At 34.6% G+C, this 144,179-nt stretch overlaps 3 protein-coding genes and 1 pseudogene across 4 annotated transcripts; 2 read left to right on the top strand and 2 right to left on the bottom strand.

Annotated features, from left to right (window-relative positions):
• Window positions 1–1,823: 1,823 nt before the first annotated feature.
• On the bottom strand, window positions 1,824–20,326 carry LOC143081608 (thiamine transporter 2-like). Its single transcript, XM_076257391.1, has 6 exons — window positions 20,279–20,326; window positions 10,271–10,509; window positions 8,829–9,482; window positions 5,402–5,600; window positions 3,659–3,800; window positions 1,824–2,098 (listed from the first exon to the last, which is right to left on the bottom strand). The coding sequence occupies exons 2-6, from the start codon at window positions 10,500–10,502 to the stop codon at window positions 1,952–1,954; spliced, it is 1,374 nt and encodes a 457-aa protein (XP_076113506.1). The 5' UTR covers window positions 10,503–10,509; window positions 20,279–20,326; the 3' UTR covers window positions 1,824–1,951.
• A 16,503-nt stretch (window positions 20,327–36,829) lies between these two features.
• On the bottom strand, window positions 36,830–81,370 carry LOC143081609 (thiamine transporter 1-like). Its single transcript, XM_076257392.1, has 5 exons — window positions 81,298–81,370; window positions 78,647–78,885; window positions 41,737–42,390; window positions 40,973–41,172; window positions 36,830–36,970 (listed from the first exon to the last, which is right to left on the bottom strand). Exons 2-4 carry the CDS (start codon window positions 78,879–78,881, stop codon window positions 41,078–41,080), a joined length of 984 nt encoding a protein of 327 aa, XP_076113507.1. The 5' UTR covers window positions 78,882–78,885; window positions 81,298–81,370; the 3' UTR covers window positions 36,830–36,970; window positions 40,973–41,077.
• Window positions 81,371–91,145: 9,775 nt separating this feature from the next.
• LOC143082661 (sodium-coupled monocarboxylate transporter 1-like) lies at window positions 91,146–130,370 on the top strand. Of its 2 annotated transcripts, XR_012980431.1 has the most exons (20): window positions 91,146–91,368; window positions 94,098–94,231; window positions 94,999–95,067; window positions 95,365–95,416; window positions 98,044–98,111; window positions 98,715–98,795; window positions 101,547–101,620; window positions 101,863–102,003; window positions 103,591–103,726; window positions 105,004–105,089; window positions 106,646–106,758; window positions 107,109–107,179; window positions 107,481–107,567; window positions 108,749–108,987; window positions 113,101–113,201; window positions 114,026–114,150; window positions 120,816–121,058; window positions 121,294–121,464; window positions 125,555–125,635; window positions 129,504–130,370. XR_012980431.1 is itself a non-coding variant. In XM_076258471.1 (17 exons), the coding sequence occupies exons 1-17, from the start codon at window positions 91,167–91,169 to the stop codon at window positions 115,313–115,315; spliced, it is 1,881 nt and encodes a 626-aa protein (XP_076114586.1). In that variant the 5' UTR covers window positions 91,146–91,166; the 3' UTR covers window positions 115,316–115,402. The 2 variants fall into 2 exon arrangements, 1 of the variants encoding a protein (XP_076114586.1); XM_076258471.1 differs by lacking the exons at window positions 120,816–121,058; window positions 121,294–121,464; window positions 125,555–125,635; window positions 129,504–130,370 and adding an exon at window positions 115,214–115,402.
• A 4,326-nt stretch (window positions 130,371–134,696) lies between these two features.
• LOC143082663 (uncharacterized) lies at window positions 134,697–136,447 on the top strand (annotated as a pseudogene).
• Window positions 136,448–144,179: the final 7,732 nt, after the last annotated feature.

Genomic DNA, 144,179 nt, shown 5'->3' on the forward strand with positions numbered 1-144,179 from the left:
CAAACACAAACACCACCAAAAGCTGGGGTGATCTCAAGTGCTCCGGAAGGGTAAGCAGATCCTGCTCCACAATTGTGCACTCGTCGTGTTGCTCATATTATTACAAACCCGGTAAATAGTCTAATTCGGCTAGTCACATTCTTGGTGAAAAGGGAAATGGATTGTAGTTATGACATAAGGAACATATCCGATATCATCTGTGAAACGATTATTCCATAACGGTCAAACAACTCTTGATGGCGTCCGTAACATTTACAAAGGGACGAATTCAAGGGATAAATATGAGTTGATACCCAAAGAAATCTGACGGTTTCCATTAAAGAATATATTTTTGGTCGTGTTGCCTAGTGTAGTGTTTTGTGGACTTGTTTATTTTTCTTCGCTTTTTTGTTTGTTTGTCATGTCATTGCCAGTTTATTTTCAACTAATGAGTTTTGAATGTCCCATTTTTATCTCCCGTCTCGTTTTAAGGGTTTAAATTATTTTGATCTATGAAAATGCCAACAAATTGTGTTTTTTATTCTTTTTATTGCTCCAAAGTTTTTAATATTTTGAAATGTCCAGTTTTGTTTGGAGCACCACTGACGAGTGTAGATTGCAATGCACATTTGCTGCTTCTGGTCCATTTCGGTATAACTTCTATTTAGTCAACACCACTTTGACTATACTATAAATCGTGTAGGATAGTACTAGCCCGGTAGTAAATGATTTAAAGTTTTATACTTTTTGCTTTGATATCGATGACAGGAAAAGTTGTAACAAAAAAAATGTTAACTGTAATTTGTTCTCTGTGGTCGTTTTAAGTGTTCTTTGGCGTCAATTATTTACTTACAATGCAATATTTATTACAATATTTTTTTGTTAAGATAATAGACTTAATCGTTCTTTAAGTATGATGTTTAGCAAAGTTTTGACGTTCAAATATTTCACTTGAGCCTTTCTGATGAAGGTAAAACCAGAAAAGCGCTTAGGACGCATGACATTTACAATACATAACGTTTTGTTTTCAGTGTTTACGAAATTATACCTTTACTTCTACCTCTACAATCTTAAGACATTAGACTATTTAATCGTTTTTGAAGTAATACTTACGAGTAGTATATATAATGTTATGTCAATTCGTGGGTATAAAACTGTTCAGCAGCGACTTTCATAACAGAATTCAATACTTTCAACTGTATACTATAAACTTTAAAATATTGTTGATTTTATTTAGAACCAATTTGTAGCTGATTCGTTATCTACCTTCACATTTCTTTTGCAGTTTTGGGACTTGTCCAAAGATTTCCAAATCCGATGTGAGAACCAATGTCTTGTGTATGAGGATAACAAAATCAAAACTAAACGATGTGAATATTATAAAAATCAGAAATGGAAGTACTTACAGGTGATTTATTTTTGTGTCTTATTCTCTCTTAATTAAGGTTAAACTGCGTAACTCAGGATAACCGTAATGTAATCGTTTAAATTCAACGCAATCGTTTGTTTAAAGCAAAACTTCAACCAAAACATAATAAGAGCCATTATTTTTTTTTAGATGCCTTGCATTTTTTGTTTCTATCTGTTTTGTTTCGGGTTGTTTTGTGTTTATAATAATTTAGTTACATTTATTTTAATGATAATCAACACTCGAATGTAATATTGCTTATTTTGTTGTAGAATAATAGGATACAGCATATCGAATCAGGGATGTGCTTAAAGGTTGTAAATGACTATATACTGTCATTAGAAGGGTGTTCACAAACAAAACAACAAACATGGTATTGGGAGAGGAAATCTTGAAAATGTTTATATATCTATATCGCATTCTTATATATTGTTAATATACAGATAAGATGTACCTGTTATCTATAATAAATTGCTTTAGAATGTACCTTTTTTAATTTCGAATTTACGTAATAGGTTAAAACATTTTGATTGATATCAAATCTAAAACTAGTAAACAAATTTGTTATGGAGGGTTAGCTTTAGGGTCAGACACGGTATAGATTTTATCACTGGTAACTCGACAAGAACAGCCATTCTTGTAGACTGTGTAGAACGCCACTGATAGGAACAGACAACCAATAACACCAAAATATCCACCATATACTGTAAACTGAAAAGAAATTTTTATTGTTGGTTGGTTCTATTTCTATAGTACATTGTGGTATCTAATATAATTATAACTAAAATGTCAACACGAATTTTGTGCTGAGATACAACTGTTTACCAATTCATTTAATATTTATATCTTGGTTTTTTTTTTAATTTATTTTATATAATTTTGAAACAAAATTCAAATCATATCCACATAAATTAGTTTTCTATTGTTGTACTTAGTTTACATGCTGTCTTACTGACATGCCCTTACATATCCATTGTCCAAGTCAAACAAAACAATTTTCCTAAGACGATGTAGTTTTATTTAAACATTTTTCACGGATCTGCTTATCCTTCATAAGCACTTGCGATCGATCCTTTGTTTTTGGTGTGGTTCATGTTACTCAGTCTTTAGTTTTCTTTGTTGCGTTTTGTATTGTATACTGTTGACGTTTGGTCTTTTTTTATTTAGTACAATGGCGTTTTCAGTTTATTTTCGATTTATGTCTTGCAAAACCCTTTGGTATATTTCGCCTCTCTTATCCTTTTGATTTATAAACTTAAAGACGTTATGCTTGAAAAGGCAACATAAATGCAATTCGATGACGTTTTGTATTTTAACGAAATGTTTGTGTTTATTTAAAAGAACTTGTTAAGCTGCAGTTCCAAATCGTTAAACTGGAACTGATATAGGTATCATTTAAACTTCTAGAGAAACATTTAATGTGTAATAAATTTATATAGTATATCCATAAAAAGTGCCGCTCCTCCCTTGTATAATAACCGATTTGCAAATTTCTCGAAAATATGGCTCTGTTAAACAAGTTCTATCATTTTGACGTGAACGTTTAAATGATATGAAAATAATTGCTGTCTAAATCCATTTTGTTTGAGTGTTGTACATAGAAATAGGAAGATGTGGTATGAGTGTAAATACGCAAAAGCTCTTCATCCAAGTCACAATGTGTAAAACGTGAACAATTGGTCTGGCGTATAAAAATTGTAATCCTGGCATCTTTGATAACTATTTACACCACTGTTTCGATGAAACTGCTGGTGGACGTTTCGTCTCCGAGAGTATCACCAGCCTAGTAGTTAGCACTTCGGTGTTGACATGAATATCAATTATATGGTCATATATATAAATTTTCTATTAACAAAACTTTAAATGTTCGAAAAACTAAGGAGTTTTCATCCCAGGCATAGATTACCTAAGACGTATTTGGCTCGTCTTTTTGGAATTTTGGGTCCTCAATGCACTTCAACTTTGTACTTGTTTGGCTTTATAACTATATTGATCTGAGCGTCACTAATGAGTCTTATGTAGACGAAACGCATGTCTGGCGTATAAAAATTATAATCCTGATAAATTTGATGACCATAAATGCGTTTGCAATAGCATAGAAAATGACGTTTCAGTAATTTATCATTTTTGCTCTTTTCTTCACTCACCTATCAATCGAGCCTATTGGTTTCTAGTGAACAAGTTTATTTCCCACCTATAATGCATCCAAAGAATTGATATAATCAATTGTATTAAAATACCAGTTTATTGATCTAATTTTAAATGCGTTACCTGTGTCTGTACGTCCAAATCAAGACCTACTTTATCTACTATTATTACTGTTATTAGTGTTTCAACTACGAGAGCCATAAATGTGTTGACTCCGAACACAAACCCATACCGTTGTCTGGTGAGGGATTTAGCAATCTGTAACCTGTAAAATAAAATATAATAACTTAATTTGTGTACTGTTTCATTATTAAAACTGCTACGATTGACTTGCATGCATAAAGTAGCAACATCGTAATTGATAACTCTTGAATCATGGAACACACGTAATAATCCCAGTGGTCACCTTTCTTCTTATTTTTCATATGATGTATGGAAGGCCTTAAAAGTTTCTTTTTAAGCGGGAGGCCCAATAAGAGCCATTATATTGGTCCCTGAAAATTAGTAAAATCAAAGTTGTATTAATGTTATTGATAATTGAACACCTTGATATAATCTGAATAGAGAAAGGCATATTTGATAGTACTTTGACGCCCTAAATATATCGAAATAATTATACACGTTTTAAAACAGCAAAATTGCGCGTAGATTTTTACAAAATAGATATGAGTCAATATTCTACTTTACACATATAAAAAGCAAAATTACAAAAATATTGAAATCTGATATTCGGAGAAGAGATGACGGGACTTTGGGTTCGACAATTAGAACTATTCGTCAGATCAACCAACTCGTGATGGCATTCGACCATTTTTTCGAGTTAATGATTTGAACTTAACCGCTTGTGAAGAGCAACCCTCTATAAATGAATGAACATTATATTTGCAAAAGTATGAATAACATGCAATGGCAATACATAGACAAATAGAAAGGAAATCATGATTTGAAAAGCATGCCCTGGAATGACGTTTCAACGAGAAATTGTGAATTTCTAGATGTTAGTCAAGATATGAGCAGACCTAACATTATCTTTTGTATTCTTTATTTAAAGTTCGATGAGATAGATGCATTCAACATAGTCACCAAACCTATGAATAATTATGAAATGCTATAAGCATCTTTTTAAAGATATCATATCTGTACTAAATATCTTATTTGCTCATATCTGATTATATTTGACAAGATTTAATACTGAGGCTATTATGGCAGTTTTTGCAGATTTACACTAAATGGAAGACGTGTGAATCCCAAATATTATATGGAAGACACGTTTCAAATATATGTATACTGACTTCTGAAAAAAAGTAATATTTTGTGAACATCTAAAGGTTATTATATGACATATAAATATAATAGATATGATTGCTGAATTGAGGGAACAAAACGGTAGACCTAACCATGCTTATTCTTGTATTTGAAACGTTCTAGCCTTAGTGTCAAATATCTTGAACACCCATTTCATTGATAATAGACTTGTTAACTGTAGTAATGAGATTAGTATATCTATTTTGATTACCCTTAAGTCGAGACTTGAACTCGTCAATGTAGGAAGAAAAAGCAGCAGAGACAGCAGTTCAGAGTTATTAAGATGACCACTCTCCCGGGAGTTACATGTATACATAAAAATGAGTATTATCTGTTCTTTTGATAATCATAATGAATTTCACGTGAAATATGTATAATGTCATTTGAATGCTTGAGTTCACAAGTTACAAAATCAAAGAGAAAGTTCAGATCTAGAATGTGACAAGCACAACTAAAAGTTTTCAGAAATGTTAAAACAACGATTCACCTAATTCGTACAAAATTAATCAGCCGACAGTTAAACAGATATTTAGAATAAGTGGGTAGATATATAACACTTACGTTGCTAATGATATCACTGTATTATATGTAGCTCTAAAGCCGCTGTACACTGCATACGAAACCCATATATTTGTTGATTGCCCCATTACTGTAAGGCCAGCGCCATTCAAAACACATACCATGGCCATTATTGTTTCTGATAGTCCTGGGCGAGACCAATTCACAGGTAAAAATCCAAATACTAATACACCTATGAAACCTGATGAATACGAAGTATACAAATATAGCAGCATAAATACAAAATTAAACTCTTCGGCTTGCATGTGCATTATATGCATAAAATGCCACCAAACGGTATAAAGAAGCACGCATGAAACTTCAGGTTTTTATACGCCCTTCAAAATTTTGACGGGACGTATTACGGTTTACAAATGTCTGGTGTCCGTCCGTCTGTCTGTCCGTCTGTCTGTCCGGCGTAAACATGTCGCACCGTAACTTGAGAACGACTTATCCAAATTTCATGACACTTAATATAGTTGTTTCTTATGATGTCAAATGATCTGTATACTTTTTGGTGAAAATAAGATAAATACTTTTTGAGTTACGGCACTTTGTAACTAAAACAGGGGTGTGTTTTTTTCACATGTCGCACCGTATCTCAAAAACGATTCTTGATTATGGCTTAAAACTTTAAACATTTCTTAGTTATATTAATCCTAATATCTGTATAAATTTTTGGTGATGATTCAAAGTTTCATTTTTGAGTTATTGAGTATTTTGTAAAAAAAAGGGGGAGGTTTTTTTTTTACATGTCGCGCCATCTCTCAAAAATGATTTATGATTATTGCTTTAAACTTTAAACATGCCTTTGTTATATTAAGCTTGAGATCTGTATACTTTTTGGTGATGATTCAAAATTTCCTTTTTGAGTTATTGAGTATTTTGTAAAAAAAGAGGGAGGTTTTTTTTTACATGTTATGCCGTATCTCAAAAACAATTTATGATTATTGCTTAAAACTTTACACACTTCTTTGTTATATTAATCTTAAGATCTGTATACTTTTTGGTTTTGATTTAAAATTTTATTTCACATGTCCCGCCGTGTCTCAAAAAGAATGTATGGTTATTGCTTAAAACTTTCTCAGAAACTATTTAAGATTATTGCATAAAACTTCCACACAAGACGTCGGGCGTATCATGCGCTCATGGCGCAGCTGTTTATTAAGTATTATTCTATATGTTTAAAATGTATTAGCATATACAGCTATATTCTAATATTCACGATCTGATATATACGTTTGATGCTCATCATAGTTACACACCGGAATATTCAAAATACATATTGAAAGTAAATAATTAACGACATGTGTTTTGCATTTCTTTTTTTAGAATATATCAGTAGCATTTGATTTACTAACACGTGTAAAAATTACTACAACAATGGTGAAAGATTCAAACTCACAAATCGAAAGTAAAATTGACAACGCCATGGCTGAAAAAGAAAAAGACTCATATCTTATGCGTTAAAAATCGCTTTGTTTATCATGGTGCCAAATTCTCTCTTATTAGCTCACCTGGCCCGAAGGCCAAGTGAGCTTTTCTAATCACTTGGCGTCCGTCGTCCTTCGTCCGTCGTCGTCGTCCTTCGTCCGTCGTCGTCGTCGTTAACATTTTACATTTTGAACTTCTTCTAGAGAACCACTTAATGGAATGAAACCAAACATGGCATGAATGTTCCTTATGAGATGCTGACCAAGTGTTGTTAATTTGTAGCCGATCAATCATCCAAGATGGCTGCCAGCGGGGAACTTAGTTTAACATAGGACCCTATGGGAAATGCATACAAATGACTTCTTTTAGAAAACCACTGAATGGAATAAAACCAAACATGACATGAATGTTCCTTATGAGGTGCTGACCAAGTGTTGTTACTTTGTAGCCGATTCATCATCCAAGATGGCCGCCAGCGGAGGACTTAGTTTAACATAGTACCCCATGGGAAATGCATACAAACGACTTCTTTTAGAGAACTGTTGAATGGAATGAAACCAAACATGGCATGAATGTTCCTTATGAGGTGATGACCAAGTGTTGTTACTTTGTAGCCGATCCATCATCCATGATGGCCGCCAGCGGGGGGACTTAGTTTAACATAAGACCCTACGGGAAATGCATACAAATGACTTCATTTAGAGAACCACTGAATGGAATGAAACCATACATGGCATGAATGTGCCTAATGAGGTGCTGACCAAGTGTTGTTACTTTGTAGCCGATCCATCATCCAAGATGGCTGCCAGCAGGAAACTTAGTTTAACATAGGACCCTATGAGAAATACATACAAGTGCCTTCTTTTAAAGAACCATTGAATGGAATGAAACAAAACATGGCATGAATGTTCCTTGTGAGGTGTTGACCAAGTGTTGTTACTTTGTAGCCGATCCATCATCCAATATGACCGCCAGCGGGGGACTTAGTTTAACGTAGGACCCTATATGAAATGCATTCAAATGACTTCTTTTAGAGAACCACTGAATGGAATGAAACCAAACATGGCATGAATATACCTTATGAGGTGCTGACCAGGTGTTGTTACTTTGTAGCCGATCCATCATTCAAGATGGCCGCCAGCGGGGGACTTAGTTAAACATAGGACCCTATGGGAAATGCATACAAATGGTTTCTTCTAGAGAACCACTGAATGGAATGAAACTTAACATGGCATGAATATACCTTATGAGGTGTTGACCAAGTGTTGTTACTTTGTAGCCGATCCATTATCCAAAATGGCCGCCCGCGGGGGGCTTAGTTTAACGTAGGACAATGTGGGGAATACATACTTTGTAGCCGATCTATCATCCAAGATGGTCGTCAGTGAGGGGACTTAGTTTAACATTGGACCCTATGGGAAATACATTCAAATTGAACCACAGAATGGAATGAAATCAAACATAGCATAAATGCTTCTTATGAGATGCTGACCAAGTGTTGTTATTTTGTAGCCGATCCATCATCCAAGATGGCCGCCAGCGGTGAGTTTAATTTAACATAGGACCCTTTGGGAAATGCATACAAAAGTCTTCTTTTTAGAGAACCACTGAATGGAATGGAACCCAACATAGCATGAATGTTCCTTATTAGGTGCTGACCAAGTTTTGTGACTTTGTAGCCAAATTTTATCTTTTTTTTTTTAATATGATTTCAAAACCAATGTTGAGTTAGGTGAGCGATACAGGCTCGTGAGAGCCTCTAGTTGGACAATTACTCTCACTTTGTTTGTGACAATTGTTTCCTTGATTATAGCTTGAAATGTTCGCATAATCATCGATAACTAATATAAGAAGAAACACAAATCAGGTGGTTTGTATGAGTATATTTTAGTATCTAGTAAATGGTTTCGACTATCAAAGCTTTTAAATTAGAATCATAAAGTGACAACATGTGTAAGGCATACAAATACTTGATTGAAATAATTCGCAAACTCACTTATTAGGGTACCAGATGCCTCTACAGCTCCGTTGTAAATGGTTCCTTTTTGATCATCTGATGTAATTACTTCCCAAAGGTTCTGAATATAATTCCTGACTTGGCCATGTCCACATGATGCAAATGCCCAAAACACAGACCAAGCTACGACAGACTTATCTGAGTATGCAGTTTTCAGTTCATTCCATAAGAATAAAATTCCGCGCTTAAAAGTGGGTTTTTGAACATTCGGACTTTCATGATTGGCTGAAGATCCAGTTTTGTTGTCAAACTCTATTTTCGTTACGTCTTTGTTTTCGTCGTGCTTTTTAGAGTGAAATATCTCAGAATTGCTTGGTCTTCTTAATGTCAAGGCTAAACAAAATGCCATCGAAACACTTACCATTGATATTATATTTAGTTGTTTATAGTCCAATAAATTAAAAGATACGAGCAACTGTCCAGTCAAATATGCAGAACAACGACCGATGAGAAGTGCAGCTCGTGTGAAGCTTGTTATTATCTTGTACTGTTCATTTGAAACCATTGCAAAGAGATATGCATAGTAAGCTATGTCAGTAGCTGATATGAGTCCATAGCAGACTTCCATGAATTGAAAAGCAAGAGTACCGTGTGCCCACAAAATAATTGACCATGTTGCAATATATGTTGCACCTGAAATATATAAAATATTTTTCAAATATCAAATAACTATTTAGATCTGAGCGTCAATGATGAGTCTTATGTAGACGAAACGCGCGTCTGGCGTATTAAATTGTAAGCATGGTACCTTTAATAATTATTTCAAATATCGATGGACTTATTATTGATATTTAAAGAAATGCCCCTTAATACTTTATTATGTCAAAAACATGGGATTGCAAACATGTAATATACCAAGAGGTATAACTTCAATCTGACCTTGATTTTTTTATGATGTTTTTTTTCAAATACTGATGATATAGTTCGATATTAATTAGAACTGTTGTAGACATTGTACTGTATGTGTGTGGGTGTGTGTATTTGTTTGTGTGTGTGTGTGTGTGTGTGTGTGTGTGAGAGCATTCGCGTGTAAACGTGTTTACACGCTTTTAAATCCCAACAAAATTGATTGATTGGTTGATTTATTAATTAATGTTTAATGCATAATTCGCGTTATTGTGCTTTTTCGTGATGGTAAGTTTTTATCGGTGGAGTAAGGCGGAGTTCAAGGAGAGAAAACACTTCCTTTGTAGGGTAAACTGACAATCCTAGTTAACGAAGATTGGAATAGAACGCAGCTGCCACATGCAGTGTTTATACTCACTACCTCATTATTGACAGGCTAGTGACACAGTAGTTCGACAGCTGAGAATACTTGACCAACGAGGCCCCTCAAGAAAATTACAGTAACCAGGTAGTACTCATAAGTGGCACATTACTTCTTTTATCCGTTATCAATGATTGTATATTAAGTATAATACCTTCAATGACTAATATTGGCTGGTAGCGGACATAATCAGTCAGGAGAAATACAGGTACGAGCCATAGCAGGTACGCATAAGTCCATATAGGATATATTTCATTATTGATTTCTTCAACTGTCAGATTTTTCCATGGTCCGGTTAGATATGCTGACATATAAGCCTCAGATGGTCTGAATTCTTTTAAAAAGCCAAAGAGGCATACCAAAAATGTCAACACCTTCCAATGCATTATTTATCTGTCAAAAACAACAACACTTTATTAATTTATCATTGTGTATAGTAGTACATGACGAACTAATTTCCCCAGAAAATTTAAAAAAATAAGATGTCAAAATTAATCATCGACCGTCTCTTAACGAAAAGAACTTATTAAAAGTTAACACTCACGATTTGTTTTTAATGGGACAGACGCGTGCAGGTTTTCTTTTGTTCATATATGAACCTATCTCAGTGAAGCGGATTAACAAATGGTTCAAAGAAGATGGTATAGCGTACGAAAGTCAGTGCAAGATTTGCTGCTGGATCCACATTATTGTTATACTTTAACCACCTATTATGTCTATTTGAGTTGCTCATCCAATTCTGTCAATATAACCGAACTATAAAACTGTTCGACGAGTCATGGTTTAGCTAGCTGAAAAAAATAACCCCTAATTTTCACCGAAAACTCCTGTACCAAGACAGAAATATCCTAGTACTTTTCCAATTTGTGCTGTTGTTTGACAAGGTTTTTTTTTAAATTTATCTTTGAATTCGGTAATTTTGTTGTTCTTTATCATTCTCACGATATTACGCCGATGAAGTATAATATGAATTGAATTACTTTTTTGTTAATCGTCTTACTGTGAACACTTAGTATCCGAAAATGGACAGTTTCTTAAACCAGTTTGCTTTAAATAACCCATCAAATGTAAAAGACATGCCAGTGGTTATATTGTGTTGGTAATTTTAGGTCTTTGGGATCCAAGAATTGTAGGCGCTATGGCAAAATATAAAGGGATGCTCTCGTTCAGGATAGGAGACCGAAAATAACAACAGGAAAGAAAACCAAACTTAACCCCTATTGGGAGGGATTGTACTTGATTTTCATATGATGAAGACATAACCTTATAGTCAGTTTAATTGATGTATGGATCTGGCATGTTAGTACTGCTAGTAGTCCTTTATTAATTTAAACATCCTTGTCACTCTGCTTAGTTTCTTTTGTTATATATTTTATCATCGGACTCGGACTTATTTTAAACTGTGTTTGGCTTAATGTTTTAGTCTGCTTCATGCAAAGCATTATGTTCTCGAAAAAATCATTTATATGATAGATGTGATATCATACAGTCCCCGTTTAATTGATAAGAAGAATACGAGGCAGCGAGAAGAGTTGAAGTTGTTATTGCACTGAAAGAGAAATTTATTTTATTTTTTACTGTTTTTGACACCAATCCATTATCATGTTTGTATAGCACATACATAGTCCTTCCCAATTATTCCCTTGTTGTAAAATATTGTCCCTGTATTTTTATTATTTCTTGTGTATAAGTTTGTCTTGACATTTTCAGATTACCTGTCATTTATTGTCACCCATTGTTGATTTTGTTGATCATTTCAAAGAAATATATTTTATTTTCTAAACTATCCCGTGTAATTTCAAAACACTGCCGAATTAGTGGAACATAATATTAACAGGTATAAAGAAATCATAAAAACACTCAAGGATCTCTCACCAGAAAGCCAAGTTACAATATTGGAAATACCCTTTTTCTCTATACAAGCCTGGAATAAATCACATAACCATACAGACCCAGAAGTATTTTACGATCAAGACTGCCAACTAGAACAACAACTAATAGAAATTAACAAAGCCATTAGAACCTTGAACCATCAAAACTTTTCTCCAAACGTCAACATAGATCTGTATAGAACATCAACCAGGCAACAAAAAACCTATCAAGCAGGTACTTCACACAGCTGTAGGCAGGGAAATACCAAGAGCAGGATATTGTATAATTTAAGCCTCCTGGACGACGGAATTCACCCAAACATCCACCTATCTAAAGCTTGGTTGATAAAACTTACAAACAAATCTCAAGAGACTGTTGGACAAAAAACAAAGCACCAGAAGAAACCGATATAAAAAGTAATATCTAAGGACTAGACATCAAATCTATATATAGAAAAAAAAAAAAAAAACAACAAATAAATATAAATGTATAGGCTAAATTTAGAGGGTTAGTGTGGGTTGTCCGCGCTATACCAAAAACCATACACTCAGAAAGATAGGTCAGTGTGGGTTATCCGCGCTATACCAAACATCAATCTAGTGTATATTAATATTTTTATTCTATTTTTGAAATTAATAGGTTAGTGTAGGTTGTCCGCGCTATACCGAATACCATACACTCAGAAAGATAGGTCAGTGTGGGTTGTCCGCGCTATACCATTTTAAAAGTCTTTAAGAAAAAGGAAAAAAAACCCAAAAACTCAACATTTAATATATAGAGATTATAAATACTCCCTAGTTGTTACTAATTATAAACATCAAAATGCATGTGCAAAGAATGAAGAAAAATTGCTCAACGGGAGACCTCCGAACCAGCACAATAACAACAAGATCATATACACTGGATAGAAATACTGCCCTAGAAAAAAAAATGGAGGCATGCCAAAAAGAACATATAAAATTTGAATTAAAGCCAGGAAAAAAAATTGTAATAGAATTAAGCACTGGAGCATACATAACCACCAAAAGTGAAACACTAAACATCCTTCAAATTGAGGTAATGAAAGACTAATTTGTAACTCTACCTGTACAAAATGGTGTAGAAAATTCAGGACTAACAGTAGACTCGTGTTACAAAGTATTTAACAAAACACTTAACGGAGAAAAAGGAAATATGCTAAAATTTATTATAAACATGTATCACAAAACTTGCAAAATCAATGTGAATGGCAGCAGAGTGGATTTATTCATCAACAACATATTTGATAAGCTATGTGAAAAGCTAACCAAAGACCACGGAGAGATAAACATCCTCAACAAAAATATCCAAACATACTTATATCAGTTGAGAAATTGTTCCTCAGAAACTATACAAAAATCAATAACATAGGAAAGAGTAAGAAAGAACAGCTGAATAACCCGAATGAGGAGATGTTATGTTTTGAACAAACCGCCAATATAGAGGTTAAATAGGCAGATTAGAAACATGCCTGAGAGGCAAAAAGGAACAGTCCGAAGATGAACAGACAAATACAGATGGTAATACTAACATCGCAAGCCCAGACAACTTTATCTGTCCGTATTGCAATAAATACGCAGAGGAAGGGATTGATTGTGACAGATGTGACTACTGGTACCATTACCAATGTGAAAATCTGTCTAGCAAAGCTGGAGAAAATGAGCTGACACAGTTAGATTCATCTGCACATTATGTAATGATGATATAATGTATGAAAGAAGAAACATAACAGAGTGCGATCCATCTTCAGAAGACAACAACATAAACATAAGTATCAACACAAGAAGCACACAAGATGAGCAAGAAGAAACAGGACAAAATGATTAGATTAGAACACGGATAGGAACCTGATCCCATAATCATTAGTATAGACAAAGATTTACCATTCAGGTCTAATAATATACAAAACCAGACGAGAGAAAAGACAGATATGGAAGAAACTGACTTGAAATTGATTTTTACACCTACCATCAATGAAAGGACGGAAGGAACATCAAAATCAAAACAAAGACCAGTCACGGGTAATGAAACATGACCAACAATAACCATTACAGAAAATGTGAAGGAGAAAAGAACAAATGAGAGTCTGGTGAAAAAGAATCAAAAGGGCACCAAAAGCCAAAACGACAAAGAGGAAACTATCATTGCTAAAAAAACAAAGATGCTTAACCTAGAGAATGAAATCAAGCACATGAAGTCAGTCCTAGACACAGTTAAAAGAAGAAAAGAATCTCAACAAAATGCCCAAGCGCAACAACGTACAACGGACAACATTCATGTAGGACCAAATAGTGATACACACAATACATACATGTACCAACAGTTACAAAAACAAATGAAAGACATGCATCTGGAGAATAGATTGAAAATAATGGAAAACCAAACGATACAGAACATGTGTATACAAACTGCGCTAACCACCCAAATGGCGATACAAAATAAACATAACATACCACATCATTATAGTTTATACCAAGGACTACCTGGAAACGGTCACTATATACAACCAAATGTGATGCAAACCTATATGCATGCACCACCTTATGCATTCCACAATACACATATACTACCAGCACAGCCAGTCCTAAATCCAATGAGTATGCCACCGATTCCAATGCATATGCCACCAATTCCAATGCATATGCCACCAAATCTAATGCAGATGGCACCAAATCTAATGCAAATGACGCCAAATCCAATGCACAACTTTATGCAAATACCAACGAATCGAATGCACACTTTCAGCCAGGCACCACCAAACTCTATGCATAACATACAAATGCCTCCAGTAACTAAAGAGGCATAACAGTAACACCAATAACTGGAAAAACCTTTGAATACTCATTTCTAAACAAACTGATGATAGAGCCAAAACAGACCTCCAATTTGGATTCACCAAAGGTTTATCGCCAATCATGGCAAGTTTAACTATTTCAGAAGTAGATATGAGAAAAAAAGGGGAATGACAATTTCTATATAAATATGTTGGATGTAGAATCAGCATTTGATGTAGTACAACACACTATACTGATGGATAAAATGCCTAATCAAGAAATCCATCCAATAAACTGGAATATATTAACAGAACTATATGCTGACCTAACTACAAAAGTTAAATGGCTGGATGGTATAAGTAAACCTTTCCAAATTAAACAAGGTGTAAGACAGGGAGGAATACTATCAACTCATCTATACAAAATCTTTGTCCAAGATCTTGTGTTAGAATTGGAACAAAATTCAATAGGATACCAGTTAGGAAATATATATGACGATATTGCCTTTATATCGAATGACAAGCATGAACTACAACTAATGTTAAATGTGCTCGGCAGATATGCAAGTGAACACCACTACAGTATACATCAAACAAAAACACAAATCATAGATTGTTTCAAAACAAAAAGAGATTACAACTGGACATTAGATGGAAATGATGTAACAATAGCTAAATCAGGTGTACACCTTGGATTAACAAAAGCTGAAAACAACGAAAGTCATACAAATGTACAAGAGAGAATAAAATTAGCAAGAAGAACTAAAGACGCTCTCATGGGATAAGGGTGTCATGGTTCAAATGGTCTAGACCCACCAACCTCATATCAAATTTACAAAACATATGTCATTCCAAGGTTAATTTATTTAATTTATGAACTAGAAGTGCTACCTCTAACAAGATCTGATATTGAACAGTATGAAAAATTTCATAGAAAAAAATCTTCGCCAGTTACAATCTCTTCCAGAAAGAACCGTAATTCTGCAGTGTTACTACTGTTAGGAGCACTACCAATAGAAGCAGAAATTCATAAAAGAGCTTTGTCTCTCCTACCTGCACTACTAACATGAGAAAATTAAAAAATACATCAGCTTATGGAAAGACAAATAACAACAAATTTTGATAACAAAAATAGCTTCTTTTCTAGAGTTATGAATATATTAGATCTGTATGAACTTCCAACCATTATACAACTTCAAAGCAATGTTCCAAAGAAAGAACAATAGAAAAGAACTATCAAGCTGAAAGTAGACAAATTTTGGAATAGAATCTGAAAGAAAATCTAGCTTAAAAATCATGAATACGGAAAACTTCGAAATCAATAAACATCACAGAGTCTGGAAAATAAAGCATTTGCCTCGTTTTGAACTTGGAAAAGCAATAATCAAGACTAGGATGATAACTGGAACATACATGCTTCAGGCAGACCAACATAAATTCACTCCATATACAGTAGATCCAACTTGCCAATTATGTAAAACTGACAATGAAGACATAACTCATTTCCTGACAACCTGTCCCATACTCAGTACTACGAGAGAAAAAGATTTCCTTGTTATAAGAAAAGAGATCACTGATAAAATTACACCAGCAAAATGGAACCTTCATGAACAAAACTGCAATAGTACAATTGCTAATAGACTGTTCAAAATATAAGGAGTTGTTTGATAACTGTGAAAAATTCATGGAACATATTGAAAACAAAACTAGAATTATTTTATTTCAAATGCACATAGAGAGACTTAAAATTTTAGACAACAAATAGAAACACACATTGTGCATATAGTTATATAAAGATACATATATCGTAAAGTGGATGAATTGACAACCAAATGAGAATACTGATTATCATAAGTAACATATATATACCTACACAGAGTCTGTCATTTACTAATTGTAAGAAGCTTAAATAATTAATGATCACTCCTATCCTTAACTGGCTAATACATTTATGATATGGTCCTTATCATTTATATAACCTTTTTAAAATTATTGATGGTGACAAAACAAATTTTTTATAAGTTTTTAAAGATTTTTATATACATTGATCATGAAGTACATATAACATTCTACTGAGAAAATCTTTTTTTGATTTTATTAAATTTTGATTTTATTAAATTTTGATTTTATTAAATTTTTTACATCTTAACTTATTATTTTAATACATAGATCTTATTAAATAAAACCTCCTTTTAATGTACCTTTTATGCATATTAAAAAGCAAATTCAAATGAAACATAATTTTAGATATAAATAAAACTGAGTCACATACATAAGTGAATATACTTGTATAGTAGATTAAGGTTCATGTAAATATGCCATGCATGACATTTCTATTGTTTATTGTTTATTTATATGTGCTGTACATATGTTGGAAATAGAACATTTTTGTTTTATCATTTTAAAATTTTAAAGTTAAGGGAAAACTCCATATATATTTGGAGGTACTATTGTAATAGAAAAATGCACTTTATTTAATTTCATATAGTTCACTAATTAATACATATAAAATTTAATGTGAAAAATATTTTATAATAAATTATTGTTTAACTGATATATACTTTAAAGGCCAAACTTCCATGTCCAGTTTTTAGTTCAAGTATAAATTCACGTTAGTCAAACTAACTTTCTCATATAACAAATATTACTTAAATATTTGTTTGAATGTAAAAGATTAACAAACAAGTCACAAACTTTGGACATGGTCAACTTACGTCAACAATTTAATTATTTTAAGCTATAGGGCACAAACTAGTACCTTAGTAACATCAATATCTTAATTAAAATTGATAATGTTATTTTATATTATTTTTATGAAAATTCTAAGTTGTGTATTGTTTTATATTAAAGTTAAGAAAACATTAATGAATATATTTTGAAACACATTTTGGTAATTTCAAAAGTAGAAATTACAGAAATTAAAGAAAACTAATCGTTTATATAACTGATAGTTATGGCCTAGTTCTGGGGTGGTGTTCTCGAAGCTATCTTAGGATTAGGACGTGTCCTAAGTCTATCTTATGACAAGTCTTTGTCCTAAGTCGTGTTTTCGAAGCTCTCTTAACTTATGATATATCTCATTTTTCATCCTAACTTTAGGACACCCAATAAGGTGTCTTAAGATCATCCTATCTTCATCCTAGCATAAACAATTGGATTTCGCTTTTTGCTCATTATTTTACGTGAAAATGAACATGAAATGAAACGCACCATCGGTTATTAACTCGTATATAAAGAAATTGTGCATGATTTTAAACTTTGAACTTCGTGTTTCACGATACGATTACGCTACAAATTTAATTCTCATTTCAAAACAAATTGTGTTCTAGTTTAAACTACGACCTTTTTTTTTATAATTACATTGGTAATTATGCATTTAATTCTATACATGTTATTATAAAATTTGTAAACAATTTTATTAAATAATTTCGTCATTAATAAAAGTTTTATCAAAAAATTACTTTAACGATTTAAAATTTCGACATAGGATATGTTTAGGACGTCCTAACATAAGATTCGTCTGAGATAGCTTCGAGACACAACTTAAGAGTGTCTTAAGATGATCCTAAGTCCATCCTAAAATTGGTCTCATCTATGACTTAGGACGAATCTTAAGATACTTTCGAGAACACCACCCCTGGACCATAACTATATTTTGACATTCTTATTTTTTATTAATTGTGGGTTAACAATAATAGCTTAATGGTCACTATGACACTTAGAAATGGATATATAAGAAAATCAAGTCGCTAAAACATTAATAGCGTATTTCTTGATTTTTTCTAGGTGAGTCTCCTGGTTCTGGAAATAATTTAGATTAAAAATTATTTTTCTTTTTATTTTACTTTGGAAAAATAAGACAAAGTTTATAAATAAGTTATATCTTAATTAAAAAAAAGGTTTAATTGTATGGTAATTATTATTGTTATTATATTATATTTAATTTGAATTCTAGTATTTAATTATTGTTTTCAATTTATTTTGACTATAATATTTGTACTGTGAAATTGTATTATAATTATAATGATGTTCTCTTTATTAAATAATAGCGTATTTCTTGATTTTTATAGTGTTGATATATTTTGTGTGGTGTTGTGGTATGTGGTACCCGACAATTGTAATGCCTTTTGGCGCAATCTAGGGGAGGCTCACGGTAGGAGGCCGGAATCAACAACGGAAAAGAAAACCAAACTATAAAATTCACGAAATACGTTATTCGTTCCGAAATTACATCCAACCAGCTCGCAGTAAGCAGGGGCAGACGGATAGGGTATTGCATGTATTCATATTAATGAATTGTATACACATATGTATATAGTAAATATATGTAAATAGTCGCAAATGTGAAAATAGACGAGACACAGTTAAAATGCTTTTTGGCACAAATGCAAAACGCTTTCAATAGAGTGGTATTAACGGTTAATTGGACATTGTTTCAATGGTATGTCGTAGTTTTCCTCTTATATTTGATGCGTTTCCCTCAGTTTTAGTTTGTTAATCGTTTGTTTTTTCCTCAATAGATTTATGAATTTCGAAAGGCGGTATACTACTGTTGCCTTTATTTTTGTCCAGGTTTTCGACAAAAATAATGAACACATTACGCAAACCCTACGGGAAGCTCGAAAGAGCGCATATTATTAACATCAATTCTAATTTCACCTAAAAAGGTTATTGTCCACGTGGCCTAATTCCTATTAACGATATTCCTGACGATGGGATAGATGATCTTTTCGTCAAACTAATGAGTTAGTTAAGGAACGTATCAAAGCCATGGATTAATATCTTTCGTCCGAAGGTATCATTTGATCACATAGAAATGGTAGACCACGCACAAGCATAGGCAATTAAGAAGGTCGAGTTAACAACAAGTTTCAGCCTCCTTAACAAATTATTGTCAAGATTAAGAAACATAATGGTAAAGAGATGAACCCCTGTTGCAGATAATTTCTAGACACGTGGACAGTAAAGGACAATAAAACGCAAGTCCATGTTATCAACACAATGCCAGCGTTCCTACATTTTGTATCGATATACTGCTGTCCTGGTTCCATGGACTTCCTTCATAAGCTAGACTACAACAAAAAACAAAACAGACACGAGTAGACACCACCACAACTCATAAAATATGCGGAAGCATCATAAAATACATCAGATGAAAACACGAGTGTCCGAATGTCTTGATTAAACTTTGAATGAAACTTCATTTATTGACTACATTTGTTGTACATATTTCTACATGTACATGATGTATTCAGACTATTTAACTGACAGTCTAATTAATACCATTCATGTATATCATAACAGACTTGTTGTTCTTTCTTCACAATTTGTAAAAAAAAACTGTACATTTTTTAAACATAGTGATGTCAAATAGTCTGAACTGACTTTTTGCTTTTTTTGTTTGTTTTGTTTGTTTGTTTAATTTACTATAACAATTCTTGTGCATATATCGGATTTGTAAATTATCGTCAGTCCTGTTAATTACACGTGCATTCTTACCTTGATCGCTGATATGTCATGTGATAATTTAAACGTATGGAAGTTACACAGGTCGGGACCAATACCTTATATGGAAATGCATAAATTAGCATACTTATGTTCTCTCAAATGTAATTGTTTATTTACATGTGACGCAATTTATTTTTACCTAGGTTTTTGACCAATTCACTAAATGAGGAACAATGCATGATGGACTACTACGTGTTTACAATCAACCGAGAACACGTGTTATTTACTAAAATACAACACATTTTTTCGTGCAATGCGGGATTCACAATTTCGCTTAGTTTTTCGTTTTGTGTATCCTCATTTATAGTTCGTGATACAAAGTATTCCTTCCATGCTCAGATTAAAGAAGAGTTGTTTTTATGCGAAGAAAAAAGGGTTTGAATTACCCGATATATAGCCATTAATATATTTGATGATGGCACGGAGATTTCATGTATTTGTCCACCCGACAGCAACGAAACAACAGCGAAAAACACAATTACCCATAAGACAAACTTACTAGTGTAAAGTAAGCCGTCGATAACAGTCGGTGCTAATATTCACGAGTACAGCAATTTCCGTATAGATAATTAAAGGCAAATGTGTGATCCTTGAATTTTGTGTTCGTAAAAAGGCGAAGAAATATTTACATACATGGCAGAGTTAACAAAATCTACAAGTATTTATCTTTGTCACATTTCAGTATACGAGACTTCAAAACTGTTCCCTTTGTTTTGAAGGTAGTGAATTCACCAACTGTAGTTTCATTTTGTTTTCGTTTTTTAAAGGACGAAATCAAAAGATCGATGTAGGATAAAAAACTTAAATCAAATAGTTTTTTTTTGGGGGGGGGGGGGGGGGGGTGAAAGTGCTGCAAGTTTTATCAATCCAAAATCAATTTTATATAAATACATATTGGTCAATCAATTTTCCCAAATTAAGTTTAGAGAGGGGATGTGGGGGTCAGTGAAAAAACTATGCGAATTAAGTTTCTTATCCTTCATTGAACTTTTGATGTCGTCCCTTAAACGGGCTCGGACATTTACCAAACTGAATAAATCATTACAGCTGATTTCCTAATGCTTGCAAAGTAAAACTTTGGTTGGCTTGCTTGCTTTGTGTGTATAGTTGTTTATACAAGCTTTGAAAATAAGATTGACATCTTTAAACAATATATACAGGAATAGTGGCTATACTTTTTGGACCTTTTGGATTATAGCTCTTCATCTTTTATATAAGCTTTGGATTTCAAATGTTTTGGCCATGAGCATCACTGAAGAGACATGTATTGTCGAAATGCGCATCTGGTGCAAGAAAATTGGTACCGTTAATTTTATTATCTTGTATATTTTATATTTGAATTTCATTCTTCTCCTTTTATATATTATATTGGGCCGTTTTTTTTGTTTTTTTTTGGTTTTTTTTGTTTGGATTATTTTACACAAGTAATTTTTGGGTTATTTATAGCGTACTTTTCGGCACTGAACCTATGACTGCTTACTTTACTAGATTGTGTCTTTTTTGGAAAGATGTCTCATTTAGCACTCATACCGCATCTTCTCATTTCTATATACAAAGCACGTTTTAGAATAAACATAATAGGTAATGTGGCACCCACTGTGATCCAGGAGCTTTAAATATTGGAGATATTTCACATACGTCAACACGACATGTACAGCAGCCGAACGATAAAAAAACTCTGAGGTATATTTTGTGATAAAATTAGCAACAAACGGACTTTATCGATGGATGAAGCTATACAAAATGTATTAAGCTGTATAGCGTACCCGCTCAGTGGCGGATCCAAAAAAGGGGGGGGGGTCCGGGGGTTGGACCCCCTTTTTTTGAACGATCAATGCATTTGAATGGGGACATGTAGTTGGAACCCCACCCCCTTTTATCCTGGGGTAGGACCCTCCTTTTTAAAATGGCTGGATCCGTCCTGCCGCTTTCATAACACTTATTTTTAGCACACTGAATATTATAATGTTCTTACTTTCAGTTCAGGACCTGATAAAAATTTCAGAAAGAAATGTTTCAATGAAATTTTTCGTGTTTTTCTAGGCAGAAATGATTTTAAAATGACATTATACAGGCTTAAAAGAGCTCAAAAAATTTCATAGTGGACAGTTGTCATTTCATCTGAAATTTCACTGTTTCAGGTCGTAAAATAATTGCACAGGTACAATGCATACCAATGGAGAAAAACCTGTTCAACAACTTTAACAAGGCGAAAAAGAAAGTCGAATAGCGAAGCCCGTAAACAATACTTTTTTTTAATCTGAGCATGCAAATTAAAGATTATGTTATATATTTTACAAAACTCACATTCGCAGAACAAAAACATATATTTTGAGAATCCCAGACACTATATTAGTTGACAGTTCTTCCACTAATTCCACGTGTATTCCGGTTGTAGTAAACTCGTAGTAGCCCACAATGCATTGAAGATCATTGAGTCGATTGGTCAGTTTTTCAAGGCCGTATTGGCCTTGTGTTTGGGAAATTACTATGCAAATATATTCTGACGTAAAGAAATCTAGAGTTCTCGACCTGTTACAACACAAACTCTCATAGTAAAGTTAATTACTCATGCGTGAAAGTATAACGATTGTTTTTACTTGATGTTAAAATAATTGGTTAGGAATGTTTCATGGTTAATTGGATTTCTACGGAAGCCGTAAGGGGACACACAAAACATTAGAAAATATTTTTTTTAATTCGAGATCACGATAAAACATTACCGTTTTACCGAGATCTCGATAAAAAATATATCGTTATTTCGAGAAAACAAAACTGTTATATCGAGATCTCGTATTATTAAATCGTTATCTCGGTTTAGTATATCGAGATCTCGATATAAAATATATCGTTATTTCGAGAAAACGAAACTGTTATATCGAGATCTCGGATTATTATATCGTTATATCGATTTATTAAAACGAGATCTCGGATTATTAAATCGTTGTCTCGGTTAAATATATCGAGATCTCGATTAAAATATATCGTTATCTCGATAAAACGAATCTGTATTTCTGAATTCGTCATTCTGATGTTATCTTACAAATATTCAAATTAATATCAGAAACAAAAATTCAAAGTACTCTTTAAAAATTTTAACTTAATTCATTCATTTATTTAGTTTCGGAGAATAAACTAGTGGATTTCCCTAGCTATGATAAACCGAAATTCCTTGGTTCAATGTATGGAAAACCTGACTACCAAAACATATAAATATATTAAAATACTCAACGTTACCATTTTTTTATTTTCACAGTACCTTTGATGTTCTTCATGCCATATTTATAGATATAACATGTCCACTTTGCCGCAATGACCATTAGAGGGGTTACAGAAGACCTGTACATGCCAAAATAAGCGTGAAAATTATGAAAATAGCCAATTTTGAATAATGAATGGGATATTTTGAATAATGGAATGGACTGTTGCGACCCTTCAGACCCTATACAGATATACATTAGACCTTATTTGAAAGCTTATTAATAGAGAAACAAAAGGAATATAGTCAATATGTCCTGCAACGCATATTAGAGGAGTAACCAAGGACCTAAAAATAGAAATACGGGTGAACATCATAAAATAGCTTATTTTGAATAATGGAGTGAACTTCTGCGACCCGTCAGCCCATAAAAAAAAATGTATAGACCATTTGAAAGCTTCTTAATAGAGAAACAAAATGGTTATAAATAATATGTGCCGCAATGACCATTAGAGTGGGTTACGGAGGACCTAAATGCCTAAATACGCGTGAACGTTAAGAAATATGTAGCCAATTTTGAATAATGGAAGGGATATTTTGAATAATAGAATGGACTGTTGCGATCCTTTAGCCCCTAATTACATACATACCTTATAACTCATTCAAAAGCTTATTTATAAAGAACAAAAGACATATAGTCAATCTGTTCCGCAACGCATATTAGAGGATTGACATAGAGCATACATGTCGAAATACGCGTGAACATTAAGAAATAGCTTATTTTGAATAATGGAATCGATATTTTGAAAAATGGAATGGACTGCTGCAATCCTTCAGCCCCTAATTACATACATACCTTATACCTTATATAGCTTATTTATAGAAAACAAAAGACATATAGTCAATATGTTCCGCAACGCTTATTAGAGGAGTAACACAGACCCTTCGACCCCTTTATACACTACTTGAAAGCTTATAGAAAGAGGGATACAATGGTATATTAATAAGCTTTCGAATTAGGTATACTGTATATTTGGAATTAGGGGTTGAAGGGTCACGACAGTCTATTCCAATATTCCAAACATCCATTCCATTATTCAAAATTGGCCATTTCTTAATATTCACGTGTATTTTGGCTTTTAGGTCCTCAGTAACCTCTCTAACTGTCATTGCGGCACATACTATTTATATCATTTTGTTCCTCTTTTAATAAGCTTTCAAATGGTGTATAAAGTTTTCCTTAATTTGTGGCTGACGGGTCGCTGAAGTTCATTCCATTATTTAAAATAAGCTTTTTTATAATGTTCAGCCGTATTTCTATTTTTAGGTCCTTCAATACTTCTCTAATATGAGTTGCGGAACATATTGACTATATAACTTTTGTTTCTCTATTAATAGGCTTTCAAATGAGGTCTATTAACAGCAAAGGTAACTCGAGAATAAAAATAAAGAATACGTTGAGTATTTTAATACTTATATATATATATATGCTTTGGTATTCAGGTCGTCCATACATTGTACAAAGGAATTTCGGTTAAAAATAGTTAGGGAAATCCACTAGTTTATTCTCTGAAACTAAATAAATGAATGAATTAAGTTAGAATTTTTAAAGAATGCTTTGCATTTTTTTTTCTGATATTAATTTGAGTATTTGTTAGATAACAACAAAATGACGAATTCAGAAATACAGTTTCGTTTTATTGATATAACGATATATTTTTATCGAGATCTCGATATATTTAACCGAGATAACGATTTAATAATCCGAGATCTCGTTTTAATAAATCGATATAACGATATAATAATCCGAGATCTCGTTTTAATAAATCGAGATAAAAATATAATAATCCGAGATCTCGATTTAATAAATCGAGATAACGATATAATAATCCGAGATCTCGATATAAGTGTTTCGTTTTCTCGAGATAACGATATAATAATCCGAGATCTCGATATAACAGTTTCGTTTTCTCGAGATAACGATACATTTTTTATCGAGATCTCGATATATTAAACCGAGATAACGATTTAATAATCCGAGATCTCGATATAACAGTTTCGTTTTCTCGAGAAAACGCAACTGTTATATCGAGATCTCGGATTATTATATCGTTATCTCGAGAAAACGAAACTATATATTAAACCGAGATAACAATATAATAATCCAAGATCTCGATATAATAATCCGAGATCTCGATATAATAAATCGAGATCTCGATATAATAAATCGAGATCTCGATATAATAAATCGAGATCTCGATATAATAAATCGAAATAACGATTTAATAATCCGAGATAACGATTTAATAATCCGAGATCTCGATATAACAATTTCGTTTTATCGAGATAACGATCTATTTTTTTATCGAGATCTCGGTAAAACGGTAATGTTTAATCGTGATCTCGAATTAAAAAAAATATTTTCTAATGTTTTGTGTGTCCCCTTACGGCGTCCGTAGATTTCCTATAGCATAGAAACAAAATCAGCTGAAGGAGATATCATATTAAATTTGTAAATTTTATCGCAGACAAGCGAAATTTAAACAACACGTACAGAGAATTGCACTTCTTAAAACGTGTATGCTTACTAAATATTGTAAATTGTATCGACAGATCTTGTCAAATTCAGACAATTAATTAGGCAATCACAACTAAATCGAGGTGCTTTGACACTGTTGGTAGTAACATTTGTTTTGAATTTATACGTTTATCATTCATCAATTATTGCTATACATGTGTATATTCATTCCTCCAAACTACCTGTTCAATGCATGCACATTTGCATCCTTTTTCTTTTGTTTCATACTTTTTTTTTCATGTTTTTTTTTATATTTTTTACTTACACTTTTCACAAAACAGATGGAATGTTATGGTTTATTTCACTTTGTATACGGCCGTTCTCAGTTTGACCAATTCAGCTAGATGTAACATAATTCATGGGTGTAGGAATCGAATTATTCGTAGGAGAGTTGGCCAATACTCCTCAGAAGAATCGATATCGTCAATGGGACCTGAATGTATCTCTATTGCTACTAAGATTAGCAAAATTCATAATTAATGAAAAAAAAAAAGAAAAATGAAATAATAAATAGTCTAAGATTTACATTTACAATTGGTGTCTTGAAGCCGGATAGTAGTTTTGGTTATTTCTTGTCGGGATCTTTTTACAGTCTACAATATGCAAGAATTTCAAAACATTTTGAAAACGATTGCGGGCAAAAGTCATTCTAAACCATGGAGTAGATTGAGACATGTTTTTTCGATTCCAATATTCTTTTATAGAGCTTTTCCTAATTAATCCCATATTGAAAAGGACGCCTAAAAAAGCTTTGAACTCGGAAATTGTTAGCTTTCCTTCTTTTCTCCACTGACATTTCCTGGAAAATCTCCCAGTCTGGAGTCTAGTTCTGTCATACAGGTCTGAAGCATATCTGAAAATTATAATGATTGTAATTGAGAGTTTATGTTCAATTAAATTTAAAAAAGAATGAGAAAAAAGCACGCTTATAAACCTAACTTACATGTATGCCCGGAGGAAATAATCCTAATGTAAGCCGTCTTTCCCGTTTGCCAAGTTTTATGTCCGTCGGAAAGAATCTTTAATAAAAGAATAATTTTAGCTGACAACAATTATTCTATGTTAATTGTCATATAAGTGAAAACCCATCCAAAAACATATTTTATTCAATTTATTGGAATATTATCACTCGTTTTTCCCGTGAAAAACTTTTGTTTTCATTGACTCGTCCTTTTGTGTGTTTTTGGTTTTTTTTTGCTTTCAATAATTAAAAATAATCGATCGTCTTTCCTGCAAGAAACATTTCCGTTGGTTCCGAAACAAGAAATCGCTGAAAACTGAGTAATAAGAAAAAAAATCTCTGAATAAAATCTTTCGAAATTTGTACCTGTTTGTTTGCTTCACAAATTCTTTTATCAGATCCAATGAAAAGAGTAGATAAAAGTAGAGAATAGGAGGTGAATCTCTAGCTGGCATCCTGATTGGTCCGGATGCAGCTCCGTGAAATGGCGTGTCCTGCTCTGCCTCTGGTGGAAACACACGGAACCAAATTGGCTGATTTCCCGGTGCGGCCATTTTTGACAGCGTCGCTTGCCGTAGGTTTGGTTGTGACGTCACATACTTTCTGACGTTAAACCAAATTCAAAACTTGGGCTGGGCCGATCTTTGGCACTCAAAGGGAGCATAACAAGATCGGCCAAATCGGCCCTATGGCACATAGGAGGTTAACAAACGTAACTGACATTTCGGATTTTGGTGTTTTTTAATCAAAACAAGTCTCAATTCTTCACTTATCCTAGCCCTTAAAATAGATCTGATACTAGCTGAATACTCTGAATTCGACATGTTAGCGTGAAGAAAAACATAGTTGAACAGTAATTCTAATGCAATTTGTATGTAACAATTTTTTTCATTGGCTAAAAGTTGCCGTCAAATCCACAGTTGACCAGGCGTAACTAAGGAGGAACAACCATTTTGAAATGATTGAATCAACAAATGTTCGATTACTACTATATAACCCAAAATAAAACAACACCTACCTCGAATTTGACGTTTTAAAGTTATTTTATCCGAATTTGAAGCGTACAGGTAACGTAATAACCTCCAGTTTGTAAGTTTTCATTTGTATGACGTCATGTTTACCCATGACGTCTTTGCGCCAAAATCATTCATGAAGTTTCGCGGATTTTTTTTATTTGTCAAATTTAGACATTTTTCCAAGTTTTATCGTATTATTTCTTTTTGAAATGCAAAGACGCTAAGCACGATATTGCGTCTCAAATGGTAACGTCAATTTCTTACGTTTTACGGCAATTAATGATTATTTGGGATAAGTTTTTTTATTTCGCTTGTAATTTTTGTTTTCCATATCAATATGGATACTTCTTAATTATTAGTTGTACTGAATATGCATGAAATATTTCCAACTGAATGTAACGTAAGCAACAAACAACAAAATATATCGTATTTGTGTAATGCATAAATATATATGAAGTGAGAAGATATGATATATACGGTATGATGAGTGCAAATGAGACAACTCTCTACCAGAGACCAATTGACATAAAACGTAATAAAATGCAATGTTTCCCCATTTAAATCCGAAAAGGAGGAAGGTATATATTTTGCTTTACTATAAAAAGTTTGTCGGGAATTACAAGTTAAACGGGTCTTGCTTATAAAATTCAATTTGCTAATAGCGGTACAATTAGATTAAGAAATGAAACGATTGTCAGAAATAAAAGGTTAATTATAATTCATCTCATATATTTACAAGCTTTGTATGATGTTGAGAGGTATATAGCCAATGGCACGCTTTAGGCCCAATTTCATTTTCACTTTAAGTTCTATACATATGAATCTTATTGCAGAGAAATAAAAAAAAAGTCGAAGTTTTACACTTCCCAAATTTGAAAAAGAGGATTTTTTATCCTCTCATGATACTAACTTTTTCACAACTTAAGAACCTCTAAACGAACAACCCCATTCATCGGATTTTTTTTATACTTTGTGCATGGTCTTATTGATAGAATCTGACCATCAAGAAAATTATGTCTGAGGAAATATACAGATGATCCACAATAAATAGCGTACCCCGAATAGACAACGTTGAAAACGTATAAAAATCGTCCAGTGGACAAACTTGCAAGACATTTCATTTCTTTGAAAACGAAGTCGTCTTGACTACGCAAATTATTAAAAACTATGGAGCTGTTTTGCAAAGTTAAAGCACAATTACGGAAAAGCACTATTTTGCATGCAACTAATCTAATTTTTCAATGAATAGCGTCGCAAATGCCAATTTATTTGTAAAAAGCGGTAAAATCCGACATTGGACATCTTGCAAGACATTTGCCAGAAGCCGTTGCATTTTTATATGAAGTATGAGTGCTGCAAAAATTCGATTCTGATATGGTCTATGTATGTACTTTTGTGAGCATAATTTACACAAACGAAATATCATATAATCTTATATTTTAAAACCTATAAATTTTGATAACTTAACATTTTCCAAAACCTGACCATAATGACCACTATTTGTTTTTACCAAAAAATAGCGTTGATCGTTACAGGAACGCATATTCAGTAATATCGTAATACTTTATATATAAAGCATATCATTCATTCGAATTTTCGTGGATATAACACTGTTTTGAAGAACACAAACACCCCTGTTAAAGTTATTATGCGTATAGTCTGTTACGTCTGACACGCATATTTTTGACGTTTTTTCAATATGTTGTCCTTATTTTAGACTATAGTAAAGTATGATAAAACAATTTGCACTTTTTTTCAAAATAGTATTTACCTGTCTAGTCTATGGATATAAGTTTTATATATCTTAATTGTTATGATTTTATAGCAAAGCTGTTTATTAGTGTGGACTTGTTGAATACACAGTATTGACGCAATAACGTGCGTAACGTCATTAGAATCGGAATAACAGTACTGTAGTTGAAGAGTTGCCACCGTCAATTTTGATTTGACGGTCGCAAATCTCCGTTTTACTGTCTCCGCTACGCGTCGCCAGTAAAACTGCATTTGCGACCGTCAAATCTACAATTGACGGTGGCAACTCTTCAACTACAGTACTGTTATTCCTTAATCATACAGACGAATCAATTAAAATCTTAAATTACCAGCATCCCTTGCGTCGTTACAGCGGTTCACACAAGGGTTGAGAGTGTGTAATTGTTTATGTAAGAAATGATATTATCGTAAAGTGGTTTTACTAAAACTGCATATGTAACAAGAAAGACGTCTAAACTGTATCATACAGTGTATGATATTGATGACTGAAGTAGAAGATAACGTCATAAGTACACGACGTCGGATATACAATAATGCCGCGTTACGTTAACGTTCTCTTCTGTGCGTTATTTCCAACAAATATACATAATCAACGTCGAGTTGACATTGAAAGCGCAAATTTGGCAGCAGTATTGTTAGAAAATAAAATTTAAATATAAAACGGCTTTTTCGGAACCTTTTATATACCGGATCAGATTTCTAGGGGAAAATTGAATATTCTCTTGATATGGCGTCTAATAATAATGATAATAGTTACATAATGACCACAGGCGATTTTAACGATAAAAAAATAGCACCTGTCATTTTAAAACAAGGGCGAAAGATACTAGAGAGATAGTCAAGCACATATATAGAAATTAACTGAGAAACCGACAAATGATAGTACACAAGACACAACCTAGAAAACTAAAGACTAAGCAACACGAACCCCACGAAAATCTGTGGGTGATCTCCGATTCTCCGGAAGGGTAAGTAAATCCTGCTCCAAATGTGTCACCCGTCGTGTTGCTCACGTTAATACAAACCCGTAAAAAGTCTAATTAGGTAGGTCACATTCGTGAAAAGGGAAGGGGATTGTAGTTGCGACACAAGGAACATATCTGATATCATCTGTGAAACGGTTATTCCATAACGGTAATAAGTTACATCTTTGGTAAGCCAAGTTTGTCTTACTCAAATGATAGATGAACCTCCTAATTTTACGGAATCGTCGTCATCATTGCCTGATCTTTTTAAAACAAACGATACGCACATAATAACATACTTATATGATATATGAGGTATGACAGATATCGTCACATCTTATAAAAAATATGGGATTCCGTAATAAGCTTAGATAACGTTGAACAATTTACAACGGAATATGCTGATTAATATATTCTAAATAAAATAATAACTGTTGGTAAAATGAACCTCCATGGCTAACAAATGATAATAAATAAAAAGATAAGGAAACAAATAGAATCCATAGAATGATAAAAAATATAATAATCAATCGGATTGGTCAAAATTATGAAATGAAGGTACTAGTTTAATAAGAAAATCAAAGGATGATTTTAACAACAATTGAATTAAAAAAAATCATGAACAGTAACTTGTCCATTACCAAAATAAATGGTGAGAAACAGTCCAACAAATATTCAAATTAAAAACAAACGACGCAAATGTACGCCATTAACGGTTAATAATAACTTAATATTTGATGATAATCAATTAATTGACATCTCAAATGAATTTGGGAAGTCTTTACACAGCGGTAAAGAAATTAGGGTAGTATTTAATAGTTATCCCATTCGAACTTGGTGTGTCAGTGTTATATCACCCTCTGGCATTAACTGTTTACAAAATTTAGAACTTTTTGAAATACTAAGGCTTTTCTACCTCAGGCATAGATTACCTTAGCTGTATTTGGCAACACTTTTAGGAATTTTGGATCTCAATGCTCTTCAACTTCGTACTTTATTTCAAACTTTTTTGGATTCGAGCGTCACTGATGTGTCTTTTGTAGACGAAACGCGCGTCTGGCGTATATATAAAATTTAGTTCTGGTATCTATGATGAGTTTATTTATAACCTCTGGGTCAATGCCACTGCTGGTGGAGATTTATTTCCCCGAGGGTATCATAAGCCCAGTAGTCAGCATTTTTTGTGCTGACATGAATTATCATTGATATTGTTATATTTATAAATTAACTGTTTACAGAATTTTTTGAAATACTAAGGCTTTTCTACCTCAGGCATAGATTACCTTAGCTGTATTTGGCAACACTTTTAGGAATTTTGGATCTCAATGCTCTTCAACTTCGTACTTTATTTGGCTTTTTTTTTTAAATTGTTTTGGATTCGAGCGTCACTGATGAGTCTTTTGTAGACGAAACGTGCGTCTGGCGTATATATAAAATTTAGTCCTGGTATCTATGATGAGTTTATTTACATCCAAGCTGTTTTAGATTAGACGAAAAACCATTTACAATTCATAAAATTTAGTTTAGAACGCCACACAACAATTATAATATACTTTATATATTACTATATATATATATATATATATATGATGTATACCCTTTATGACCCCCGAACACGATGAGTAGATATAAAAAAATGTCAACTCGCCTCACTGGCCAATCGGCATACACTATATCGCCACTTTATAAAAAATAGCCCCACTCTTACCGACTCGCCCCACTTTTGAAAAAGTGTAAAATCAAATTGAACAATCAGTCTGACAATTCACCTATTAACGAAAAGGGTTTAAACCCCACTGAATAAAGGTCTGCCAATTCGCCCCACTTATAAAAATATCTTGCTTCCTTTAAGTATGTTAAATAACTGATAGTTCGTATCCAGTCGTCCTGGTGTAGTGGTATGTGTCGTGGCTTGATATGCTTAAGGTCTGAAGTTCGAATCCCAGCATATATACACTGGACTGTTTTCTACGTGAATTTTGATATATAGTCTTTTCCGTATATATGCTTGATACAGATAATGCATATCATTGACAAGTTATGTGAAATGACAACATTTTGACATCAGTGTATTGTAGAAGACAATAATTTACCATCCAGATAAGTCTTTATTCAGACGTAAAACATACCCCAAAATTAGCTTTTTGTTTTACATAATCAACGCAAAGAGCAAAGGGCCTTTAACGTTTCATTTTACCTAAAATCTTTATGAACATAAAAACAGCGAATTTAAAAACAAAAAATTATGTTATATATAAGTGGACAGCGTAAAACAGGAGGTAGATTCTTCACTTTCTGCTAACATATCTTTATGGTCAAACGTTGCACTGAGGGGGAGGACAGGGGTAAGGGAGACAGGGAGAAAGGGGGTAGGAGAAAGGAGAAAGGGGTAGGAGAATGGAGAGGAAGGCTGGGAGAAAGGAGAAAAGGTTGGAGAAAGGAGAAAAAATTAAATATCTCTCCTTTTAAAAAATGATCTAATAATTTCAAGAAAAAATATCTCAAAAGGAGATGTTTTATTCTAATGGGAGAAAGGAGAACGGGGGTTGGAGAAAGGAGAAGAGGGGTGGGAGAAGGGAGAAGGGTACCCCCCTGTCCTCCCCCTCTGCACTGTGTATTAAGCACTACTTATTAATTGGCTGTGAAAACATACTGAGTTGTTCCTTGTTTGCCTGGTTTCATTAAGTTTGTTGTCCACATTTTTCTGTTTATTACAAAGAATATGCCTTACTATCCGTCTTTTCTCTTATACATAGTCTACTGTAAAGTGTACAAGGGCGTATAAGTAAAATAAACAAACGACAACTACTGAACATCAGATTCCTGACTTAGGACAGATGCAAATTTATAATGCTCACATATATTTTTGAGGTTGAAATAAAAACGTCATAACTGAAAATCTTAAAACACCCGTAATTCATGATAATTGATTACAATGAATGATAATAGATATTGAAAAGTAAAATAACCAAAAATCCCGAACTCCGAGGAAATTTCAGAACAGATTCCGTCTGAAAGTCCATGATAAAATGGCAAGCTCAAACACATCAGACGAGTGGATAACACCTGTAAAATTCCTGACTTGGTTTGATTTAATCTCATGTAGGAAATGGTAGATTTATAGTGAGCCATATCTACACCTTAAATGATAGTCGCATTATATTGGCAACGATGTGTGAACAAAACAAACAGAAATAATAAGTAAACATGTCAAAATTAAGGGTACAACAGTAATCATTGTGTATAATCTTAAACACTATAAACACAAACAAATATGTTACAAAGAAACACAAAAAGGCATTTAGACAAAGCTCATTAGCAAAACGAAAAGACAAGAATGATAAAATTTACCATAGCACAATAACACAAAGACGGAATGTGAAAGTACAGAGCCACGTCAAATTTATATCACCAAAGAGAGACTAAACAGTGAAAGTAAAATTGAGAGAGACAAATAAAAAAATAAACGTCATAAAGATTAAAAAAACAACGTCAGTACCTGGAATCTTTACTTCAAGACCATGGTGTATTATTTGTGAAGTTGTAATATTTATCAACAAGGGGTTGGTACCATCCGATGAACTTTTATTTAGAAAGAGGACAAGACGGTTTTTGGCTTAACCCTGGTTCATAAACTTCCATATTCAAGTCGAAACAAGCACCAAAAATAAAGCATTTTTTTATGTTATTTTGAATTCGTGTCGATTATCTTCTGCGACTTCATTTGCTGCAAAGATAATACTCAGCGTTATGCGTTACTTTTCTACATTGGCTAGAGGAATAGGGAGAGGGTTGAGATCTCATAAACATGTTTAACCCCGCCGCAATTCTGCGCCTGTCCCTAGTAAGGAGCCTCTGGCCTTTGTTAGTCTTGTATGATTTTTAATTTTAGTTTCTTGTGTATATTCGGAGTTTAGTATGACGTCCATTATTACTGTACTAGTATACTTATTTTTTAAGGGGCCAGCTGAAGGACGCCTGCGGGCACAGGAGTTTCTCGCTACAATGGTGGCCTTCGGCTGTTGTCTGCTCTATGGTCGGGTTGTTGTCGCTTTGACACATTCCCCATTTCGTTTCTCAATTTTCTCAATGATAAAAAAGGTAGGAAAAACGGAAAGTGCATAAAGCAATCACCAGTGTGTTTCCACCAGTCAAAATAATTGATGTATTACTCATATTTATGTAAATGTACAGATTCAATGTAAAGGTTATCTATATATTGCCTTACAATGTATCTTTTTTAATTTCAAATTCACAAAATAGGATTAGACGTTATAATTGATATAAAATCTAGTAAACAAATTTGTCATGCAGAAACGGTATAGCTTTGATCATCGGCAACTCGGTAAGAACAGCCGTTCTTGTAGACTGTGTAGAACGCCACTGCTAGGAAGAGACAACCAATAACACCAAAATATCCACCATATACTGTAAACTGAAAAGAAATATTTCCTGTTGGTTGGTTCTATTTGTATAGTATATTGTGGTATCTTATAGGATTATAACCAAACATTTGAACACAGATTTTGTTATGAGTTACAGCTGTTTACTAAATTCATATCTTGTTTTTTATTCATCTTTATATAATATTGAAATACAGTGTATATGTAAATACATACAATTTCAGGATTCAAACACATATTCACATAACTGAATCTATTGTTTTATGTAGATCGCTAGCTGTCTTACTAACATACCCCGAACACATCCTTATAGTTCAAATCAAATGAAACGAATTTCGGAAGATTATATGGCTTGTTTTTATTTAAACATTTTTCCATAGTTGGAACAGAACCTCTTTGCCCATCCGGTGCGCCTGCGATCACCTTCGGCTTTTAGTGGGGTTTTTCTTACTAACTCTTTAGATCTATGTTGTATTTTGTATACTGTTGTTTGTTTTTAGTCCTGTTTTTCTTTTCTTTTTGTCATGGCGTTGTAAGCTAATTTTCGACTTTTGGCTCTATTTTTCTTTTACTTCAAATACTGAAATTATGCTTGTAATGGCGAAATATACGTAATTCGATGACTGTTTAGATTTTGACGATATTGGTTGTACGTGGGGAACAGGTGAAGCTGTACTTTCATATCGTAAAACTGAAACTGATAGCTAACATTTATACTTAAGAAATACAGTAAATGTGAAAAAAAATATAAAGTATATACGTAACAAGTGCTGCCCCGTCCTTGGACATTTATAGTTTGCGATTTCTCGGAATAATGGGTCCGTGCAAAAGATCTTTTTAAAGAAAATTCTATGGTATTGCTGTGATCATTTTAATGATAAGAAAATAATTGCTGTCTAATTTGACATTTTTTTGAATTTTTCACTCGAATTATCAATCAAGCCTATTGGTTTCTAGTGATGAAGTAAATATTCATCACAGAATGAGAACGGACATAGTTAATTGCGTTCATGAAGGTAGATAGGGTGTCTTCCTCCATCTTGAATTTTGAAATATCAGAAAACATCGGTATAGATCTTTGATAGAATGTGCAAATTGTGAGAGTAGTAGGTAATTCATGTGTAAGAATTTTCATTTCAATATAGAAAATTGGATGTTTTATCATATTTACGGTTGTATTTTACCAAAAAACAGAAACTTTTGTTTGATTCAATTTTTTCAAACTTTGCCACATAAGGGGAGGCAACTCAAATGTAAGGGCAGATAATACAGATAAAAGTACTTTTACAATAGAATGTGTTTGGAATTTCTCTATTTTATTATGTAGCAAATAAACGATCTCATTTTTTTTATTTTTCTTATCTGAAAGCATACTACTTAAATTATCTCCTCATATTTTATCTCAAAATTCTATGGTGCAGTTGTTGTTTTCTGGCAGAAAATTCGGTTTTCCATGCATACAATCTGTCAATTTTGAACAACCTGTAGCATGAAAATAAGCCCCGTGACCCATTCTTTTAAAAAAAATAATTAAAAAGCATGATAAAAACTATATTTTGGCAAATTATTGAAAAATTCGATCGATTATAATTAAGACACCCGATCTACCTTGATGCGGATTACAGATCGAATTTTAAATGTTTTACCTGTGTTTGTACGTCCACACCTAGACCTACTTTATCTACTACAATAACTGTTAGTATTGTTTCTACCACCAGAGCCATAAACATGTTGGCTCCGAACACAAACCCATACCGTTGTCTGGTGAGGGATTTAGCAATCTGTAATCTGATCGGTTAATAAATAAACTTAAGGTTTGTAGTTTCAATACTAAAACTATTACGATTGAATTACATGCACATTACATATATGCAAATGCAGTTGAATTCAAACCAGATAAAAGTAACAAATGTACTATTTATAATCATGAAAATACAGGTTAAAACGCCAGTGGTCATCTTCAGTTATATTTTGATCTTTGTTTTTGTTTTTCAGGAAATTTGGAGAGGTATGATAAGAGCCATCATTGGATCCCTGAATAAAAGTTGAATTATTGTGCCTTTCACAGTTATGTTCATTTTATTGATAGATAAAAGCGTTGATATAATTTGACAATTTAAGTGCAGAAAGACATTTGTGAAAGATACCAGCGGGACATTCAAACTGATAAGTCAAAAATAAACAGACTACGCCAGGCCATGGCAACAATAGAAAAAAATAAACAACAGAATGCAAACCACAACAAAGTAAAAGACAGACTGAGCAGCACGAACCCTGCAAAAACCAAAGGGTGATAGCAGGTGCTTCGAAAGAGTAAACAGATACTGTGCCACATGTGGCACCTGTTGTGTTGCTCATGTAAGAACAAATACGGTGATAATTCATGTGATAGGTCCCATTCGGAGACGAGACGACGGGATTTTGGTTTCGACAATTGGACACTATCCGTCGTCATCTGTGAAACAGATATTTTAAAACGATAAACGCACTCGCAAAGGCGTCCTACTTTGTTTCGAAAGAATGATTAAAGCGCACCCAAATGGCACTCTTGGTTTAATAGCTTCTTTGTGAGAAGCAAACCTCTAATTAAGGAACTCTTAGTAAGAAATGAAAGCTATGGAATATCTTATCTACGAGACATTGTCAATCTTTTGATAGATAGTGTAAATTGGAAGTGTCATTTGTATTGTTGTGTTACAAAGTGTTACACGAAGTAATAATTGGCTACCGTATGTGTTGCTATGCTACCCGTTTATCAGTTTGATAGATAGTGTCAAATGGCTACTCAATATTATAGTTGTGTTTGAAACTGTTTCTTTTTTCAAAATCATATATGTATTGAGGTGATTTGCAGATAAAAGTTCAGATTGATCTTTTAATGTATTTTTTTCTTTTTATTTCTGATTAAATTGATTGCTCTTGTTTACAAGAGAGGGACGAAAGATACCAGAGGGACAGTCAAACTGTCAACGCCATGGCTACAAATGAAAAAAAAAAACAAAAACAAAAAAACAGACAAACAATGGTACACATGACACAACATAGAAAACTAAAGAATAAGCAACACGAACCCCACAAAAAACTAGGGGTGATCTCAGGTGCTCCGGAAGGGTAAGCAGATCCTGCTCCACATGTGGCACCCGTCGTGTTACTTATGTGATAACAAATCCGGTAAATAGTCTTATTCGGTAGGTCACATTCATGAAAGGAAAGGGGATTGTAGTTACGACGTAAGGAACATATCCGATATCATTTGTGAAACGGTTATTCCATAACGGTCAACCAACTCGTGATGGCGTCCGTAAAATTTTCACCTTCACCATTTGGAACTCTTGGTTTAATAGCTTCCTTGTGAGCAGCAACCCTCCATCAAGAAAATCATGATAGGAAATGCAAGCACGGCAATATTGTATCAATTGGGAGATATATACCCCGTATGCAGGTGCTGCTGGAATGTTGCTACTTAAAAATTGAAAGTTCACAATTGGAAAGATGAAATCATCTCTTTTATCGTACAGTTTGGTTTTCAACCGACCCTCATTGTCAATTTCTAGATGTAAGTCAAGATATGAGGCCGACATAACTGTATCTGTAGTATCCTTTATCTCTAGTTTGATCGGATAGATGCGTTCAAAATAGTCACCAAATTTTGAATTATTTAATGGAAGAACATCATCTATATAGCGGAAAGTAGAGTTAAAGGATATTGCTAACTACTTTTCCTTCTTCCTAAGAAGTTCCTGTATGAAGTCAACCTCATAATAATAAAGAAACAAGTCGGCAAGAAGAGGGGCAAAATTTGTACCCATTGGAATGCCGACATTCTGTTGAAAAACACGTCCTCCGAACGTAACAAATATGTTGTCAATCAAGAAATCAAGCATATTGATAATGTCAGTTTCAGAGAATTTTTTGTTTGAATCAGAGTGATCCTTTACAAAGTAGGGTTTATCCCTCCCTAAGACAAGATACTTGTATCTACGTTGGTCATTCTTTTTTATGAAACAAAGCAATACCAACTCTGTCAATTTCGTTTTTAGTTTGGAATGTGGAATACTTGTGTAAAGTGTAGAAAAGTCAAATGTTTTAATACTATTACACGATGAAAGAGAGTTAGATTGTATGTACTCTAAAAGATCTTTGGAATTTTTAAGTATCCACATCTGATTCACGCCACCTCTAGAATAGGCAGTTTCACAATAACTTTGAAGCCCGTCTTTGATAGCTGATAACAAAGATGTTAATAATTTAGAAAGAGGTTTCGTGGAGCACTTGGAAGATCCAGCAATATACCGTTGTTTGTAAGGACACTTATGTAGTTTAGGTATCCAATATAGTGTTGGAGGATCCAGTTCTTCATCTTTGGTTGAAATTCCAAAGAAACATAGAACAGATCTATGATTATCCAGGATTTCCTCTTTGGTAAGTGTCGTAAGGGTATATGTTGAGTTTCAAGTGAATTGTCGATACCTAATTCGTTTATCAAGCAGTTAATGTAATGAGTTTTACACACAGAAACGATGTTGTTTGGGCTTTATCTGCGGGGACAACAACATATTTGTCATGGAGGTAGGATAAGTATTTTGCAACATTTGGGTCTTTAAGGATTAACGTAGCATGGGCATTGATAGACCCATTCAGTTTCTCAATTCTGATTTGTATCAACGACCTCACTGCCTTAATTCATTTTGAAAGAGTGTCTACGTCTTCCTTCTCGTGCTTAGCCCATTGCCTGGCATAATCCTCGACTGAATCCATCAACATTTTAGAGTTGTATTTCCAATAGATGGATTTATGCTCACGATATTTCGAACCTTTTGATAACACATTTCGTAGGGAATTGTTATTAACAATGTTTAAGTCACCGGTAATAACGCGGCCAGCCGGATTATATGTGAATTGGGAACTAGTACGAGTGCAATTTGGAGGTTTAGACTTGAAGTCGTCAATATTGAGATCATGCAAAACTTGTTTGTAATTGAAAATATTTTAGGTTTGGTATAGGTATAAGAAATGATTGGTACAGACTAATCTTTGAAATAAGGACGTATTTTCGAATCAACTAATTTATGATGAAGGATATTACCAAAGTTGACGCCATCGAGACCTTTGTTGGCAAAGGAAAGATTAAGGAAAGATCTTTTCTCTTTTTCATTTTTTCCAATGCAGACTGGCTGGAAAAGTCTGTGACTTACAATATCCAAAATCAAAGCTGTATGCTTGTATTGGTTTGAATGAGGGTTTGTAACAGTGGTTTCCAAACATAAATTGAACAGAGAATGAAGTTTAGAAACGGGTAATCATGAATACAGTTTTGTGCAAATGTGATGAATACCTAACAGCTTTTGTATAAATGGCAGCAAGTCATTAATAGAGACATCATACAGAGTAGGTGGTGTATAATGACGATGGCCATGACTGCGTCTACGTCCAGGAGTAGAGTTAAAAATATTCATCACATTCACCGAGCTACACGAAGGACTAGATACCTATACCATCAATTTTGTCATTGCAACCATATGGTGTCGCAGTTCCCAATTGTCTAATCCAGTAGTCCTCTTTTTGTCTACTGCGAGGCGTTGCAGTGAGACGACCCAAAGTAAAATATCATAAAGTCAAAGAGATATTTCAGATGTCAAATATGCAAAATGGAACTTAAAGCGTTTGGAAATGTCGAAAGACATTCAGCCAAGTTTTACAATAGTTATGAGCTGACAATTAAGAAAAAATGGAACATACATGTAACAAATGTTAACTAATACTAAAACTTGCTAATTATACAAAACTTACGTTGCTAACGTTATCACTGTGTGATATGTAGCTCTGAAGATGCTATACAATACATAGGAAGCCCATATATTTGTTGAATGTCCCATCACAGTTAGGACAGCGGTATTAAAAACACATACGATGGACCATTATTGTTTCCGATAGTCCGGGACGAGACCAATTCACGGGTACAAATCCCAATACTAATACACTAATGGAACCTAATGAATACAAATATAAATAAATATATCTGCATATATAAAATTCAAACGTTAATTCGGCTTGCATGTGCGTTATATATATATCAAAATTTAATTGAAGAGTATTAAGAAGCACTCTAAGGTATTAGTCTAATTGTGTAAAAAATAGAGTACATAAACATTTCTAGAATATGACATTGATATCTGATGAACTAATCATTGCTTTGAATCCTATCGTATAAAATTTCTCAAAACAATGATACAAACGTATTAAATTCATTTTTGTTTCGTTGTTTCAAATTCTCTCTTCTCGGAAAAATACTCTCAACCATTTTTTTGACAGTAGTTTCGGTCATTATAGTTTGAAATGTTAGAACAACTGTTTGGTCTACAAGAAGTCGTGAAAATAAAACATTGAATGACGTAGATCATCGAGCTTAATACATTCAGAAGCACAGAGTTCCCCTTTAAGATCAGTTTGAGTATATTTTGGTATTTAGTAAGTGGTGTCGACGATCAAAGTTATAAAAATAGAATAATAAAATAAAAATATGTGGTAGGCATAAAATTAATTCGCAAACTCACTTAGAAGGGTACCAACTGCCTCTACAGCTCCATTGTAAATAGTCCCTTTTTGATCTTCTGGTGTAATTACTTCCCAAAGGTTCTGAATATAGTTCTGGACTTGCAAATGTCCACATGATGCAAATGCCCACCAAAAAGACCAAGCTATCACAGACTTATCTGAATATGCAGTTTTCAGTTCTTTCCATAAGAATAACATTCCTCGCTTAAAAGTGGATTTTTGAACATTAGAACTTTCTTGATTGGCTGCAAATCCAATTTTGTTGTCCAACTCTTTGTTCGTTATGTCTTTGGATTCGTCGTGCTTTTGAGAGTGAAATATATCCGAATATCCTGGTCTTCTTAATGTCACGGCTAAAATAAACGCTAGCGAAACACTAATCATTGATATTATATTTAGTTGTTTATAGTCCATCAAATTAAAAGATACGAGCAACTGTCCAGTCAGATATGCAGCAAAACGACCGATTAGAATTGCAGCTCGTGTAAAGCTGGTTATAATCTTGTAGTGCTCATTAGAAACCATTGCAAAGAGGTACGAATAGTAGGCTATTTCAGTAGCTGTTACGAGACCGTAGCAGACTTCCATGAATTTAAAAGCCAGAACACCTTGTGCCCACAAAAGAATTGACCATGTTGCAATGTATGTTGCACCTGAAATGTATATATTTTATTGATATTAATATGGACATTCTTCACATTGATATTTTAAAAACAACTTACCTCAATGTTCTCTATATAATGAGCCCGAAACACGCTGATACCAAACGGTATATGGCCATTACACTTAAAAACAATAATAATATGAGCAGCCATATAATGATGATATGAGTTTGATGTACAAATTTAAGACATTTTAAAGGGGCACTACTTACGAAATACAAAAACAAAATTAAATTATAGTTTGTTTTGTTCAATCATGAAAGAAGATGAAATAGTTGAATAATAATTCGCTTTTAGCAGCCAAAATAGTTCAGTTTTGTCAAATCAAGCAAAGTTACATCGATGATGAATTATTCAATTACAAGTGAAAAATTTGACCTCATTGAATCCGTATTCATGCGAACTTCAACTTAACCATTGAGTTAAAATTGGATACCACATGATTCAAGGGTGTTCGGTTATTAAAAGAAAAGAATTTAAAAAAATTAGTGAAACAAATGTAAATCATCTGATTGACTGATACTATCTACAAACAAATTGTTCTTATACAGGTATAATTGAAAATTACTTATTTAACCTATAGCATGAAGAAATCAAACAGACATAGAACAATCCATTTCCACGAGGTCCATATCTATTTATATTATATTTATGTTTATATCATGTTTTGTGACTGTCGGTTGCTTTTGGGTCATCTCGATAGTTAATTAGATGGCGACTACACTAAAAAACACACGAAATGTTGATATATATTATCTAGTATATGTAATGTTAACTGTTTATTTAAGACTGATTATATATAATTTGGATTTGTGTTCTAGAATGTTATAAATCTAATATGAGAATTTGAGTCTAATCGTTGTACATGATATTGACAGCTAGTGCCCTTTTAAAAAGTAGTTGCGTATGTGTCCGTATAAAAGAGTAAACGAACAAAAGTTACCAGGTAAAAATAATAAGTCACACATTTCATTATTTATCTGTTTGGTTACTATACTATATATAAAAATATTAATTTTCGCGAACCATTTAGGTCACCAGGCTCAAGCTAGCAGCCACTCGCTAGCAGCCACTTCGCTAGCAGCCAGTTTTCAGATATGTCTATAAACCCAAAAGTTACATAAGATTCAAACGTACTTTAAATGTTTTAATTAAACATATAATCACAAAATAATCTGTTTTTATATATGAGTGAGCAGCCGAAGACACTATTTAATGGTTTTTTTTCTTCAAATTAACATGTAATTTCCTGTTCATTACTTTATTCGCTTTTTATGTACCAAACAGCGTAAGTGCGCGCAATTTTAAATAGTGTATGAAGAATAATAAATAGCTATGCACTTATTTAAAGGCTGGCAAAGTTGTTGCTACATGACGGCGACTTTTCCATAAGAAATCCATTTTGTGATATTGAAAGAAATAGCTTTCCATAGTCTCGGCATCCTGTCAAGTAGTTCCCAAAAAGTATCAATAGTTTTGCATTACAAGAAAAGAAAATTGCACTCGTGCTTTACTATTTTTTTGTCAAACAAATTTGTTTTGACAAAAGATTCTACTTCTGAACAAGCGGAATGCGCTCACATTTGATTATACGAAAGGTTTATTTTTTGTACTTAATGTATGGTGTGCACGGAAAATATAAATTAGCAATTTATAAAAGAAACCTGCATTTGGAGCTATGGTGAAATTTTTCAACCTGGGCCATTTGGCCCATTGGACCTTAGACCATTACCTATCATTTGCACCTAGTGGGTAAAAAAGTATTGCCGTAGGGAATTTTTGACAGACTTTTGAAAATTTGGGGTAGGCATGTTTGACCCTTAAGACCAAAGTTCGGAGCTATGGTGAAGACAAACTATGAGTTGTCCCACCTGGACCTTTTGGCCCGTTGGACCCTAGCATATTACCTACTATTTCCACATAGTGGCTAAAAAAGTATTGCCGTAGGGAATTTTTTACACCCTTTTAAAAATTGGGATAAGGCATTTTTTTTTTAAATCTAACTTTGGACCCATGGTGAGGACAAACAATGAGTTGTCCCACCTGGACCTTTTGGCCCATTGGACCCTAGCCCATTACCTACCATTTTCACCTAGTGGCTAAAAAAGTATTGCCGTAGGGAATTTTTTACACCCTTTTAAAAATTGGGATAAGGCATTTTTTTAAAAATCTAACTTTGGACCCATGGTGAGGACAAACAATGAGTTGTCCCACCTAGACCTTTTGACCCAGTGGACCTTAGACCATTACCTATCATTTGCACCTAGTGGGTAAAAAAGTATTGCCGTAGGGAATTTTTGACAGACTTTTGAAAATTTGGGGTAGGCTTGTTTGACCCTTAAGACCCAAGTTCGGACCTATGGTGAAGACAAACTATGAGTTGTCCCACCTGGACCTTTTGGCCCGTTGGACCCTAGCATATTACCTACTATTTCCACCTAGTGGCTAAAAAAGTATTGCCGTAGGGAATTTTTTACACCCTTTTAAAAATTGGGATAAGGCATTTTTTTTTTAAATCTAACTTTGGACCCATGGTGAGGAAAAACAATGAGTTGTCCCACCTAGACCTTTTGACCTAGTGGACCTTAGACCATTACCTATCATTTGCACCTAGTGGGTAAAAAAGTATTGCCGTAGGGAATTTTTGACAGACTTTTGAAAATTTGGGGTAGGCATGTTTGACCCTTAAGACCAAAGTTCGAAGCTATGGTGAAGACAAACTATGAGTTGTCCCACCTGGACCTTTTGGCCCATTGGACCCTAGCCCATTACCTACCATTTCCACCTAGTGGCTAAAAAAGTATTGCCGTAGGGAATTTTTTACACCCTTTTAAAAATTGGGATAAGGCATTTTTTTAAATCTAACTTTGGACCCATGGTGAGGACAAACAATGAGTTGTCCCACCTGGACCTTTTGGCCCATTGGACCCTAGCCCATTACCTACCATTTCCACCTAGTGGCTAAAAAAGTATTGCCGTAGGGAATTTTTTACACCCTTTTAAAAATTGGGATAAGGCATTTTTTTTAAAATCTAACTTTGGACCCATGGTGAGGACAAACAATGAGTTGTCCCACCTAGACCATTTGGCCCATTGGACCTTAGACCATTACCTATCATTTGCACCTAGTGGGTAAAAAAGTATTGCCGTAGGGAATTTTTGACAGACTTTTGAAAATTTGGGGTAGGCTTGTTTGACCCTTAAGACCCAAGTTCGGACCTATGTTGAAGACAAACTATGAGTTGTCCCACCTGGACCTTTTGGCCCGTTGGACCCTAGCATATTACCTACTATTTCCACCTAGTGGCTAAAAAAGTATTGCCGTAGGGAATTTTTTACACCCTTTTAAAAATTGGGATAAGGCATTTTTTTTTAAATCTAACTTTGAACCCATGGTGAGGACAAACAATGAGTTGTCCCACCTGGACCTTTTGGCCCATTGGACCCTAGCCCATTACCTACCATTTTCACCTAGTGGCTAAAAAAGTATTGCCGTAGGGAATTTTTTACACCCTTTTAAAAATTGGGATAAGGCATTTTTTTAAAAATCTAACTTTGGACCCATGGTGAGGACAAACAATGAGTTGTCCCACCTAGACCTTTTGACCCAGTGGACCTTAGACCATTACCTATCATTTGCACCTAGTGGGTAAAAAAGTATTGCCGTAGGGAATTTTTGACAGACTTTTGAAAATTTGGGGTAGGCTTGTTTGACCCTTAAGACCCAAGTTCGGACCTATGGTGAAGACAAACTATGAGTTGTCCCACCTGGACCTTTTGGCCCGTTGGACCCTAGCATATTACCTACTATTTCCACCTAGTGGCTAAAAAAGTATTGCCGTAGGGAATTTTTTACACCCTTTTAAAAATTGGGATAAGGCATTTTTTTTTTAAATCTAACTTTGGACCCATGGTGAGGAAAAACAATGAGTTGTCCCACCTAGACCTTTTGACCTAGTGGACCTTAGACCATTACCTATCATTTGCACCTAGTGGGTAAAAAAGTATTGCCGTAGGGAATTTTTGACAGACTTTTGAAAATTTGGGGTAGGCATGTTTGACCCTTAAGACCAAAGTTCGGAGCTATGGTGAAGACAAACTATGAGTTGTCCCACCTGGACCTTTTGGCCCGTTGGACCCTAGCCCATTACCTACCATTTCCACCTAGTGGCTAAAAAAGTATTGCCGTAGGGAATTTTTTACACCCTTTTAAAAATTGGGATAAGGCATTTTTTTAAATCTAACTTTGGACCCATGGTGAGGACAAACAATGAGTTGTCCCACCTGGACCTTTTGGCCCATTGGACCCTAGCCCATTACCTACCATTTCCACCTAGTGGCTAAAAAAGTATTGCCGTAGGGAATTTTTTACACCCTTTTAAAAATTGGGATAAGGCATTTTTTTTAAAATCTAACTTTGGACCCATGGTGAGGACAAACAATGAGTTGTCCCACCTAGACCATTTGGCCCATTGGACCTTAGACCATTACCTATCATTTGCACCTAGTGGGTAAAAAAGTATTGCCGTAGGGAATTTTTGACAGACTTTTGAAAATTTGGGGTAGGCTTGTTTGACCCTTAAGACCCAAGTTCGGACCTATGTTGAAGACAAACTATGAGTTGTCCCACCTGGACCTTTTGGCCCGTTGGACCCTAGCATATTACCTACTATTTCCACCTAGTGGCTAAAAAAGTATTGCCGTAGGGAATTTTTTACACCCTTTTAAAAATTGGGATAAGGCATTTTTTTTTAAATCTAACTTTGAACCCATGGTGAGGACAAACAATGAGTTGTCCCACCTGGACCTTTTGGCCCATTGGACCCTAGCCCATTACCTACCATTTTCACCTAGTGGCTAAAAAAGTATTGCCGTAGGGAATTTTTTACACCCTTTTAAAAATTGGGATAAGGCATTTTTTTAAAAATCTAACTTTGGACCCATGGTGAGGACAAACAATGAGTTGTCCCACCTAGACCTTTTGACCCAGTGGACCTTAGACCATTACCTATCATTTGCACCTAGTGGGTAAAAAAGTATTGCCGTAGGGAATTTTTGACAGACTTTTGAAAATTTGGGGTAGGCTTGTTTGACCCTTAAGACCCAAGTTCGGACCTATGGTGAAGACAAACTATGAGTTGTCCCACCTGGACCTTTTGGCCCGTTGGACCCTAGCATATTACCTACTATTTCCACCTAGTGGCTAAAAAAGTATTGCCGTAGGGAATTTTTTACACCCTTTTAAAAATTGGGATAAGGCATTTTTTTTTTTAAATCTAACTTTGGACCCATGGTGAGGAAAAACAATGAGTTGTCCCACCTAGACCTTTTGACCTAGTGGACCTTAGACCATTACCTATCATTTGCACCTAGTGGGTAAAAAAGTATTGCCGTAGGGAATTTTTGACAGACTTTTGAAAATTTGGGGTAGGCATGTTTGACCCTTAAGACCAAAGTTCGGAGCTATGGTGAAGACAAACTATGAGTTGTCCCACCTGGACCTTTTGGCCCATTGGACCCTAGCCCATTACCTACCATTTCCACCTAGTGGCTAAAAAAGTATTGCCGTAGGGAATTTTTTACACCCTTTTAAAAATTGGGATAAGGCATTTTTTTAAATCTAACTTTGGACCCATGGTGAGGACAAACAATGAGTTGTCCCACCTGGACCTTTTGGCCCATTGGACCCTAGCCCATTACCTACCATTTCCACCTAGTGGCTAAAAAAGTATTGCCGTAGGGAATTTTTTACACCCTTTTAAAAATTGGGATAAGGCATTTTTTTTAAAATCTAACTTTGGACCCATGGTGAGGACAAACAATGAGTTGTCCCACCTAGACCATTTGGCCCATTGGACCTTAGACCATTACCTATCATTTGCACCTAGTGGGTAAAAAAGTATTGCCGTAGGGAATTTTTGACAGACTTTTGAAAATTTGGGGTAGGCTTGTTTGACCCTTAAGACCCAAGTTCGGACCTATGGTGAAGACAAACTATGAGTTGTCCCACCTGGACCTTTTGGCCCGTTGGACCCTAGCATATTACCTACTATTTCCACCTAGTGGCTAAAAAAGGATTGCCGTAGGGAATTTTTTACACCCTTTTAAAAATTGGGATAAGGCATTTTTTTTAAATCTAACTTTGGACCCATGGTGAGGACAAACAATGAGTTGTCCCACCTGGACCTTTTGGCCCATTGGACCCTAGCCCATTACCTACCATTTTCACCTAGTGGCTAAAAAAGTATTGCCGTAGGGAATTTTTTACACCCTTTTAAAAATTGGGATAAGGCATTTTTTTAAAAATCTAACTTTGGACCCATGGTGAGGACAAACAATGAGTTGTCCCACCTAGACCTTTTGACCCAGTGGACCTTAGACCATTACCTATCATTTGCACCTAGTGGGTAAAAAAGTATTGCCGTAGGGAATTTTTGACAGACTTTTGAAAATTTGGGGTAGGCTTGTTTGACCCTTAAGACCCAAGTTCGGACCTATGGTGAAGACAAACTATGAGTTGTCCCACCTGGACCTTTTGGCCCGTTGGACCCTAGCATATTACCTACTATTTCCACCTAGTGGCTAAAAAAGTATTGCCGTAGGGAATTTTTTACACCCTTTTAAAAATTGGGATAAGGCATTTTTTTTTTAAATCTAACTTTGGACCCATGGTGAGGAAAAACAATGAGTTGTCCCACCTAGACCTTTTGACCTAGTGGACCTTAGACCATTACCTATCATTTGCACCTAGTGGGTAAAAAAGTATTGCCGTAGGGAATTTTTGACAGACTTTTGAAAATTTGGGGTAGGCATGTTTGACCCTTAAGACCAAAGTTCGGAGCTATGGTGAAGACAAACTATGAGTTGTCCCACCTGGACCTTTTGGCCCGTTGGACCCTAGCATATTACCTACTATTTCCACCTAGTGGCTAAAAAAGTATTGCCGTAGGGAATTTTTTACACCCTTTTAAAAATTGGGATAAGGCATTTTTTTTTAAATCTAACTTTGGACCCATGGTGAGGACAAACAATGAGTTGTCCCACCTGGACCTTTTGGCCCATTGGACCCTAGCCCATTACCTACCATTTTCACCTAGTGGCTAAAAAAGTATTGCCGTAGGGAATTTTTTACACCCTTTTAAAAATTGGGATAAGGCATTTTTTTAAAAATCTAACTTTGGACCCATGGTGAGGACAAACAATGAGTTGTCCCACCTAGACCTTTTGACCCAGTGGACCTTAGACCATTACCTATCATTTGCACCTAGATGGTAAAAAAGTATTGCCGTAGGGAATTTTTGACAGACTTTTGAAAATTTGGGGTAGGCTTGTTTGACCCTTAAGACCCAAGTTCGGACCTATGGTGAAGACAAACTATGAGTTGTCCCACCTGGACCTTTTGGCCCGTTGGACCCTAGCATATTACCTACTATTTCCACCTAGTGGCTAAAAAAGTATTGCCGTAGGGAATTTTTTACACCCTTTTAAAAATTGGGATAAGGCATTTTTTTTTTAAATCTAACTTTGGACCCATGGTGAGGAAAAACAATGAGTTGTCCCACCTAGACCTTTTGACCTAGTGGACCTTAGACCATTACCTATCATTTGCACCTAGTGGGTAAAAAAGTATTGCCGTAGGGAATTTTTGACAGACTTTTGAAAATTTGGGGTAGGCATGTTTGACCCTTAAGACCAAAGTTCGGAGCTATGGTGAAGACAAACTATGAGTTGTCCCACCTGGACCTTTTGGCCCATTGGACCCTAGCCCATTACCTACCATTTCCACCTAGTGGCTAAAAAAGTATTGCCGTAGGGAATTTTTTACACCCTTTTAAAAATTGGGATAAGGCATTTTTTTAAATCTAACTTTGGACCCATGGTGAGGACAAACAATGAGTTGTCCCACCTGGACCTTTTGGCCCATTGGACCCTAGCCCATTACCTACCATTTCCACCTAGTGGCTAAAAAAGTATTGCCGTAGGGAATTTTTTACACCCTTTTAAAAATTGGGATAAGGCATTTTTTTTAAAATCTAACTTTGGACCCATGGTGAGGACAAACAATGAGTTGTCCCACCTAGACCATTTGGCCCATTGGACCTTAGACCATTACCTATCATTTGCACCTAGTGGGTAAAAAAGTATTGCCGTAGGGAATTTTTGACAGACTTTTGAAAATTTGGGGTAGGCTTGTTTGACCCTTAAGACCCAAGTTCGGACCTATGGTGAAGACAAACTATGAGTTGTCCCACCTGGACCTTTTGGCCCGTTGGACCCTAGCATATTACCTACTATTTCCACCTAGTGGCTAAAAAAGGATTGCCGTAGGGAATTTTTTACACCCTTTTAAAAATTGGGATAAGGCATTTTTTTTAAATCTAACTTTGGACCCATGGTGAGGACAAACAATGAGTTGTCCCACCTGGACCTTTTGGCCCATTGGACCCTAGCCCATGACCTACCATTTTCACCTAGTGGCTAAAAAAGTGTTGCCGTAGGGAATTTTTTACACCCTTTTAAAAATTGGGATAAGGCATTTTTTTAAAAATCTAACTTTGGACCCATGGTGAGGACAAACAATGAGTTGTCCCACCTAGACCTTTTGACCCAGTGGACCTTAGACCATTACCTATCATTTGCACCTAGTGGGTAAAAAAGTATTGCCGTAGGGAATTTTTGACAGACTTTTGAAAATTTGGGGTAGGCTTGTTTGACCCTTAAGACCCAAGTTCGGACCTATGGTGAAGACAAACTATGAGTTGTCCCACCTGGACCTTTTGGCCCGTTGGACCCTAGCATATTACCTACTATTTCCACCTAGTGGCTAAAAAAGTATTGCCGTAGGGAATTTTTTACACCCTTTTAAAAATTGGGATAAGGCATTTTTTTTTTAAATCTAACTTTGGACCCATGGTGAGGAAAAACAATGAGTTGTCCCACCTAGACCTTTTGACCTAGTGGACCTTAGACCATTACCTATCATTTGCACCTAGTGGGTAAAAAAGTATTGCCGTAGGGAATTTTTGACAGACTTTTGAAAATTTGGGGTAGGCATGTTTGACCCTTAAGACCAAAGTTCGGAGCTATGGTGAAGACAAACTATGAGTTGTCCCACCTGGACCTTTTGGCCCATTGGACCCTAGCCCATTACCTACCATTTCCACCTAGTGGCTAAAAAAGTATTGCCGTAGGGAATTTTTTACACCCTTTTAAAAATTGGGATAAGGCATTTTTTTAAATCTAACTTTGGACCCATGGTGAGGACAAACAATGAGTTGTCCCACCTGGACCTTTTGGCCCATTGGACCCTAGCCCATTACCTACCATTTCCACCTAGTGGCTAAAAAAGCATTGCCGTAGGGAATTTTTTACACCCTTTTAAAAATTGGGATAAGGCATTTTTTTTAAAATCTAACTTTGGACCCATGGTGAGGACAAACAATGAGTTGTCCCACCTAGACCATTTGGCCCATTGGACCTTAGACCATTACCTATCATTTGCACCTAGTGGGTAAAAAAGTATTGCCGTAGGGAATTTTTGACAGACTTTTGAAAATTTGGGGTAGGCTTGTTTGACCCTTAAGACCCAAGTTCGGACCTATGGTGAAGACAAACTATGAGTTGTCCCACCTGGACCTTTTGGCCCGTTGGACCCTAGCATATTACCTACTATTTCCACCTAGTGGCTAAAAAAGTATTGCCGTAGGGAATTTTTTACACCCTTTTAAAAATTGGGATAAGGCATTTTTTTTTAAATCTAACTTTGGACCCATGGTGAGGACAAACAATGAGTTGTCCCACCTGGACCTTTTGGCCCATTGGACCCTAGCCCATTACCTACCATTTTCACCTAGTGGCTAAAAAAGTATTGCCGTAGGGAATTTTTTACACCCTTTTAAAAATTGGGATAAGGCATTTTTTTTAAAAATCTAACTTTGGACCCATGGTGAGGACAAACAATGAGTTGTCCCACCTAGACCTTTTGACCCAGTGGACCTTAGACCATTACCTATCATTTGCACCTAGTGGGTAAAAAAGTATTGCCGTAGGGAATTTTTGACAGACTTTTGAAAATTTTGGGTAGGTTTGTTTGACCCTTAAGACCCAAGTTCGGACCTATGGTGAAGACAAACTGTTAGTTGTCCCACCTGGACCTTTTGGCCCGTTGGACCCTAGCATATTACCTACTTTTTCCACCTAGTAGCTAAAAAAGTATTGCCGTAGGGAATTTTTTACACCCTTTTAAAAATTGGGATAAGGCATTTTTTTTTAAATCTAACTTTGGACCCATGGTGAGGAAAAACAATGAATTGTCCCACCTAGACCTTTTGACCTAGTGGACCTTAGACCATTACCTATCATTTGCACCTAGTGGGTAAAAAAGTATTGCCGTAGGGAATTTTTGACAGACTTTTGAAAATTTGGGGTAGGCATGTTTGACCCTTAAGACCAAAGTTCGGAGCTATGGTGAAGACAAACTATGAGTTGTCCCACCTGGACCTTTTGGCCCATTGGACCCTAGCCCATTACCTACCATTTCCACTCTTTTAAAAATTGGGGTAAGGAATTTTTTTAAATCTAACTTTGGACCCATGTTGAGGACAAACCATGAGTTGTCCCACCTAAGCCTTTTGACCCATTGTACCTTAGACCATTACTATCAGTTACACCTGGACAGTTGGCCAATTTGACCTTGAATTATTACCTACCAATGTGCCTTTGTGAAAGAAAAGAGAAAAAAGCCACCTAATAAACACAAAGTATGTCTGATCAGAGAGAGAATAAGGCTCAGGAGGTAGAAATCTTTAGTTGCCGCTACCCAGAATCTAAATCATTCATTTATTTATAGGAGCATACGGAGGAGGGGTGTCTTTGAAGGTCCTGGTAGCACCTAATATCAGACCGGCTTCGTCGTTGAATTGCTGACCACGTGCACGCCTCAAGTAAAGTCCATCACCATAGGTGATCCGGGCGTTTGAGGGTTTGAGGTAGAAATCGTTACCACTAGGATTCACTGTGCAAATAAACTCACAATAGATACCAGAATTAAAATATCTTAAAATTTCAAACGCATCCACCAAGTTTCAGATAAAATCATGATCCCAATACCTTGTTGACGGGTACACCACCCAAAGCAATCAAGTCTCCAATACCCAAGGCAGATAGAATGGTTTTAGATACCATGTGAAATGCCCTCATTGCCAACCCTACGAACATGGGTAGGTATCCACCTACTTTTTGCATGTTTTCTTTATCTGCGTTGTACTCAGCTCCAGATTAATAACACCAGTAACTTTTTGAAGAAGTTTGATACTCTTTTGAACCTGCCGAGAGGTGAACCACATCTTGTGTTCGCATTACAGGTTTGCATGGGACAAACAAATGGAGACTTGACAACCTTTCTTGGCAGCCCAGTGTAGTTTATTTACTTGACCTTTCAAACCATTATCGTGATAAGTTATTTATTTATTCCCTTAGAAGATGAAAATGGATAGTGAGGTGTTCGCCGCGGAGTTTGATGGGATCACCATCCTGATCGGTGAGATAGGTGCACATGCGATTGATGGTGTTCATGGTCACTGGTAAGTACACCAGTTTTTTGGGGGGTTCTTCATACCAGGATCGACACCGGGAAAGAAACTGCAGATGGTGGATTACTGCTTTCCATTAACATAGCTCCCATAGTTAATACCGCTATTTGCCAGCTGGATGCTGATGATGCTGATGATACTAACAATGTGTTTCCCTTCTGTATAGCCCTATCGTAGGTGTAAATTTGCCGTTCTAATCCCAAAACGGTGTTGCGGCTATTTGTTAAGTTGAAATCTACTTCGTAGTGCTTGGCGAGAGTTAGTGTTGCTCTTAGGGTTTCCCGATTTGCATCGATAATGATTTTGGCTTTGTGTTTGTTGAGCTGCAGCTGTCGCTGTATTTCATCGTTGATGCCATAGGAACCTGTGTGAATGTTGGGGATGGAGTATACGTAGTAGGTCTCATGATTTACCAATGACATCTTATAATCCTTTCCAATTTTTAGTGGATTGAAGCGGGTATGAATTTGGCTATGGTTCCCGGATACTAGTACTATGAAAGAGAACCCCTGTTTAAGTTCGGTTTCGGTTCGGTGTCCGTCAGATTCCAAGTACAAATGCTTCGGTGTTGGCGGAAACATTGCGATCGAATTCGGCTCGTATCTGGATGTCCACCGTGGATTATTTCAGCCGCTCATACTGATGACTTGCATAGATGACAAACACCGGCTATAAGCCTGTGATATCAGAGGTATCGGTGTTGACGTCGCCGTTACTGAGGAGAATGACCATGTTGTAGAGTTTCTTTCTGATGTCTGCAGCCTCCTTGAACACTCTTGGCCTTGCAACCCTACTTTGAATGAATTAAATACGACGGCTGGGTAGCGTTCAGCGTTGACAGTAATATGGATGTTCCGCAATCGACAGTGTCGCACACGTCGGCGTCCTGGGTCTTATCCACACTTTTGTCGGTTTGGATGGCAATGATTGTATATCTAGGCTTTTGAGTACCACTTGTGGCATATAGGCGACAGTTGAATTGTGTGTTTTTGGGAACGGCGATAGAATCACACTGCCACATGCGAAATCCACAGTCGATTTTACTTTTACTTTGTATGGTTTTGTACAGCCGCATCTTGTTTTCGTCTGATGGGGTGACGTGAAGAACGAACCAAGAGATCTGACTCAGAATATTTTTAGCCACATCGTTGACTGTGGCGGCTCAGTGCATGGCATCGGCGTCTGAATCACGCGCAGTAGTGACAATGCATGCTTTAATACGTATACGATCTTGTCGTAGTCGTCTGAAAAGCCGAAAATATGTCTCAGGGGTATGGTGAATGAAAAAGCTCCTTTGTTGTCAGGTTTGGGTAGAAATTTTACCATGACGTGATGCGAACCCTGTGTTTTCGGTCTCAGCTTCGGTAGATGAATCCTTGCAGCACAGCTAGTTGAGACCTTGAGATTTGGAGAAATTAATATGTTCGATTAGCTGGCCTGAGAGAAGAGATACACGATTCCCTTGTGAAAGAGAGACACTAGATCTGCATCAGCATAAGCACTACTGTCGTTCTTTTGCAGTTGCCCCTCTACCAAAAGATCACTTTCAGCGGGATGGAGTCTTGTGTTTCGATATTGATTAGGATATCACCTTTATTATTCAGGTTGGCACCAGTTTGAGGTTCGTATTTGTGAACCTGATAAATTCCTGGAGACTTTCATCTAAAGTCAATCCTTCGGTGATTGTAAGGATGTCAGACATAATGTATGTATTTTTAGCGTGGACGAAGTGGTAGATGGTTTATAACACTTTACCAACCGCATGGTCGACGGCTTAGGAGGCCACCTTTTCAACACCTTTCAAGGCTACTGTGTCAAACAGTCCTCTACCACCGTAGTCGTACTTTCGTGCGTAACCTTTATTTCATTTGCAAAATTTATTTATAGGATGCGACGATGAAGCGCCTTATATTCCTCAATGCTGACATGTTTACCCTTTTTAATAGCATCAATAATCGACCCAATTTCGTTGCGCACACCATTATTTCTTGCTCGGTAAGCTGCAGCACACAGTTCCAAGCGATCGAAAAGCTGCTTGAAGTTGGCAGGAAGAAACACTTATCCCTCTGGTAGATGTGGGATACGATTTCCTTCCTTGTAACTCTTGTTCGCCATCGCGGTATTCAAGAGGGTGGAATTGCTTTGATACATGGCACCGGAACTTTTGAGGATCTCTGCAGTCGTCAAGGTCGTCAGCGTCGAACGAATCTGGTTTCTTTTTCACCATGAGTTCCTAGAGGCCAAGGGTTCCTTTTTACCTCACACCATTCACGAAAATATCATTGCCGTCAAAAGTAACTGATAAACTTCGGATGAAGAAACCATCGTTTTCAGATCGCAATCCAAGGTTGTGGTCGGCGGAAGGAGTCATACTGAGCTGCAAATACTGCTGTGCTCGAGGTCCGAGGACGGTGCCTGTAGGTGGTGCAATGGGTAGAGGGTCGGCAAACTCTTGCGTTGGAGAAAGGAGAGCTGGCACAACTGGAGGTAAATCTTCAATTGTTTTGGTGATTTTTTTAAACTGCTTTCCGCTGAGCCTCAACCTCAGGCTTAAACACTTTGGAAAGGTCCAATCCTGTCAAAGCGGTGCTGCATGTTACAGGATTGAATGCTCCGCTTAGTAACATGCAACTCCTTTGAGAGTGCCTCCCGCTGCTTTGGGACGGGAATTTTGATGAACGTCATTTATTCATAGCGTTGGAACAAACGCCCCTAGGCGTTGGTGTGAACGACTTCGAACGCCTTCAAGGGTTTGAAATTACGTATTCGAACGCATCTAAGCGTTGGTGTGAACGCCTTCGATTGCCTCGAACGCCCCAGTAGTGTTGGTTCGAATACCAAATCGATCCAGGTCGATCGATTATATGCGATGGTTCAAGCGTGTGTCGAATGCCAATCTTCTAAAGATTCCTGCGTCTTAACGCGGTTTGTATCGGTGATTGCACTGATGACAATAGACTTGGCGGGCATTTGGATTGTTGTGGGCGTTGGGATCTTCCATTATGTTTATAGCCAATTCAACAGACTTTCATCCATATCGGGACATAAATAATGAAACACAATCCAACCATACTTGTAACACAGTCTTCATACCTTGCCCAGGGCCGATTCAAATTTACATTTCCAGGGCCATTCGTATTTCTTAGGCTGGGGATCAAACTCTAGCTCCAGTTTCTTCTCAATATCTGACAATGATTACTCTAGTAACTCTGAATCTTTGTACTTCGAGGAGTTATCTTTGTAACAATTCATTATTGATACTTTACCTATAAAACTCATCAAATTGCATCGATATTTTCCATTTGCCTTGGTGCTTTTAATATTGATGGTTACAAATCCATAGGTTCTTGACCAGCAATGTTTACACTGAATGCCAAACTATTCCTCGGGGAGATTGTTGCAGTGATCTCGTCGGATTTTGTCGAGTTTCCGGGGCTTAGTTCATCGCTCCTTTGCTCGAAGAAAAAGTTTCGATATCACTCGGGTGTCGTGGTGGTGGTAAGGCGTTGACCACATCGATCAACGAGTAGGGTGACTTGCCTTTGCACTGTACGAGGTTTAGGATATCTTCCTTAGTGAAGCCTGTTCCCAGCGCTTGATGTAACAGCCGGTAGATGGGCTGGTGAAGCGATTTCCCGAAGACGTACAATTGATCGTACTTGAGTCATCCATCGCACAGGATTAAGTTGTTCAACAGCGTTGTCTTACCACAGTCCGATTTCCTAATGATAAACCTTCTGATTGCGGCAGGAGGTAGCGATTGCTCCTGTTGGGGGCGTTGGCACTGTAGGAAATGTCTTCGACGTTCATTTATTTGAATAAAATAGCGATGAACTTTTGCTTGAAATGTCATTGGAAGACGGACATAGTTAACCCCAGCGAGGTAATGACCAGGGACGGGCGACGGAGAAAAGTTGGAAATTGTAAGGTATGGGGTGCTATGAGATCTCAGTTTGTTGCTGCAACTGGTGCAGGACTCATGGACAAACTACTAATAATCACCCGATCACCCATGGAAATGCATCTACCCGGACAAATCTTTACCGGGCCAGATATAAAACTTAGCAAGCGCCTGCACCCAGAAAAGCTTGGTCAAACCACATTAATCGAGTTTACGTGGCTGCATATCCACACGATCTCTATTATGCCCAGTAAAAGGATTAAACCTATGATAGCCTCGCTTAACACCATTGCCAACACTTCCACACGCGAACGCATGGACCACAGAATCATCGGACCAATCATCGATACCAAAACTCGATTTGGTCTGAGTTTTTAGAAAATAAAAGTTCGCTGGACCGATGATTTAGCGGATGAGTTGCACAAACCAGTTCGACGCACGTTTCAAAAACGTGGTGTAGTAGTGTGGTGTGGATGAGACTTAGGCGGCCGACTATTTTTTTTTTGCAAGGACAACAAGGAAAATAAATTCAACTGGGGCATTATCGATGTCTTCTGCAAAAATGTCTGACTGATACCACTCAAGAACAAGAAGGGGTTGACGGCGCGGAATGCCTTCCAAACGGTATTCAAATTGCGTGTACCAAAGAAACTATGGGCAGACAATGGTACTGAGTTTGACAACATGGATGTCAAACAGCTGCTTCAAAAACATGGTATCTAGGCTTACTCCACCGAGAATGAAGATAACTCGATTGTTGTCGACCGTTGGAACTGCAACATGTTCAAATCCATGCGCACCTATATCGATGTCTTGGTCGATCATGTTCGCCAGTACAATACCATCCAGCACGACTCCATCAAGATGATCCCCGTCGCCTCAAGTCACAAGGAGCATGCAAACAAGGTGTATTTGAACCTTTACGTCAGCATACCTCAAATAAAACCACCGCGATTTCGTACTGGCGACAAAAATGTATATTTGAGAAGGAATACACACCCAGCTGGACAGAGGAAGTATTCACCATTGTTGATTACTAAGCCACCCGCCTATCGCCTCGAGGATTTCAGCGGTGAGGACATTCAGATATTCATCAAAAGACTGATCAAAACACCTACCGCATCGAAAATGTCTTGCGTAGAAGAACATGGGGAGGGATGAAAGAGCTTAACGTCAAGTGGAGGGGTACCTCACGGAGTTCAACTCTTGGGTCAAAGCTGCGGATGTGTAATAGACTAGTTCATATGACTTGAAAAACACTGCTGTGTTATCATATAGTTGCTCAAGTCCTCCTCAGATATGAGATTCGATTCGCGCCGTCTCCTGTCCGTCGTGTGATAAAACTTCACCTTCAATTCGATGGTATTGATTTTCTCTAGAACCGCCATGCTTAGATCCACATAGTTCTTTGCATATACCATCCTTTGGTCACTAGTTTCTTGTGCCGCAAGGTAGACACTTTTCCACTTTTTTTCTCGATACCGACAAGGTGTTTTTTCATGTCCTCGAGAGCTATTTCACGATCGATTCTAGCGCAGCCTCTAGCTCATTGTTGTCTTTTATACCATCTTTCAACTGATTGGTCACCCACCGTTTTGTCACAGCAACCGAGCTGTCCTTGGGATATCATAGGCTAGTAATGCGATTGTCGTTCATATCGAAATGCTGCACGATCCACCAGACGGATATGCACTGTCTTGCATGGTATCCAAACTTATCCATTTATTTATAGAGCGAAACGATAGCATTTTCCACGATTTTCCCATATTTAGCATCTTCAACACGGACAGACAAAAGTGACCACACACCACATCCCCTCGCGTCTGAAGTTCATCAGTTTTGAAAAGGATCTCAGGCTACAAATAGTCTACCGTCTCGTCGGGCGTTGGCAATCCATAAAAGTCCAAAAAGTAATACTTTGTCGGTCTGCGCTTTTACCAACACGCCAAGTGCGTTGCACGATCCTTCCAGCTGTCGTGGTTAAGGTTCCACATTTGGTGTGTCAGACCATTGTAAGTAGTGTATCAGCATTGAATCTTCGTGGTGGATACAGCCTCTTTGAGCTGAGTGTTTGAAAGGGGTTTGTAGGGAAGAACTTAATTATGCACCAATATGCCGCTCATTTATTTACGGTTGACGATTTTGTAGTGGCCACGGGCAAGGGTGCTGATTCCATCAGGCATGATATGACGCATGTCATCGTTGGCTGATAGGGCTCTCTTGTGACACTGAAGTGTATATGTCTGATGCCTATGACTTTTGATTGTGTATTCATAGTCCGGTAGCTCACTGTGTGCTTATCAAGGCATCTCTTGTAGTTTTCAAAGGTCATTTTTGACGATGCACTTCTTCACCCCTTAAGCCTTCTTCGCTTCGCGCATGCCAACCTTAAGCGCGACTCAGTCATGGGGAGTCCGGCTCATTCAACCTTGAACATTCCAAGAATCTTCCTGTTCAGACCTGATTTGATACCGGAAGTGTGGTCACTTGGATAGTTGAATGTGCCGAACTTCTGCCGCTCGTGTTCGTTAATGTCTTTGTAGACATCTAGAGGTTCGACATTGTAAACGATACTATCGGTGTAACAGATGGTTGTCTTATCACGGTAGGTTGGCTTTAGGTACTTGTAAACATAGTCCGCCATTAAGGAATAGATATGTCTAGGTAAATTGGCTTGTCAAATTCTATTAGGTCTTACGCATGTGCATGGCTGCAAGATACTCACTGAAGTTAACCCGGCGATCAAAATTGAGCTTGGTGACGTGCTTCATCACTTTATTCTCGTTGGTAACCATTCGGACGTCAACCCTCGTGTGGATATTTTCTATTGTCTTTCCGAAACCGCATTGTTCATGAGCTTGAAAAAGTCTTTTTCAAAGTTAGTGGTGGCAGCGGCTCTGAGCGCGGTGGTTATAACTATATAAATCTTCAGTCATATGATCTGGTTTAAACTTATAACCGTGTGGTTTTCTGATCTAGCTTGAGTCTGAGCGCAAGTACTGTTTTAGTTTGACGTAGTGTACAACATACCTCAGTTTGTCTCCGAGGTTTGGCACCAGTTTCTTTACTTTGCTTAGCTGTAGAATTTCCGGGGCAAGCGAGTAGTCATTGTGGTAGTCATGAAGTTCCTTGAGAAATTCGAGGTCTACCTCCAATATAAATCCTTGGTCGTCTTCACTGCAAGGGTCTCCAAGGTTGGTAACGTTGGTGTTAATCCATTCTAAGCCACCGGTCGGTGGATAGCTACTCATATCCCATCCATACAGGTTATCGGCATCCGCATACATCAAGTAATTGGTGGGCTTGTCGGCATTGAAACCTTCGACATAAGGGTTGTTGACTTTGGCAAACCACTGCGTCGCGACTGTAATCCCACCTCTAATCTCATGCATTAGAAGCATGTCAGGGTACGAGATAAGTTTAGGTTTCACAACTATTACGGTGGTTTTCAATGTCGCATCATATGCAAGTATTGGTGCTGTTAGGTACCACGCGGGATCAAGTTCCTAATGCTTCAAGTATACATATGAATTTCTCAATCACATCGCACAGCAAGAGTACATCCGTTTTCAGATACAAGTCATGATACTCTCTCATGCTTGTGATATCCATCTCTTTTTACACACTTGCTGCGCGTATTAGTTCATAGTCTGCATGGCTTACACCGGTGATGGTATTGTAGAATGCTTCACTGGGTGGCAACTCGGTCTCCTGGAAATTTTCAAACCCATCCACATAGTCATACAAGAGTAAACATTTTTCAAGAGACTTCCCCGGCGCGTCAGCAGGTTTATCATTACCTTCATCCATTACTTCCTTGACTCTATATGAGCACCCAGCGAGCTCATTGTCCTTGTTGATTGTGCTGCCATTGACCTCCAGCGATCCATATTCAATACATTGTCTTGTCAGCGAATAACGCTGCCATCAATGCTTTTTCGTCTTGCTCGGTTTACTCAAGTTGCTTTAACCCATCCATATAATCAACAGGGTACACACTCTGTCGCAAGAGTAAACTTTCGTCCATGGCCGGCATTTCAACTGGTATATCATAGCCTTCATCCATGTCTGGTGAAGGTGAATTTACATCACTTGACATTCTATGAACAAACGGCGAGCACCCAGGAAATTCGTTCTGGTGGCACATTTTCCTCGTAAGCACGAGACCCTCAATTACAAGTGATTTAACTTCAATGTCCTGTTCTGTCAAGTAATCAAACGCCACCATAAGTGCCTTGTTCTTCAAACTACAAATTACATCGTTCACCGTACTTCCATCGATGTTGTAGTCGGTGCCCCTACATTCCTTTGAATTTTTCGCCTGCTCATAAAGGTACGGCTGCAAATTAACAATAGAATCTGTGATATATCTTACCCCTGATACCATTTCGGATCCTTCAGTGTAACCTTGGCCTGCCTCCAACTCAGTTCCACTAATGATGGCCAAAAGATGTGCCATGGCTTAGTCCCAAACATTTCCCGTGTATACAATCTTATCTGCCATGTACTCTTCGCAATGCAGGCGTCGAGCCCGGTGCAGTTGATACCATTGTCGTGACAGTACCAGGATAGCTATGTAGGTTGGGCACTCCTGCGCAAGGTAGCCCTGTGTGAGTGTCAGATGTGCGTTCTTGTCCAGCTTCTTCCCTTTTATAAGCCTGCTTCCCAGCTCAAAATATTCGCGGTGGGACACAATGTATTCTAGCTTATGCCTGTCTATGACCTCGCGCAGTGTGATTTTCCGACCGTTTTTGTACTCCGCGGGTATCACCCGGTACAATTCGGGATCAACCGCTCCTCTACCAAATACATTCCGAGTATTCTTGAAGGCTGCTGTTGGACTTGAGTTTACCAAGCTATTCAGGCTCGCAATCATAAATTTGAGACTGCCCAAACCTCAAACTCTGATGGAGGGGTTTCATTTCCCCGTCTTTGATCTTGTACTCGCTCACCTGGAATGTCTTCCTAAACGAGATTTACTTTTCCTCCGAACTAGGAATGCATGTGAGCTGCCCCGGTGTCGATCCCAGGTTCTTAATGAACAGATAACTATCATACCCGGTCAGATTGTGAAAAATACAGGTATAAGCTTTGACATTTTGTACTTACACTGGTTATGTGCTGCGCCCCTGTATTTTCGGTAAAGCGGCAGTAACCCCTCATCTTGTCCTCACCAACAAACAATTACACAACCAGCGCTGCTTGGCCTCCTGGTGGTTTTCTTGTCCTCTTTCGTCAAGACCATAATTATGCTTCATAAGATAGTTTCAGGTGTAAATAGCCTTGATTTTCTTTCTCAAGGCATTCAACAAAGACCTGTGCCACATCTTCTCCCGGCTTTTGCATGATATACAGAACTGGTGCCTTGGTATACACGTTGTCGTCAAAGCACTTGATGTGGTAGCAGAAACACGAAGGCATATGCTTTTGGTAGCTATTGTATGTGGTTTATCAATCCTGGTTTCAACCTTCTCGGTTAAATACTTAAATTCCACGAACACCACGAAAGCGACTCCTATCGAGTGAGTGTTGTCAAAGGTCTGTTAGTTCCCTTCCTTAATCAGCTTGGGCAGCTCGTGCTTAGCCGCCTTGTGGTTGACGCAACACTCTTTGTGGGTATCCAGGACTTCTTTAATGTGAACTGGTTCATGCACCTGTAGCACAGGTGGGTTCACAATTGTGGTCCGAGGTCTGACTCAGCACCAGCCAAGACTTTTTTATCAGCAGCAAGTTGATGTCTCTCTCCCGCTGTTCGCTAACGTCTAATATGCGCAGCCGGTATACTTCATTGTCGTTATTAACTTAATTTATAATACATTGACTGTCAGGATTGAATTGACCTTCTCGAACTTACCAATACCCTTAAGGCTGACCGAGAACTACATATTTTTTCCAGATTGAGCTCTTCCTGCCACGGTGGTACTGTGTTATCATGTCTGTATGTTTTGGGTCTACCTCGTCATGGTGCAAGGCCGAAAGTATGGTCCACTTAAAACAATACTCATCAGTGTTTTTTCATATTGTTTACCGCCTTCTTTCAAAGTACTGTGACCCTCCCAGCTGCCGGTGTATGCTTATATTGACTTGGAGTTTTACAATTGCTTTCAATGTTCAGCCACATTTTTCAGAGGTTCACTGGCCAACTTTTACTCCTATCTTTTTGTCAATCTAATCAAGGGTTTCAGCTAAGATCGTGGCCTCGGTGAAAATATCGAGTGAAAGTATCCCTTGTTCTTATCATCTGCATTACCTGTTGGATTAATATTCACAAATGTACAGTGTAGCACCACATTGATTTTTGCTCCTTTCAATGTCCAATTTGTTTTAAGTCCTTCAGTGACATCTGAGAGACGACAAGAAAAGTCTGCACATCCATAAAAATAATGGGGGTCATCTTCCAGGTAGTTAATGCCTCTTTCAAGGCTTTCGTTGGCGGATGCACTATCGACAGCCTGCTAATACCTTTCAACCCAAGTTTTTTTTTGCCTGTGTGATACTAGAAATTGTCTTCCTCGTCTGGGGTTTCGGACGACGCTGATATTTAAGGTTGGTTTCTTCTGTTACAATCAACTCAACCAACTTATCTTTTCTAAACCGGGAGTACCATCAAAGGTAGTTCATTTTGGTAATACCTCTCAGGGCTTTGACATTTCCAACAACTTACTCCATGTCCGCTATTGGATCCATGTCTTCATCCCAACAATGTCCTACTAAAATGCCCCCGGGAGCGCCCGGTAAGAAAAAGCGCCCGGAGAAAAGAAAAAGTGCCGGGGGAAAAGAAAAAGCTCCAGGAGAAGAAAATATAGCGCCTACCCCTAATCTTTTAAAAGCTGTCAAAATTCCCTACGGCAATACTGTTTTACCCACTAGGTGCAAATGATAGGTAAGGGTCACAGGTCCACTGGGTCAAAAGGTCCAGGTGGGACAACTCATTGTTTGTCCTCACCATGGGTCCAAAGTTAGATTTAAAAAAAATGCCTTATCCCAATTTTTAAAAGGGTGTAAAAAATCCCTACGGCAATACTTTTTTAGCCACTAGGTTGAAATGGTAGGTAATTGACTAGGGTCCAACGGGCCAAAAGGTCCAGGTATGACATCTCATAGTTTGTCTTCACCATAGGTCCGAACTTGGGTCTTAAGGGTCAAACATGCCTACCCCAAATTTTCAAAAGTTTGTAAAAAATTCCCTCAGGCAATACTTTTTCACCCACTAGGTGCAAATGATAGGAAATGGTCAAAGGTCCACTCGGTCAAAAGGTCCAGATGGGACAACTCATTGTTTGTCCTCACCATGGGTCCAAAGTTAGATTTTAAAAAAATGCCTTATCCCAACTTTTAAAAGGGTGTAAAAAATTCCCTACGGCAATACTTTTTTAGCCACTTGGAGGAAATTGTAGGTAATTTGCTACGGTCCAATGGGCCAAAAGGTTAAGGTGGGACAACTTATAGTTTGTCTTCACCATAGGTCCGAACTTGGGTCTTAAGGGTCAAACAAGCCTACCCCAAATTTTCAAAAGTCTGTCAAAAATTCCCTACGGCAATCCTTTTTTACCCACTAGATGCAAATGATAGGTAATGGTCTAAGGTCCACTGGGTCAAAATGTCCAGGTGGGACAACTCATTGTTTGTCCTCACCATGGGTCCAAAGTAAGATTTAAAAAAAATGCCTTATCCCAATTTTCATAAGGGTGTAAAAAATTCCCTACGGCAATACTTTTTTAGCCACTAGGTGGAAATGGTAGGTAATGGGCTAGGGTACAATGGGCCAAAAGGTCCAGGTGGGACAACTAACAGTTTGTCTTCACCATAGGTCCGAACTTGGGTCTTAAGGGTCAAACAAACCTACCCAAAATTTTCAAAAGTCTGTCAAAAATTCCCTACGGCAATACTTTTTTACCCACTAGGTGCAAATGATAGGTAATGGTCTAAGGTCCACTGGGTCAAAAGTTCTAGGTGGGACAACTCATTGTTTGTCCTCACCATGGGTCCAAAGTTAGATTTTTAAAAAATGCCTTATCCCAATTTTTAAAAGGGTGTTAAAAATTCCCTACGGCAATACTATTTTAGGAACTAGGTGGAAATGGTAGGTAATGGGCTAGGGTCCAATGGGCCAAAAGGTCCAGGTGGGACAACTCATAGTTTGTCTTCGCCATAGGTCTTAACTTGGGTCTTAAGGGTCAAACATGCCTACCCCAAATTTTCAAAAGTCTGTCAAAAATTCCCTACGGCAATACTTTTTTAGCCACTAGGTGGAAATGGTAGGAAATGGGCTAGGGTCCAATGGGCCAAAAGGTCCAGGTGGGACAACTCATAGTTTGTCTTCACCATAGGTCCGAACTTGGGTCTTAAGGGTCAAACAAGCCTACCCCAAATTTTCAAGTCTGTCAAAAATTCCCTACGGCAATCCTTTTTTACCCACTAGATGCAAATGATAGGTAATGGTCTAAGGTCCACTGGGTCAAAATGTCCAGGTGGGACAACTCATTGTTTGTCCTCACCATGGGTCCAAAGTAAGATTTAAAAAAAATGCCTTATCCCAATTTTAAAAGGGTGTAAAAAATTCCCTACGGCAATACTTTTTTAGCCCTTAGGTGGAAATGGTAGGTAATGGGCTAGGGTACAATGGGCCAAAAGGTCCAGGTGGGACAACTCATAGTTTGTCTTCACCATAGGTCCGAACTTGGGTCTTAAGGGTCAAACAAGCCTACCCCAAATTTTCAAGTCTGTCAAAAATTCCCTACGGCAATCCTTTTTTACCCACTAGATGCAAATGATAGGTAATGGTCTAAGGTCCACTGGGTCAAAATGTCCAGGTGGGACAACTCATTGTTTGTCCTCACCATGGGTCCAAAGTAAGATTTAAAAAAAATGCCTTATCCCAATTTTCATAAGGGTGTAAAAAATTCCCTACGGCAATACTTTTTTAGCCACTAGGTGGAAATGGTAGGTAATGGGCTAGGGTACAATGGGCCAAAAGGTCCAGGTGGGACAACTCATAGTTTGTCTTCACCATAGGTCCGAACTTGGGTCTTAAGGGTCAAACAAGCCTACCCCAAATTTTCAAAAGTCTGTCAAAAATTCCCTACGGCAATCCTTTTTTACCCACTAGATACAAATGATAGGTAATAGTATAAGGTCCACTGGGTCAAAATGTCCAGGTGGGACAACTCATTGTTTGTCCTCACCATGGGTCCAAAGTAAGATTTAAAAAAAATGCTTTATCCCAATTTTCATAAGGGTGTAAAATATTCCCTACGGCAATACTTTTTTAGCCACTATGTGGAAATGGTAGGAAATGGGCTAGGGTCCAATGGGCCAAAAGGTCCAGGTGGGACAACTCATAGTTTGTCTTCACCATAGGTCCGAACTTGGGTCTTAAGGGTCAAACAAGCCTAACCCAAATTTTCAAAAGTCTGTAAAAAATTCCCTACGGCAATCCTTTTTTACCCACTAGATGCAAATGATAGGTAATGGTCTAAGGTCCACTGGGTCAAAAGGTCTATGTGGGACAACTCATTGTTTGTCCTCACCATGGGTCCAAAGTTAGATTTAAAAAAAATGCCTTATCCCAATTTTTAAAAGGGTGTAAAAAATTCCCTACGGCAATACTATTTTAGGCTCTAGGTGGAAATGGTAGGTAATGGGCTAGGGTCCAATGGGCCAAAAGGTCCAGGTGGGACAACTCATAGTTTGTCTTCGCCATAGGTCTATACTTGGGTCTTAAGGGTCAAACATGCCTACCCCAAATTTTCAAAAGTCTGTCAAAAATTCCCTACGGCAATACTTTTTTAGCCACTAGGTGGAAATGGTAGGAAATGGGCTAGGGTCCAATGGGCCAAAAGGTCCAGGTGGGACAACTCATAGTTTGTCTTCACCATAGGTCCGAACTTGGGTCTTAAGGGTCAAACAAGCCTACCCCAAATTTTCAAGTCTGTCAAAAATTCCCTACGGCAATCCTTTTTTACCCAATAAATGCAAATGATAGGTAATGGTCTAAGGTCCACTGGGTCAAAATGTCCAGGTGGGACAACTCATTGTTTGTCCTCACCATGGGTCCAAAGTAAGATTTAAAAAAAATGCCTAATCCCAATTTTCATAAGGGTGTAAAAAATTCCCTACGGCAATACTTTTTTAGCCACTAGGTGGAAATGGTAGGAAATGGGCTAGGGTCCAATGGGCCAAAAGGTCCAGGTGGGACAACTCATAGTTTGTCTTCACCATAGGTCCGAACTTGGGTCTTAAGGGTCAAACAAGCCTACCCCAAATTTTCAAAAGTCTGTCAAAAATTCCCTACGGCAATCCTTTTTTACCCACTAGATGCAAATGATAGGTAATGGTCTAAGGTCCACTGGGTCAAAATGTCCAGGTGGGACAACTCATTGTTTGTCCTCACCATGGGTCCAAAGTAAGATTTAAAAAAAATGCCTTATCCCAATTTTCATAAGGGTGTAAAAAATTCCCTACGGCAATACTTTTTTAGCCACTAGGTGGAAATGGTAGGTAATGGGCTAGGGTACAATGGGCCAAAAGGTCAAGGTGGGACAACTAATAGTTTGTCTTCACCATAGGTCCGAACTTGGGTCTTAAGGGTCAAACAAACCTACCCAAAATTTTCAAAAGTCTGTCAAAAATTCCCTACGGCAATACTTTTTTACCCACTAGGTGCAAATGATAGGTAATGGTCTAAGGTCCACTGGGTCAAAAGGTCTAGGTGGGACAACTCATTGTTTGTCCTCACCATGGGTCCAAAGTTAGATTTAAAAAAAATGCCTTATCCCAATTTTTAAAAGGGTGTAAAAAATTCCCTACGGCAATACTATTTTAGCCACTATGTGGAAATGGTAGGTAATGGGCTAGGGTCCAATGGGCCAAAAGGTCCAGGTGGGACAACTCATAGTTTGTCTTCGCCATAGGTCTTAACTTGGGTCTTAAGGGTCAAACATGCCTACCCCAAATTTTCAAAAGTCTGTCAAAAATTCCCTACGGCAATACTTTTTTAGCCACTAGGTGGAAATGGTAGGAAATGGGCTAGGGTCCAATGGGCCAAAAGGTCCAGGTGGGACAACTCATAGTTTGTCTTCACCATAGGTCCGAACTTGGGTCTTAAGGGTCAAACAAGCTTACCCCAAATTTTCAAGTCTGTCAAAAATTCCCTACGGCAATCCTTTTTTACCCACTAAATGCAAATGATAGGTAATGGTCTAAGGTCCACTGGGTCAAAATGTCCAGGTGGGACAACTCATTGTTTGTCCTCACAATGGGTCCAAAGTAAGATTTTAAAAAAATGCCTTATCCCAATTTTCATAAGGGTGTAAAAAATTCCCTACGGCAATACTTTTTTAGCCACTAGGTGGAAATGGTAGGTAATGGGCTAGGGTACAATGGGCCAAAAGGTCCAGGTGGGACAACTCATAGTTTGTCTTCACCATAGGTCCGAACTTGGGTCTTAAGGGTTAAACAAACCTACCCAAAATTTTCAAAAGTCTGTCAAAAATTTCCTACGGCAATACTTTTTTACCCACTAGGTGCAAATGATAGGTAATGGTCTAAGGTCCACTGGGTCAAAAGGTCTAGGTGGGACAACTCATTGTTTGTCCTCACTATGGGTCCAAAGTTAAATTTAAAAAAAAATGCCTTATCCCAATTTTTAAAAGGGTGTAAAAAATTCCCTACGGCAATACTATTTTAGGCACTAGGTGGAAATGGTAGGTAATGGGCTAGGGTCCAATGGGCCAAAAGGTCCAGGTGGGACAACTCATAGTTTGTCTTCACCATAGGTCTTAACTTGGGTCTTAAGGGTCAAACATGCCTACCCCAAATTTTCAAAAGTCTGTCAAAAATTCCCTACGTCAATACTTTTTTAGCCACTAGGTGGAAATGGTAGGAAATGGGCTAGGGTCCAATGGGCCAAAAGGTCCAGGTGGGACAACTCATAGTTTGTCTTCACCATAGGTCCGAACTTGGGTCTTAAGGGTCAAACAAGCCTACCCCAAATTTTCAAAAGTCTGTCAAAAATTCCCTACGGCAATACTTTTTTACCCACTAGGTGCAAATGATAGGTAATGGTCTAAGGTCCACTGGGTCAAAAGGTCTAGGTGGGACAACTCATTGTTTGTCCTCACCATGGGTCCAAAGTTAGATTTTAAAAAAAATGCCTTATCCCAATTTTTAAAAGGGTTTAAAAAATTCCCTACGGCAATACTATTTTAGGCACTAGGTGTAAATGGTAGGTAATGGGCTAGGGTTCAATGGGCCAAAAGGTCCAGGTGGGACAACTCATAGTTTGTCTTCACCATAGGTCTTAACTTGGGTCTTACGGGTCAAACATGCCTTCCCCAAATTTTCAAAAGTCTGTCAAAAATTCCCTACGGCAATACTTTTTTACCCACTAGGTGCAAATGATAGGTAATGGTCTAAGGTCCACTGGGTCAAAAGGTCTAGGTGGGACAACTCATTGTTTGTCCTCACCATGGGTCCAAAGTTAGATTTAAAAAAAAAATGCCTTATCCCAATTTTTAAAAGGGTGTAAAAAATTCCCTACGGCAATACTATTTTAGGCACTAGGTGGAAATGGTAGGTAATGGGCTAGGGTCCAATGGGCCAAAAGGTCCAGGTGGGACAACTCATAGTTTGTCTTCACCATAGGTCTTAACTTGGGTCTTACGGGTCAAACATGCCTTCCCCAAATTTTCAAAAGTCTGTCAAAAATTCCCTACGGCAATACTTTTTTACCCACTAGGTGCAAATGATAGGTAATGGTCTAAGGTCCACTTTGTCAAAAGGTCCAGGTGGGACAACTCATTGTTTGTCCTCACCATGGGTTCAAAGTTAGATTTAAAAAAAATGCCTTATCCAAATATTTAAAATGGTGTAAAAAAATCCCTACGGCAATACTTTTTTAGCCACTAGGTGGAAATGGTAGGTAATGGACTAGGGTCCAATGAGCCAAAAGGTCCAGGTAGGACAACACATCGTTTGTCTTCACCATAGGTCCGAACTTGGGTCTTAAGGGTCAAACATGCCTACCCCAAATTTTCAAAAGTCTGTCAAAAATTCCCTACGGCAATACTTTTCTAGCCACTAGGTGGAAATGGTAGGAAATGGGCTAGGGTCCAATGGGCCAAAAGGTCCAGGTGGGACAACTCATAGTTTGTCTTCACCATAGGTCCGAACTTGGGTCTTGAGGGTCAAACATGCCTACCCCAAATTTTCAAAAGTCTCAAAAATTCCCTATGGCAATATTTTTTTACCCACTAGGTGCAAATGATAGATAATGGTCTAAGGTCCACTGGGTCAAAAGGTCTAGGTGGGACAACTCATTGTTTGTCCTCACCATGGGTCCAAAGTTAAATTTAAAAAAAAATGCCTTATCCCAATTTTTAAAAGGGTGTAAAAAATTCCCTACGGCAATACTATTTTAGGCACTAGGTGGAAATGGTAGGTAATGGGCTAGGGTCCAATGGGCCAAAAGGTCCAGGTGGGACAACTCATAGTTTGTCTTCACCATAGGTCTTAACTTGGGTCTTAAGGGTCAAACATGCCTACCCCAAATTTTCAAAAGTCTGTCAAAAATTCCCTACGTCAATACTTTTTTAGCCACTAGGTGGAAATGGTAGGAAATGGGCTAGGGTCCAATGGGCCAAAAGGTCCAGGTGGGACAACTCATAGTTTGTCTTCACCATAGGTCCGAACTTTGGTCTTAAGGGTCAAACAAGCCTACCCCAAATTTTCAAAAGTCTGTCAAAAATTCCCTACGGCAATACTTTTTTACCCACTAGGTGCAAATGATAGGTAATGGTCTAAGGTCCACTGGGTCAAAAGGTCTAGGTGGGACAACTCATTGTTTGTCCTCACCATGGGTCCAAAGTTAGATTTTAAAAAAAATGCCTTATCCCAATTTTTAAAAGGGTTTAAAAAATTCCCTACGGCAATACTATTTTAGGCACTAGGTGTAAATGGTAGGTAATGGGCTAGGGTTCAATGGGCCAAAAGGTCCAGGTGGGACAACTCATAGTTTGTCTTCACCATAGGTCTTAACTTGGGTCTTACGGGTCAAACATGCCTTCCCCAAATTTTCAAAAGTCTGTCAAAAATTCCCTACGGCAATACTTTTTTACCCACTAGGTGCAAATGATAGGTAATGGTCTAAGGTCCACTGGGTCAAAAGGTCTAGGTGGGACAACTCATTGTTTGTCCTCACCATGGGTCCAAAGTTAGATTTAAAAAAAAAATGCCTTATCCCAATTTTTAAAAGGGTGTAAAAAATTCCCTACGGCAATACTATTTTAGGCACTAGGTGGAAATGGTAGGTAATGGGCTAGGGTCCAATGGGCCAAAAGGTCCAGGTGGGACAACTCATAGTTTGTCTTCACCATAGGTCTTAACTTGGGTCTTACGGGTCAAACATGCCTTCCCCAAATTTTCAAAAGTCTGTCAAAAATTCCCTACGGCAATACTTTTTTACCCACTAGGTGCAAATGATAGGTAATGGTCTAAGGTCCACTTTGTCAAAAGGTCCAGGTGGGACAACTCATTGTTTGTCCTCACCATGGGTTCAAAGTTAGATTTAAAAAAAATGCCTTATCCAAATATTTAAAATGGTGTAAAAAAATCCCTACGGCAATACTTTTTTAGCCACTAGGTGGAAATGGTAGGTAATGGACTAGGGTCCAATGAGCCAAAAGGTCCAGGTAGGACAACACATCGTTTGTCTTCACCATAGGTCCGAACTTGGGTCTTAAGGGTCAAACATGCCTACCCCAAATTTTCAAAAGTCTGTCAAAAATTCCCTACGGCAATACTTTTCTAGCCACTAGGTGGAAATGGTAGGAAATGGGCTAGGGTCCAATGGGCCAAAAGGTCCAGGTGGGACAACTCATAGTTTGTCTTCACCATAGGTCCGAACTTGGGTCTTGAGGGTCAAACATGCCTACCCCAAATTTTCAAAAGTCTCAAAAATTCCCTATGGCAATATTTTTTTACCCACTAGGTGCAAATGATAGATAATGGTCTAAGGTCCTATGGGCCAAATGGCCCAGGTTGGGAAATTTCACCATAGGTCCAAATGCAGGTTTCTTTTATAAATTGCTAATTTATATTTTCCGTGCACACCATACATTAAGTACAACAAATAAACCTTTCGTATAATCAAACGTGAGCGCATTCTGCTTGTTCAGAAGTGGAATCTTTTGTCAAAACAAATTTGTTTGACAAAATAAATAGCACAGCACGAGTGCAATTTTCTATTCTTGTAATGCAAAACTATTGATACTTTTTGGGAACTACTTGACATGATACCGAGACTATGGAAAGCTATTTCTTACAGTATCACAAAATGGATTTCTTATGGAAAAGTCGATGTCATGTAGCAACAATTTTGCCAGCATTTAAATAAGTGCATAGCTATTTATTATTCTTCATACACTATTTAAAATTGCGCGCACTTACGCTGTTTAGTATATTAAAAGCGAATAAAGTAATGAACAGGAAATTACATGTTAATTTGAAGGAAAAAAACATTAAATAGTGTCTTCGGCTGCTCACTCATATATAAAAACAGATTATTTTGTGATTATATGATTAATAAAAACATTTAAAGTACGTTTGAATCTTATGTTACTTTTGGGTTTATAGACATATCTGAAAACTGGCTGCTAGCGAAGTGGCTGCTAGCGAGTGGCTGCTAGCTTGAGCCTGGTATTTAGGTCACGGAAATTCCAAAATATGGCATCAGTCAAAAGAGTTGTACAAATAGTGTGAATACACAGAACCCCCATCCAATTCATCTTTAGATAAAAGTATTCATCATTTTCTATTTTATATGTACTAAGAATATTCCATTTTTCTATAGTTTCGATTAAAATGTGCCAAAATCTGAGTTAAAATAGGTCGAATGCCCCAAATAAACATTCCCTGATTGGTTGAAGTACTGTGGCGTCGAAGTAAAGCATAGCAAGCCTCGATGTAAAGCACACGCTTCACAGGAATAAGGAGAGCTCTACAAATAATGTGAATACACAGCCCTCAATCCAATTTATGTATTGCTGAAAATAATCAAGTGTCCATCATTTTCTGTTTTTAATTCTGCTAACAACATTCCATTTTTCTATATTTCCGATTTAAATATGTGAAACCCTGCATTAAAAATAGATGGCCTCAATGATATAAACGCAAAGCAAACAATTTCCGTTTTTATGTTAAATCTTGAACTTGGACCCTGGGTTCAAAGGGGTTAATAAACCGATTCACAAATAGAGATCTCCTTGCGCTCCAATGTAATCTTTAGTAAAGTATACAGGCAACTTCGTTTACAGAAATATATATACACTTTATCAGAAATATATTGTCATGCATCTGCATATTAACGCTTTTTTTATGCTGAACTTTAGTCAAATTCATTTCCATACAAATTTTATTACGTAAAGCAATAGGAGTAAGAATATTTTTAGCGCCAATTTATCCAGCATTGATCATTGCCATCATCAAAATTATGTATCGTAATCATTGTGAAATTTCATTTACATAGAGTTTAATAATATAGAGTAATTTTGGTAAGTATGGCTTTAATGTTAAGGTTCTGGAGATGTGCTTCTCTAGACATTTTTGATGGTCAGTTTGATCCCATTTATCTGAATATTATCCCTGATGACAGAAATGTCAACCCGACCTATTCGTGTCAAAATTGAAAATCTAATCTATTTGATGAACTAAATGTAAATTAGACATAGTGTCATATTGTTCCTGTTCTGAGTTGTGATTTTTTATATAGAATTAGAAGGTAAGTCTAAATAAGTGATTATTTAAGAGGGTGGGTCGGAGGGGTCCTGATCCCGAAATCTCCGGCTTAAAAACATGAAATCTTGAGGTCGCGAATTTAAAAAAATATCAAAACCTGACATCCCGAAATTTGAAGAAAGCGATCCCTAACCCCGAAATTGTCAATCCCGAAATCCCGAACTTAAAAACACCCAATCCAGACGTCCCGAAAAAGGTCCTGTCCCCTCACATTTAACTTGCGGCTAAAAAGATGACCAACTTTAAAATCCCCTAATTTGCTCCCCTTGAACTCTATTTGGCCCCTTCTCCGTCATTTTCCTCTACATTTGTTTAAAAGTCATATATACTCTTTAGTCCATTTACAGTAACAGCTGTTGTGATTTTGATTCGGTTTCCATGTATTTGTGTCTTATATGGAGGAGGTTTTAGATCATGTTTTCCTAAACATCATATTGCTATTTGTCTGCCATGACGGGACATCACCCAGGTTCCTGTAAAATTTTGACTTCACAATACAAAATAACTGATGCCACAATAGAAACGGGATTGTTGTATGACATCAATAGTTAAAGTGGGACAGATTATCTGGTCAGCCGACAATAGTAAGTGATATTAGGTGACTTGAATCTAAGGGTCATTTGCTTAAATCAGTTCCAATAATGCATTGGACATACACAAAATGCAAGCTTTTTCTGTTGGTCAAGTGACAATTTTTATACTACAGCAAAAAAAAAAAATTGCGTCGTATAATGGTATGATGTTGTCGTCGTCTCTTCGTCTGAAGACACATGATGTTTCCAGACAATAACTTTAGTTTTAGTGAATGGATTTTTATAAATTTTAAACAGAATGTTCAATACCACTAAAGGAAGGTTGGGATTGATTTTGGGGGCTGGGTCTCAATAGTTTAGGAATTACGGGTCAAAAAAGGGCCTGAATAAGCATTTTTCTTGGTTTTCGCACAATAAGTATAAGTCAATAGAAATCAATGAAATTTTAACACAAGGTTAATGACCACAATAGGAAGGTTAGGATTGATTTTTGGAGTTTGTGTCCGAATAGTTAAGGAATTAAGGGCAGTAAAACTAAAAGGGCCCAAATAAGCATTTTTCTTGGTTTTGCACAATAACTTTACTATAAGTGAATAGAAATCAAATGAGAATTAAACACAAGGTTAATAACCTCAAAAGTAAGGTTGGGATTGATTTTGGGAGTTTTGGTCCCAACAGTTTAGGAAATAGAGGGTTCAAAATTAAACTTTGTTTGATTTCATCAAAAATTGAATTATTGGAGTTCCTTGACATGCTGAATCTAACCGTGTATTTAGAGTCTTGACATTTATTTTTTTTTTGTAAATTGGCCATTTAGGTCTAAAGGGTTTAAACAGAACTTTATTAGATTTCTTCAAAAATTGCATTCTTGGGGTTCCCCAACTGTCCCGGGTTAGACCTCTGCAGTCGTATAAAGCTGCACCCTGCTGAGCTTCTGGTTGTAATATGTACAACAATCAAAAAGCAATCAACACCAAACTGAATATTATTTAAAGACATCTAGAGGTCAATATACAGTCTCGAACAGAAGACCAAAAAAAAAATAAAAATATAGCGAATTTTGGAGAAATTATATTATTACATGTACATGCATTTGAAATATTTAATATATATTGTTTAAATTTTTTTAGTTTTAGGTTCCACCTAGCTAACGTTTTAGAAACTGGGATTTCAGTGCTAGTCTATTAAATAGAGGGATATTTGATTTTCATTGGTTGTACATGTAGATATGGAATCTTATTTTATCGTGAAGTCAGATTTGAAAAGAACTTGGGGAATAAAGTTTTCAGTAAAGACTGAATGTCAGTTTTAGTCTTATACATGTGTTATATATGTACTTTAAAATTTTAGTCTTACATGTATATAATTATGTGTACATATATCACTGATTCAGTGGTAATGGTAAATAGACACTGACAAGTCTTGGATAACATTTGATAGTTTTGAATGTTTGTTTTATTAGTTTACTAAAATTAGGTGGAGGTGTGTTCTTATTTCCAACAGAGGGGCACTCAACCTATATCAATTTGTGCATGAAGCAAATTGATAGTTGCTAGATACTGAATGATTATACCACAAGAAAGATTTTACATGTGCATATATTTTACATGTGCATATATACCGGTACTTAAAATACGATAAAAAAATAATGTCTTTTTCAGGATTTCTTATCCAACCATGTAGTATGGCATGTTATTGAGATATGGTTTTGGTCGATGGATGTTCATGAAGGACCTGTAGTACAAAGTATATTACTGGATTTAGCTCTTTGTCTAGCTAAGTGTATTATTAAAGTACTTTGCTTTGAGCTCAGTTCACTGTTATGCAATTCATTCTTTGTGAAATAAAGATTTGACAGACAACTCTCATGTACAAGGATTTGTCAAAAAAGTATTACCTCTATGTACAATGTAAGTAATAGGGAGATAAAAGCGTTCTATTTCGACTTGAACCAAACATTATACAAATGTATGTCCATTGACCAAATTTAAAAAAAAAGGACCAAATTTACCCGACAATGCTACTCCCGCTACTAGCAATATGATGCTAGGTTGTTTTAATACATTTGTTCTGCCTACTGATGACTCGGTCCTGAGTGTAAATGGTCCTTCAATTTAATGTTTTAAAAAAATTATAAGGCCTATCTGGCCTAATCGATTTCTAAAACTATACTTCATTGTACATGTTCAACATTTTTCATTCATTTGTTTATTTCTTAATTTGTGTGAATTAACATTGTTACAATAAATATTAATTACTACACTTTCATACCACAACAAATACTGTACTGATATATGTATCACTTATATTTGTATCCATAAAACCAAAAAAAAAAAAAAATGAAAGGAGAAGAATTTTGCATATTAACCTTTTGAATACTATTACTTTGTAGATATTAAGACATATTAAGACTAATTAAGTACATGTAGCTGTTGATAATATCCACTTGACATGCTTGAAATTCTATTAGATTACCTTTGGAGCAGTTATGAGTCTTTGAAGCATGCTCACAAAGGTTCTTTTTGTGAAATCATTGTCATATTGGTCAAAAAATTTCTTTGCCTCGACCGGATTTGGAGGAGATATTATCAAAGAATTGATAAAAATCAACACAAAGGTTTACTTCCTAGATCATCTAGCCCCAAGCATCATGTCAGACATTGTCACTACTAAAAACCAAAAAATGTATTCTAATCCGAGGAACATTTTAACAAAACATTTTACTAATGATACTGATGATCTACCACAAAATAATATAAATAGAACCATACAAATAGTAAGCAAATACATATAAAAAAAGATGTGGTATGATTGCCAATGAGACAATTCTCCACAAGAGACCAAAATGACACAGAAACTAACAACTACAGGTCACCATATGGCCATCAACAATGAGCAAAGCCAATACCCCATTATCAGCTATAAAAGGCTCCGAAATGACAATGTTAAACAATTCAAACGAGAAAACTAACGGCCTTATTTATGTACAAAAAATAAACGAAAAGTGAATATGTAACACACAAACAAACGACAACCATTGAATTACAGGCTTCTTATATCATGTTATCAAATCTATATATCATCTCCAATTTAGAAAGAAAACACATGAAAAAAATTAACCTATTATGTGTTGCACTCCTATCTACAAAATGTATCCAAAATCAAAGATGCGGAACATATTCTATCATAATCATTTGGCAACTAATGTAATTACTGTCTCTGCCCGTATTGGACATAAAAATAAATATTCAATAAACAATACTCCTAATGCTCAGGTTGGTTGTCATTGTGCAACACAGTATAATTACACCATATAGGAAAACATAGAACTCCCTTTTGTCATAAGACACTGTCAAACATCCAAACATACTATCCACACTCATCTGTGTCCACGCTTGTTTTATATAAAAAAAAATAATGTAACATACCTTCAAGGACCAACATCGGCTGATAGAGAAAATAGTCAGTCAGGAGAAATACAGGTACAAGCCACAGTAGGTATGCATAGGTCCATATAGGATATATTTCATTATCAACTTCTTCAACTGTCAGATTTTTCCATGGTCCGGTAAGATATGCCGACAAATAAGCCTCAGATGGTCTGTATTCTTTTAAAAAGCCGTAGAGGCATACCAAAAAAGTCAGTACCTTCCAATGCATCATTAATCTGTTCAATAAAAAAAAACCAGAAGTATATCCTGTTCAAAAGTCATCAATCGATTGAGAGAAAACAAATCCGGTTTACAAACTAAAACCAAGGGAAGCACATCAACTATAAGTGGAAAACAAACGAACAACATGAACACTGAAATGGAACAAAAAACAAACGTCAACATGCATAGAAACGAACTATTTGATAACAACTGCCATATTCCTGGCTTGGTTTATGATGAGTTTATTTATATCGGTTCTTTATAAATTTTCGAATACTTTATAAACGTATAACAGTTTAAGAAAATCAAAAGCTTAAACACATCAAACGAACAGACAAGAACTGTCATATTTCCTATGAAGTGAATATAAGGAATTATAGGCAATCGTTTGGCCTTCAACAATAGAAAATAACTTACCTATAATTACATATTTTGAAATGCCTCGTATAGAGTATGTGTGAGTAACTTGACACCAACTTTATTTTTCAGTCTTTTTCACGGATTTTTTTGGATGAATATAAAAAGATCTGATGAGTTGAGTCCTTTTCAACTGATTTTTATATTTATAGTTTATTCTTATGTTGCAGTGTAACACCACTGTCTCAGATTAGAGGAGGGTTTTAGAGCTCACAAATATCTTTAACTCCTACACATTCTTTATGCGCCTGTCCAAAGTCAGCAGCATGTAATGAAACGTTTATCGTTGGTTCATGTCTCTCATATTTGTTTTTCGTAAATTGCTTTATTATGAACAAGGCCACTTTCTTGTTTGTTCCTTTTTTTCCCCGACTATTCGGTATAGTATTTTCTCATTGTTGAAGGCAGAACGGTTGCTTCTAATTGCGTACATTCACTTAATGTGAACGTTGGTGGACTATTGTCTCATTTGCAATCATATCACAGCTCATATAAAAAAGAAGATGTGGTATGATTGCCAATGAGACACATATCCACAAAAGACCAAAATGACACAGACATTAACAACTATAGGTCACCGTACGGCCTTCAACAATGAGCAAAGCCCATACCGCACAGTGAGCTTATTTATATATTGATAAATTTTAGTTTATAAATGGCTGCCATACTATTGAAACTTTTGTTAATCACAGTGAGAATGAAATTATATATGAGCAGACAATGAGACGACTTATCACACACTAAAAGACAAAGATGAATAATCACTGTTCACAGAATAGCAATAATAAATTTGCAAATCCAAAATTATGGCACTCGTTTATTAAGAGAAGTGGCGAAATAAGTTTGCAATACACACATATATATCAACTCGTCTAAACATCAACCCAAAAATGTTAGATCTGTAAATTTGCTTTCGCAAATTTTTTGTTCTTCCCTCGCCGGGATTCGAACCCATGCTACTGTGATATCGTGACACCAAATCGCCTGCACTGCAGCCGTCCCGCTAGACCACACGACCACCTGGGATCTACAAAAATAAAGCTTTCAGTGGCCGTGTGTTACCTTTCCTCGTCAGTTTTAATCAAGCGGCGTACTACAGTACATGATATATAAGGCATGGAGATGTTATTGTTACAGATCAGCTCAACTATCTATAGTAAAGGATCCTACAAATTAATGCAAGATACAGTCACAGAAAATAATTATATTCATAAGTACGTCTGAGTCAGTGACAACTCTACAACAGATGTATCCATCGGATCGCTTATTGTAGAGCCCAGGTGGTCGTGTGGTCTAGCGGGACGGCTGCAGTGCAGGCGATTTGGTGACACGATATCACAGTAGCATGGGTTCGAATCCCGGCGAGGGAAGAACAAAAAATTTGCGAAAGCAAATATACAGATCTAACATTGTTGGGTTGATGTTTAGACGAGTTGTATATACATAATGTACACAGCCATGAATCACCATCATTGATGGCGATCCGATGGATACATCATTCTTATAATATAACTTTATAAGTACATATAGTAAAAGAGAGACGAAAGATACCAAAGGGACAGTCAAACTCATAAATCTAAAACAAACTGACAACGCCATGGCTAAAAATGAAAAAGACAAACAAAAACAGCACACATGACACAACATAAAAAACTAAAGAATAAACAACACGAACGATGAGCAATTAATGATAGTAACCAAGCAACATTTTAATGTTCGTCTAAGAATCAATAATTCAAAACGGAAAGTCCGTTATTGTAATATGTCAGCTGAAGGGATTTTAAATATGTTATTTTATTAAGGTCGGTCATCTTATTGAATTACAATTTTGTAAATTATCATACAGCAGACAATTATGGTCCCGAAGATAACAAAATATCGCAATGTTTTACTATTTTGCTTAAATAACCCATCGAATAATAAAAAAAGTTAACTATGGACACATTCTACATAAACATTTAAAAGAAACCTATAAGTAAAACAAGCAGTTGATAATACTATAAACATACCTCTTGATATCAACGGGTACATAACGACAATATAATGTCAATACTTCTATCCCTATAGTTGATACTAACTTATGTAATAACAGAGGCGAATACATTATCAGTTACAAAATTTCTTGTATCAAATAACATAGACATGTATATTTCATTTCTTAAAAGTCATCAAAGACTGAATTTTTGTATACCAATAAGTAACAAAAAGATGAAAGACTTGTGCACTTGGTACCTGAAAATTAATACGTCAATCATCCTTGGCTAGATATTCAACAGTTTTCTATCTTCTTCTAGACAAATTTTAAAATTATGATAGTGTGATAACAAAAACGGTACCATTTGTTCTGCACCAAAATGCGCATTTCGACAATCGATGTTCTTAAGTGATAGTCGAGGTCGAAATATTTTAAAATTCAAATCCTTTTAAAAAGATGAAGAGCTATAAACTAAAAAGGACAAAAAAAGGGAGATTCATTCCTGAATTTTCAAAAATTTCAAAAATTTTGTAACAGCAAATTTTTATAACACAAAATCCGTATTTTTGTGTGACTTCATATTTTCTGAAGTTTTCTACCAAAATGATGTTTTCTTAATAAGCACTGAGGAAAAATGACGCCACTGTCTCTAATATTGGGATATTTTTTATGTAAGTCTTGATTTTCACATACCGTTATTAGTTTAACATTGCAACATTTCTCGCAAGCATATAATTGATATTCGTATATGTGTGTGTGTGAAGTGAAGATGACAACTGGCTGTTTATTTTTAATTACAAATGAATAGGTCAAGACTACCTGAATGATCTACAGTATCAATTGACTACTGGCTGTTCAAATAAATACCGTAGAAAGGCTTGTATATTTCGCACTGGTGTATAGTCCGAACCCCCTTCTCCCCACGAAATTCTAGGTAAAAAAACTTTTTGTTACTGTTAGAAAAGGTCTAATGAAAATCCGGTGATTTCAAATCCTGTACGATCGTTTTCGGTATTTTCTTGGAAAACCTGTTTTACATCATCAAACAGACGCTGAAACTGTTTGTAAATGATTCTAGAACGCTGCATGATTGTTAAAATAAGTTTAATTCACTTTAAAACAATTTAGAAACTTGTGTATGTTTAAACAGGAAGTTTAAAAAGCACGTTAGAAAAAAGAAATTAACCGGTGAGAGTCGCAATCCGTACATGACAGATATCACTATAATACGACTTTGAAAGTAAAACAGTTCCATCCTTTTGTAAAACAGTCTTTAATATACCTATCACATTAATGTTTGAAGGGTCTTAAGCTTATACAAACCATATTAGTTAGTATAAAACACCAAAACGGAATGAACAATAACCAATTACGTTTTGTAGTTTACAAATTCTAAGCTTGTTTACGGTTGTCTTCTATTACTATGTTTGTATCGTTTCAATCAAGCAGATACCAGTTTATTTCAACCAATGCATTGAAAAGAAATGGGAAATTTGTAATGATAGGTTTAGTTTTTTATATTTACCAGCATTAATTTGATATTGAATAGAAATAACTTATTAATATGGATGAGTTAATATTATTAGTTATAAGTTATAAAAATGATGAGAGCGCCCTTTACAATATCAATTATAAAGATGGCGGAACGTAAACAAACCACCTCGCCGCGAAATTGATCTTGTTCTGTTATTTCTTGTTTATTGCACTCTATAGTCCGCACCCCCTCTGGAAGGTCCAATTTTTTGGAGAATAAAACCGCGGACTATACACGCCTTTCTTTGGACAGGTCAAGATTTTTTTGTGTAAATAAAATAAAGTATGTAAACTGGTTCCCGTCCGACTACAACACTTTGTTCGAGTGTAGCGTAAAACACGCAGATTCCAGTTAATATGTAAAATAGTAAATATGAAACCGAGTGCGGTTAGCGGAAATATAATCGACTTCCGTTCCGGTCAATGGTATCGGAAACATGAGATTTATTCCAAAAACATGGTGTGCATGCCGCAAATTGCTTTGATATTAAATTGGAAAAAAGTATAAAAACTGCACTCTCAAATGCGAACAATGATCTAAAAAAAAAAATTCAGGTCCCTTTGAGAATTAATTTTAATTCAGACCAAGGGGATGAACTCTAAAAGATGAATTATGGGAATTTATAACGCGATTCTTAACCGTGATTTTTACCTAATTTATTATTAAAGGAGTGGGTCCGGTAAGGGATGATTTTGGCCTCAAATTTCAAGTCCATCTGACGAAAGATTTTGGACACATTTTAAACAATTAAATGTCTATTTCAGTTGATTCAATTAGTTTATGTGAAAGTAATTGATTGATTTAGTCCTTATTTTATCCGATTAAAGCTTACATATGAAAAAACTATCAAATATGCCCAAAAACGTCACTTTTCAGATGTTTTTTTTTGTCAAAAATGAAAGTGGCCGCATCCGTGTTCATCCTCAACCTTTATATATGTTATGGATTATCATCAAATACAACTTACATTTCAATATGAAGAATGAACACAAATGCGTCCACTTTCATTTCCGACGAAAACCGTCTAACATTTAACTAAAATGCTAAAATTGTGAAGATTTCAGAAATTAAGCATGACTTAATGATGCTAGTATCCGATGTATGTGTACTTTATTGTCAAAAAACAGCCCATATTTATGAAGCAGAAGCATGCTATTTTCCAATAAATAACTAAAAGTCTACATTTTAACAATTTTGTAAAACTGCTATATTTTGGGGCCAAAAAGGGGTCTTACTGAACCTACTCCTTTGCGTTAAAAACAACAAAATCTTAGGTCCAATTCTAGTCCTTTGTGAACATCCTTCTTTTGTAATCAGACCAAAATACTACATATTTTACATAGAAAATTAATACTTGTGATACTACTTTTAAGACATAAAACATGGCACCTTTCTTTAAAATTTATGAAGCTTTGACTCCTTAAATAAACAGTATTTGTATTTTAGCATCATTTTTTTCTCATATTGATGAATTCCATATCAAAATTGGAATCTTTTGGTTACAAAACATTTTGAATCGTAGGTGGCGGCCAAGGCTTTCCTAAAGCTTTTAGGTCTGGAAATTTCACAAAAGCATTATAATGTGACCAAATTTTCAAAAAAGGATTACTTTGGAGAGTATAAGGTACTTTTATGAAAAGAACTATCAATTTAGCTTTAAGGTTTTTTGAAATAGACACATTTGTCAACCAAATTGTGACCCTTTTGGTGTTTGATATGTATTAGACCATATTGTGTCAGAAGTGAAAATTGTCGTCCTTTCCTCAAGTCATGAAAAAAGAATAGCAGCAGCACATTGATAACCGATTTAAATTTCAGTCACTGATAAAAGCCTCTTGTATAACAAAGACGCAAAAATAGGTAGACGAGTAAAATCAATGATAAAATAATCAAACACACATGTTTTGATAAAAATCTATTACATAATCTTATGTTTTCTTCACATTAAGAGTATCTTTATATTCCAACAGTTCAACAAGTCTAATTTTACAAAGGTATGCTATATATGTATTTTTCGTAACGACATATTTTGTTTATTTTAATTAATTCAGCTTTTATATCATTTGTATTGTTATACACTGTTAATTATATTACTTTGAAATATTCTTTGTGTGTAGTAGTTACTTTCAATAACCCACGTCAAAGGGGCACATTCTGAAGAATGGGATGTGCATAGGTTTTCATCCGCTCGATTCAATTTAAAAACTTTTCAAAATACTGTTTTGAGCTTAGTGTTGAATTCATTATTTTATAATTGTAAACAAACATCTTAAAAGGTTTTCTGACATTTATTTCTTTTGTAACTGGTAGTATATTTATTTCCATAGTAATTATTTTGTAGTAGTGCTCTTGAACTTCGATTTAAATCATATATTGATGTATTTATCATGTTACTTTCCATATGTCAATAAAGTTCAAGTTATTGTTAGTTATTTTCAAACATTTTAGTAAGTGTGCTAACTCGTTGAATGAGTCACTAAGGCTGGGCTGGGGTACAGAAATCATTCTCATCTGTAGATTTCCATCCGGCAGAAAACCAATAATAAAGAGGGGTCGGGTCTGTTGATGACCTGTAGCAGGACAAAGAAAAAACAACTGTTCCTACCCTGCATACCATATTTTCAAGTTGCAGACTAGATAAACAGCCAATCCTGATAAACCAACCTAAAAAAAATCTACATATTGAATTTATTCTCGTCCTTAATTTTATTAAAGATTAGCCACTGGACATTTAGGAAACACCATTCATCATTTTGTATGATGTCAGTATCATTATGACAGTTATATTGTAACTTAATTTTGAAAAGTGTTAATGTAACTTAACTTCCAAAAGTGTTTTAGTTACTAAACTTTCATCAAAAGTGTTTTGATAACTTAACTTTTAAAAAATGTAACTAAACTTAAGTTTCAAAAGTGTTTATGTAACTTAACTTTTAAAAGTGTAAATGTAAAAGAGGGACGAAAGATACCAAAGGGACAGTCAAACTCATAAATCTAAAACAAACTGACAACGCCATGGCTAAAAATGAAAAAGACAAACAGAAAAACAATAGTACACACGACACAACATAGAAAACTAAAGAATAAACAACACGAACCCCACCAAAAACTAGGGGTGATCTCAGGTGCTCCGGAAGGGTAAGCAGATCCTGCTCCACATGTGGCACCCGTCGTGTTGCTTAAGTGATTACAAATCCGGTAAATAGTCTTATTCGGTAGGTCATATTCATGAAAGGGAAGGGAATTGTAGTTACGACGTAAGGAACATATCCGATATCATTTGTGAAACGGTTATTCCATAACGGTCAACCAACTCGTGATGGCGTCCGTAAAATTTACGAAGGGATGATTTCAACTTCACCATTTGGAACTCTTGGTTTAATAGCTTCCTTGTGAGCAGCAAACCTCTATCAAGAAAATCATGATAGGAAATGCAAGCACGGGAATATCGTATCAATTGGGAGATATATACCCCGTATGCAGGTGCTGCTGGAATGTTGCTACTTAGAAATGGAAAGTTCACAATTGGAAAGCTGAAATCATCTCTTTTGTCGTAAAGTTTTGTTTTCAACCGACCCTCATTGTCAATTTCTAGATGTAAGTCAAGATATGAAGCCGACTTAACTGTATCTGTAGTATCCTTTATCTCTAGTTCGATTGGATAGATGCGTTCCACATAGTCACCAAATTTTGAATTGTTTAGTGAAAGAACATCATCTATATAGCGGAAAGTAGAGTTAAAGGATATTGCTAACTTCTTATCTTTCTTCCTAAGAAGTTCCTGCATGAAGTCAGCCTCATAATAATAAAGAAACAAGTCGGCGAGTAGAGGGGCACAGTTTGTTCCCATTGGAATGCCGACAGTCTGTTGAAAAACACGTCCTCCGAACGTAACAAATATGTTGTCAATCAAGAAATCAAGCATCTTGATAATATCAGTTTCAGAGAATTTTTTGTTTGAATCAGAGTGATTCTTTACAAAGTAGGATTTATCCCTCCCTAAGACAAGATACTTGTATCTACGTTGGCCATTCTTTTTTATGAAGCAAAGTAATATCAACTCTTTCAATTTGTCTTTTAGTTTGGAATGTGGAATACTTGTGTACAGGGTAGAAAAGTCAAATGTTTTAATACTGTTACAAGATGAAAGAGAGTTAGATTGTATGTACTCTAAAAGATCTTTTGAATTTTTAAGTATCCACATCTGATTCACGCCACCTCTAGAATAGGCAGTTTCACAATAACTTTGAAGCCCGTCTTTGATTGCTGATAAAATAGATGTTAATAATTTAGAAAGAGGTTTCGTGGAGCACTTGGAAGACCCAGCAATATACCGTTGTTTGTAAGGACACTTATGTAGTTTAGGTATCCAATACAGTGATGGAAGATCCAGTTCTTCATCTTTGGTTGAAATTCCAAAGGAACATAGAACAGACCTATGATTATCCAGGATTTCCTCTTTGGTAAGTGTCGTGAGGGTAACTTTACTTTAAAAAGTGTATACGTAAATAAACTTTGATAAGTGTTAATGTAACTTAACTTTGATAAGTGTTAAAGTAACTTAACTTTGAAAAGTGTTTATGTGACTTTACTTTGAAAAGTTTTAATGTAACTTTACTTTAAAGTGTTATTGTATCTTAATTTTCAAACGTGTTTATAATATGTTACTCAACTTTCAAAGTATTTATGTAACTTGAACTTTCATAAGTGGTTATGTCACTTAACTTTCAAAAGTTTTAATGTAACTTAACTTCAAAAGTGTATATATAACTGATCATAACTTGAACTTTCAAAAGTGTATATATAACTTGAACTTTCAAAAGTGTTTATGTAACTTTAGTTTCAAAAGTATTTATGTAACTTGAACTTTCATAAGTGGTTATGTCACTTAACTTTCAAAAGTTTTAATGTAACTTAACTTCAAAAGTGTATATATAACTTGAACTTTCAAAAGTGTTTATGTAACTTTAGTTTCAAAAGTGTTTATGTAACTTAACTTTGATTAGTGTTTAGGTACCTTAACTTTCAAAAGTGTTAAAGCAACTTAACTTTTAATACAATTGTTACTATTAATGGAAACCAGGCACACATTCAAGAGACTGTTCTCTAATGAGCTTCCTAACAGTTACGCAGGATATATAAATACGCGAACACATATCTAACTAAATGTTTGACACTATGGATATGTATTTATCAAAATGTTACTCTCTATGTTTTGCAGAAAAGTGAAAATCTAGAGCAAATGGAAAAGCATTTTTCAGCTACCGATTGGGTAGTATTTGTAATAACATTAGTGATACCATCTTGCATAGGCATTTATCATGGATTTACCGGTCATTTGCACCTAGTGGGTAAAAAAGTATTGCCGTAGGGAATTTTTGACAGACTTTTGAAAATTTGGGGTAGGCATGTTAGACCCTTTAGACCTAAGTTCGGACCTATGGTGAAGACAAACTATGAGTTGTCCCACCTGGACCTTTTGGCCCATTGGACCCTAGCCAATTACCTACCATTTCCACCTAGTGGCTAAAAAAGTATTGCCGTAGGGAATTTTTTACACTCTTTTAAAAATTGGGGTAAGACATTTTTTTCAAATCTAACTTTGGACCCATGGTGAGGACAAACCATGAGTTGTCCCACCTAAGCCTTTTGACCCATTGGACCTTAGACCATTACCTATCATTTGCACCTAGTGGGTAAAAAAGTATTGCCGTAGGGAATTTTTGAAAGACTTTTGAAAATTTGGGGTAGGCATGTTAGACCCTTTAGACCTAAGTTCGGACCTATGGTGAAGACAAACTATGAGTTGTCCCACCTGGAACTTTTGGCCCATTGGACCTTAGACCATTACCTATCATTTGCACCTAGTGGGTAAAAAAGTATTGCCGTAGGGAATTTTTGATAGACTTTTGAAAATTTGGGGTAGGCATGTTAGACCCTTTAGACCTAAGTTCGGACCTATGGTGAAGACAAACTATGAGTTATCCCACCTGGACCTTTCGGCCCATTGGACCCTAGCCCATTACCTACCATTTCCACCTAAAGGCTAAAATAGTATTGCCGTAGGGAATTTTTTACACTCTTTTAAAAATTTGGGTAAGACATTTTTTTCAAATCTAACTTTGGACCCATGGTGAGGACAAACCATGAGTTGTCCCACCTAAGCCTTTGGGCCCATTGGACCTTAGACCATTACCTATCATTTGCACCTAGTGGGTAAAAAAGTATTGCCGTAGGGAATTTTTGACAGACTTTTGAAAATTTGGGGTAGGCATGTTAGACCCTTTAGACCTAAGTTCGGACCTATGGTGAAGACAAACTATGAGTTGTCCAACCTGGACCTTTTGGCCCATTGGACCTTAGACCATTACCTCTCATTTGCACCTAGTGGGTTAAAAGGTATTGCCGTAGGGAATTTTTGACAGACTTTTGAAAATTTGGGGTAGGCATGTTAGACCCTTTAGACCTAAGTTCGGACCTATGGTGAAGACAAACTACGAGTTGTCCCACCTGGACCTTTTGGCCCATTGGACCCTAGCCAATTACCTACCATTTCCACCTAGTGACTAAAAAGTATTGCCGTAGGGAATTTTTTACACTCTTTTAAAAATTGGGGTAAGAAATTTTTTTCAAATCTAACTTTGGACCCATGGTGAGGACAAACCATGAGTTGTCCCACCTAAGCCTTTGGACCCATTGGACCTTAGACCATTACCTATCATTTACACCTAGTGGGTAAAAAAGTATTGCCGTAGGGAATGTTTGACAGACTTGAAAATTTGGGGTAGGCATGTTAGACCCTTTAGACCTAAGTTCGGACCTATGGTGAAGACAAACTATGAGTTGTCCCACCTGGAACTTTTGGCCCATTGGACCTTAGACCATTACCTATCATTTGCACCTAGTGGGTAAAAAAGTATTGCCGTAGGGAATTTTTGACAGACTTTTGAAAATTTGGGGTAGGCATGTTAGACCCTTTAGACCTAAGTTCGGACCTATGGTGAAGACAAACTATGAGTTGTCCCACCTGGACCTTTCGGCCCATTGGACCCTAGCCCATTACCTACCATTTCCACCTAGTGGCTAAAAAAGTATTGCCGTAGGGAATTTTTTTACACTCTTTTAAAAATTTGGGTAAGACATTTTTTTCAAATCTAACTTTGGACCCATGGTGAGGACAAACCATGAGTTGTCCCACCTAAGCCTTTGGACCCATTGGACCTTAAACCATTACCTATCATTTGCATTTATAGGTATACAGCCAATCCTGATGAACCAACCTAAAAAAGTCTACAGATTGAATTTATTCTCGTCCTGAATTTTATAAAAGATTAGCCACTGGACATTTAGGAAACACCATTCATCATTTTGTATGATGTCAGTATCATTATGACAGCTATATTGTAACTTAACTTTGAAAAGTGTTAATGTAACTTAACTTTGAAAAGTGTTAATGTAACTTAACTTCCAAAAGTGTTTTAGTTACTAAACTTTCATCAAAAGTGTTTTGATAACTTAACTTTTAAAAAATGTAACTAAACTTAAGTTTCAAAAGTGTTTATGTAACTTAACTTTTAAAAGTGTAAATGTAACTTTACTTTAAAAAGTGTATACGTAAATAAACTTTGATAAGTGTTAATGTAACTTAACTTTGATAAGTGTTAAAGTAACTTAACTTTGAAAAGTGTTTATGTGACTTTACTTTGAAAAGTTTTAATGTAACTTTACTTTAAAGTGTTATTGTATCTTAATTTTCAAACGTGTTTATAATATGTTACTCAACTTTCAAAGTATTTATGTAACTTGAACTTTCATAAGTGGTTATGTCACTTAACTTTCAAAAGTTTTAATGTAACTTAACTTCAAAAGTGTATATATAACTTGAACTTTCAAAAGTGTATATATAACTTGAACTTTCAAAAGTGTATATATAACTTGAACTTTCAAAAGTGTTTATGTAACTTTAGTTTCAAAAGTATTTATGTAACTTGAACTTTCATAAGTGGTTATGTCACTTAACTTTCAAAAGTTTTAATGTAACTTAACTTCAAAAGTGTATATATAACTTGAACTTTCAAAAGTGTATATGTAACTTTAGTTTCAAAAGTGTTTATGTAACTTAACTTTGATTAGTGTTTAGGTACCTTAACTTTCAAAAGTGTTAAAGCAACTTAACTTTTAATACAATTGTTACTATTAATGGAAACCAGGCACACATTCAAGAGACTGTTCTCTAATGAGCTTCCTAACAGTTACGCAGGATATATAAATACGCGAACACATATCTAACTAAATGTTTGACACTATGGATATGTATTTATCAAAATGTTACTCTCTATGTTTTGCAGAAAAGTGAAAATCTAGAGTAAATGGAAAATCGTTTTTCAGCTACCGATTGGGTAGTATTTGTAATAACATTAGTGATACCATCTTGCATAGGCATTTATCATGGATTTACCGGCGGTAGACAGAGAACAACACGCGAATTCCTTATGGCTGATAGGAAAATGAGTTGTCTGCCTGTAGCAGTTTCTATACTGGTATCTTTTCAATCCGCTATTCTCATTTTAGGTAATGATAAATGCACTAGAATTTAAGCCATGCATTAACATTACAAGGCTATGCAATTGAATACAAGTAGGCTGAAGGTTATGACATTTAGACAGCGTACAAATAATTGATAGTTAATTGGAACAAAATGTATCCGTTGGTCCACGGTTGAGCAAACCAATGAAAGAAATGACTCCCGTAGTCTCGTGGCGATAATACTTTAATGTAAAAGCTTTTTGCCTTAGTATACTATATGGAGCCATTAAAAAAAGCTAAAAAAGAACATCCTGACCCAGCAAGAAAAACATCAAAAAAAGCTATCTAAACCGCTAACGGGAGGGATTGTGCATGATTTTCATATAATGAAGACATAATCTATCATTCAATTTAATTAAGATATGGAGCTGGCATATCGATAATAATTATCAGTCCTTTCGGTTAATTTATGTATCATTGTCATCTTGCTTAGTTTCTTTTGTTATCTATTCGGCGTATTGTGGTGTGTTTCTTTATTCTATATTGACAAATGTACGGTCTTCAATCACGGAGCATTTGCTCACACCAAACAGCAAGCTATAAAGGGCCCCCAAAATAACTTGTATAAAACTCTTCAAACGGAAAACCACCGGTCTAATCTTTATAAAAAACGAGAAACACTTATGAACCACATCAACAAACGACAACTACTGAATATCACACTCCTGACTTAGGACAGTTGCAAACAATTTCAGCGGGTTGAAACGTTTAAATTGTACGAAACCTTCACCCTTATCAGAAACAATAGTGTAACATCACAACAGAGAATGCACTCTATAAAGTATCAACTGAAATTGTTTAACTTAATCAAAAGACATATAAACACAATTGTACGAATACATTTAATCTATGATACAATGTAAATACAAAATCAATAAAATGAGCGATGAATAATTAAAGTAACAGTAGTATACGGCTTTAAAACAATTTCAGAAAAACAACAAAACCTTGAACAAAAAAAAAAAAAAAAAAAAAAACCCAAAAAAAACGCCATTTACAATAAGTTTATAAACAGGTAAAAGAAAATAATTCTGTTGTTAGGTATACAGTTAAATGGAGAAAAAGGACATATTTTTACAAAATAAATAATTTTGATGTTCATAATACGAAGAAGTGAAAATTTATAGTAATACCAAACCCTTAAAAAGCTGGTTATAGACCAGATATAACCCTGAATAAGAAAACATTAAATAAAAAAGCTTATTTATAGAACAGATATAACCCTGAATAAGTAAACATTAAATAAAAAAAACCTTACATATAGTATCAACAGGTCAAACAAACAAGAAAGTACGATTTGAGATTTTTTTTTACGTATGACGTCCATTTCCGTTTTTATTTAGTGGATAGCTGAGGCCTACCTACGGATGCGGGATTCTCTCGTTGCATTCAAGACCCATTGGTGGCATCCCACTGTTATCTGCTCTTTTGTTGGGTTGTTGTCTCTTTGGCATATTCCCATTTCTATTCTCAATTTTATTCAACTAAGAAACAAAATACCAAATAAAATTGCAGAAGAAATTCACGAAGATTATATTATCGTTCTACCAACACTCTTTTTATTATGCAGATTACGTAACTGTAAATATATTTTTAAAAAGTACAAAAGTACAAAAGAACCGAAATGATTTATAGTTTTGTGTTGACAATTTGATCACTTTATCTATAGATACACGTTGTAAATACACACTACACTCTGTACTCTTAGATTTTTAGTCTTTGAACGAATATTTCAGATAACAGAATTAAACTTGTTTACTTGTTTGATATGACAATATCCGTTGGTTAGTTCATCGGTTCGTCCTTCTTGTGATACTATTAACGTTCGAAGATGTGGCATGATTGCCATTAAGACAGCTATCTACCAGAGTTCAAATAAAGTAGATGTAAATCTGATCATGTCCCGTCTTTAGAATTAATAAATTTCAAAGAACGATCCTAAGACTTATAATAATAATAGGCATGCTCATTCCATCCTACGGTATAAAAAAAGAAGATGTGGTTTGATTGCCAATGAGACAACTCTCCAAAAGAGACCAAAATGACACAAAAAAACAACTAAAAACTATAGGTCGACGTACGGCCTTCAACGATGTGCAAAGCCCATACCGCATAGTCAGCTATAAAAGGCCCCGAAAAGACAATTTAAAACAATTCAAACGACCTAATATATGTACAAAAAATGGACGAGAAACAAATATGTATCACATGAACAAACGACAACCACTGAATTACAGGCTTCTGGCATAGGACAGGCACATACATACAGAATGTGGCGGGGTTAATCATGTTACCGGGAGTCCAACCCTCCCCTAACCTGGAACAGTGGTATAACAGTAAAACATAAGAACGAAACATAAAGATCAGTTGAAAAAGGCTTAACTTATCTGATGGATAAAGATAAAAGTGGACGTGGACGTGTACTTGTACATCCCAACAACAAAAAGACACTAGGTACAGATCTGAGAGTACTCGCAGCTAACTGACAGCTAGTTCAAGGCCTCTTACAACTAATAAAAAAAAATCATGCATTAAATAAACTTTCCAAAACTGGAAAATGTCGACATCAAAAATAAAGAAAATGGATATATGCAGTTCCAAAACATATTCACCAAATTAATAATACATTAAACGAATATACACACTAATAAATGTACTTGATCAGATAACCACATATTTAAACGCATTTGACAAAACAACTGTTTCTATTGTAGGTGCACCGGCAGAAATGTACACAAAAGGAACACAGTATTATTTGTACACATTCGGACAAATGTTGGCAGTGGTGATGGCAACCATATTATTTGTACCATTATTTTATCCGCTTAAAATGACAAGCATATATGAGGTAAAGATAACAGACAGAATTGAGTTCATTTTAGTTCACTCGACCCTATGCGCCATTTGAGCAATAACCATCGCTTGATACTCATGGTCGCCGTATGTTGAACTCATAAAGATTAAAAAAAATGTTCTCTGAAGCCTTATAACCAATTTTAATCAAAAATTGGCTGAATGTGCCTAAGATTATCTAGTATCTTATAATTTTATATTTTTTTTCCTTAAAGATTAACCCAAATTAGCGTGTATACGAAACTAAATCCTAATGTAAGCTATTGTTCACTCTCTTCGAAGCAAAAGATTGAATGCCTATGCTGTTTCGAGAAAAATATGACGGGCCAAAGTTGATCAAAACAATACGTAGAAAAATAGATTTTGATCAAGATGAACCCAAGTCAAAACCGGGAATGATCTCAGGTACAACGGAATTAGAGTAAGCAGATGATACTCTTTATTTGGCAGGCAACATTATTATTAGGCTATTCCATCGTACGTGGTTATATAAGATGTACATGGAACTGTTAAATAATTTATTTATAGAATGTGTTCGAGAGCGAACATTTATGATGACTTTGAATGAGATAGCAAATGGGCAGGTTAATCACAACCGTGTTTAAACGGCAGCATAAAACATGGGAACCTTTAAAATTGTCGATATAGAAATGACCTTGCAGTTATTAACAAGTCTATATCTTAAGCCTTAAACTTGTAGATACACTGGATACACATAATAATAGAAAAACATTTTACTATTAATTAAACTTTATTTTACAGTACTTGGAGCTTCGTTTTAAGTCAAAGGCTGCGAGACTAACAGGAACCATAATCAACAACTTGTCAACGGTAAACTCATTTAATTTTGATACTAATCTCTCTATGAGTAGAAATGAAACGTTACGATTATGCCTTCCTTCAATATCATATCTGAACAAACACCCCCAAAATAATAGATTGTATTGTTAAACTTTGAAGGTGTATGTATCCAAATGAACTTGTGTCAAAGCGCGTGATTTTATTGGTCTAATTGCGGTTATCTGAAATATTTTCATTATGGACTAATTGTAAATAGATTGTTCTTATAACGCATAATTTTTAATTATGTTTTGCATTAATTAACTTAGTTTTTTTTTTTGTTCACAGTTAATTTATACAGGAATAGCAAGTTTTTCACCATCAACAGCTCTTCAAGCAGGTATTCGTTTTGTATTGAAAACAGTATTTGTCCTTAAAACGAACCAGAAATGATGCGCAATCAATGAAATGCTTTTATTAATTTATATTTGTTTAATCATTCTAATGATAAAACATTAAAAATTGTAAAGAATTTTGTTTTGGGTTTTTAGTGCTCGCAGTATGAACGTTTTACAATGTTCATCTTGTTCTTGTATTATTTTCTGCGGTCTATTCATCTTCTATCAAGTATTCATAAACATCAGTTGCACTTTTCTTTACATATTAATGTATTATTTCTTGTCATTATGTTTTGCCAAAAATGTCAACTTCATTTTCCGAAAAAGATATTAATGGTAGCTTTCATATTTAAATTGCTGTGAAATGACTTAAATTTTTCTACTTACTTTTTGATCGACAATATATTTGTTGAGTTTGGAGGATTTATATTTCAACAGACAGTCGGTATTCCAATGGGTACTAATTGTGCACCCCTACTGGCTGATTTGTTTTTGTACTCGTATGAAGCAGAATTCATTCAGAACCTTCTAAAAGACAAAAAGAAAAAGCACCTTGCAAAATTCTTTAATTTTACTTTCCGATATATTGATGATGTTCTATCATTGAATAACCCATATTTCAGCCAATACCTACATCTCATATATCCCAGTGAACTTGAAATTAAGGATACTACTGATACTAGAAGGACTGCTTCATACCTTGATCTTTTCCTCAATATTGACGTAGATGGACGACTTCACACGAAAATCTATGATAAACGGGACGATTTCAACTTCCCAATTATCAATTTCCCATTTCTCAGCAGTAACATACCCTCTGCCCCTTCGTATGGTGTTTACATATCACAATTGATACGTTATTCTCGTGCTTGTTCACACTATACGGACTTCATATACAGGAGTGTGCTCCTTACGCAGAAACTGCTCCAACAAAGTTATGAGGAGGACAGATTAAAATTGAAACTCCGTAAATTTTATGGACACCATCACGAATTGGTGGATCCATACGATGTGTCTTTCACCAAACTAGCTAAGGACATTTTTACCACATGGTAGATTGTGGTTTGTCATTATGTCGTCTAATCTTTTAATTACCAAACGTGACTTATTCCCGATTGTGATTGTTTTGCTGAGTGTGAATTCGCATTACTATAAGACGTGTTACTGTACTTGTCTATCCCAAATTCATGTATTTAGTTTAAATGTTTAATGTTATATTTGTAATTCTCATCGGATTTTGTCAAATGTGTTGACGTCTTTTCTATTATATTTATGTGTTATGGTTTAAAACAAATTTATCACTGCATTCATTCATTAGATTTCATTTTGTTCAACGTAATCAGTACGATATTTTACGTTTGAAGTTAGATTCAAAACAAACCGGACATAGCTTTATAATATAGTTAATTGCTACCTTAGTTTACTATTAATAAGTATTAAAATGTGCATTGTTATTAAATGCAATATCAGTATTTAGTTCAAATATAATCTTAAATCAATCCTAATTCTATCTTATTCATTCAAATGTGGCGTCATTTTTCATTTTTTGATGATCTGTTTAACTAATTCAAATGACGTCATTTTTTTGTCATTTTTTACAATTTCAAATATGACGTCACTTGGCGTTCAGGTTTAAACCTATTCGGATTTGTCTACATTTTGTGTTAAAAATGTGTGGTTATGTAATGTATTTCAGTTGTTTCCTGTAATTAGTTAATACTTCAGTCTTATCATGTACATCTTTTGTATATAATTTTATAAATTTACTGTTTGCAAAAGTATAAATTATTCTAAATAATAGGGATGTTCTGGTAACTAACAGAAAACCCTGGCCGTTTTTGGCACAACTTTTTTGATCTTTTGGTCCTCGATGCTGTTCGAAATTTGTGCTTGTTTCGGCTTTCAAACTTTTGTATCTGGGCGTCACTAGTAGATCTTGTGTGGACAAAATGCACTTCTGACGTATTAAAATTTTGAACTTGTTGCCTTTTGTTCGTGTGTTTCTTTGTCGATTGTGTTCTCCAATTTATTTATATTGTAGTCCTGTGGTGTTGAGTTGTCATTTTAATGTTATATTTCACATGGCTATAAAAGAGGGAGGCATGCCACAAAACCAGGTTCAACCCACCATTTTTTCCTTTTAAAAATGTCCTGTACCAAGTCAGGAATATGGCCATTGTTATATTATAGTTCGTTTCTGTGTGTGTTACATTTTAACGTTGCGTCGTTTGTTTTCTCTTATTTTTGAGTGTAAATTCACATTGCGATAAGACGTGTCACGGTACTTGTCTATTCCAAATTCATGTTTTTGGTTTTGATGTTATATTTGCTATTCTCGTGGGATTTTTTCTGATGCTTGGTCCGTTTCTGTGTGTGTTACATTGTAGTGTTGTGTCGTTGTTCTCCTCTTATATTTAATACGTTTTCCTCAGTTTTAGTTTGTTACCCCGATTTTGTTTTTTGTCCATGGATTTATGAGTTTGAACAGCGGTATACTACTGTTGCCTTTATTCATAAGTACAAATAAAATTTAAAGTGCAGATGGTAAAATTAACAAATCAGATCAACCGATGAATTATTTTTATGTAAAACTTTTTTACATATAGTTTTTTAATCTGATTTCATTTAGTTAGCGGGTTTCCAGACTGGGCATCTTTCATATTAATTGGCGTAATATGCACGTTTTACACTTTTATGGTGAGTATTATCTTCAACATTATTTGAACAAAAGTCACTTGTACTGAAATTTTGTTTGAGGAATTCAAGGAGCCTTATCAACCCGTTCAGGATCAAATGGCTTATAGACAATTCTTATACGTTTCAAGTGATTAAAATTTTATGAGTTCAAATCAAATTATTGAATAAATGTACATGTATGAAAATAAGGAGATTTGGTATGATTGCTAATGAGAAAACTATCCACCAAAGTAGAAAAAAATCTCAAAACCATTTCCAGAGTGCCCTAACAAAACCATAAAAAAAATAATATTACAAAAACCTTTTCAGACCAAAGGGTTTTCATTTATAGAGAAGTGCCTATTTAACGTGTAACTTTGAAGTCGCAATATACTTAACTTGACACAGACACATTAACATCAAGATTCCAAGAAAAGACAAAAAGGTTAGCAAAAACCTCTGAAATTCTAATTTCATTTACATGCTTAAAATAGCTTGCCATTAGCACTATTTTGTATTTCATAAAAGTACTTTGAAAAGCAAATAGTTTGCAAGGCATCATCATCATTACTTGTAAGAATTATAACTAGTGCTCAATCCGTGTTGTTATTTATGTCGATATAGGGAGGATTGAAAACGATAGTGTGGGTGGACGTTTTCCAAGCATTTATCATGTTATCAGGAATATTGGCAATAGTTATAAAAGTAAGTTTTTAGTAATGTTATTTTCGCAGAAACTTTATTATGGAATAGAAAACAAAACTGTAATGAACGTAGTTACATAAATCATAATAGTTTGAATTATACCTTGGTTAAAATCTTGTGACCAAAAATTGGAAACATATATTCCATAACGATCAACTAGCGTGATTGTGTGCGTACACATTTCGGAGGGATGACTTCAACTTTATCATCCAGAACCCTTGGTTCAATATGATGCTTGTGAGCAGTAACATTCTGTCAAGGAAATCAAGATATGGTAATGCATGCTCTGGAATATGGTATCATTTGAAGGATGTAAATCCCTATGCAGGCGCAGCTGGGATATTGCTACATACATGTAGAAATGAAAAGTTGACAACTGGGTAGCTAGATTCATCCCTTTTACCGGAAAGTTTTGTTGTCCACCAATCCTAATTATTAATTTATCTTGATGAACGTCAAAATATGATACAGTTTTATTTGTATCTGTGGTATTTTTAGCTTACCTGGCCCAAAGGGCCAAGTGAGCTTTTCCCATCACTTTGCGTCCGTCGTCCGTCGTCGTCTGTCGTCCGTCGTCCGTCGTAGATAACTTTTACAAAAATCTTCTCCTCTGAAACTACTGAGCCAAATTAAACCATACTTGGCCACAATCATCATTGGGCTGTCTTGTTTAAAAAATGTGTCCGGTGATCCGGCCAACCAACCAAGATGGCAGCCATGGCTAAAAATAGAACATAGGGGTAAAATGCAGTTTTGGGCTTATAACTCAAAAACCAAAGCATTTACAGCAAATCTGACAGGGATATAATTGTTTATCAGGTCAGGATCTATCTGCCCTGAAATTTTCAGACAAAACAGACAACCCATTGTTGGGTTGCTGCCCCTAAATTGGTAATTTTAAGGAAATTTTGCAATTTTTGGTTATTATCTTGAATATTATAATAGATAGAGATAAACTGTAAACAGCAATAATGTTCAGCAAAGTAAGATCTACAAATAAGTCAACATGATCATAATTGTCAGTTTACCCCTTAAGGAGTTATTGCCCTTTATAGTAATTTTTAATCAATTTTCATAAATTTTTGTAAATTTTTGTAAATTTTTCGAATATATTTTCCACTGTAATTACTGGGCCAAGTTCATTATAGATAGAGATAATTGTAGCGAGAATAATTTCCAGTAAAGTAAGATCTTCAAACACATCATGATCACCAAAACACAATTTTGTCATGAATTTATCTGTGTCCATTGTTTAATATGCACATAGACCAAGGTGAGCGACACAGGCTCTTGAGAGCCTCTAGTTTAAATTAAAGTTCGATGGTATACATGCGTTCAACATATATAGTAACCAAACTAAGAATTATTTAGTGAAAGGGCATCATCTATAGCGCGTAGTTAAAGGAGCCAGTGAAGTTAATTTGTGTTAATACAAAAACATGGAAATGCGGACTGTTTGTTTAAAAAAACTTGTCAACCAAACGCAACAAATGTGTTGCCATTGAAAAAGTAAAGAATATTGTCTGATCGTACTACTTACATTGGTGCCATTGTTATTTCAAATAGAAAAATATTCAATAAAATTGAAAATGGAAATGGGGAATGTGTCAAAGAGACCATACCCGACCATAGAACAGACAACAACAGAAGGTCACCAACAGGTTTATAATGCAGCGAGAAATTCCCTCACCCGGAGGCGTCCTTCAGCTGGCCCCTAAACAAATATATGTACTAGTTCAGTGATAATTGAACATGTTTATGAGATCTCACCCCCCTATACCTCTAGCCAATGTAAAAAAGTAAACGCATAACAATACGCACATTAAAATTCAGTTCAAGAGAAGTCCGAGTCTGATGTCAGAAGATGTAACAAATGAAAATAAACAAAATGACAATAATACATAAATAACAACAGACTACTAGCAGTTAACTGACATGCCAGCTCCAGACTTCAATTAAACTGATTGCAAGATTATGTTTTCATCATATGAATATCAGGTACAATCCTTCCCGTTAGGGGTTCAGTATCATACCATCATAACATATATGAGAAGAACATAACCCGTGTCATGCCAACAACTTGTTTTTAAATAAATGTGTTTAGTTCAATGCAAAGACCCTCTAAGTGAATCAATATTAACGCCAACATATGCAATCTTAATGACCTCACAACAGTATCGTATCCTTTCTTAATAAGTCTTATATAACACATTTTGCATTTACTCTCCTTATCCCTCACACATTCTGACTGCATATGCACAATATTCTCTTTATTTTGTATCTTTCATATTGATATATGATTTTTTGTTTTCAATTTAATACAGAATCTTGAAAGAAAGTGGTTAAAATTAACCACTAAGATAAAACCAATATTTGCTTTCAACCGCAATAGCTCTATTATTTAATTGCTTATTTATACAATTAGAGTGTAACAGCAAGTTAAATGTTCAAGGACCTATAATTGTTAATTTCTGTGTCATTTTGGTCTCTTGTGGAGAGTTGCAATCATACCACAACTATAGGATATATTTTCCATACACTGGCTGTATTCAATGTTGCTGCTCAGACACGAAAGTTCACGATTGGAAAGCTGGAATTATCCTTTCGTTGTAAAGTCTCAACCTATGCTAATTTTCAATTTTAAGATATGATTACAAAATAATTAGATGATATGGTATAATTGTCTCAATCATATTATATAGGATTTGCATGTTTTTCTAAAACAACTGCATCTTTTCCATCACATTTTAGGCTACAATAGAGGTTGGTGGTATTGACCATATTTGGAAATTAAATGACGAATGGGATCGGATAAACTTCTGGAAGTAAGTTTTTTTTATAAATGATAATATGTTGATTGATTAAACGGATCCTCTATTAGAGGAAGATAAAGTAAAACATTTTTTTTTAAAATTAATTCACTTTACTAAGACGAGGAGAAACAAACTATTGCATCTAGCCTGTTATAGGTTTTGTTTTTTGCTATACTTTATTACAATGATTGATTGCTGAAAACAAATGTTATTGTCTATGATTTATTCAAAAGAATATTTTTAATACTTTTAAGCTTTGATCCAGATCCAACAACAAGACATACATTCTGGGCGCTGGTTATTGGTGGAATGATAAATTGGGCAGGTACTTACGGAGCTAGTCAGGCTAGTATCCAACGGTTTAGCTCCTTGCCAACTCTTAGAGATGCTAAACGGTATATAAGTCCATTCATTTTATTATTATTGCATATCTGTCAATGCTGTCTTAACTTGTCCCCTTATTCATATGAAGCTCATTTCATATACTAGAAGGTAGTTCACAGGTTGAATATCCTAACATCCTCTATCAACTTCAGGTTTGGTTATATAGATGATGTCCGCTCACAAAATGATTCATCATTTGATGATTATTTTGAATGACTTCCAATCGCACTGAAAAACTTGAAGTCACAGAAACAGTCTTGTCCTCTTTATAATTAGACTTGTATATACATCTTGAAGGCCGAACGATGACCTAAATTCATGGCATTTTGTTTCTCCTGGAGGAATGTATTATTGCCAATTATACCATATCATCTAATTCTTTTGTAATCATATCTTAAAAGGATAATTTCATCTTTCCAATCGTGAACTTTCGTGTCTGAGCAGTAACATTGAATACCGTTTTATTTCATGATTTCTTGTCAAAAACAATCTCGTCATAGACACCTGGATTAAATATCTGCATTTGCGCAAAACACGCACTTCGTCTACAAAAGTCTCATCAGTTGAGCTCGATAAGAACAAGTTAAAAAGGCCGAATTTGAAGACCATTGTTGACCAAATATTCCCAAAAGCCTGGCCAAACATAGCCAAGGCAACCGATTCCATGGACAGAAAGGCCCCAGCATTTACGAAATTAAAGTTTTATAAACAGTAGAATTCAAAGACAGTTGCTTCTACTGAACCAAAAGTTCCTAGTTGTAAACTTGAAGGTTTGGTGGACCCCCTTTAGATAAGATAAGATAGGATATTTTTTTTGATTAAAGGGCCCATAAAGAGCAAAGTAATTTATTACAATGATTTTGGTAATATGATTTGGTAGATCGTTGAGAATATCCATACAAGTATACAAAAAATCATGTATATATTCCAAATGACTTAACCCATAATCCTGCCTTCAATCATGACATCACATAATGCGACTTTCCATTGAATATCTACTTGCCACGAGCAACAGGACTGGTTTCACTAGTAGAGCAAATTAGACGTACTCTTCAGTGCTAACACATTTTTTAGTGGGGTTGGTATTGCCGATAAATTATTCTTCTTTCTAGAGTATTGTTGACTGTGGTCCTTATATCTGCTTTTTTTCTGTTTGGAACTGATATTGTCTGATCTGTTTCAATTTACGGCTTTTATATACCCTTTCTTTTTCGACTACTTATACAATGTTATAGTTCGGTTGGAATCATACGAGAGGCAGCGTGATCCAAATGTAACAAAAAAAATGTTATTGATGAACAGGGGGCTAGAGGTATATAGAACTTTCAGTAAGGTTTGGTGTTGAAGTGATCTATGTGATTTTATAATGAAGCGCATAAAACACAGCACAGTTCCTTTGGGTTTTAAATATGTATGTTGAAATGTTCCTCAACATTTTATACAACATATTCCTTTTTTATTACATTTATAGTTCCACTTTGTCATTAACAACAAGCTCTTCATATCGTTAGACACAATTTCATCATTTGTAGAATAATTCTATGTATAATGTACACCAATTTCTTTTTTATTGTCTGAAGCCTAATTATACTTTATAGAGCTGTATTGATGAACTGTGTTGGGGTATTTCTCTTGTTGACGCTTGCATGTTTATCAGGAATTTCAGTTTTTGCATTTTATGCAGACAAAGGATGTGACCCATTATCTCATGGAGACATAAAAAATTCAAATCAGGTAAATTATGTTATCTGACAATGTATTGAAAACCCAATGTAATATTAAAAATCTCTAAATGTTCATTCATTAGATATCTTTCACCAAAACATCTATCCGCATTATTCACAGATCTGTTCCTGTCTAACATTTAATGAGGTTTTAACCATGCATTCCATGCGTCAATATATAATTTAAACAGATAAGCACTTATCCCAAAATAGAGGATGCATAATCCTTAATGGGTTCGAAACACAATATGATGTTTCTTCAAAATAGCAAATTTTTAAGTTTAAGTAAACATGTGTTTCACCATATTACAGTTAGTTTCATTCTCATGAACTTGTATACTGTAAAAGAGGTACGAAAGATACCAGAGGGACAGTCAAACTCATAAATCGAAAATAAACTGACAACGCCATGGCTAAAAATGAAAAGACAAACAGACAAACAATAGAAAACTAAAGAATAAGCAAGACGAACCCCATCAAAAACAAGAGTTGTAACAGTGACTTCCGTCTGATGATATTTGTACTATCACAAACTTTCAAGCAAGGACCAAAGCTCATAAACTCGGCAATCAAAACACAGGACTTCGGGAATGTCCGAAGAGCCGACAACCTTGCTTCGGAAGTTGGTACAATCACATGAATGGTCAAGGTTTGGTTTGTGCTTTTTTGGGTTTTCATCGTCCTTCGTGTTGGCCATATTGTCATATTTGAGCTTTTTTTTTTAGACGAAACGCGCGTCTGGCGTATATATTAAATTTATTCTTGGTATCTATGATGAGTTTATTTTCATCGTGCATGACATAAAGAGTTATATAAAATTTTATTTTTAAAATTCAAATGAATTATGTTAACGTAGTCACGAACAACATGTGTACACATAAGAAAAATGTGATATTGGAATACGCTAAATTATTCTCTGTGAAAAGCCTACTAGACCTTATAATGACTGAATCCTCATTTGTTAAAAAGCGTGAATTTGGAAAGTGATTGTTGAAAATCTATTGAATCTATTTTACGACATGGCTGACACGAAGAGAATTGTTATGTCCAATATAAAATGGGTGCTGAATTATAACCTTTTATTTGTTTACATCTAAATCTTAATAATTTTCGAATGTTTTATTCACTCTACATATTGAGACCAGTTTTTATATTTACTGAACACATGCATATGGTGAGTGCATATACATTTTTTATAATACATAAAACATAAATCACCGTTTATATTGAAATATACGTGATAGATTATCTTTCTTTGTTGTAAATTTAATCTTGACTACCTTTCAGATAATTCCATACTTTGTCTCTGACATGTTGGGATATCCAGGGGTACCTGGATTGTTTATTGCGTGTCTTTTTTGTGGAGCATTAAGGTAAAACAAATTGTTTTTTTTTTAATTATTCACAAAGGATTTCTTGTTTTAAATATCAAATCAAGTCAGTGTAGTAATTTCATTGTAATCTATAATTTATTTTTATTGATATGCTTGACATCAGACAAAACTAAATATCATTCGTCAGATGCAACAGTATGATCACTGTTTTTGTACCTCGTACAAATAAAATCTGGAGTCGCCAAACACCCAATCAAAGCATCAATAAAATACACCTTTCAACTACTACTTCATATTTATCTCTATTAAAATATCAGATAATAGCTCTCAAATATATTAAAACGAGTGCTAATTAAAAAAAGTTTCCTGTGATCTTTGAAAGATATGACGTTGATTTATCTTTTAAGAGCTTTTCATCTTTCTACAGACTTTCTACGTTTTTTTTGAAGATTTCCTCGATAAAAGGTACTAGTAACAATGAACACAAATGTTCTCAAAAGTAAAGTGGTATCTTCGAAACAATTTCCGAAGTCATAATGATTTGATTGACCATCTGTGTATATTTGATGACAAGTCCAATAAAACATTACTAGAGATTATATATATATATATATAAACACACCCTTTATTTCGACTTCATTATTACATACAAATAATATTTGAATTTGAATCACCACAAGCATGTTATTAGTAATGAGCGCAACAACAGCTTCCACTATAGGAGCATCAACCTGATCAGGATGTTTGCGTTTTGAGTGTTATCTACTGCTTAACGTAAATTGCATGTGAAGTAATGACCTGATTGTTAATTGGTATTTTTTTCATGCTTTTTTTACCTATGTACTTATGGTTAGTGGTCAATGCAAAAATTTTTGAAATTTACACATCGTGGGACCTTTTATAGCTGACTATGCGGTATGGGCTTTGCTCATTGTTGAAGGCCGTAGGGTGACCTATAGTTGTTAATGTCTGTGTCATTTTGGTCTTTTGTGGATAGTTGTCTCATTGGCAATCATACCACATCTTCTTTTTGATATACTATAAAGCTACACACATATCATTATAAGCCTTCCTTTGAAACTGGAAGAATTTGACTTAAAATGACGAAAATACTATTTTATTTATATTATCGATGTATTTAGAAAAAAAAAATATTCAAAAAATACCCAAAAACAAAAACAACATAAAACGACTTAGGACAGATTCATAAAATTATCGTAGGTTTAAATATTCATTTTAAGTATCATTTCTCCACGTTTTAATTCGATGAGTAGATATATATCGACATTTGGTCCCTTACAAGAACATATGTATATCCTAGTTGGCAATATACACATATGGTCTCTTGAAAGAACATGCGTAGACTTCCAACAAGGCTATATAAACATACATTTTGTGGTCAAATGATGTCTTTCCACAGCCGTCTTAACTAGAACTTTTACTATTATATATATTGATATTGCAGTTATCTTTTTCATTTAATTTCAATATATTGTAAAGTAGATGACAATTCTACTCACAAACGGTCATATATGATTTGTTTTCGTTTTTATACCCGTTTCTTGGAAACAATTCTAATATACATTTCAATTCAGCTCACTATCATCAAATCTCAGTTCCATGGTAGCTGTTACCTGGGAAGATGTTATGAAACCATATTTTAAAGATAAATCAGAAGAAAATAAGGCATGGATTACTCGCATTTTAGGTTAGATGTTGATATAAGATCAATCATCTTTAAGTTACATATATTTCACCTCTTATCTATTATATGTCACACGGGCGTTCTTAATTACTATCTTTTTAGTGATCAACTATGGCACTAATATCAATGCGCCTAAGAACACTCTCGAGACAAAGAGTTTTTGAAGCCAAATACATTCAAATTTGTACGAACTTTAACCAAAAGAATCAAAATGAAACACCATAGCCGTGAAAAATCAACAAATGACAGGTTCTGTTATTTTATTGTACAAATAGAAATATACATAATGTAACCAATATAGTTTTTGCTTGAATCTAGAATATGCAAAGAAATAAAACAATTTTGTTGTTTAGTTATAGTGTATGGTGCATTAGGAATTGGTACAACATTTTTATTCAAAAATTTGAAAGGAACTGTATTGCAGGTATGTTTGACATGGAATGCAGAACAAGAACTAATATATTAAATTAAATAATCATGTTAAAAAAATGATAATAGGATTACACAATACTAAACTACACGATTTACGTCATACACTAATATTGGGCTGCTTTGGAAGGGCCAGCCATTTCTGATACACAAGTTGTACATGCTGTCTGATAAAGTATGGATTGAATATATACGATTGAAGATATCAAATTTTGATTTGGTAATCAAAATGAACCTTTAAAAAAGTAAAAGATGTCAGGCCGTAATGTGACATGACCATTTTAAAATATTTACAGGCTTCGTTGAGTTTTATGGGCGCTGCAGGAGGAGCATTGAACGGTTTGATAATGTTAGGAGCCTTTTTTCCATGGGCAAACTGGAAGGTAATAAAACAACAGTCTATTAAAGATAATTGTCATTAATTAATTTATCTTAATGTTATGCGTGGGTTGAAAATTAAATATTAATTTGAAAAGAGGTGTATCACATATTATATATTTACCTGTAGTTTAACTTTGACGGATCGTCGGATTAACATGCAGAACTTATTCTAAAATTGAAAAGTACTGCATGTTTTCTTTAGATTCTAAAATAACTATTTGCAAATTGAAACAGAAATGAAAAAAATAATTTGATTATGATGAACAAATGTCCCTAAAGGAAGAGATAAACACGATTTGCAAACTCATTTTGTATCTGGGATATTGTTTTTCTATATTTTGTACTATTCATGTTAGGACATTTGACAAAAAATCATCAAAATGACGGTTAAAGATTTATTACTTAACACCAGGATTTTATTCTTTGATATTCTATTGTTAAAATCCATTACTTTTTTTTTAATAATTTACAAATTATTTTTAATTTATCCTGTTGATCCATTATTTTTCATTAATTAGAAATATGCGATTTGTTGTTCTAACACCTATACATATTACTATAAACATATATTCATGGTATTGCAATAATTTGATATTGATATCAGAAAGAAGATGTGATAGGATTGCCAATAAGACAACTCTTCAAAAGAGACCAAATGACAGCGAAATTAAGAACTATTGGTCCCTTTGGGCCTTCAACAATGAGCAACGCCCATATACTAAAGTCCGCCATATAAAGACAAATGTAAAACAATTCATACGAGACAAATAACAGCATAATTTATGTACAAAATAATGAACTTAAAACAAATAAGTTAGCCTGCAACAAAAGACAACCACCGAATTACAGGCTCCCGAAAAGGGACAGGCACATACATACAGAATGTGGCGGGGTTAAATTTGTTATCGAGTGTCCAAACCTCTAACATTGGTCAGTGATTTAACAGTACAACCTTAGAACAGACTTTAAAAATCTGTTGCAAAAGGCTTTACTCATGAATTCAAATACTGCAAAAATTGCATGCAATAATTTCTGAATATACAGTATTTGTGTCTTTCAATAAACTGATACTTTAATATCAATTATGAATTCTGTTAACCTCGTGGGTATTGATTAGGTAAACGTTTGATTTAATGCTTCATTTCTTTAGAACATTTGTTTGAAAACAATCATTTTAATGTAGGGGGCTGTTGCTGGTAGTTTATCATCATATGTAATTACTATGTGGGTTGGCATTGGTAAATATACAGTTGTTGGTATAAAGGAAAATCTTCCATTTCCAAACAGTACATGTGAAAGTTCCAATCACAATACAGACAAAATTTACTCAACAATGCTACCATTCAATACCACAGACCATACAGGTGAATACTTTACAGTCTTTGGACAAACAAGTAGCAGCGATGCAGCATTAAACGAATTGTAAGTATACAAGAGGGACGAAAGATACCAAAGGGACAGTCAAACTCATAAATCTAAAACAAACTGACAACGCCATGGCTAAAAATGAAAAAGACAAACAGAAAAACAATAGTACACATGACACAACAAAGAAAACTAAAGAATAAACAACACGAACCCCACCAAAAACTAGGGGTGATCTCAGGTGCTCCGGAAGGGTAAGCAGATCCTGCTCCACATGTGGCACCCGTCGTGTTGCTTATGTGATTACAAATCCGGTAAATAGTCTAATTCGGTAGGTCACATTCATGAAAGGGAAGGGGATTGTAGTTACGACGTTAGGAACATATCCGATATCATTTGTGAAACGGTTATTCCATAACGGTCAACCAACTCGTGATGGCGTCCGTAAAATTTACGAAGGGATGATTTCAACTTCACCATTTGGAACTCTTGGTTTAATAGCTTCCTTCTGAGCAGTAACCCTCTATCAAGAAAATCATGATAGGAAATGCAAGCACGGGAATATCGTATCAATTGGGAGATATATACCCCGTATGCAGGTGCTGCTGGAATGTTGCTACTTAGAAATGGAAAGTTCACAATTGGAAAGCTGAAATCATCTCTTTTGTCGTAAAGTTTTGTTTTCAACCGACCCTCATTGTCAATTTCTAGATGTAAGTCAAGATATGAAGCCGACTTAACTGTATCTGTAGTATCCTTTATCTCCAATTCGATGGGATAGATGCGTTCCACATAGTCACCAAATTTTGAATTGTTTAGTGAAAGAACGTCATCTATATAGCGGAAAGTAGAGTTAAAGGATATTGCTAACTTCTTATCTTTCTTCCTGAGAAGTTCCTGCATGAAGTCAGCCTCATAATAATAAAGAAACAAGTCGGCAAGTAGAGGGGCACAGTTTGTTCCCATTGGGATGCCGACAGTCTGTTGAAAAACACGTCCTCCGAACGTTACAAATATGTTGTCAATCAAGAAATCAAGCATCTTGATAATATCGGTTTCAGAGAATTTTTTGTTTGAATCAGAGTGATTCTTTACAAAGTATGATTTATCCCTCCCTAAGACAAGATACTTGTATCTACGTTGGCCATTCTTTTTTATGAAGCAAAGTAATACCAACTCTTTCAATTTGTCTTTTAGTTTGGAATGTGGAATACTTGTGTATAGAGTAGAAAAGTCAAATGTTTTAATACTGTTACAAGATGAAAGAGAGTTAGATTGTATGTACTCTTAAAGATCTTTGGAATTTTTAAGTATCCACATCTGATTCACGCCACCTCTAGAATAGGCAGTTTCACAATAACTTTGAAGCCCGTCTTTGATTGCTGATAAAATGGATGTTAATAATTTAGAAAGAGGTTTCGTGGAGCACTTGGAAGACCCAGCAATATACCGTTGTTTGTAAGGACACTTATGTAGTTTAGGTATCCAATACAGTGATGGAAGATCCAGTTCTTCATCTTTGGTTGAAATACCAAAGGAACAAAGAACAGACCTATGATTATCCAGGATTTCCTCTTTGGTAAGTGTCGTGAGGGTATATGTTGAGTTTCCAAGTGAATTGTCTATACCTAATTCGCTTATCAAGCAATTAATGTAGTGACTTTTACAGACAAAATCGATGTTATTTGGGGCTTTGTCTGCGGGGACAACAACATATTTATCATGGAGGTCGGATAAGTGTTTAGCAACATTTGGGTCTTTAATGATTGACGTAGCATGGGCATTGATGGACCCATTCAGTTTCTTGATTCTGAATTGTATTAAAGGCCTCACTGCCTTAATCCATTCGGATAGAGTGTCTACGTCTTCCTTTTCACGTTTAGCCCATTGCCTGGCATAATCCTCGACTGAGTCCATCAAAATTTTAAAGAGAAGTGTTATTAACAATGTTAAGGTCACCGGTAATAACGTGGCCAGCAGGATTATATATGAATTGGGAACTAGCACAAGTGCAATCAGGAGGTTTAGACTTGAAGTCGTCAATATCGAGATTCTGCAAAACGCGTTTGTAATTGAAAATTTTAGTTGCAATAGGTTTGGTATAGGTATAAGAAATTATTGGTACAGACTTGTCTTTGAAATAAGGAGGTATTTTCGATTAAACTAATTTATGATGAAGGATATTGCCTAGGTTGACGCCATCGAGACCTTTGTTGGCAAAGGAAAGATTTAGAAAAGATCTTTTCTCTTTTTCATCTTTTCCAATGCGAACTGGCTTGAACAGTCTGTGACTTGCAATATCCGAAATTATAGCTTGAAGATCGTAACATACGTAACTTAGTGTAGACAGCTTTTATACGATTCATACCCACTAGAATTAAAGCAATAACATATTCCAACAAGAGTATCAAGCCAGTCACCAAAGTCATTCTTGTTTTATGGTGACGTTCGTACTGGTCTTATTTTAGTTTCCGGTGTTATTGTCTGTGACTTAGTTTGTTAATTTTGTTTTTGGCATGTAAAGTTTGGACATGTGGTATGAATATCAATGCACCAACTATGCAACAAAGTTTTAATGAAATAAGTGTAAATAATTATAGTTCACCGTGCGGGCTTCATCAAGGAGTAAACCTATTTAATCAACTATATAAAGATCCCTGCCTTCACAACATTAAAAACAATTAATGACAATACATAACAGGTACACGTAGAACAGACATCAACAAACGATAACAAGTTTGTTATTAAAAAATGAGCAACTGGTACCAAAGACCTACCGATAAACCTTATTGTCGAAATGCACATAAATGTTTTTAGGGAGAAATGTACGGTTTTAATTTAAGTATCTCTGACATATGTTCCTTTTTACAAAAAAGTGTTTACATGAGACAAATAAATCTGATAAAGAAATTCAATTTTTATATGAAAAAAGACGTTGTTCTGTTTTTATACGCCCGTCAAAATTTTGACGGGACGTATTATGGTATACAAATGTCCGGTGTCCGTCCGTCCGTCCGTCCGTCTGTCTGTCTGTCCGTCCGTCTGTCTGTCCGGCGTAAACATGTCGCACCGTAACTTGAGAACGACTTATCCAAATGTCATGAAACTTAACATAATTGTTTCTTATGATAGTCAAATGATCTGTATATTTTTTGGTGAAAATAAGATTAAAACTTTTTGAGTTACGGCACTTTGTAACTAAAACAGGGGTGTGTTTTTTTTCACATGTCGCACCGTATCTCAAAAACGATTCCTGATTATGGCTTTAAACTTTACACACTTCTTAGTTATATTAATCTTAATATCTGTATTTTTTTTGGTGATGATTCAAAATTTCATTTTTGAGTTATTGAGTATTTTGTAAATAAGGGAGAGGTTTTTTTACATGTCGCACCATATCTCAAAAACGATTTATGATTATTGCTTAAAACTTTACACATGTCTTTGTTATATAAATCTGAAGATCTGTATACTTTTGGTGATGATTTAAAATTTCATTTTTGAGTTATTGAGTATTTTGCAAAAAAGGGGGAGTTTTTTTTTTACATATTGTGCCGTATCTCATAAACAATTTATGATTATTGCTTAAACCTTTACACACTTCTTTGTTATATTAATCTAAAGATCTGTATACTTTTTGGTGATGATTCAAAACTGCATTTTGGAGTTATTGAGTATTTTGTTAAACAGGGGAGGTTTTTTTTACATGTCGCGCCGTATCTCAAAAATAATTTATGATTATTGCTTTAAACTTTACACACTTTTTTGTTAGATTAATCTAAAGATCTGTATACTTTTTGGTTTTGATTCAAAATTTTATTTTAGTGATATTTAGTTTTTTGTAAAAAAAAAACAGGGTTGGGGTTTCACGTGTCCCGCCGTGTCTTAAAAACAATACATATGTATATGATTATTGCATAAAACTTCCACGCAAGACGTCGGGCGTATTATGCGCTCATGGCGCAGCTTTTTATTAAACATTATTGAATAATTCAAAACTAATGATTTTCATTCGTGTGGGAAGCAGATACACAGCGACGGAAGACCCGGCCTATAACATAGTCTGGTAATTGAGGTTACAATAAAGCAATTAAAGTCGTTAGTTAAGGTATATTGAAAATAACTTTCTTTAATGAAAATAAATTCCTATCCTTTTATCTTCTTTTTCAGATCAGGGTTGCATCAATTTTATAGCCTTTCGTACCTTTGGTATTCAGCGTTTGGTATGATTATAGCTTTTGTTGTTGGTTTAATTGTCAGTTTTGCAACAGGTAAATTAATTAATATGAGGTAGGTAAGTCGGAAAGTATATTTCAATCTCGTTATATATGTTAAACTACTGAAAAATACATGTTGCATAATAAACAAAGGCATTAGCAATTTAATCTGTTGAAATCGTAAAAGAGGCCAATAAATTTAAAAAAGGTTGGAAATTCAAACTTAGTTTATTAGAAGGTATTACAAAACAAATTTAAAGCTATAGGATATGCTGATAATCTTCGAAGTCTTTCCGGGGATAATGCTTACAATGTTTACAATTTTTACTGAACTATTCATTACACTCTTTCCTAATTATCCTTAACAGTTAGTAAACTGAACCTGGACTTTTAATTTCAATTGTTTAATTCATTTTTATTTCATTGATGTGGACCCACATCTCCTAGGCCTTAAACTCATGATGAAAATGAAATAAGAATGTTTAATGCTTCTTTATCAACTATACTAAATCAATTGACATGAATTAAAAGTAAAGCGATGTTATAACGGTTTTATTTATGACACATTAATACATTAAAAACACTTATGGCAGACAGCAACTAACGAAAGAATCCTAACCATCGGACACCCACATTAAGGAGATTCGGAGGTAAACATTTTTGTGCGTTCAACTCCTCACTAACATAGGATAATAACACAAAAACGCATTGCATAATTAGATTGTCTTGTAAGTGTGACTAATTATTGTTTATAGCATGACATGTATTGTGTATAACAATCTAAACTATTGGTTTACAATGATTTTTAAGTGACTGCTCATCCAATGTGGAGATTTAATAATCTTTGTTTCTGATTAGTGTAATCTATTCGTTTCCAGGTCCGACAAAGCCAGAGGACATTGACCCAAAGTATATGATTCCAATCTTTGATAGATTATTTTGGTGCTGTCTACCAAACAAAATCCTCAAATTTCTCCGTTGTGGAGTAGATTATGATAAAGAGGTAGGCACACTGTGTAATATCAATCTTCAACAAACCTAATGCTTATGTATCCTCTAATCCTTGTGTTACCGTTATTTTTCATTTATTCAATGAAAAATAAAACAAACACAACTAACACTGACATCAGGTGAATTTTACCGCAAGTTATTTTAATTTTTTTAAAAGATTTTGCTGTATTGTGATTTGATGGTATACAGTATTGAGAACAATAAATTACAGCAAACTAATGTTCAAACAAACTAAATGTTATTGTCCGTCAAACGTTTTGTTCGCGGGAGATAATTAAAGTGCCACAAGTATTTCAAAGTTTTAACACAATGATATGGTCTATAAACAGTAAAATATCGAACTCCAAGAAAAAAATCTAAACGGAAAGTCCCTTAGCAAATCAAAAGCTCAAACACATCAAACAAATGGACAACAACTGTCATATTCTTGACTTGGTACATGCATATTCTTATAACCTGTCACTTGTATGACAGTCGCATACAATTCCATTATTGACAACGATGTACAGTTACTAAAGTTTGGGTTTTATTCGGTTCCAAGATCATATTGATAATACGACACAACCAAATATTTTGAAACCCAATCACAGTGTCATAAAATATAAGTAAAGTTGATTTTATATAGTTTTGACATTTATTATTCAAAAACTATCCCTTGCATTTTGCATGTTTCTGGGTAATAATTGAAGTTTCACTTATCGTTATATTTCGCAATTTAAATACAATGTCATGGTTCATAAGATAAATTGCCTTGAAATTTTCCATTCAAGGTTTGTGTTCCTAATTAACATTAATAGTTGGATGACAATTGAAAGAACTGTGGTCAAACCTTTGGAAATTTTGAACGCGATGTCACGGATTATAAATTTTTCTGATTTTGACATTGAGAGTTTTTCAGTTTTTCCTTATTATTTACCTTTTCACATTTTAGATGGAAAGGGGTTCAATGCGACGTTTTAATGTAATGCTACGCAACGTAAATGCAGGTTGCATTCCCATTTAAATTAGGCGTTCCTTGATTTATTTCCACTACTGTAAATTGTTGACTATTTTAGGAAATAGAAGATAACGAGGATATCAAAACCGAGGCTACTACCATTGGTAGTTGTAGTAATATGTCAGCACTTGGATCAGAAACATTTAGTTATAAATTCTAACGATAAACATATGCACATCAGTGTTAAATTGTAAATACATGTACCATTTGATTTGATATTACCCTAGAAATATAACATTATAGTAAATTTAGTTTAATTTACTTGGTGAGTTATTTAATATACAATAATGTAAATTGGATGTGTAGTGTGCAATTTTGATTAGATTTTTTATATAATGGATTGGGAAACAAGTTTTGCAACTTATATTAATCACTTTCAACTTTGCTGGTGTGAGTGCTGCCTTGTAGCGGCATTAGTCTGATCTTTTTTTTTCGAAATCTATAAGGATGTCTTTAACGTGCTAGAGATATAGCTCTCTCTAAACACGGGTCAGCCATTCATCGTCCCCTTTAGACGGACTATCATCGTTTCCTCAAGACCATACACGTAAATGGTGTCAAGGGAGAGCAGAAAATTCAGTCCCTGAAATTTTAATGCCGGAACTGGAATCGAACCAGGAACCTTTGTGTGAGTAGTCAGATGCACTAACCACTACACCACGGCTCAATGTTGATTGAACTGTTTTTTTTATTTTGTGAAAGGAAAATGTAGAAGTCGGGATAAGAGTAAATGTAAATGTGTGCATTTATATTAATAGACTAAGAATATATAACAATATTTTAATTGATATAAGTTGTAATGCGCCTTGTTAATTTAGTAATGTTGTCGCATTGAGTTACATAATGGATTTGAAGAGTATTAAGCACAACAAAAATTCGATTCAAATAAAAAATGATGTGGATGTGAGCGATTGATGTTTGCTACTAGTGGAACATTGAGAAAATGAGTTATGATTAGCGATGAGACAATTATCCATCAAATTTCAAATGAATGGGATCGACACAAGTGTAGGCTACCGTGCGGCCTTTAAAAATGAGAAAACCCCATACCGTTTGTCGGCACCGACAAGAAAATTATGAAATAATTCAAATTAACACTAGTATGATTTGGTCTAGTATAAGAAAGCACTATTTGTTCTGAAACCAAATTAAATGTATCTATATAAATCAAATGATTTCTAAGTTGTTATATCTAATACGGGCCACAGCAGGTGGTATCAATCGTAAATGCATAGTAAATCTGGTAATTTTAGTTGTCTAATATTCGAACAAAATATTATTTTAATGTATTATTCTGACCGATAGACAAGAATATGGTTCTAGAAAGCTCCAGCAAAATATAAACTTTGATCGCGCAAGTAAAGTTTTTACCTACTACTTATTGGTTGGAGTGAACTTTGACAATATCCGGATTCAATTATTGTCGATTTTTAAGAGCCTTCAATTTAGAATATTCAGACTTTCTTCATTTGTATGAAGGTTTCCACTCATCAAATGAATCATATACTATTATTAAAAGATACCAAGACCTTGTTAATGGTTGATTTTTTTAAGTATCAGAATCGTTTTCAATCGTTTGGCCGATTGGTCTTAGTAGTAACTAATGTAATCACTAGCCAGTCAACACTGAGGTTGAGTTCGAACCCCGCTTGTGCTGGTGCACTCGACCCCAAGCGTAATTGACTTTTTATATCGAAGGAAGGTTGTTTTCTCCCGTTACTCCGGCTTCCTCCACCGAAATAGCCTATAAGCGGTGCTTAAAAGTTGCGTTAAAAAAAAAAAAAAAAAAAAAAAAAAAAAAAAAAAAAAAAATCAGATCTTTGCACGTTCGTGATCCTTAGCTTTTTCTAAGGTGTTTATATATAAAGGAAACAGTAGTATACCATTATTCAATTTTCAAAATTCGAATGAGATAAACACAAATCCAGGTAGAATAAAGGAAAGCAAACAATTATAAGAGGAAAAAAATGGAACACCAGAAACATTCAACTGCAACAAAAACAAACGTCATCATACATAGAAACAGCTGTCTTATTACTGACTAAGCACAGAACATGCTAAGTAAAAATAGTTAGGTTAACCATGGTTTTATATGACTCCTGTGTGGATTCGTCGCTTTTCTTGTCTTGTCTTTTATGTAATGGTAATGTATTTTTTCTTCGACTTTAACCTTCAATCCTTCTGATATGTTTTAATAATGTAAACTTGCTTGTTGATAGGCCAATGTTATGTAAAAGAACGTCTCGTTTTCACAATAAGTTAATAAGATATTAAAACCTTGTTAGTAAATTTTCTTCATAAATACTACATGATGCAGTATATATTTAAACATTTTATTACGTGTTATTGTGTTTGTCCGTCCGTCTGTCCCGCGTAAGTTAAAGTTTTTGGTCGAGTAAGTCATTTGATGGAGTTGAAGTCCAATTAACTTCAAACATTGTACACAGGTTCCCTATGGTATGATCTTTCTAACTTTAATGTCAAATTAGAGTGTTGACCCCAGTTTCACGGTCCACTGGCCATAGATCATGATAGTACGAGTGAGGTATTCGTGTACTATGGACACATTCTTGTTATAATATAATTTTAGCGTGACTCGGTACTGAACATATCGTCATTGTGTTATTGTGCTATATATAACAAAGAAGATGTGGTATGATTTACAACTATAGGTCCCAGTACGGCCTTCAAGTCAATTATGTATTCCTGTTTTCATTTTTCTTATTTACTTTGTCTTTATTCCATTTTGTTTCTCTTGGTTGGAATTAAATGTAGTTATTTGTTTTTATAGTGAATAAGATAATAACACAACGTTGACGACTGTGCCTTTTTTTTTTACATTTTTACCTATTATGTCTGTTTGTTTTGCTCCCACATTGTCAATATAATGAAATTCGAAGCGACTGTCATACAAGTGAGAGGGTTAGTTAGCTATAAAATTGGTTTAATCCACCATTTTGACATTTGGAAATGCCCGTACTAAGTCATGAATCTGACAGTTATTTTCCATTTGTTTTGGTGTCTTTGAGCTTTTGATTTCTCAATTTTGTAATGGCATACCGTTTTTAATTTCCTATGGAGGTCGGCATTTTTTGTTATACTTTTCATTGATTTTGTTTTAGTTTTCAGAGGTAAGCACGGTAGAGGTATTTCAGTGCTAAAAAAAGGTAAATTAATACCGAAATGCTAGGAAAAATTCAATTTGGATTCAAGAAACAAGAATGCGTCTGTATTATCCTTTGCTTACTTTCACGTTTTATGGGATATTCAAGTTCAATCGCCAAATTTTAGTGATATTAAGTAAGAGAACATATTATGTTAGAGTGTTTTTACTTTTCCTCAAAAGGCATAAGTAGTTTATATACCATATTTTAGGTCTCAAATTTGACGTGGACATTACTTTTCCTCAAAAGGCATAAGTAGTTTATATACCATATTTTAGGTCTGAAATTTGACGTGGACATCATCAAGTTTATGAGTGGTTTGATTTTATTTTTATTTCATTTCATCTTTTTTTTTTGTGTTGATTCCATATCAAAAAAGTTCCTGTTTGATTTTGTGATAATTACGTTACATGTATGTTTCAAAAGAATCAGTTTTTTTTGATTGAATAACAACGCTTGTGCGTCATAGTATAATTCACCTTCACATTCCAATAAAGTTTAACATTCATGATGACACGTGCTGTCACAAAAAAGTGCACAGGTTATTAAAAGAAATATATGATAAAAAATAGAATTTTCCTGATCATAGCGAAACAATGCAATTTTAAGTATTGAATGCTTATTTTCGTAATTTCATAGGGTTGTAAAAGCGTTAACCGTGTGCACACTTTAAAAATGAAGCGCTTCATATAAAATGTACTTCAGTCAAGGCTTTTACACCCCAATGGATCTATAAAAAGAAGCATTCAATTCTTAAAAAAACATTTGTAGTCTTGGGTTGATGAGAAGCACATATATAGAGACACCTTACTATGAAGACAACATATTACACTGTATTTGTTTGGTTTTATGTAGTTGGGTTGTTGTCTAGTTGATATATAACCCAGATCTTATTTTCCATCTAAACACAAAAACTTAAGCAGATAGATTAGAACGAAGAAAACTTGAATCATTAATTCAAATTTTCTGTGCAGTCAACAATATTTGTTTTTTTTTTACATTTTAGTGTCTGATTTATTTATTTATATTCAAATATTGATATCAATTACACCTTGCGCCTGTCGTTCGTGTGACAATACTTCTAGTTTCATCATTTAACTTTGATGACACTTACTACTCAACATATCTATATGTATGGATTAAAAAAGATACTCACAAATGTCGACGCGCTCGATATAATTCCCTATCATTCACATACACATCCGTTTCATTCCTATAAAGTTTTAATGAGATCTCAATTGAAATTTAAAATTATCAAACTAAAAAGCACAGAAAAGGCATTTCTTTTGACAAAAGGTCAGAGTATTATTTACTAAACGTCCAGTGGCAAATATTTCAGGCATATTCTCGTTCACATATGAAAAGTGTGTCACTTATTTTTTTAGTAAACTGTAAATGTCTTCGATATGTAATTTGCTAAACGCATATCATGATCGTATAGAGATAAATATTGCATTTCAAATTTTTTCCTCATTTTCCGATAATTTATTTTAGAATATACTATTGATGAATATAAGAACTGAAATATAATGTTTTGGATACGTCTATAGATATATATTAATTAGGTATCCAATAGTTGGAACGAATTACATAATAATATATCGTAAAGTTTGTACCTTTATAGAGATTAACATGGTATACGATAAAACTAGATATATTGGTATTTTAAAAGGTCAATGTAATGGAAAATACAATAAAGCCTTAACACTTTCTCTAAACATTTTATAATTAAATAAAAAGAACAACAACTTAATCAGGATTTTCCCCGTGAAAAATTCTAGTACAGAATATGATATGGTTTGCACCAAGAGTAAGTTGTTTGAACTGGCATCTATATTTCTATATATATATATACTTACTTCATATTTATCATCAACACTTTTCAAACGCCATATATAGGCCCAATGCATCAAGTTTGCGTTAACTAATAATCACGTTTCCTAGCTATTTCCTTGTTTGAAAATTCTCAATTTTTAAAAAACATAATCAAATCATAATAAACATAGAGGAAATGACTACTCATATTTAATTAACTGAATAAAAGGAAATGCAAATTATTTTATTACATCTTTTTATTACATTGGAATTTTTGTTGTTCACAAAGTTGTAATGGATTTATTAACTTATATATCTTTTGCCAATTTTGCTTTATATCACATCTTAGCAGGTATGTGAAAAAATAACTACGTTTGCTTTATGCCCTTGGTCAAATCTCTGATAATATTTTTAATTGTTATACATTGATATAAATCAGAAACGAAAATAAATTGAAATAATTACAAAAATGATAGTAAAATCTAATAATGTATGTTTCCAGATACTATAGTAAACATCTTGCTTCGTAAACAAATCAAAGAGCAGGAGTTGTATGTGTACATTTTCATACAAAGATTGAGATGGTGTTTCATCTTTTAAGAGACGATAAAATCGTTACAAGTGAAAATTGTCTGATATTTTCCATGAAAATATCATTTTTGTTTTATTTCGATATTTCAGATGACAAATTTGTTAAATCAGGAGACAATATCACACTACAATGTTCTCTATTAGGAAATTCATTTCGGTGGATGAAAGATAGTCGCATTCATCTTACCGATAACAAGAAATATGATGGTACAAGCACATCTTCTTTAACAGTTATTAATACTGATCGTCACGACACTGGACGTTATAGCTGTAATGTATTTACGAGTTTGGGTGTATGGCGAAGTGGTACTGATTATAAATTGAACATCATTTGTAAGTAATTTGATTATGAAAATCAGCAAAAATGTCTATAAATTTATCACGTAGTGAAATATACCTCAAGAGTTTTAAAATACATCAGAATAAAATGCCAGAATTTTTATTTGACCTTGTTTTCACTTTGAACCAATTGTAAACTTTTTATACTGGCATGTATGATGAGGTTAATGATAAGTGGTTAGCTTAATATATCAGCATATGGTATCATTTATACGTTTTTTCCTTCAAGTAAACGGCAACTGGAGCAAATGGTCAAAGTGGAGTGAATGTTCCAAAACATGTGGTGGTGGTGTGTGGACTAAAAGTAGGTCATGCACAGACCCTTCTCCTTTGAATGGAGGTTTGGATTGCGTAGGAAGCCCTTACTATACAAGGATATGTTCAATAGAACCTTGTCCGGGTATGTTTATATGTAGAGAGCGTCAAAACAGCCTTTTATCACTTTTCAAATGAAAGTTGCTTTTTTTTTTAACAACATAAATTAATATTTATTTCAAATATTGGCTTGTTACAAGCTCCTCCTGATATTCCCTGTTACAATCCACTAATCACTCAGGGTAGTGATTAGTTGTAGAATACATATTACATCTTGTACATCAAATATATATTAAATAATATCCCTTAATCACTTAATATGACTATTTATATGTTTTCTAAAAGTTGCTAAAACATTACTTTTAATTTTCAAACATACTCTTCTATTGAACTCATTGAGTAAAATTGAGAAAACATTGACATTTTTTGTCTTTTGATCTGATACGTAGTAGGCTTTGTAAATGGAAAAACCCAAAATTATTAAAAAAGAGTTAAAGTCAAAATATTCTTCTTCAGAAGTTTTATATCCAAATACTAAGTGTCTTAGCTTTATCTTAAAAGTTATTTTACTGTTCTTTAAAACTTTATTTATTTTATTTCAAAACATTTTTAAATACGGACACAGTATAAAGAAGTGATCATAATCTTCTTCTTGTGTACAAAAATTACAAGAACTATTGTTTACAATTTTCCACCTGCATAAAATTTCTTTGTAGGTAGAATATGTTGTAGTAATTTCGATCTAAAAATTTTAAGTTTATTTTCTTTTAAATATCTGAATAAAAAGTTATATAAATAGTTTTGATATACCACATCATCTATATCAAATATACACAGTCATTTTTTGGGTCCAATAGCTGGTGCATTTTATTTATTTATCAGAGACTTAAATAAAAGTTTATTTGTTAATGCTTCTAATTTTATAGGTAAACCATCCAATATAAATTGGTTTCTTTTTATATTAACAATACTTTTTATAGAATTTTCCGATTTTAAAATTGTTGCCCAGTCTTTTGGTATAGATTTTTTTACTAAATTAATTTCAACTATCCAGTTTGATTTATTTTTTAGTTTATTTAAAATGATGTCTTGGGAAATACAGCATTTTTCATCTATGATATCATTTACATAAATAAGATCGCTTTTAATCCATTTTTTTAAATATAGCTTTAGTTTCAAATTTAATAAATTCATTGTTCCATTATATTTGTTTTCTTATGTCTGTAAATGTTTCCGTATTTTTGTTAGACCTCCACCAGTTGATTTCCAACATTTAATGATATCTTTATAAAAATCTGGGATATTTTCAATGCTTTCGTTTGTCTTATCACTACTGTTTGTTTGAAACACTAACCAGTTTGACCCAAAATTATAAAAATAGTGTTGAGGTATAATTGTCCACCCTCATTTTGACAATCATTTACTAGTCTTTTTACCCACATAGCTTTTAAAGCAGTGAAGTAACTTCTTATATCTAAAATATCCAATCCCACCTTTTTATATGGACCAATATTTGAATTTCTTTGTACTTTATCTGGTTTATTATCCTAAACAACTTTTTTCTATTTCTTTTAAATGTTTCTCTGGAACAAGCAGATCCCACACTTATGTTTTAATTATCAAAGTTGCGTTTTTTACACTTTTAAAACTGTATTATTTCAGATGAAGAAATATCAAAAGAAGTACATTTTTAATGGTTTTTGTTATTCCCAAAGATCTTATTGCGATTAATCTGAATAACATGTTTATCACACTGTTTGGTTTATGGTGAAAATTTAAAATGTATGAATAACATTTTTTGGGGAAATATGTATAATCTAAATGAAGTGCTTTACACTAGCAATTACCGACAATATATTTTAAGTACTTTAATTTCGCGTAATGTTAGTGTTTCTATATATGGTTAAAATGCTTTACATATTTATTACCTCTAACAAAAGTTATAATATGAAATATTGATCAAACAATTGAATGTGATTCATATCATCACGCTTCCGATCATCAATTCAAATTACGTATAAGTCATTTTAATATTAAAAATAATTAATCTTTTTTTTTGGTCAAATATTTTTAAAAATCGTGTTTCTTTTTCCTTTGTTAAAACGTTAACACACATTCTCTTTATATTCCCCAACACATAAAACGAACCTTGGTTACACCATCCGCCTAGCGTTTACTAGTTCAGAACAATGAGTCATTTCTTCACACAAATATATACAAGAGATTCTCTGCAACTTGTTTATCACTTATTATGACTATGTTCTTTCAGCTCAAATCATACCGTAATATATCGTACATATTATTTTCATAAAATTTTCGCATATACCAGTACTGATATGTCATTTAATACACGTCAATCGGGTGTTTAATTTATTGAGATGAAATTAAAAGATTTCGCAATGATTGCTTACTTCGTTATATGTTAATGACGACACATTTTACCTACGGTACGTAGTTTTTCCGGATCAATCTTACATAACCTGTGTACAGAATTTTTTTTAAAGCAATCACGACATAAACTACATTTTGACAGATTATGTACCATATTTCAATTGAATGGATGTTTCCTGTGGGTTTTACTTTGTACAATGTGTTATTCAAATAATCAAGCTAGATTTGAATCGAGTATTTAAGAAATATGTTTAATCTTTTAAAAATGATAAAAACCCGAACTTTTGAATTTGTTTTTCATAATTTTAATGTTATGTCTGTGAAAAAATGAAAAATATATTTGATTATCTTGATCGAATTCATTCGCATTTCGGCAAAAATGGAAAACTTAATGATCCTTAATGTATTGTTTTCTTCAGTTGATACTATATTGTCGTCTAATCCGCATATGTTTTGCTTAATATACTTCTTGAAAGAGATTAATAGAAATTTTCAAAACAATTATATGACAACTATATACAACAAATTATTATTCATATACGTTTGTCTTCAAATGATAAAGATTTGTCGACCATAAATTATAGTGGGGATATGAAAACCAAGATTATACATTCTACATTGAATACTGGTAAAATCATTACTCCTTGAATTGATGATTTAAGTGTATTGGATATGTTTAAAATCTAGTGGATCTAAAGTTAGTAGTTTTATATTTGGCGATAAAATAATTAGTAAGCCTTTACATTCATAATACTGTGTACGCATTATAAATTGCTAAAATCGAAAATCAAAGCAAAAAAATACCAGGCATGTCTTGTACAAAAGTTTAACAGAACAATCATATGGCGCATTTTGAATTCCACAGTTTAAATAACTTCAAACATTTCCTACTACTGTTTAGTAAAATTAGTACCATAATCGATTTGTAAATCATAACTTATTCTAAATTTACTGTTTGCAAAAGTATAAATTGTTCTAAATAATAGGGATGTTCTGATACCTAACAGAAAACCCTGGCCGTTTTTGAAATTAACTGTTTGCAAAAGTATAAATTGTTCTAAATAATAGGGATGTTCTGGAACCTAACAAAAAAACTTGACCGTTTTTGGCACAGCTTTTTTGAACGTTTGGTCCTCGATGCTGTTCAACTTTGTACTTGTTTCGGCTTTCAAACTTTTGTGTCTTGGCGTCACTGGTGACTCTTGTGTGGACAGAATGCACTGGCGTATTAAAAGTTTTTAAACTTTGTTAGCTATTATTCGTGTGTTTCTTTGTCAAATTTGTTCTCCTATTTATATTGTAGTCCTGTAATGTTGTGTTGTCATTTTAATGTTATATTTCACATGGCCATAAAAGAGGGAGGTTTGGCATGCCACAAAACTAGGTTCAATCCACCATTTTTTCCTTTAAAAATGTCCTGTACCAAGTCAGGAATATGACCATTGTTATATTATAGTTCGTTTCTGTGTGTGTTACATTTTAACGTTGTGTCACGGTACTTATCTATCCCAAATTCATGTATTTGGTTTAGATGTTATATTTGTTATTCTCAAAGGATTTTGTCTAATGCTTAGTCCGTTTCTGTGTGTGTGTATGTGTGTGTGTGTGTGTGTGTGTGTGTGTGCTACATTTTAATGTTGTGTCGTTGTTTTCTTATATTTAATGCGTTTCCCTCAGTTTTAGTTTGTTACCCCGAAATTGTTTTTTTGTCCATGGATTTATGAGTTTTGAACAGCGGTATACTACTGTTACCTTTATTGTTCACTTTAAATACATTTTTTCAGATTTTGAAGAACGATCCAACAGAAATAAGTCTGAAACTGACATTCAATTATTGCAGACAACATTTTCAGATGTAACTATAGGTAATATTCAATTGTGCCATTTTCAAAATGTTTGTAATATACTATGATCATACCGGACATATCATAAGCTTAACAAACGACTTTTACAGATTCTCCGTTGATAAATAATTCAGAAACTCAGGTTAAGACACCCTCAGACGAAGTTGATTTAGATGAATTTGGCTATTATTTTATGTCTCTTATGGTTTCTGACATGAATACATATATTTTTAACATCTCTGGCTTCCACAAATTTCGGTTTAAGGGTTCCGAATGACAGTAAATTTATAAAAGCGTTTCGGACACACGAAAGTGCTGTTTTCATTTATACATATATTTTCAAATAAGACCAAACAATATCTATTGAAAAGTTTACACCAAGATGACGACTTCAACTTTGCAACGAGGAATACTCCGTTCAATAGCTTAATTTTTCTTGTAGACTTATCGTGATGAAAATGAGTTCGCTCTCACGCTTAAATCATTTGAATTTTAAATCAATTTTCAATTGTGCCAATGTCTACATATATATAAAATTGAATTCGTCATGAACATAAACTTGAAAGAAATATACACATACTTTGAAAACGTTGATATTGAAACAAGAGCAGTCTAGAAATCCACTTCTCCAATCCAATAGCCAACTTGTAGTTTAAAAAAACCTTTCTACGCCTCATTCGATTGAAATTCGTAAGACCTTCAGAGAATCCAGGAGCTACAATCACAAAGAGGGGCGAAAGATACCAGAGGGACAATCAATATAGACTATATGTTTGCTATTTTCACCGTAGTGGTATATTGCAAATAATTTGAAGAATTGAGATAATAATTGGGTTAACATTATGATATACATTTATTTTCGTCTTGTATGGTTGAATTTTTAAGCAATTATAACAATTAGGGACAAGAGCAAGTGGCATCATTGTTAATTTAGAAAACTGTCGTAAATTTTTTAAATATATTGTAAAAAAGCGGTAATAACGAAATTCACAAACGTTGACGTCAAAATCACATCACTTATCACGCAACTGGTGACATTCTTATATATTTTCATCAAATTAACATTACATTATAGCAGTTACAAAATGTCAGATTTTCGGAAACCAACTCGTTCGAATTTATATAACTAGTATATAGTTTAACTGCATTGATGCATTTATGTTCATTAACGGGGCACTATCTGTCAAATTCATGTTTACCGATTTGTATCAAATTCTAATATTTGATCTATAAAGTAAAGGCAACAGTAGTATAGGGAAAACGGTACTATTTATTCTGCCATATGCGACAATATTAACATTTTCTAAATTTACCACTTTTTAAGATAAAAACCCTGATAAAACAGTTATATGTTGTGTTAGTACTTTATTATTGTTTTTTAATAATTAAAGCCAAATAGTATCATGACCAACTTCCAACGGATTTGTTTATGTTATTCATGCCCACCGTCATTTTGCACTAAATTTATGAAATTTTGCAAGTCTTTTAGAATAATTCTCTAGAAAGTATTCCAATAGGTTTCAAAATTTATATTGTAAATATACACACTGCAGTTATTCATATATAAATAAAAAATATATTGTACCCTTACATCCAATCACAGCGCTCCTAATTTGACTTCCTTCACCTGCCTTGGGTTCACAAAAGACCAACCTAATGCTGGGAAAATTAAATACTACCGTTTTCCCTATACCGCTGTTCAAAATTCATAAATCAATAGAGAAAAACAAATCCGGGTTTCAAACTAAAACTGAGGGAAGCGTATCAAATATAAGAGAACTACGACACAACAGAGACACAACACCGAAATGTAGCACACAGAAACAAACTATAATGTAACAATGGCCATTTCCTGACTTCGTACAGGGCATTTTATGAAAAAATGGTGGGTTGAACCTGGTTTTGTGGCATGCCAAACCTCCGGTTTGAATGGCACTGTTAATTATAACATCAAAATGACAACATTACACGACAGGGTTACAATAAATAAACAGATAAATGGGAGAAAATATAGGACAGAGAAACAAACGAATAATAGCCATCAAAAGGTAACAGGTTAAAAAATATTTTTATACGCCGTCATGCGCTACGTCCACACAAAATTATGCTCAGATGTAAAAAGTTTGAAAGCCATAACAACTACAAAGGAGTAGGTCCGGTAAGGACCGATTTTGGCCTCAAATTTCAGGTCCATCTTACGAAAGATTTTGACAACTTTTTAAACACTTAAGTGTCTATTTCATTTCAATCAATTAGTTTATGTGAAAGATTTTAACTGATTTAGTCATAAAAACGACCCGATTCAAGCTCAAATATGAAAAATCTACCAAATATGCCGAAAAATGTCACTTTTCAGATGGTTTTTGTCAAAGTGGCCGCATCCGTGTTCATCCTTAACCTTTATATATGTTATGTATTATCATAAAATACAACTCACATTTCAATATTAAGGATGAACACGAATGCGGCCACTTTCGTTTCACACGAAAACCGTCTAAAATTTAACTAAAATGCTAGAATTGTGAAGATTTCAGTAATTTAGCATGACTTAATGGTGCTAGTATCCGATTTATGTGCATTGTATTGTCAAAAACAGCCCATATTTATGTAACAGAAGCATTCTACTGTCCAATAAATAACTAAAAGTTTACATTTTAACAATTTTGTAAAACTGCTATATTTTGGGGCCAAAAAGGGGTCTTACTAGACCTACCCCTTTGAAGATCGCCGAGGACCAAAAGTTCGAAAAAGTATATCAATGTAAAAAATTATCCAAAATATTAAAAGTCTAAATAAGCAATATACAAGACATTGGTTCGTTAATATGTAGCTTCTTTTCGTGTGTATTTAAGTCTAGACGCCATCTTATTAACCGTCGAGTTGACCTTCGAATGCCATATAACGGGTATTAACATAAATATGGATTTAGAGAGATTCTATCACTGCATCGAGTGTAATACGATATTTATCAACTCGAGACAGTTAAATTTTTAAATTTAAAACGCGAGGCTGGCCGAGCGTTTTTAATATTTAAAATTTAAATGTCGAGAGCGGATAAATATCGTATTACACGAGATTTAGTGCTGGAATCTGTTTCTCTAATGATTTTCAAACAATACGCAGGCAAACTTATTCCTTCTTTGCGACTGATCTGCAAAAAGATGTGTTCCTTCTATGTGACGTCATCAGGCATGGTCGCCTTTTTTCATGCCGTCACAATAAGATATTCACAGGAAAACAAGAACATTCGACGTCACAATCGGGTTTTAACAATGAAGAACTGAGATTAAACAAACCACACGTTGATTAAATTTTTTATACAATGGGTTACAAAGGGATAAATTGACGAAGAATTAGAGAAAAATATATATATAAGACTCGTGTATTTGGATTTTTCTAGGTCTGTTTAATTTAATATTGTAAATCAAAAATATATGTTAATCATAATTTTTACCTGTATAAACATGATTATTTGTGAATCAAATCAGTCGATCAAATAATTTACCTTTGTTTCACCTGCAATGTTGACATCCTTTTCCTTTAAATAATTAAAGACGCAAAATGCTTGCAGTATCCATCCTTATCTAACGGGTTAAATTGAAGTTCACATGCATACGGATTCAACGTGATCGAATTATTCACTTGCAAGTGAATAATTCATCATCAATGTTTCATAGCTTATTTTGACAAAATTGAACCATACTGGCTTCAAAAAGCGATATTATAGTATTTCGCTATTTCACTTGCATAAATCATTGAACAAAAAAAATCATATTTTATCTCGTAGCTAGTGACCCTTTAAGGCATTTGATTCTCATAAAACAAATTGTCATTGCATTTTAAAAGACTGCCTTTAACTCTTAAAAATAGATTTATCATTTGATTTTAGGCTTCATTATGGTAGGAGTTGGATTTACAATTATTGTCATAACTACTGGTGTTTTGGCAATACTGTGTAATAGATATCGTAAACCAAATATATTACCAGTACGACAAAAACAAAAACTTTTCTTCCCGGGAACTTCGGATAAAACTGAGATGAAGTTTTGGAATACAGACATTGATCATCATGCCATACCTACTTTGCCCATTGATGAAAACATAGGAAATTATGTGTATAATAATGAAATATTGGAACTAGAATCAAGATCTCAACGCCAGAAAAAGGTTAAAACACCACAATTTTCACAAAATACATTAACACAGGGATATTACTTACAGAGTGAAAAATGCGATTCCAATTTGGAAAGCCATGTCTTTCTACCCGTTGAATCACGATATGAGTATTTTGAAATTGACGAAGAACTGTCCACCAATTTATCATATGATAATGCAAACTTCTCGTACGAAGACCTAATTGCAAAAAAACAGTACTTATATTTGCCAATAAATCAAAGTATAAATAGTGAAAACATTGACGGGAACTCAATAGTTAGCCCAACTGATCATAACTATATAGACGGGAAGTCATCATTTCAACTTAATGAGTATGGCTATATAGACGGAAATACATCATTTGAACCTATAGATTATGGATATATTGACGGACAGTCATCATTTGAACCAGCTGACTATGACTATATAGACGAGTAGTCATAAGTTGAATTAATTGATTTCTGGCTTTATAGACCGAAAGTCCTCATTTTAACCGCTTATTATGACTACTAGTATATAGATATGTAGTCATGATTTTAACCAGCTGATAAAGATGGCTAAATGTAGGCTTGATGTCATCGTTTAAACCTTTGGAGTATTGTGTTAAGCAGGGTTCCGCTGGCGATCGCCATTTTCGCAATTTGCGAAAAAATAATAATTGTGGCGATAAAAATTCGTCATTTGCGAAAGAATTTGGCGAAAGAAATATATAAGCGATTTATTTTACTCCATCTTGTTATCTACTTTTTTTTCGAGTTTCTCGGACTTTAGCCGATCAGACAATACTCGGAATTCACCCTGACCTCATTAAGATTTGGACAGAAAATCAATAATCAGCTGATTGCATTTTATAGCTATCGACAACAAAGGACTAATTAATAAAGGTGTGGATTGAATTGTTTGACAAAATGATATGGTTAAATGGCTTCCGCTAAATGTCACATACAGAATTTATTTACCACTTTGCGACGCACGTGTTTGAAGCAAACTTTTGACGTCTCCTCTCCTTTTAAAGAAAGTTTAGAAAAGAAAGCTGTTGTTGTGACGAAAAATTTTCAAAAGCAAGAAAAATCTCCGATTTAAAACTTTAATTATCCTTTGACTTTATGTAATTGATTAGGGAGACTACTTTAAAGTCGTTTGAGTGACACACCTGTTTCAAGCATAGTTTTACGTCTCAACTTTTTCATTTACGATGGTCAAGAAAAGAAAACTGTCGTTATGAAGAAATCTATCCAAAAGGTTGGGAACAACCCCTCGAATGAGAGTAACCCTTCAATGTTATGACTCAACAGGAAACGAGGGATCAATTTCATGTGATAAAAGCTTTTGTTTTGTTGTAAAAACCACTTCTTAGTACAAAAGGGCACATCAGTATTATTCTTTTAAAGAAACTTTCCCTACGAACTATACTGGTATTATATGATGAAAGCATGTCCATCAAGTTTGTTATATTCCAGGACTTATATCTTCTTTATTATTAAAAGTATAGTGGCCCCCTCATTCAGAAAAGTTGTTTAAAATATACAATGAATATTTTTCCCTTTTAAGTTAAGAAAAATTCTGTTGTTTTAAAGTTAATGTTTAGTGTTTATTCATTAAAATGTAGACTCTAAAATAAGTTTGAGAGAATAATCATTGACACAATAGGGCAAACGCATCTTATTTAAGGGAGAGGGCAGAAAAAAGGTAAATTTTAAACGAAAAATATATTTATGTTACTTGGCGAAAAAAATAATGAAGTGGCGAAAAATATATTGTTTTGGCGTAAGAGGTGGCGAAAAAAAAACAATTGACCATGGGGAAACCCTGGTGTTAAGCATGAATGCTTATTATTAATAAAGAAATCATGTTCAGTTATTTCGATAGTCTAAAAAAAATAATAACTAGGAATTAAACAGTTAATATAGAAATCCACTTAACCACCTGTATCGAACATTCAATGTCTTAGGAGATGCCTTTCTCTCAAGTTGATAAAAAGTGCTTTAACATTTCCCCCTTCTTCCATTATAAAAACAAAACATAACAACCTATACTAAACTGTTTATAACCGGATGGTCTAGATATTTTGACTAAATGTCTCTCTAAACTTCCTTCTTCCAACTTTTTGGGTATACATGTATATACATGGATTAAAGTCAAATAAAATCATAAAAAATTAAACACATATTACTGTTTATGCTGTTCCTCGCCTTTAAGCTTTTGTTAGGTGTTCACTAATAAAGTAAAAATGTAATATTGTACATTGACCAGTCTCAAGCGGTAGATTAATGGGTTTCTGTCATTATTATCGAAAATACAACTCAAAGTATGTATAGTATAGCTATGTAGACTTTTTAACTTGATTTTAACCGAAACTTTTATAAAGAAAAAAAAAACCCCCAATAATCCTTGTTACGACGAGAACAAAGTTTACCAATTATAGTAGAAAATTAAGCAAAGAATGTAGGTCAGGTTATCCATAGGTTTATTTCACACACTGATTGCATTTTTTACAGGTCTTTAAATCTGTTCAAAAATCATTATAGGTAAATTTCTTTTTGATAACTATCTTCAACATTATTTGGAATTCATGAATATTTACTATCCAGATTTTAATGCTTCAAATTAGTTGTTTTACAAGTCAAATTTTGACATATGTTTGGAATTTTAGAGATAAAAAAAAACCCGCACAAAACTAATCAAAACTGAAGTCATTAGGGAAGTATAGGTAACATGTTTCGTCTTCACTCACTCACTTTCGACTCAGCAGATCTCTTAACATACAAACTTCCCCGTGAATGTTATTAGGAAGTTCAACTGAAATACACGAGAAGGAACCGATTCACGTTTTAACTGCTACTTAATAGACGTTTATCACACACCTTTTTTTTATTCATGTATATTTGTTTGATTGACTTGTCTTGGACCATTCTACCTTGATTACGTTTGATTTCTCTTTTTGTTATATTTTCGTTCTTTTTTTATGATGGAATATCCATATTAGTAGTATGAACAGTAAAATATCATTGGAGGCCAATTCATCATCGAATGTTCTTGAACAGGACAAATGAGAAGACAAAAGAGGGTTTTAAGGGAATACGATACAGTTTTAATTTCAAAATTAACTATGTAATAAAAATTATACCTTCATGTGCTACTTTTTTTTTTTAGTAGAATGAGGTAAAAATTTCAGATATTTGCTCAAATTCGGATTTGTGGACGTATTTTTCCTCCCGACAGAAATGTATAGCTTTTTTTGTTTTAAAAGATACATATAAGCACACCAGTAAGCCGCTAGAATAATGAATTAACTATGTTGAGGTTCGTTTTTGAGTTTTGTGGATAGTGTTTGTCTTTCTATCTTCTAATAAGTTACAATTATAATGATGTAAGTGTGGAGTAATGTTCATTCATTATAAGGTTGTGCATAAAATGAGATCTTTAAAGCTTTCGAAAGGGAATGCATATGAATAAAAAGGAAATGTTGGTATGCATACTTACGTTTCGTCAATGTCTATTAGATATTAGCTGTATAATACAGAATCATGTCCTTACTACAATTATCTGTCGAAGTAATGTTGAATGTCCATCTGGTATCGTTTGCCCCTCTTTTAGTATACTGAAGGCTGTTTTCAATCAAAATATGCATTATCAAAAGGATGAGATAATGATTTCCCGTCTGTATAGTCATGATTAATAGGTTCGTATGAAAAATTCCCGTCGATGTTTTCACCTTTTATACTTTGATTCAAGGACACACTCGTGTAATGTTTCTTTCTAATAAGTCATCGTACGAATAGTATGCACGTTCCAATGGTTAATTACTCGAAGATATTTTAACAACGTCAATATATTTATATATTGGGTAAATTGATAGATTTACTTAGCTACTCAATTATCCTCAAAATTGCGTAACTTTGTTCATCGTATGTTTCAAAATTTTAATGACGGATAACAAAGGTACAGTATTGACTATCACAAATAAATCGATAGAGATTGTCGGTTCATGACAAATGTTTAAGCCAATTGAGATGACTATACAATTTCTCATAGTGAACCTTTCATATCTAGATAACTTATATGGAGTATTTCTAGGGGCCCGTTATAGATTGCTGTCCGTTGTGAGCGAAGACTACATGTTGAAGACCTTACTTTGACCTGTAATGGTTTACTTTAAAAAAGTATGACTTAAATGGAGAGTTGTCTAATTGAAACTCATACCACACCTTCTTCTAATGTTGACTACTGGGCTGGTGATACCCTCGGGGACGAAACGTCCACCAGCATTGGCATCGATCCAGTGGTGTAAATAGTTATCAAAGGTACCAGGATTATAATTTAGTACGTAAGACCCGCGTTTCGTCTACATTAGACTCATCAGTGACGCTCATATCAAAATATTAATAAAGCCAAACAATTACAAAGTTGAAGAGCATTGAGGATCAGAAATTCCAAAAAGTTGTGCCAAATGCGGCTAAGTGTCTATTCCTGTGATAAAAAAATCCTTAGTATTTCGAAAAATTTAAAGTTGTGTAAACAGGAAATTTATAAAATTGACCACATTATTGATATTCATGCCAACAACGAAATGTTGACTACTGGGCTGGTGATACCCTCGGGGACGAAACGTCCACCAGCAGTGGCATCGACCCAGTGGTGTAAATAGTTATCAAAGGTACCAGGATGATAATTTAGTAAGCCAGACGCGCGTTTCGTCTACATAAGACTCATCAGTGACGCTCATATCAAAATATAAATAAAGCCAAACAAGTGTATATATGATATTCATGTTTGCACATTCTAATATTTGTTGTGTGGTCATTGCATAAATTGTCGTAACAGCTCATGAATATCTCTAATCTTTGTTCTTGCTTCTGGACATACTGTAAATGATAGTTTTAAAAAATGTAGTGTTTTGACAAATGAACATATTTTCATGTCGGAAGGAAGCGGTCTACAAATATACAATATATACTAACTAATACGCCACTAAAACTACATTTAACCAACACAAGTCTACTCACACTTTTTTTTAAAGCTGATAGGAATGAAGAACTTCGAGTTATTATTCCTGATTTTTGGAAATTTTCTGTCTGTTTGCTTGTCATTACAAAGCAATAATACATCGACGCAATCCTTGCAAGATGAAAGAATATCAGCTCTGGAAAGAAGTCTACAAAAATATGACAATATGTTGCATAATCTGTGTGAAGATTATAAAAAAAGGTATGTTATTATATATCTAGTCTTTGTTAAATTAATATAATAATGAGCTCGTACATATTTTGTTTGCAAAATTAGGGAATGACCATTTATTTAAACAAAAAAAGGTGGGGTTCTTCATAAAATAAAAATATTGATGAAAATGAATATTGTGATAAAGCAGATGAGAAAAAATATCTTCTGTATCCAGATTTGCACCATACCTTATAGTGTTTGTGAAAAAATAATTTGATTGATAACGTCAAAAAAACTTTAAGCACAAGAAATTTTGACTTGTACAAAAAACTAAAACCCCTTTTTTAAAGGTTAACTGTTTGCTCCCTTAGTCTAATCGTAAGAGTATACATATTTTGAAATGACGCAATAAGAGACATCAATAATAAAACTCAAGTGATGCAACATTGCATAATCTCTGCTTGGTGTACATGTGCCATCATCCAAGAAATGATGATCATGGAAAATTTCGAATGTCAAACTAAGGAGACACTTTTTTGTTTGTTCGAAAATGTTTCCACTCCCTTTCCCATATTCAAACAATAATTCAAAAATTGAAAACTTATCCTTGAATGCAAATTACACACATTTCATAGAGAAAGGATAGCTATTTGCACAACTCTCATCTTTTTTATGATTAGATTATTTGCTATGGCCAATTTTTTTTATTCATTCATTATTTTTTTTTATTTTCTGAGTGTCTACTGTTTTATTTTTCAGTTTTGTTTTATCACTTAATCATACCACGTATTTTATTTGATCATTTCATCATACCCCGTATTTTATTTTATTTTTATAGAAAAATAAACAAGAATGATTAGAATAATCAACCGGTTCAATACATATAACCTAATTTTCAGAGCCAGTGATGTTCTATGCAATAATAAAGAACCAAAGATTCGATCTACAAAAAGATTCCACTGTGGTTTTTGAGGAGCTAGTTATTAACAAAGGTCATCATTACAATCAAAACAGTGGAATTTTTGTAGCTCCAAAAAGTGGTATTCACCTTTTCTCCTGGACCGTCTCAACAGAAACAACAGGATAAATAATAGCCGAACTGGTCATAGAGAACAATGTAATATCTTCAACCGGAAATACAGATACAAATGGCGGATATCAATCAGCGTCAATGACAGCTTTGGGTAGACTGGAAAAGAATGACCACGCTTTCATTAGAACGACAGGGTTTGGGACCACTAACAGTTTTAGAAGTCAAGACAATTACCCACAATCATCCTCTCTCGGAGTTCTGATCAGTAACGAACTGTAGAGCTTCATTTTCGAAACACTGTTAATCTAATTACTGATATTCTATTGTTCATAGTATGATATTATTGCATCGATATGTACGAATATAATGCCGAGTCATAAATTAGTAGCACGTTTAAATTAGTCTTCTCAATTCTAACAACATATTTTATTTTTTTTTCAGACTGTTTATATAATTAACAATGTATACAAGTTAAAAGATAACCCAATATTTTTTCTATTTTTTTTTTACCCCTTTTCAAAACTTAAAACACTTCACCTTGCCCGGACTTATAATGGCAAGTTTGTAAGGCATGTTCTGTCAAAAAAAAAAAAAAAACAGGACCATAAAGACATAACGCACACATGTTTAGTAGAACATTCGCGTGATTATATTGACATAAAAAAGATGTAGTATATTTGCCAATGAGACAAATCTTCTTCAAAGACCAAAAAACAAACTATAAAAATACTTTAAATGGGAATCATCGCATCAAATCAAAACTGCGCATGATTTTTTTTTGGTAAAACACACCAAGCATACATCTCAGAGGACTCGAAATTTAATTTGTGTTGTTTCTTTATTCGTAGATCATCTTAATCAATCATGAAATGAATGGATTGATGTAAGAAAACAGCTTTTGTTGATATACACCCCACATGTACCAAGTTTTAGAATAGTTTTATTGATATATAAGAAATTTCTTGGTATTCCTAAACGGAAGATTATCCAGACAGAACATGCAGAAGAAGAAGAAGTATACTAAACAACAAAATAATCTTCATTTACCTGTGTTAATATGACGTAATTTGAAGTGATTCATAAGGGTTTCTCGTTTTTTATATAGATCAGATCGTTGGTTTTCTCATTGAAATGGTTTTACACTAGTAATTTTATGGGCCCTTCATAGCTTTCTGTTTGGTGTGAGCCAATGCTCCGTGTTGAAGACCGTACCTATGATGGTGTACTTTTATAAATTGTTACTTGGATGGAGAGTCTCATTGGCTCTAATACCACATCTTATATCTTTTGAACGGGTACATGAAAACTCTATTTATTTACATGATGTCATCATAAAATATAACTAAAAACTACTTCTATTTTTATTATTATAAAGAGAAGAAATGGCAATTACAGAGTAAAAGAAAGGTTTTCCTGACAGTTTAATATATCTGTTATAACTTCTAATCTAAGTAAGAACTATAAACACAATGATACATGATCAGTTCATATACAGAACACACAATATATTACACGACAAAACAAGAACACTCTCGCAAACTTTTACTTTTAGTCTCATAGTCAGTGTGAATACATGCTCATATACTGTTCATTGTACTTTTCCATTCATTATAAGGTTGTGCAGAAAATGAGATCTTTAAGGCTTTCGAAAGGGAATGCATATGAATAAAAAGGAAAGGTTGGTATGCATATTTACGTTTCGTCAACGTCTATTAGATATTAGCTGTATAATACAGAATTATGTCCTTACTACAATTATCTGTCGAAGTAATGTTGAATGTCCACCTGGTATCGTTCGCCCCTCTTTTAGTATACTGAAGGCTATTTTCAATCAAAATATGCATTATCAAAAGGTTGACATAATGGAATTTAAGTAAATAGACTTAAATTCAGTTATCGCTGGGGCCACTGACGGATTGTGTTTCATGTTTTAGATTTACCTAACTGAGTGACGTTATATTCTGTGACGTAATTTAGTCCTTTTTAGAATTTCATCGCAGCAAGCAAGCTGTTTAAATTTCGTAAGCGGAAAAATTGAAGAAAATTTGCAAATAAGCTATTTTAAAATTAAATATGTAATAAAAATTATACCTTCATGTGCTACTTTTTTTTTAGTAGAATGAGGTAGAAATTTCTGATATTTGCTCAAATTCGGATTTGTGGACGTATTTTTCCTCCCGACAGAAATGTATAGCTCTTTTGTTTTAAAAGATACATATAAGCACACCAGTAAGCCGCTAGAATAATGAATTAACTATGTTGAGGTTCGTTTTTGAGTTTTGTGGATAGTGTTTGTCTTTCTATCTTCTAATAAGTTACAATTATTATGATGTAAGTGTGGAGTAATGTTCATTCATTATAGGCTTTCGAAAGGGAATGCATATGAATAAAAAGGAATGGTTGGTATGCATATTTACGTTTCGTCAATGTCTATTAGATATTAGCTGTATAATACAGAATTATGTCCTTACTACAATTATCTGTCGAAGTAATGTTGAATGTCCACCTGGTATCGTTCGCCCCTCTTTTAGTATACTGAAGGCTATTTTCAATCAAAATATGCATTATCAAAAGGTTGACATAATGGAATTTAAGCGATTTATATACATGCATTATAGATGTAATTTTAGCAAAAAATAATACAAATTAAGTAAAATTTTACAGCTTGTCTTGCAGTCTGCTCCAAACCAGTTAAAAATCTTTAGTGTTTAGGTCGTCAAGAGCTTTAATTTATATATATATACTAGTATTTATTGTAATCTTCATCCTGGGAGATTCTAGGAGTTGCTCAATATATGAGTATCGTACACTGTCCGTTTAAGTGCCAAGTTTGTGAATTTAGGCTGGTAGCATTATGAGGAACTTTTACTTTACATAAAACCATTGGCCCTACTGGTTGCTGGGCTACAGTTGATTCCAAATTGTGGTTGATATTTATTAATGAAAATTGTAGTACAGGTTGGATTTCAGTTAGCATGAACACTGGGACTAATTTGAAATGTTATGCTTTTAATTATGATGGTACCTAGATGTTAAGCAGCTTGTTTGTGTTTTTTTTTTGTGTAACACAGGTCAATCTTTATAACTTGTTGGATGTCCTAACAGGAAACCAGGTCAATCTTTATAACTTGTTGTACCATGTTTACTTTGCATAATCTAGGCCTTCTTGTGATAATCCAAGTTTCAAGTCACCTACATACTGTACATGTAGACCTCTAATGGTAATATGTTTTCATTTGGGCAACCTGGTTAAAACCCAAGACGAGAGATAGTGGTTGCTGCTATAAATGTTTGCTTCTTCTTACATGGATTATATAGACTATAGTATAAAGGTCCTCATAGTCATTCTTTTAAATTTGCATTTGCCTGAGTTGATTCGTTATTCTTGCCTTGTATTTATGGACAGTTTACATTATAAGAATTTTCTTCTTCATAGACATCTTACACATTCAGGTATTTCCCATTCAATCTTTTATGGTAATATACTTGACAATGTACAAATGTCAGCTTTTACCTCAAAAGCTAGCTAACATTAAAGGAAACTTATCAGGAGCCTGTAATTCAGTGGTTGTCGTTTGTTTTGTGTTACTTATTTGTTTTTCGTTCATTTTTTTTTATATAAATAAGGCCGTTAGTTTTCTCGTTTGAATTGTTTTACATTGTCATATCAGGGCCTTTTATAGCTCACTATGCGGTATGGGCTTTGCTCATTGTTAAAGGTCGTACGGTGACCTATAGTTGTAAATGTCTGTGTCATTTTGGTCTCTTGTGGACAGTTGTCTCATTGGCAATCTTCCTTTTTATATTATATAAAGAAGGGATACTGTTGCCTGCATACAAAAATGACATAATTTGGCTTCAATATTAATTCACTTGCACAGTCTTTGCATCGGACTAAACTCCTTTATTTTTAAACCAGTTGCAGGTACATGTATGGTCTCATTGGCACTTGCACCACATCTTCCTATATCTATGATACGGGTAATGTTCCTCTGATATATTTGATGATGATATGATACTAAACCCCCTATGAAGGCATGATGCTGATATTTCATATATGAAGACAGTCTTTGGAACAGTTAAATTGAGGTCTGGAGCTGGCATGTTTGTAACTGTTAGTAGTCGGTTGTTTATTTATGTTATATCGTTATTTTCAATTATTGTTTGTTTGTTTTGTTACCTATTCTGATATTGGACTCAGACTTCTTTAAACTGTATGATTTTTTCTGTGCGTATTGCTGTTGGTTTGTTTCTTCTTCATTTGGTTGAGATTTTTAAACTTGTTTAACCCCTCGGCATTTAAGTACCTGTTCCAAGACTAGAGCCTCTGGCCTATGTTAGCTTTGTATGAACTTTTATTCTAGTTCATATATGTCAGAGTTTAGTATGACATTCATTATCACTGATCTGGTACAAATTTTTCATTATGGCTGAAGCCATTTCTGTTTTTTTTAGATGGATCGTTTCAGATGCTTGGTCCCAACTGCAGATGTTTATCCTGCTATAACCCCATGGGAATTTAGTACTGTTATTTCAGACCTTAAGTAACTGTTTAATTGTAAGTTCCACACCACCCAGTACATACAGATGTATCTGAGAGGACGTCTTTCTTTTTTCATGAGTTCGGATCTCTAATTGTTAATGAATACATTTTGTATCTTTTTCAACAAAAATTGTGACATTACTCATTTACCAGGTTTGGATATTTTTTGTTAGTAATGTTTATAAGAAGGTATTAAACATTCCAGGCCCTTACACTTACCATAACCAGAGTCATGCTGAGTCTAGCTAATATTTCCGTATCTTGTGTTGGTTAAACTTGGTATGAATTCAGTGTATTTGAAGCTGTCTTTTCAATTGTTTTTGGTTGATTATTAAAGGGTTGGAGATCCAATGCTGACAATATAATACAGGGTTTTACAGAAGAATTATTATTTTTCTCGATTAATTTTGCTTTAAATTGTATTGGTATTACTATGTAACATATACTTCCATGTAGCTATTTGCCGTACAAGAATTGTAGGAGATCCTATTAGCTTTAATGTTTGGATAGTAGAATCCTCAATAGTACTGTAAGTATGTTTTTGTAGCAGACTGACATCCTCCAGATGGGGTTGACTTAGGTATAGGCACGGACATGAATTTTTGTGGTTGCATATTTGTCAAGCATGTTAAAAGTTTACTCAGAACAATGAAACTATGAGGATCTACCATATTATTAATAAAACATGTAGCAGGTAATGACACAGGTAGTTCTAGAATGGGTTTTTGCATCATTCTTAAGCATTTAAGTAAAGATGGTCTCCATTGACCAATGCGAACATGGACTGGTGCTGCTATAGAATATACAACTATATTATTGCCTTTATAATTAGCTGTCAGGGTTGCTATCATAAAATATTATGATTTTCAATCAGACCAGAAATTTTTCAACTGGATGTTTTTCACTTGCATTGTCACCCTTAACATGCTTATGAATTGAATTGTTAAACATCTTGAAATATATATTTGTTGATATACTATAATATACTATATTTTATGATATACAAATACAATCAACTATCTTATGGTTTGGTGTAGTTCTGGTTAGTATTTTTATCTGTGTAGGTAAATATGTTTTTGAACAGTTGTTCAGAAAACATCATCTAGATTATTTAACATAATATATGTACCAAGTTGTACTTTGAATTAAATATCTATCTATCTGTAGTTTAAATTAAATATCTATCTACCTGTAGTTTGAATTAAATATCTATCTATCTGTCTGTAGTTATGTCATATCTGGTTCACAGCTTTGCAGCGAACCGCCCTTTTTCAGGCGGTTGACAGAGTCTCTGTTTTCCTCCGTCAATGTGGCAGAATTCGCTGCATAGAATCTTAATGCTAACTATGAAATTTTAGGTTTTTGGATAATACAGACTACACTTGTGTATCCCACAGTGTTTTCTAAATTTAAAGCACCAGTGTATCCCACGGTGCATCTTTACATTTTCATATATATCTATCTATCTATCTATCTATCTGGTTGCCATATTATCTTCGGGTAACCGACCATAGATTTATTTACATATACATCTATGGTTTATCTATCTATCTATATATATATTATATATCATATAAATCTATCATATTATGAATAAAAGCTGTGGCCAGATATCGCCAAACCATATATGTATTTTGTTTTAATGGCACCATCTGAGATAATGGAATTTAAGTAAATAGACTTAAATTCAGTTATCGCTGGGGCCACTGACGGATTGTGTTTCATGTTTTAGATTTACCTAACTGAGTGACGTTATATTCTGTGACGTAATTTAGTCCTTTTTAGAATTTCATCGCAGCAAACAAGCTGTTTAAATTTCGTAAGCGGAAAAATTGAGAACCCGCCCTCCCACTCCAATGTTTGGACGAGATACTGCTCTTTTGTATTTATTTTTCAGGTTTGTGTCGATGACAGTGGTGATACAGATTTGACCGATGATGTTATCTTGTTTGCAGTTGAGAAAAGTGACTTTTATTTGAACTTTGAGCATCATAGATTCCCAGTAAATGGCAGAATTCGCTGCATAGAATCTTAATGTTAACTATGAAATTTTAGGTTTTTGGATAATACAGACCACACTTGTGTATCCCACGGTGTTTTCTACATTTAAAGCACCAGTGTATCCCACGGTACATCTTTACATTTTCATATATATCTATCTATCTATCTATCTGGTTACCATATTATCTTCGGGTAACCGACCATATATCTATTTACATATACATCTATGGTCTATCTATCTATCTATATATATTATATATCATATGAATCTATCATATTATGATTTAAAGCTGTGGCCAGATATCGCCAAACCATATATGTATTTTGTTTTAATGGCACCATCTGAGATAATGACTTCCCGTCTGTATAGTCATGATTAATAGGTTCGTATGAAAAGTTCCCGTCGATGTTTTCACCTTTTGTACTTTGATTCAAGGACACACACGTGTAATGTTTCTTTCTAATAAGTCATCGTACGAATAGTATGCACGTTCCAATGGTTAATTACTCGAAGATATTTTAACAACGTCAATATATTTATATATTGGGTAAATTGATAGATATACTTAGCTACTCAATGATCCTCAAAATTACGTAACTTTGTTCATCGTATATTTCAAAATTTTTATGAAGGATTACAAAGGTACAGTATTGACTATCACAAATAAATCGATAGAGATTGTCAGTTAATGACAAATGTTTAAGCCAATTGAGATGACTATACAATTCTCATAGTGAACTTTTCATATCTAGATAACTTATATGGAGTATTTTTAGGAGGCCGTTATAGATTGCTGTCTGTTGTGAGCGAAGACTACATGTTGAAGACCTTACTTTGGCCTGTAATGGTTTACTTTTACAAAATATGACTTAAGGTAGCACAATACAAAGATTTGTTTACTTCCAATCACTATCCTTTAAAATGCTGCAACTTTCTTATGAATGCATAGAAAATAATAAAAGAGGTATATATAGATAGATAAAAGATTAATCTTTTAAACGGTTGCATATTTTTATTATGCAATCATTATGTAATCAATTATTATGTAATTAGTGGCAAAATCTTGGTCAGTTCATTTGAATGAATTTAGCTCTATCATCTCTTTAACTATACAAAAAATTTTAACGAAATCTTAAACAACACATCATGTGCTTAAAAAGGGTGTCTCAAAGTGTCCTTATGGTATTCCATTCTCTCATAAATCTCTAATTAGTGTAAACATCTTAACCACATAAAAGAAGAAAATGTTTGATTAGGTGTAAAATTTGTTCTATACATTCTATCTGAAATCTGAGACACCCTTTTGTAAATAAGGGCCATAGGAACAACATATAATAAAATCAACCATCTAGGGATACCTATGCAGAAGCTAATTTCAATTGAAAGTGGAAATTGGTGAAAAATATTTAAGACACAGTTGACATTATAATTGGTTACATAATTGTTTCATAATACTTACATTGCATTTATTTGAAAGAGTAATCTGTTAGCTATCCAAAACTACCACTTTTATAAATTTTCAAGCATTATTAAGAAAGTTACGGCATTTTAAAACTTGGAAGTTGGAGTCATAAAATCTTTGTATTGTGCTACCTTAAATGGAGAGTTGTCTAATTGAAACTCATATCACACCTTCTTATATCTATATAAATCTTTTGTTACAGAAGTACAG

Source organism: Mytilus galloprovincialis, chromosome 7 (genome assembly GCF_965363235.1).
Source record: "Mytilus galloprovincialis chromosome 7, xbMytGall1.hap1.1, whole genome shotgun sequence".
Taxonomy (NCBI): Eukaryota; Metazoa; Mollusca; class Bivalvia; order Mytilida; family Mytilidae; genus Mytilus; species Mytilus galloprovincialis.

Bases quoted from the DNA above. Each gene is read 5' to 3' on its own strand.
- LOC143081609 (XM_076257392.1), bottom strand. From the start codon at position 78,881: ATGATGCATTGGAAGGTACTGACTTTTTTGGTATGCCTCTACGGCTTT. The intron at 42,391-78,646 runs GTATGTTACATT...TATACATTTCAG, and splicing joins GCCGATGTTGGTCCTTGAAG to GTGCAACATACATTGCAACA. The intron at 41,173-41,736 runs GTGAGTTTGCGA...TGTATTCATTAG, and splicing joins GGCAGTTGGTACCCTTCTAA to GTTCCATTAGTGTATTAGTA.
- LOC143081608 (XM_076257391.1), bottom strand. From the start codon at position 10,502: ATGCATTGGAAGGTGTTGACATTTTTGGTATGCCTCTTTGGCTTTTTA. The intron at 5,601-8,828 runs GTGAGTTTGCGA...CGTATTCATCAG, and splicing joins GGCATCTGGTACCCTAATAA to GTTTCATAGGTGTATTAGTA. The intron at 2,099-3,658 runs GTAACGCATTTA...ATTTCTTTTCAG, and splicing joins ATTTGGACGTACAGACACAG to TTTACAGTATATGGTGGATA.
- LOC143082661 (XM_076258471.1), top strand. From the start codon at position 91,167: ATGGAAAATCGTTTTTCAGCTACCGATTGGGTAGTATTTGTAATAACA. The intron at 95,068-95,364 runs GTAAACTCATTT...TTTTGTTCACAG, and splicing joins TAATCAACAACTTGTCAACG to TTAATTTATACAGGAATAGC. The intron at 102,004-103,590 runs GTATATAAGTCC...TATACTTTATAG, and splicing joins ACTCTTAGAGATGCTAAACG to AGCTGTATTGATGAACTGTG.